Below are 141,560 nucleotides of genomic sequence, written 5' to 3' on the forward strand. Positions count from 1 at the left end.
TGTTCAGAGTCCCAGGCTTAGAGGGGGTCGGGGAGGATAAGGAGAAGGTGCCAGGCAGGGATGGGTGGGGGAGGCTCTGTCTGGGCCGGAAGGGGCCTGGTAGGTGGGGGCAGCATCTGGAAGCCTGCAGCCCCGACTTTTGGAGGCAGACAGAGTAGAAAGGGGGTGGGGTGGGGTGGTTTCCTGGCAAAACTGAAAAGGTTTGGATTTGACTTGGAAACAGTGTGTGAAGGGCCTGGCAGCTGCCTCCCCCCTCAAACAGTCTCTGAAGTCAAGCTGGCCAGGGAGGGCTGTTTTGTGTACAGGGGCACCAGGGACTTGGTGATGGAGAGTAGGCTGTGACCTCGCCCCTGCAATCACAGAGTGCAGGCTCTGGTACTTCCTGCAGGCCTCCCAGACCTGAAGGCTGAGTGTTCACTGGAGCCAGAGGACCAGGGCTCCTGCCTCCCTGAGGAGCAAACAATAGAAGCACCTTTACAGAGGAGCCCATGCCTTGGTCTCTTGGGCTACATTGTTCTGCTTTGCTTTATCCTTGTTTAGCCTGTGAGGTTCCTTATGTAACATTTCCCTTTAGACTGAGTTATTTAAAACACCTTGAATACACTTATGTCAAAAGGAAAGTTACATTGCTGCTGTCAATGGAAGACTCTAGGCTAGCAACAATATAGGTAGTTATAATAAAATCGGAACAGTGTTGTTAATTGTGACTTTTAGTGGCCGAGGTTCCTCCCATTTAAAACAGGGAGATCAACACTTGGGAGGACTGTTATAGAACAAGAATTCTTTCCATTCCAGCTGGCAGGTATAATGTAAGATAGGTAGTTAAACGTAGATAGTAGAACACGATTAATTTTTATTAACCATGCAAGGAGAAGTTCTTGGAGATGGTGAGCACCACTGCTGGAGACAAGACCCCATCCTTAACAGATATTAACTTTCATTGTTGGTGGCGCTGGAGATCAAACTTCACCCAGGCCTCTTACCTTACCTTAGGCAAGTCATTCTACCACTAAGCTATACTCCAAGCCCAATAACAAATAATTTTATTGTATAAGTACAGTTCAGATAATGTATAATCATACATACACTGATTTGTCTCAGTGCAGAGTTAGTGGGGCAGCTGCCTTTTTACTTGCTAAATCTGGCGACCCTATCCTCAGTAAACGCAATAAAGTTTTAAAAATTATTTTTTTTCAGATTTATTTGTTTTACGTGTATGAGTGTTCTGCCTGCATATGTGTATGTGCACCATATGTGTGCCTGGGGCCCGCAGAAGTCAGCAGAGGGTGTTGGATCTCCTGGAACTGGAGTTAGAGATGGTTGTGGATCACCATGGGGGAATCAAACCAGCGTGCTCTGGAAGAGCAGTGCACGCTCTAAAGCACTGAACCATCTCTCCAGCCCTGATTTAATATAGCGTTCAAAGGAGCAACTTTCCCACGGTTGAGAAGTTAGATGTTTCCTTGTGCTGTTTCTATGCTATCGAAAAGAATTTTGAGGAAGCTCATTCTGAGTCAAGGTTGTGTTGGGCCACTGTGTGCAGCTGATGAGGAAATGCAGGAAAGAGCGTTCTAGCTGGGGAATTTCTGAAAGGCATGTGGGAGACAAGGCGACACTGGGGCTGGCTCCGGAGGTCAGTTGGCCTGTGGATAGAGGACAGCCTCGGGGAAGATGGCTTGACCCAGCTTTTGGAGGACAGAGGGCTTATGTCTGAGTGTCCAGTTTGAAAGCATGCGTGTTAAACGTTTGTCCCCCACACAGCCTCCCAAGACAGAAAAGACCTTTGAGATTGTCTCCTTGAACATCTCCACCCTCCCCTGTGTATCTTTTTGGGGTTGGGGTCTATCTCTAGCAATGGAGCTCACCGTCTCCCGAGGCTTCTGTTCGCATGGGGCACTTTTACTGTTGGAAAGGTCTTCTTGGACTGGGTAAAGTCACTTACTACAGACTCTCAGTCTATAGTAGAGCACTGTATGCCTTCAACCCCAGTGCCAACCGTCCTTAGCTGCCATCTGGCCTGGAGGCCTGCTGGGGTCTGAAGAGACTCAGTTCTCTGAGCTGTCCTTATAGTTTGGTCTTGGGTTGGGGGTCGGGGCATTACCTGGAGCAGCACCACAGTGTGCAATGTGGGGAGCGGGAAGAGGTGGGTGTGCTCTTAGAGGAGGCCATTGCCAGGGAGGGAGCCACCTTTCTTGTGATGCTCAGGCTGTGGCATTTGTAGGCAGAGCCGTGGCATCCTGGGCTCTGTTGTTGTTCAGTCCCTGGCTTCTCTTTGCTGCATCTTTTTACTGTTCTCCGAGTGTCCTGGCTGATCTCACTGAATGGGTCAGTTCTAACTAGTTAGTGCTGTTTGGAATTCAGGGATCGGAAAACGTCCTAGGCAGTGTCTGAGTTCAGAGAGAAAGCAGGCAGGGTGACTAGGGAACGGTGACTTGGGGCTACATAGGTGGCCAGAGAGGAGGGCAGGGAGCTCCGGCGTTGGCAGGATGGGGAGTTGTTCTCCAGTCAGAGGCGAGGCGGAATCTGCCTCTGCTGCTTCTGGCCTGGCCTTCCACCATCCTGCACACCGTCACACATGTGCCACTCAGACATCTGGAAGACAGAGGCGCTCTGTAGAGTCCTGTGCACAGGCTGAGATTTGTGGCCTGCAGCAGACAGTTGGCTGGCAGGGCTAGGGGAACGAGGACAGAAAGGTGTTTATCATGGCTCAGGGCAGGGCCTAGCTGCCACATAAAGGGGGCTTTCTCCTCACTCCTGTGTCTTAGGGCTAGGAGCCTAGCCTGGGCAGGGAGAGCCGAGACTCTAAATATCTCAAGAGGGTCGTATTGAACCTCCAAATTGTGTGTGTGGAATTCCTAAATGTTAGCCAGCCCTTCCCCCGCCTGTGGATAGGCTTTTCTGACAGATGGCTCGTGCCCGCCCTGACTCTGCTTCTGCCGTTGACCTTGGCCAAGCACTCCGCCCTCACCTCCAGCCCTAGTTTTCCTAATTGTGTGAGGAAGAATTTGACAGTTGGCCAGTAGAGACCCTCCTTGGTCCCATGTTTACAGTCTCCAAGCTCTCCGTAAACACCACCATGGCGCTCTTAAGATTGTGGAGTACTTTGTTATTTTCCCCCTTTAATTGACACAATAATTACACGTATTTATAAGGTAAAGGACAACATTTCAGTGGGTGGATGGGATCAGACAGGGTAATTAGCTTATCCATGTCTCAAACGTTTATCATTGCGTTGTATTAGGCACCTTCCCAAGCCTCCCTTCCAGCTATGTGGAGTTTGAAGTTCATTGCTATCGCAGCCCTACCCTCGAAGGATGTCCCTGGAGATTTTCCTACTGATTCCTCAGCAACTTGGGGCAGGGGGAGCCTGGCAAGCTTAGCCCTCGGGTGACAGCATCATAGCTCAGAGAAAAAGGTACCATCCTGTTTGTAGATGCCTTCTGGCCTCGTCTCTGTCCACTGCGCCTGAAGACTTCAAGAGACATCGGTGGGTCCCTGGAGGCTATAGAGAAGAGACAGGGGCCCAGAAGACAGAATGTACTGAGGAGGGGCTAGGCAGAGCAGGCACTGTGTTTCAGTTGCTTGTAATCTGTATGGATTTTCATGGGAATCTTGAGAAAAACATACTTGTGCTTAAAAAGTGTTGCTGGCCTTTTGCTGCCGCAGGAATTCTCATAGAAGCTCAGAAGGAGCCTCTGGTGAGTCTCACCAGCTCAGGGCTTGACTGCAGCTTTAAAAAAGTGCTACAAGGGTCTCCTGGGAAAGATAGGACTTGAGAGTGTTAGATTGTAGACATTTAGTCCATCGGGATTAGGGTGGAGGCTGGAAAACTTCACAAACACACAGAATGACAAACTACAAAAATGTCAGAGCTGCAAAGTGTTAATGCTGGAAAGGTCTCTAGACACCAGCTGCTCCAGCCCTCCCTTCCTGACTTTTAATGAAGAAAAACTGAGACCCAGACAGAGGAAAGAATTTGGCCTGGGTCATATAGCGTCAAGGACAGTGGCAGGACGAGAAGGTGAGTCTCGGCTCTGCTGACAGTCTCTACACAGGCGGCTTGCTGGGGAGACATGATGTAGGGGCTGGGGGTGGGGCAGAGTGAGGGTGGGAGCCTTGGGACAGGCAGGCAGACAGAGGTATGTGGGGCCCAGCTGCCTGCTGATAAGAGACCCCCAGTGCCATTCCAACGGGATGTTTAATCAAGATGTATTTTTTTCCCCTGCTGCAGACACTATTTTCTTTCTTGTGCAGGCTGTGCAGGCCTTCACGATAAGGCGCCTAGACATGTTCACACTAAGGCAGCCAAAACATGAGGCAGGAGGCAAAAAATTCCCTTCTCGATTCCCCCTTACCCACTCCCCCTTGTTTCCTTTCATTCTCTCCAAGTTCTCATGCTCCCCCCAAGCTGACTGGCTTCTTCCTGTCTTCCAGTAAGTCAGCCCAAAGGAGTCAGGAAGGTATGTGGCCCAGCGGAAGTCCAAGGAGAGACACGTAGAGAGTCCTCCCCGCAGAAAGAGGCCTAGGCCACAGGCTCCCCTTAACTAGCCAAGGCGGGGGATAAAGAGAGAGGACATGACGCTTGCAGCCTTACTTACCCCTGCAGCCTGCTCCTTCGTGCTATCCTCATAACCCCTGCAAACGGAATGCGGAACATTCTCTGGTTTGGAGGTTCAAGCTGCAGGTCATTAGAGCTCCCCTAACCACAGAGTCTCCACTTCCTGCCCCCCCCACTCCTGCCCTCCTAATCCAAGGCTCCTCAGGGACTTTGCAGGGAGGAGGAGGCTCCTCAGCCAGCTTCCATCTAAAATTCTTCAGACATAAGAGCTCCTGCCAGAGAGATCTGGGGTCCTGACCCACCAAATCCACCAGTCACCTGGATCAGTGTCCCTGGCCTCTCTGGGCCCCAGTTTCCTCTGCCCACCAAGGTTAGACACAGAGAACCTGGCCTTGAAATTCCTCCTTTGGCTTTTGCAGAAAGCAGTGTGCTCCCTTGGGCTTCCTGGGTACTGGCGAGCTGGCTGTGTAGCCCCCACATATCAGCACACACCACCCCACTCTGCTCAGGAAGTCACCCCACCCTCCAAACATCTGGATGGAATTTACCCCCAATGCAACTCCATTGCTGTGATGCGATCAGGACAGCTCATGTGTCAGAGGGGCCCCGGAGCAGGCTGTTCTGCGGGGGTGAGGGTGCCTGGCTGCTCTCACAGCTCTAGTGCTTTCTGGAGGTCTCTGGGGAGACGAGATGTGCAGAGCCGTGTCCACTGGGCGAAGAACAAAGACCCGGTAAGGTCTACCCCATCCCCAAGCAGGGTAAGCGTGTAGAAGCTGGAGGGAAATGGAGGCTGGCTCGTGGATCCTGCCCACACACCAGTGCAAAGGGGATTCTCCTTGTCTCTATTCACACTCTGACCCCTGCTAGGGGACCTTGATGGTTAAGATGGTGTATGCAAAGCTTTAACAATTAGGATTTAAGGATGTTAGACTATGTCTTCTTTGAGAAATCAAGATAAGTCCTGCCGTCTTCTGGTGGCTTTTTTTTTTTTGCCAAGTTTAGTGGGGTCAGTGGTCTCTGGAGCTTCCTGTTGCTCAAACTCTCCGCTGGGGACCCTTGTTAGGAGCCTATGGCTCAAGGCTACTTTCCTGGCCATCCTGCCCCACCCCCACCCCCTTTCTCCATTTCTACCAAGACATCCAACAAGATCTGCACTTAGGAGTTCTGGGCACAGTGTGCCATGCAAATCAGGTGCTCTATTGAGTTTGTCATCATGCCTGCAAACCTCCTAGTGAGGGATCACCAGGTAGCCTAAGGAAAGATGAACAGGCTTGGATAAGAAACAGCAGGTGGGTCTGGAGAGATGGCTTAGTGGTTAAGGAGCACTGGCTACTCTTCCAGAGGTCCTGAGTTCCATTTCCAGCAACCACATAGTGGCTCAACAACCATCTAATGGTGAGATCAGATGCCCTCTTCTGACATAAAGTTGTACATGCAGATAGAGTACTCATAAACATAAAATAAATATTTTTTTTAAAGTTTTTGAAAAGACAGAAAGAATCAGCATGTAAGCTCACACATGCTCATCAGTAGCGGCATCATGCCTGTGAAGGTCACAGCCCTCTGGGTGAGCGAGGCCCCAAGCATATGCTCCGCACGGGCCACACTGACTGAACTCTGCGTTGCCTCTGAGGAGCTACTCAACACAAGTCGAGTGGAGAGCTAGGCATGTGCCCATGACGCCAGTTCAGATCAGAGTCCTGTGCTCACGTCTGCTGCCTAGAGAAAGACAAGTCTGAGGCCACACCCCCCTCCCCAGGGGTTTGCACGTCAGAGGAGCCAGAGGAAGCTGACCCTCAAGTCAGTGGTGTAACAGTGAAGAGAGCCGAAGCTGGTGGCCGTGCTTGTATACTTGCCCTGAAAGGGACAAGCTGGGACCATGAGGCTTGCTTCAAACAATTGCCAGGAAAGGGACAGTCTTACAAAACGCTTCCCACAGTGGCAGCAGTCGGTGCTCCGCTCTTGGCAGGATTATTATTATGGTGTGAAATGACTATAATCAAGACAACCGCTCCTCACCTAGAAAAGATCCTAATGCAGAATACAGCACAGGACACACAAGAAACCTCCTTCAAAACGGCCCTGAACTCCAACAGAGTTCTGTGCCTGTGTCCAGAGGCTGTGTACGCCTCTCCCCAGAACGCTGTCAACGGAAGTGGAAGGGATAGTGGGATGGTTAGCATCCTGGAGACCAAAGGCGCAGTCAGCATGGGAAAGAAGGAGAAAACCGCGTGGAGTCGCACATGCGCCTACCCTTGTGCATCCGTCCATCCGGGTGATGGGAGCTGCTGTCTGCTCACTGCTGGGATGCAGAGGTGGACCCGCTCCTTCAGTAGACTGCCTCTGTGATAGCTGAAGGTTACAGTAGGACCTCCCAGGTGCAGAGAGACCAGTTAGGGCCTGTTGGAATCCAGACAGAACTTAATGCCAGGATCCAGGCTCAGCATGAAATTCCAGAGAGGGAAACCATCATGTAGGTGAGAGTCCTTCTCACCCTCTATCATATCATCTTTGTCACTCAGTGAGGTGGCTCCATCTACTCTGTCCATGAGAAAAGGAACATGTCCTCAGAGGGACCCTTGCAGGGCACGGATGGCAGGATGAGGCTAAGAGGTCCTATCTTCTGCTCTGAGGCCAGTGCCATTTTTCCACAGACACCTTAGAGTGCTCCCTAACAACAGGTTAGGCAGGCAGGCCTGTAACAGACTTTATTAAATAAAGAGGTTCTCGTCAGTATGGTGATGGTTCTGCAGTCCCAGGACTAGAGTTGGGGATAAGTGATGAGCGAGTGACAGGGTCACAGAAGTCACGTCTGGAGTCTAGAGACTCTGGTTCAAGACCCGGGCTTGCACTGACCACCCATGTGGCCCAGGGAAGGAGCCCAATCCCTGAGCCTGAATACCAACAGAGATGGATAGTGGAGTCTACTGCAAATCTTGTCTTGGAGGGTCTTTGAGCAAATGGAGGCTGAGACCCCTCTCGTACTGAGTGTGTATGACTGCTGCAGAGGCGTGGCTGTGGTTGGAGCCCACTGAAGGATTTAGGCAACCTCATAGTTGTGTGTGTTCATTATGGGCTCTTAGTGTGGTGCCCTCTGCTAACTGAGTAGATGGCTGAAGAGAATGGGCTCCAACAGGGAGAGAGGCAACTGACACTGGGGGCTCCCTGTGGCACCGCGCAAGGGTTTGCCGGAAGGGGGCTGAAGGCCTATTCAATCACACGGTCGTGCAGCAAACACAGGCTCCAGAAGTCAAGCTTCTGTTTCCTGGCCACCATCTTGCTTTGCCTCCTTCAAGGCCTGCCCCTCTCTGGGCCCGTTTCTCTTTCTGGAGGACAGAAAGAAGGTCCGTGAAGAGTAAGAGCTGAGCTTCCACGGAGGGAAACTTTCTCGCACCTGAAGCCTCCAGGCCTGTTGGGATCTGCTGGCCTGAAGGGGATTTCCTGGGGCGGGCCCTGTTCCTAGTGTTGCTGACGGTGCCCTTGGATGGGTGCCCAGAATTGGGGGGCAGTGCTCAGAGCGGCGTTCCAGTGGGAAAAAGAGGCGGGCACACTCCCAGTACACACGCTGCTGGCCCTGCCTCCGGGTCCTGGGGTCTCCCCACCTTTATCCCTGAGGTGAGGAAATAGGGCATCTCGCCTGTTGAAGGAAGCAACATTGCCCCTTGGCCCAGGATCCTGATGTCTTTGCTGTGTGACCCCAGGCAAGTCCCTGCCCATTTCTGGGCCTTGGTCCCGGTTTGTACAGTGAGGAAGGCAGAGATTTCCAAGTTCTTTTGGAACTCTGACACTTGAGATCTGGTTGGGGGCTGGGGGTCCTGGGAAAGGGGGTAGGATGAGGCTGGATTCCAGAGACTCGCCTCCCCCTACAGAATAGGAGGTATGGAGGCACAGGGTAGATGGTGCAGGGGAAAAGGTGCCCCAAGGCTTCAGGTGGCTCCAAGAGGGGGCCAGGCAAGCCCCAAGGCTTGGAAACATGTTTATTCTGAAGTGTCTGGTGTCACTGGGGCTGTTTCTTTGGGGTTTGAAATGCCCCAGAAGTCAGCACTCTGCATGTGTGTTTGTTGAGTAGAACATGGGCTGTATTTATTCATCCTTTCGCCTGAGCCCTTAAAAATATAGACGGCTAATGTCTTCAGTATGTATGAAATATCCCATATGCTCGGAAACAAAAGGGGCTCTGTTATTAAAGTTTCATTTCCACACGCCCCCTCCCCTCCCTCCCGCCCGCCCCCTGACACCCTGCCCTCCTCCCATCCCTTTCAGCCTGCTAGAGACAGCAGAGAGAGGAGGCAGGCGGGCAGGCGGTGGGCAGCGAGCTGCCGTGGACAGAGGCCGGGCACAGCCGGCTTCCTCTCCAGTGTGTGCAAAGTCCAGCTCCAGGTGAGGGGGTGATAGTGGGCAAGGGACCATCGAGTTTTCCAGAGGAGGAAGGGCCCTGGGATGTGCAGTGGGGAGTGGGAATTGAGATGGCCCTTCTCGTGGGCTCTTATGGAGCTGGGGCCCTGGCAGGGTCCCACTGTCTGGGACGGAAATGCCCGCTCTGCAGCTAACTGAAACCACATGTACCTCCCATGCAGCGGGACAAGGACACTGCCTGGCCTGAGGCTTGGGACTGGGAGAGAAAAGATGTAGGCTGGTCTGCAGTGTGCTCCAGGGTAGGTGAAGGGCTAGGCAGGAAGGCGTGTGTGTGTGCACGTGCATGTGTGTGTGTGTGCGTGTGCATGTGTGTGTATGTGTGTGCGCGCGTGTGTGGGCATGGGTGTATATGTATGTGTGTTGGGGCTATCAGAGTGCTAGAGATGTAAGGTTGTGTGTGTGTGTGTGTGTGTGTGTGTGTGTGTGTGTGTGTGTGATGTGCATGCATGAATGGGTGTGTGCCCATCTCCAAGCTGAAGTGTGTCGACTCACAGGGCTCACACAGCCTCCCGCCTGGCCCAGTGGGCTCTGGACTTTACCAGGCTCCATCCTGCCCACTGCTGTCTTGTATGCATTTTCTGCAGCTACATTTCATCTTCTCTTACTTGTGGAACCTCTTCTCATTCGCCAGATGAAACAGCAGAAGACAGGGAGGGAAATAGCAGCCCCCTTTTCCATCTGTTTCCTGTTCTTCATAGTGTTCCCTCACCTTTGGGAACTTGACATTGTCACCATAGCCCTGGAAAGTAAGGACACTAAGCTTGAGTCAGGGGGCAGCTTGTCCCTGGCCACTGGGAGGATTGGGGTATGGGCTGCGCAGACTCAGAGCAGGCAGCATTGGTTGGCAGGGGTGAGGACTTAGGCTCCAGGAAAGACAGGTCCTTCCTTCTCCATTCTTTGGCCAGTGGGATCGTTTCTGAGGGCCAGGTAACCCGAGGCCAAGGCCATTTCTCCCTGAAGAATGAGCCTTGCAGGGAACTAGCTTTCTATTCAGGTGGTGGCCCTGCCAGGCCTTGCTGCACAGGGCCCCGCCCATCACCTGGCCTCGTCTTCTTGCCTACATTGACATGGTTGGGTCAGGGCGGTGCTTCCAAATCCCAGCATGCCTACCACTGGCAGCTCATGTCACAGTGCCCTGTGCACTGCCAGTTTTCATCTTAACAAGAAGTGTGTGTTTGTCTTACTTATACTGGGAAGAATAAACAAACAGCATCTCAAAACTGTGAGGAGATTTACTCTTCTACAATGAATGGAAACCAGGACTCGGTAGAAAATCCTTTAAGTCCTGTCCTTTTGGGCAGTGCCTCCTTTTACGCTCATAGCACTGAAATTGCTCTCAGGAGTGTTGTTTCTTGGGCTGGGTATGTAACTCGGTTAATAGAGTGCTTGCCTACGTGTATAAAACCCTGGGTTTGAGCCTCATTATCACAGAAACCAGGATTGGTGGTGTGTGCCTGTAATCCCAGTGGCCGGGAGGTGGAGGTCATCCTCCAATATATATCATTTGAGGCCAGTATGGGATACATGAGACCCTGTCTTACACATACAAAAAGAATCTAATTCTAGCTGTTGAGAGCCAGATGTGATCTGCTGTGGAGACCATCCTTTGGTTCTGCAAATTAACAGTACTAATTTCTGTGAGTTCAGAGGAGAAAGCCCAGTTGCTACCTTGTGTGCATGTGTGTGTGTGTGTGTGTGTGTGTGTGTGTGTGTGTGTGTGTGATGGGTGCTGTTTGAGAAAGCAAGGGCCAGCATGGGGGGGGAAAGATTAGCTTATTCTTAATGTGGATTTGGTGTCCAAGGTCAAAGGCAGGGTCTTGGGAAAAAGAATGTCCCCTGAGTGGCATTTCAAGTGCTTCCTCTGGTCACAGCCTCCTTTGAATTGCTGAGAGGGCCGGGTGGAGGCTGTCCTAAGGCCACTGTGGCTCACGCCTTTCCTGCCATTCACTACTAGCTCCCAGCTACTTGGCTGTGATTTAGATGCTGGGCCAGGACTTATCCCAGGTAGGGAGTGCTGGGGGGACTTGCAGGGGTTTGGGGGGGGGCTTAGCAGCATCTTAGTTACTTCCTCAGGCTGAGCTGGTCTAAGATGGCACCCGTGAGGACATGCCCCTCTTGCATGAGTTCACTGTGGTTGCTGTTGTAGCTTGGTCAGTGCTCATACACAGAGCTTCACTGGGCGCTTTCTTATCATCAGCTCTTGGGAAAGACTTATTCTGTTGTTGTGGTACAGCATCTTCTCTGACAATTCTTTCTCATCTCAGCCCATATCAAGCAGAGGGCACCGGTCTTTGGCACACAGTGGTGGAGAGCGTCCTTGGTTAGGGAGGAATTCATGACCTTTTCTTGCGAAAACAGCAGGTGGAGGAAGGAGCTGAAGGCTGGGGTCCTCATACATTTACCACTAATATGTTGCGTGGCCACAAACTTGCCCCTTACGTTCTCTTTCTCCTCTCTAACCCAAGGAATCCTTGTCTTTGGTTAGATTGAGCACTCCTGGAATGTTCTTGTTCCTCTAGAAGGATGCTTCCCCTGCAGAATGTGGATGGTTTCTCAGGCAGGTTGGCCGACTGGAGCCATCCATCTTCTGGTTGTCCAGGTTTCTTCGGTGCTGGTGGTAGCTTTGTCAAACTCTGAGGAAGCAACTGGCTAGGTGCAGGGGCATAGTTTCTGCCTGTAGAACTCAGCACATCTGACAGGCCTGCGGTGGCCTTGTGAGGCCTGCTGAGTCCTCACAGGCACTCCACAGCCAAGGCCATGCAGACCTGCCCTGGGCCGCGCCTGAGAGTCATGGGGATCAGCTTGACCGAGGCTCTGCTCAGCGGGCAGGATGTGAGCTGCAAGACCAGCTTTTCCCCAAAGAAATGTCCTCATTTAGAGAACAGACCTGCTTCTGTTAAGGCGATCGGTGACAGAGGCGTAGGATTAGCGCTCCACTGAGCTCCTCGTCACAGCCATGCCTGGGCTAGCCACCTCCTCCGGTTTCCTTGAATCCTTTTTCTGGGATTGTTAGAAGCAGAGTGGAAGTAGTCAAAGCAGTTTATCTGTCGTGTTGTACCCAAGCTGTTAGTGACAATGTCCACTACAGGCAAGGGGAAACTGAGGGCTACAACTGGGCTAAGAAACAAAGGATCAAGCCAGGCTCTGTAGCTCCCGCTGGGGTCGCTAGATCCTTGTGAGCGTCCGGGCTCTACTTTCCTGATCTGTAAGATGGGTCACCAGAAACTGACACAGTAACCAGGACAGACTGATACGTACACACTCCGTAGACATGAAGGCCATAATAGTTCCATAACTCTGCTGACCGAAGGGAGGGGTGTCACCATCCTGTGACAGAGAAGACAAGACAAGGGGCCCTGAGGTCTAGGACCAGCAGACCCCAGACTGGGCTCTAATCCTGACCTGTGTCTCTGTGACTTATAGCAGGCCATTGAACTCTGCTGGGTCTCATTCCCTCATATGAAGCAGATGCAGGAGCAGTGCCCCCTTCATGGTGTCTATTGGACTCCATCAGCTCAAGTTCCTGGCACACAGTAAGTACTCAGATGATGGAGGCCTGGCTTGTATCTCAGATGAAGCCCCTCCCACAGTCCTTTCCTGCTGCTTCAGGTTACGGTCCACATAGTCAGTTGGCTCACTAGCCAGCAGCTTCAGGTGCCTTGTCCCAGGGCACATCTTAGACTTTGCCGTGAACAATGCCAGACTAGGTCTTGGAAGGGCTCACTCCAGGATCATAGGATGGGTGCAGCCAGCGGTGGGGCAAAGACAGTGGGGTGGCTTCACACCTGAAGAATATTAAGTAGGACACACTTGGGGGAACAGAGACCTTGAGAGGGAAAGGACAGGAAAAAAGAACGGGGGGGGGACCTAGACCAAACTGCCCTTGAGCTCCCCTTAAAAACAGAAAAGGGTTAAGAGAACCAGAACACAGAGGAATACATATTCAGGAGGAAGCCTGGAGTGCTGAGATGGGGTTGTTTAGTCTGGCTGAGCAGCCTCCTGGATCACTCCCGGGGTCTGCAGGCTGCCCCCACCGTGTGCACGAGCAAATGAACATACTTGCACGAGCAAATGAACATACTGAGGTTCAAACATCAGTGGGCATGCACCTCACACACGGAAACAAGCCTACAGCCACATATCAGCATACAGACACACAGAGGCATGTGGACACACACACACACACACACACACACACACACACACACACACAGCAGTGAAGCTCCAAGCCGGAGGGAGGTGCTGGGCTCAACCTGTTGCCTCTGCCTCTCTTCAGCCTCACTCTGCAATGTTATTAACTCTTGCCATGTATGGAGCCAGGCTCTAAACCCTTGTATGACCTCACTCAGTCCTCACCAGCACCCTGTGAGACAGGCACCGTCCTTAGCCCTGATTTGCATATGGAGAAATCCAGTCCCAGAGAGGCGAGCAGATTGCTGGAGGTTGTAGTTGGTTTAGTAGCTTTTCCGAAGCAGACCACCAGAGTGCAGAACTTTAGCTGGTGTGTCTGAGTCACTAAGGTCCTACCATGACCCGGACATGGGGGCTCATCTCTGCACCTCCACCATGGTCAGGCCCAGGGCAGCAGTGATAGGAGTTGGCCCCTTTTCAGGCCTAGGCAAGGAGAGCCACGCTCATGTCAGACTGGAAGAAGCAGGCTGGGTCTCTGTGTGTGTCTAGCTCAGGCTTTGATGAAGAGCAAAAGCAGTGACAGGGTGGACCAGCACCTGCCTGATCCTTGAGCATCTTCCATCACCCCCTTTTCCTTGGCTCACCCCATTCCTCTCTCCCCCACCCACCCAGCTACTACCTCAGCAAGCACGTTCCAAGCTTTGGGCTGCTAGCTGTATTTCCCTTCTATTATTATGCGTCAGCCAGCATGTATGATGGCAGAGGAAGTCATTATTGTCTTTTAACAGGCTTAAGTCTTGGCTCTACCCTGCTTCCAAGAGTTCATACATGTGGGGTGTGTGTGTGTGTGTGTGTGTGCATGTGTGTATGTGTAAAACTAAAACATTTATAATCTGTCTATTGGGCTTAGAATGACAACTGCGCAGGTATGGAACGTAGAACTTGGGGTACAGACAGATGTACAGTGAGGTCTTTGTGGACAGTGATCAAGCGGCTGTTGAAAGGAAACATCACCACACTGATCTAATGTTTCTCTTTATTGATGTAGGTAGGATGTCTAGAATGGCGAGGCGTAGATTTTGCATGGGTCTGGGTCTGGTTTTCCACTTCTAAGAAATGATGGGACGGGCTCCCAGCAGGGAGGGTGGGCAGGATGAGAAAGGGGCCGTGTGTTCTTGTAGGTCTCGATGAGGGTTAGCTGCATAGGAGAGGTGAGCATGCCCAGAGAACAGAGATCAGTGGTGGCAGCGGCAATGGTTTGAGGTACCAGAAGAGAGGCCTCAGTCTGTAGGAAAAGGGTTCTGAAGCGTAAGAATATTCTGGCAGCTGGGCGGTGGTGGCACATGCCTTTAATCCCAGCACTAGGGAGGCAGAGGCAGGTGGATCTCTGTGAGTTTGAGGCCAGCCTGGTCTACAAGAACTAGGTCCAGGACAGGCTCCAAAGCTACAGATAAACCCTGTCTCTTAAAACAAAACAAAACAAACAAACAAACAACAAAAAAAACCCACTAGTTTTGGAGGAAACACATCCTGACACCTTGGAGGTACCAGCTGTTGCTGGGTGACTAGTGAAAGGGATTTGGAAAACATAGAGATGGGCTGGAAAGATGGCTCAGAGGTTAAGAGCACTCACTGGCTGCTCTTCCAGACGACCCGGGTTCAATTCCCAGCACTCATACGGCTCACAATCATCTGTAATTTCAGTCCCAGTGGTCGGATGTCCTCTTCTGATCTCTATGGGTACCATGCATGAATTGTGGTTCACAGAAATACATGCGGGCTAAACACCCATACACATAAAAAGAAGTCAGTACAATTTAAAAATATATAAGGACTCCAGAAATCACAGAGGTTAGCCCCCTCGGGGTCAACATTTGACCACTCAAATTAGTGTCCCCGTGACACTGCTGTTTTTGTGCTAGGCGCTAAAGATGTGGGGCCCTCAGGGGAGAACTGGACATGTCCTACCTGCTCTGAGTACTGCATGTTGGTGCAGCCTCATCTTCAACCCTCTTCACTCCTTCCAGGACATGGTTTCTTAATTGGAGAGACATGTACTTACCAGAGTTGAGGGAACTATTGGCGAGCACCTGGAGCAACCTACTCATTTGGTGGAGGGGTAAACTGAGGCAAACGAGGACAAGTTGTTTGAAGCCAATGGGTTGCCTACAATAATACCAGCCTGAATGCACCTCAGCTCTTCTGAAATCAGTGGACTCAGAGGAGGTGGTGGGTCATAGCTCTAGCTCAAACGTGTCTCCAGCCCTAGGCTCCTATTGTCCCCACCCTGCCAGGCCAGTGAGGGACTAAAAACATTCCTATCAGAGAAGGCTTTCTGGAGGAGCCTGCATGCCCTTCGCCACAACCCAAGGCACTTCTGGCTTGAGATATGTTCGTGTGCACTTACTTAGGCCCTATAGGTGGCATCCGTTTTTTGTTTTGTTTTGTTTTGATTTTTCGAGACAGGGTTTCTCCGTAGCTTTTTGGTTCCTGTCCTGGAACTAGCTCTTGTAGACCAGGCTGGCCTCGAACTCCCAGAGATCTGCCTGCCTCTGCCTCCCGAGTGCTGGGATTAAAGGCGTGCGCCACCACCGCCCGGCTGGCATCTGTTTTTGTAGGTCAAGGGATTTGATGGCCACTATAAAAGGAAGGAATGGCAGTCTCCTCCTGACTTGTCCCCAACAGAGCATTTTCTGTTTCCTGAAATTACTTGGCACTTTTTTTTTCATTGTTTCCCTTTTTGCCCTCCTGACCTTGCTCTCAAACCCAGGAGAGTCCTTGCTTGACTCCTAGTCCTTAGAGCAAGCTTGGTACACGGTGTGTGTTCAGGAGCTGCTTGTCAGAGCTGGGGATGGTGGCTGTCTTAGTTAGGGTTTCTATTACTGATAAGAGACTCCATGGCCACAGCAACTCTTATAAAGGAAAACATTTAATTGAAGGCTGGCTTACAGTTTCAGAGATTTAGTCCATTATTCTCATGGCGGGCAGCATGGCAGTGTGCAGACAGACATGGTGCTTGAGAGGTTGCTGAGAGCTCTGTACCCAGATCTGAAGGCAGCAGGAAGAGAGAGTGAAGAAAGTCACACTGGGCCTGGCTTGAGCATCTGAAACCTCAAAGTCCACCCCCAGTGACACACTTCCTCCAACAAGGCCACACCTCCTAATAGTGCCACATCCTGTGAACCTATGGGGGCCATTGTCACTCAAATCACCATAGTGACATGGCCCTGCAGTCCCAGTACACTGGACACAGAGGCAGGAAGATCATTATAAGGCAGCCTGGTCTACAAAGTCAGTTCTTGACCAGCCAGGGCTGTATAAAGACTTCCAAAACAAAATGAGGGAAGGGGCGGGAGGGGGGACTAGGTGGTGGCTCATGCTTGTAATCATAGCATTTAAGAGTCTGAGGCAGCTAGATTAATGTTAGGTTAGCCTGGGCTACATAGTGATTTGAAGGCTAGCCATGGCAATTGTCTATGCAATGAGCCCTTGTCAGAGAGACAGAGAGAGAGAGAGAGAGAGAGAGAGAGAGAGAGAGAGAGAGAGAGAGAGAGAGAGAGAAATAGAACAATTTCACTGAGAAAAGCTGACATGGCTCAGGGAGAGGACTCCTAACCAAAACCCTTCCTGCCCAGGCCCTCCCTGTATCTGCCTCTCTTGTGTCACCTCATTTCAGCCCCACCACAGTGCCCACAAGGCCCTATATTTGGCCCCATTTTACAGGTTGTCAAATTGAGGCTGAGAAGCTCAGCAGCTTTTCCTGTCCCGTGTCATCTCCCACCCTGTATGACGCTCAAGCTCCTGCCTCACACTCTTGACTTCTGCTGTCTTCCCTGTGTCCTCCCGCAGTGCCCAGGGCCCGTGTACGTCCAGCTGGGCTGACTGAAAATTGGGGAAGGGAAAGGATGCACGCACGCTGTCAGACCTTTTCCCAAGGACTCCCTCATCTGCCGTTCTTTATACCCCATCTGGAGAGGCATGCTAAGGAGCTTCCCAGACCCCTTGGCTCCCTACCACTGGGGGGAGTCGGCTTATTTACTGAGGCATATGATATCCAAAAAGCCACTTAGTCCAGAGCTCAACTTTCCCAGCTTGGCTACTCTTCGCTGGGAAATTTCTCTGTACAGGACTTGCTCCAACCCCCACCATGGCTTTGAGAAGCACACACTATTCCCTCACTCCCACCCCAGACAGAGTTTTTCTCTGTAGCTCAGACTATCCTGGAACTCACTCTGTAGCCCAGGCTGACCTTGAATTCACAGAGATCCACCTGCCTCTGCCTCCTAAGTACTGAAATTAAAGGTGTGCACCCCACCTGGCTAAGTGTGTGCTATTCTTATCCCAGGCTGTCGTGTTTCTCTTATAGACAGGGTCTCCGTAGCACAAGCTCGTGTGGAATCCACTAGGTTGTCCAAGCAGGCCTCCAACTCTCAGTCCTCCTGCCCCTGCCTTTTAAGCACTGAGATTCCAAGTACACACCATCAGGAAACTGGCTAATATTATCGTAGCTGGCAGATGAGGAAGTTGAGGGACAGATCCATAATTTGTCCAGTTTCTGAGCTGGCAAAATGGTGGCACGCAGACTCTAGTCTCAAGTTCGGAGTTGTGGCGGGGGAGGCCATGCCTTTCCAGACTCAGGCTAGGGTTGATCAGAGAAGCACATGGCTAATTTTAAAATGTCTGCCTGCAGTCATACCGAAAGGGGAGAAAACCAACACCAAACTTCACTGGTGGACGAAAGAGGCCAGTGCAATTAATTCTAATATCTTACTTACAGACCAGGTGGAGTTATTTTTTCTGAGACAAGTCTCAATTCTTTTTCCATTCCTTCCTTCCTTTCTTTGTTTTTTCTTTTGGTATCATCTTGGGAATGGTCTGTATTATTTGCCCAGGGTTGTGTCACTTGGAGGGCCACATTACAGCTACTCAGAAGCATATGTGGCTAGTGATAGCTAACTTGGTTAGCACAACCTCACAAGGACTTACTGTGGGTCACAGGAAGAAACCCATAAACGTTAGACTTCAGAATGATCAGTTTTATCATTAGCTGTTGTTTGTTCAGGAAAAGGCCAGGATGGGGCCTCAAGCCTGTGGCATAAGCTGCACCCTGATGTCTTTATTTCCAGTCTCCTGAGCCTGATGCGTGATGTCTCCCAGGGGGAGCCTCCTTTGTGAACCTTTGGCCCTTAGGTTAGGCAGTGGCAGCTTGGAGAGGAGGAGGGGCTGGCTGAGAACCCTCCATCTCCCTGACTGGCCAGCTGGGTACCACATGAGGCGAGGCCTCCCGAGGGTTGATGAGCCTGGGGCCCATCTGCTCAGGATGTTGTAAGTGGCTGGGCTGCAAACGAGAAGGCAAAGGAAATTCTGCCTCCCAGGTCCTGTGTCCTTTCAGCTGTGAGGGTTGTAGGCCAGCAAATAAAACCCATTATCCTTCACACACACTTTTCATGAAACCCCATGAATTATTAAGTGCAACAGGGATAGGGGTCTGCACTGCTCCCTGTCCGCTATTGTCTGGGAACAGCGAAATGAGCGCCCGCGAAGGGTAGTCTTCCCGAACTCTCCGCACACAGGAATGACTGGGGAAAATAAAAACTTTCAGATGCTCCATTTCTACTCATTGGTGCGTATGTCATCCGTCAGGGCTTCAGCCGGGGGTCTGGAATGTGTGAAGCGTTCTCAGGTGGTTCTAATGTATGGGCTAGCTTGGAAAGCAGGGACTTCCTCTTGGAGGCCTGTGCTCAAGGCATATGCCCAGGCAGCTCTCGGCGGCGGTCATGGCGCAGGTGCGGTTTCAGGAAAAGCAGAGACTCACCACGACTGAGGAACTGTGGTGTAGCAGGATTCGCTGGCTGTGGATTTAACCAGTCTGGGGAGGTCAGTGCTGAACACGGGGCTCTGTACGGGGAAAGACCTTGGTTTGTGGCATCTTCTCATTTCCATGGTATCACCGCTCCCACAGTCCGTTTCAAGCTATCGATTCTTCTCTGTAGGGGTGCAGAGGGGCAAGAGATGCGCACGTATCTGGCTGGGAAGATGGGCTGGTGGGTAAGAGCGCTTGCTACGTAAACATGAAGGTGTGCGGCTGTGCTAGTGACCCCAGTGCTGTGGGCACGGGGACAAGAGGATCGCTGGGGTTTGTTGGCCATCGGCCAAGTGCCAGGTTTAATGAGAGACCCTGTCTCAAAGGAAGAAAATGGAGAGTGGTCAGGAGGACACCTGATGTCTAGGGCACCCTCCCCATACTCCACATGCGCATGCTCACAGACACACTCAGATAAAACAAAAGAGAGGTGTGCATTTGGCTATCAAGTATATATGCCTGGATTCCCCCATGCTGACAAAAACTCTGGGTGAAGAGGGGAGCCCGCGAGTGGGAGGGAAATGGATAGAAACGCTCTGGATTTTCAGATTCTTTTACAACCTGAAATCATAACACACCGTTTTTGTTCAGGCTGGACTCGTCTTATTGAGTCCCTGTAGACAGAGGCTGCTCGTTCATTCTGGCCTCCCAGACCCGAAATAATCACCCAGAAACCAAGAGAATGTATTAATTAAAACACTACTTGGCCAATCACTTAGGCATATTGCTAGCTAGCTCTTTTTTTTTTCTGGTTTTTCGAAACAGGGTTTCTCTGTGGCTTTGGAGCCTGTCCTGGAACTAGCTCTTGTAGACCATGCTGGCCTCGAACTCACAGAGATCCATCTGCCTCTGCTCCCGAGTGCTGGGATTAAAGGTGGGTGCCACCACTGCCTGACTAGCTAGCTCTTAAATTAACCCATTTCTATTATTTTGAATTTTACCATGAGGATCGCGGCCTACCAGTAAGGTTCTGGTTGGTGGTTCACATCTTTCTCCTTTGCCAGCTACATGGCGTCTCCTTGAATCCATCTTCTTTCTCCCAGCATTCAGTTTAGTTTTCCCACCTAGCTCTATTCTGCCCTGTAATAGGCCCAAGCAGCTTTATTCATTAACCAATAAAAGTAACACACAGAGAAGGACTTCTCACATCAAGTCCCCAAAGCAGAGCGAGCATGGTCAGATAGAAAAGCTTTAGGTCCAAGTGCCTGGAGCTCTGGCCTACTCTGGGCCCTCCATGACCGCACAAACTTGAGGAAGTTCCTTCCCTTCTCAGTCCTCATCTTTTCTTGTGGCCAGGAGGGGACTTGTGGCTTCCCAGGCTGGTCTGATCTGGCCAGCACTAACCCTATATTTATAGCCCTGACTTCAGTCTCTCCAGTTTCGTCAGAACTGGTTCCTTGGCCCATGAACTTGTCAACCCAGCATGGCAGAAATAGGTGTGACGTGCAGGGGGCTTAACTGATTTGGTGCAGCCTGGATTTGCAAGTCCATTTAGAACAGACTTGACATCCAGGGCCTTGAGTGCCTGGTGCCACAGGCAATCCAGAGCTGGAAACAGGCTTTGAGGCTCAAGCGTAGGGGTCACCGAGGACCAGAATGGAGGGCTGTGGTTAAGCCAGGACCAGAATAAAGACCTATTGTGCTGTATGGTACATTCCTCCCCTCTGGGAGTCCTCAGAGGACCCTGGGGACTTCTTCATGTCCCAGGGACCTATCAGGTCCCAGTGTGGTCATCCCCCTTCTCTTGGACCATGGACTTGGGCTTTCTTCATTTAACTGGGAAGAAAGATTAGCAGGTACCGGGATGAGTACTCAGTGCTGGCTCTGGTTCTTATTACACACTCAGGCATCCTCTCACAAACCAATAATTACAGTGGCCAGAGCTGCACCTTCGAGAGCTCGTTCACGGGTTACCTGATTTAATCCATCCAAGGACTATCCAGAATTGCTGCCATTATTGCCAGGCTCATTGCACGGCGTCTGTTTTTCCAGGAAGAGGAGGAGGAGGCATCCTATCAATTTCATAACCTTGAGACACTGTGTTCTCAAATGAAATAATATATGAAACCAAAGGTTTAGGTACAGGTTGCAAAAATTACGGTAGTCATAGTCATTGGGGGGGATGATTAGGTTCTAAAACTGTGAGTAGCTGAGTCATTTGAACAATAGCACCTCCCAGGGCTTCTGCCGTTTAGTGTTGATTTTTATGCTTTTTTAAAATAATTGCATATGAAAATCTAACACCATTGTGAACTTGAAATACACATGCCACCCAAAACCCAGAATAGCATCTGTGGCGGTTTCTCTCTGGTTGCTCTATCTCGACTTCTACACAGCACGCCCTGGCTCTCTTTCCTGCTTAACTAAGTGTCCATCCTGTTTCGCACCATCTGATTGGCTCGTTTATTTATTTATTTATTATCTGTCCACCCCAACCAACAACATGTGAGCTCCACGTGGGTAGGGTTTCTCTCCCTCTTGTTCACCGTGTGCCACCAGAGCTTAAAATAGCAGGCGTTCGTGAATGCGTGTTGAGTGAAAGAACAGAGAAATGAATGACTGAGCCTCTGCTCTGCCAAGAGGGCGTGGGGGTGGGGGGGATTTAGGGGGGCAACGAGACACATCCGGGGTCATTTGCAATCTTGAGGCTTGGCTAGCACTCACCTCCCTGAGGACCCTCGGTTCTCAGTGCCCTCTCATGCCTGGAATTTCCTGATGCTTCTGGGCTCTCCTAGCCTTGGGTCATGCCCTCTCAACCCAGGCTCCTTCTCCCCGAGGGACAGGTAGGGTTGGAAGAAAGGAAAAGAATATCAAGGAAGAGGGAAAGGCCCTAGCAGGTTGGGTCTCTTGACACTGCTGATGGGCAGAGATGGAGGAGGCCAGAAGCCTTGTCTTTTCTTCAGGGCCTAGGAGGAGGGCTTGGAAATGGGCAGTCATCTTCCACTGCCACAAAGACAATGGGACAGGAGAAGTTCGAGGAAGGAGTCCATAAGGTGTCACCCCACTGCTTCTGCTCCACCAACCACACTACCTAACACCTTTTTTTCAGCAGGAGAAATTGAGGCCCAGGGAAAGGAAAGTAATTTCTCCAAGAATGCAGAGCAATGTCAAGTGCCCCAGTCTGGAGGTTGCCAATGCATGGGATTCTTGCTTTATGTCCCCTCCTTGGTACCCACCCTTGCCCCAGGAGAGAGAGAGAGAGAGAGAGAGAGAGGTAGACAGGGCATTTTCTTAGCTCAGGTGTTTGGGGATAGCATGGGCCCTCGGCTTAGTGGAAGGAAGACCACCGCTCTAAACAGGCCAGACAATGCCATTTCGTCTATTCTGAATCTGAGGGTACTGCCAGATAGAAGTGGGGTGGGCAGATTCTGAGTAACCCCTTTCCCAGGGATACCCCGTTTTTAACATCAGCTACACCTATAGTTAATTCTTGGTTACCCCACATTCGTATGTTAAGGGACAGCGAGTGTGCTAGGTGATGTAGCAGGCACTGGAGGAAATCTCCCATCCTGTTGTCCTTTTCCCTCACTCATGAGTTCATTCAGGAGCTGTTTACACTGCTAGGGAAGTGCAGCCTTGTGGATGAGCCGTGATGTCTCGAGTGAGACTCTGGGGATCAGAACCTGATTGAGTCACTTGCTGGCTGTGTGAACTTGGCACATCATGGAGGCTCAACTTCCTTATCTATGGAATGGGGTTAATAATAGGAACCCCTTCTCCTGAAGAGGGTCAGAGGAGGGAGGTGTTTGGAAGAGAACCTGACATAGACACTACACAGTTGTCATTGCTATCACCCGTATTGGTTTTATGTACCTGGCACTGGGCCACGAGCTGGGAAACTGCTCCAAAACATTTCCGTTCCAGGGACCCCTGTGTGCCAGCCCTGGTCCAGTTTCTGGCCTTCCGCTCCAACCTTGCCGCTCTTGACCCCGTTCCACAGAACTGGCCAGGAGTGGTCCTACAGGGTTGCATCTACAGAAAGGTCCTGGCAACTAAAGCCTATTGTAATCTGGCCCTCTCTCTTCCAGCCTCCCTGCCTATACCCTTCCCAACATGCTCAGCCTTGGCCTATCCAAACCCACATGGGTTTCCAGATCTCTCTCTCCAGTGGTCTTGCCTTGCCTTCATGGGGCCTTGATGGATCATCTCCCTTAGGAAGCCAAGAAAAATGGGCCATATCCTACTCAGTATAGAGGTGGGAATAGACTGTAGGGGAGGATGGGGTCAGGTAGCGAGAAGGACCTTTTGGAGGATTAGGGTCTTATTTTCCTAGGCTACTAATTCCTTCTCAGCCTAATTTTGTCCTCTGCCTATAGGATCAGACCCTGTGGTCCAGGTATGCCTAGAATCTCAGCACTTGGGTAGGGATAAGGGAGAGGTAGGAGGCTATGAGTTGGAGGCTAACCAGGGCTACATAGTGAGACTCTGCCAAAAAGGAAAATAAGGGGTTGGGTCTGGCTGGAGAGATGGCTCAGTGGTTGAGATCGTTTGTTACCTTTGCAGAGGATCGGGGTTCAGTTCTCGGTACCCACATGATGGGCCACAGCCATCCATAACTCCTGTTGTGAGGACCTGACACCTTCTTCTGTCTTCTGTGGGCACCAGGCATGCATGTGGTGCACATATATACATCAGTAAAACACTCATACAGATAAAATAAGAAAAAATTAAAAAGATTTGTAAAAAAAGAAAAAAGGGGCCAAAGATGTGGCTCAGTTGGTAGAGTGCTTGCCTACCATGTACAAGGCCTTTGGCGAAACCCTTAGCACCATATAACCTGGGCTTGGTCGCACACAGCTAGGAGGTAGAGACGGGAGAATCATGAGATCAAGGTTATCCTTGGCTGCATCACCAGCTTGAGGCCTGTGTGGGCTAGAGACTCTGTCAAAAGAAAGGGAGAAGAGAGAAGTGGGGATATAATTAGAAAAAGGCGGAAAGAGAAGCTCGGATCCCGTGATGACTCTGGGAGAACGACAAGGGCCCCATGTCTGGATGGACACTGTTGTTACCTCCTGCAGCCCTCGCTCCCTCAGCTCCTTCATAACCACACGGTAGCCTGTGAATGGCAGTCACTGGCCCTGAATGTCTGGGCTGCAAGCATGCACAGGGCCTGGAAAGCAAGAAGTTTGTGGCTGAAAGCAGTGAGCTTACACTCTGCCTACAGATCCCTACAACCACCCTGGGAGGCACGGGGGGCTAGTTCAGGCTGGGCAGCGTGTGAGTGCGTGCCTGCGTGCGTGCATATGTGTGTGTGTGTGTGTGCGTGCGCGCGTGCGTGCATGTGTGTGAGAGACAGAGAGAAAGAGAGAGACAGACACAGACACACACAGAGAGACAGAGAGAGACAGAGACAGAGAGACAGGATTTGAATCGAGACCTGACCCCCAGCCAGCACCCTTCCTTCCTCCACTATGCAGAGAACAGCACAAAGGACCACACACACACACACACACACACACACACACACACACACACACACACCCTGGGTCACAGATGCTGAACTCTACTTTCAGAAGCTGGCAGCAGGTGCTGGGACTACAGGGCATCTGATGCCCAACTGGACTGTGGTGCTGAGTCTGGAGCATCCAGGTGCCTGGGTTCAATTAGTACCTGCTCCTAACCTGGGCTCCAAGCTCCCTCTGGGAGGAAACGGGTGTACTCTGTAGGTCCCTGCCAGAGCTCAGAGCTGGTAGCAAGATAGGGGCAGTGCGTGCATAAAGATGCAATCAAGCTCGGGAGGGACCCTTTCCATCTCTGCTAAGCAGGACTGGCCTTCTCCTGCCCACACGGATGGGCTGTCACATGGGCTCAGCATCTCCAGGGACTGTGTAGTCCCTGGAGCCATAGTTCGTAGCTCAGAGAACTGACCCTGGCAATGCTGGTCCCCACTCTTTTACCCTTCTTGCCCAAAACTCTACATATGTATCAAGCTTCAGGGTCTTCATCCCCAGACCATACTCCCCCCACCCCTGCCACCTTCCTGAAAAATTATGGGAAAAGATCTCAGACCAGCACCTGGCAGACACGTAAGAGGCAATGCCCTCTATTGTGATTATGAGAAGTTCCTGTGACTCTGGCGCATCCGTGGGTACTTCAGAGCCGCCGGGCCTGCTAGGACCCCTGCTGAGTCCCCTGCCTGGGTTGGAAACCCTGCCTCCTTGGGAGGGAGCTCTGAATTGCAGTGCTCCTGCCAACCCCTCCCTCCTGGCTTGGCAGCCTGAAGACAAAGCTGGCCAAAAATATTTGTGTGGGTGGCGGAAAGTTAACTTTTCCGCCTCTCTCTTCTTTCCTGGAAACCGTGGCCACTGTTAAATACAGCAAAACAGAAGCAGGGAAGATGGAGCAGGCGAGGCCCCCACAGGGAGTCAGAGAGCTCTGCCCCCGCCCTTCACCCACTCCCGCTGCCTCCTGCCATCTGGTTCTGTGACAGGGTAGGGGTGGGTGGCTCTGAGTACTGAAACTCATGGATCTGTGATGCCAGAGTCCCGTGGTCCTTCTAGCGCTGGCTGCCTGAGTTGCACTGTGCCCTTGGGGAAAACTGCCTCCAGAGGGTCGGAGGCGTCTGGTCAGGCTCACACAGGTCCCCTTCCTGAGAGTCAAAGGCCTTTGACTTCAGTGGCAGGAGTCTGGCATCTGTTGGTAAGCAAGCAAGGTCTTGGGGAGGAGTGAAGATCTGAGGCCACCTTCACCAGGTTTGAGGTCCAGCCCCAGGATCAAGGTGTCAAAGCAAGGTGTGATTCCTAACTGGGTCACTTCATTTAGTGGATTCTCTCTTTCCCTCCCTGTAGGATGAGCTATGAAGCATCTGTCTGGTGCTTGCCTAAGTGAACACCCAGGAGGGAGTGGATGCCCAGTCCTGGGGGCTCCCTTCTTCCCAGGCCCCGCTGACAGGTGCTTGGTTCTCTCTATGATCAGGACTCATGTTTGCCTTCCCCTGCTTGGCTCTGACCTACCAGAGGGTCTGGTAATGCACTTATTCCCCAGACTGCCTACCAGTCTCTCCTGGCACAGCCCCAGTCAGAGGCCAGCAGCTCAACCCAGACTACTACAGACGAGATGACTGGCCTCCGCCCGGACTAGAGGCCTCCGGGCCATGGGTGGTAGGGCTCGGCCACATTGTCATCAAGCCAGTAGCCTTCCATAAATCCTCACCAGCCAGGCATAGTCAGTACATGAGTATATGCATGCACGAGTCCTCTAGCTATTTCCGAATAGAGAGTTCACATGGCTAAGCTGTGGTAGACGGTGTCTTTCTACAACATCCACTCACTACAAGGGTGCCCACAAGTGTAACTGGCAATGTGCCCTGCCTCAAGGGCTGTCCGCTCAACTGAAAATGGCTTCTTCATATCAGACTCTGTATCTCCTCAAATGATTTCCAAACTGTTATCCCCACCGTGGGACTCTCTCCTGCTTTCTGGGACCCCACCTGGACCTGCGCACTGCACATCTTCCCTGGGAATCTAAGCATCAAACACCTCCCTGTTCCACCAAACACCTGTACCTTCCAGTTTGTTTCTATCCTCCACGAACACAGTCATGTGTCCTCAGAGCCAGGGACCTGCGTGGCACCCCATATTCTTCCCCCTTCTCTACGCCCACCGTCCATCTGCCAAGCTCTTCTGCCCGAGTATCCTCCATTCATCCCCTCCTCCTCCGCCCTTAGAGAAAGCTTCCGCCCTCTGCTAATTATCATTTGTAACACTTATAAATAATTCTACTATTATCACTATTTTTCATTATCATTCACAGTGCTACCTAATATAGCGGTTCTCAATCTGTACCTCTTTGGTGGTCGAAGGACCATTTCACAGGGGTTGTCTAAGATCATCAGAAAGCACAGAAATTTATTTATATTATGATTCATAACAGTAGCAAAATTACAGTTATGAAGCAGCAATGAGGCAATTTTATGGTTGGGGGTCATCACAACATGAAGAAACTATATTAAAGAGCCCCAGCCTTAGGAGGATTGAGAATCACTGCTCTCACAAATATCAAAACTTCATGAGCTAGAACACCATACCTCCATCTATGCTATGTGTCTCTTAACGATACCTGAAGTAGAACAGGGGCCTGCCTGATAAATGTTTGTGGGTTGAAAGAGCAACCCACATAAGTTAAGTGATGGCTCAGAAAGTGGGCTCGGTGCTCTGCATCCGTTTTTTCATAGAACCCTTGGCACGATTAAATTAGAGTTGATCCCTCATCCAAAGTGCTTGGGACCAGAAGTGTTTCAAATTTTAGACTCTTTTAGGTTTTTGGAAAATTTGCATATGCATAATGAGATAGCTTTGGGGATGAGAAGCCAAGTCTAAAATTAAGTTTACTTTCTGTTTCATACATATCATATACCCAGCCTGAAGGCCATTTTACATGAGGCTTTTTTCTGTTAACTGTACCTTATGTTTTTTGTGACTTAGTCCCCAAGTCCAGGATGGGATTGGGACTGGTGGCTGCATGATGGTGCTCAGAAAGTTTTGGGTTTTGGGTTTTCAAATTCTGGGGTGTTCAAGCTAGATTACAATGTCCATCTTACAAATGGGGAGTGGGAGACTCCAAAACCAACACATATGTGGTAGAGTTGGATCCTCGCTCAAAGTCTGGGCACACATAAGCAAGCCATTGTGTTGGCTCTTTTTTTGTTTGTTTGTTTGTTTTCATTTGTTTGTTTTGAGACAGATTTTCTCTTTCTCTTTAGCTTTAGAGCCTGTCCCAGAACTAACTCTTGTAGACCAGACTAGCCTCAAACTCACAGAGATCTGCTTGCCTCTGCCTCCCAAGTGCTGGGATTAAAGGCATGTGCTACCACCTCCTGGCAAATTTTCTTTTGTGTGTGTTGACTCTTATAACCAGCTGTGTACCCTACTTGTGTCCCCCACCCCACTGTCCCTGTGATTCTTGTGGTGTGTGTACCTTTGGTGGGATGTGAAAGAATTCTTTTTACATGGTGCTCACAAGTGCTTTAAAATAACGAGATATTTATTTAACATGCACAGGGAAGAGAATGACTTGGCACTGTATGCTTGTGGTTTTCCTGCAATTATTGCTCAAGATAATTCTAAAGTAATAGAAATTATGTTATTTAAAGTGGATTGAAGGGAAACATTAAGTAAATAAATGTCAGGTAGCCTAAGGATAGGGCGTGAATGGCACACTACAAGGTCGGACATCCGGGAACACTTTCCTGTGGAGGAGTGGGAATTGTACCCCAGATCCCACCCAGCTCTCCAGGTACCCAGGAGTAGACAGGTCTCAGGGATTCCATTCAGTACACTCAGTAGCTCTCTGATGTGTGGTATCGTCTCTTCCTATACAGATAGATCGCTCTGAAGGGCCCTACATAGCAGAGCTCAGGAGGGTAGGAAGTGTTGGAGGACTCCATCTTCCCCCAGCCCAGACAGGACTTGTCTCGTCCCTCACCTGGACCTCACTCCAGCCCTGTGCAGCAGCAGCAGAAAGTGACTCTGCAGAGAACCCAAGGAGGCCTCGAGAGGAGTGAGGAGCAGTATTCACACGGCCACCTACCCTGCTCCGGGGAGCTGCTGCTTTGTGCTACCAAGGAGAGGGCCATAATGCTGGGCCCTCACTTCCCACCCCCAACCCTTGGACCCAGTGAGGGGAGGCCTGCCCCTTGCACCTTCCAGATCCCGGATGGGAGCTACAGGTGCCTGGCTCTGGAAGCTGAGGAGAGCAGCAGTGAAGATGGCCAGCAGGGAGAGGTGAGGCTTGCGGACCTGGAAGAAGATGTGGCCAGCAGACACAGAGCCAGCCATGGCACGCCACAGCTATCCAGAGCCTCAGACGTAATCCAGCCATCCAGCTGTTCCAGGGAGGCACGAGGTGGGTACCAGCACGGTGACAGGACCAGCCACGACTGGGACGTGGTACAGGCCCGGAAAGTGATGACAGTCGGTGACAGCATCAGCCCCGGGTCCAGGGTGGCCCAGAAACCAGGTAAGCTTATTTCCCTTCTCCCTAGGGTCATAGAGAACCCCACAGGCTCTTAATCAGGGACTTTTAAAGCATGCTTTCCTAGGCTGTTTGACAATGATCACAAGTCTTCCAGCTGTCCGGATCTCCAGCTGTGGGAGGGGGCACCTGGGCAGTTCCAGCTCTTTGTCAAGGAGAAGGCACCAATAGAAAGTCCATCTTTCACTTGGTTGACAAAAATCTCACTCGCCCCTCTCACCTGCCCTTTAACCATCGTAGCAAGTGGCTGTGAAGTCCCAAGTGACTGGCCCTGGGGAAAGACCCTTCATTAAACCTCCGAGCTCAGTGGCAGCTCTAGACAAACACCCTGACAGAGAGGCCATTGCCTCCCAGGTGCTGGCAGGGTAGAGACTGAAGCCTTCCATGTAAGATGACCTCAGTGGGGAAACTGAGACTCAAGAGTAGGAGAGTGTGCCTCCGGGTCCCTCAGCATATTGCTGGCTGAGCTAGGCAAAGGGTCCTTTCTCAGACCTCAGTTCTCCATCTGTCAGAGATGAATGACAAAGGCAGAAGCCTTGTCACCTGGATTGTAACAAGCGTCAGTGACAGCTTGTGGAGGGAGGAGGATCATTTTCTCCCGGGGGGGGGGGGAGAGCTGTGAGAGCTGGAGTGTGCAGGGCAGACAGGATAGGCAAGGGAATCCGCTTCGAATCGCCTCCACTGCTGGCCAGTGCCAATGGAAACGCCGTAGTGGGTTCACACTGCGGGTGGGGTTGGCAGTGAGCTGAGCCACCATCTGCCCAGGCAGGAGAGCTGCTGCCAGCAGGTCCCTAGGGTGCAGAGTGTGTGTGGGACAGTCCTGGGAGGGCTTGTGCGTCAAGAGAGTGAAGGAGCACTTCATTTCTCTGCAGGCGTTGCTGACGTCAGAGCTGGCACTTCACCAGCCTTCTCACCCACTCTGCTCTCGGCAATAATTCTCTCCAGGCTCTGATCATCTCATTTGGTCACAGTCTCTGCCCAGGCATGGGTTATACAGAGAGCTGGGCAGGAGCAGTGAGGGGCCAGCCGAGCCTCTAAACAGGGAGGAGGACCTCAGAGTCAGCCTGAGTATGAATGAACCTGAGGACCATTGTCACTTGTTCCCTCCCCTTTCCTGGGCCACAGCTGGGTCAGGAGGCAGGGGTGATGGTGACGGGTACCATCAGCCCAGTGCTCAGTAGTCAAGCCCTAGCAAGTCCCTTTGGTGAGCTCATTATTTTTTTTCCATCTGTGAAAATAGAATAAAAACAGGAGCTGTTGAAAGGGTGCCATGATTTTAGCTGTAGCTATGTTTTGGAAAATTTACAATGCTCTGGGTAGGTGTGTAAAGTGAAATGGAAGCGATCATTACTGGCTGAACAGCATAACTGCCGTTGGGCGAGCGCCGTGCAGAGGCTGCTGTGCTAACAGCTTCTGTGTATGGCTTCCTGCAGTCTCGCAGCAGAGCCCATTACGTGGATGAAAGATGGCGGCTCAGCTGTGTAAGTGACTTGTCCAGGATGTGACGAGCATGCTCATCCATGGTTGTATGGCTAAGGGCCTTGGGCTATCAGCTATGATTCTGTTCTGAAATCGTGCTTTCTGCAGATGCCCTGGAATGGTACAGGTGGGATGGAGAGGAGAGAAGATCACTTTTAATGACCTTGTTGGCATCTCGCAGGCTATGGGTCATTTGGTGGGATCTCACTCTCTGTCTTACTGTAGCTTTCCAAAGAAGGGCAGGTGAGACAGTGGAGACTCAGAGATTCAAGTCATCTGTCCAAGATGCACAGCCATTGTCAGCCCTGAGACTTGGTGCATCCTTTTCAGGAACAGCCCAATTCATTTGTCTCTTTATGGTCCATCCAGTTGTTCTGAGCATTCCAGGGACAAAGGGGTCAGGAGTGGCCTCAGGAGGAGAGAAAGGAGGGAGAGGTAAGACTTCTCAAAGGAAGCTGGGTCTTGCTAAGAAGTGGAAATCTGGGTGGTCTTGGATCAAGTCTCAGTGGTCTTCCTACTCCCTGGGGATGGGGAGTGGCAGGTCCCTTCCCTCTGCCTGGAGAGTCTGAGGGAAGAAGCCTGGGAAGCTGCCAGGTTATTAGCAGCTGAGGGCTTCCTCTCCAAGCTTCCTCTCATTACAGAGTGGATTATAAGCATCTTCAGACAATCACACCCATCCTTCCGCTATAAAACCTGACTTTCTGGAGTGCTGCCTGGCAGACTGAAGTCCAAGCCATTCATCTTCTGCCTGGGGCACCTTGCAGACCTTTATTTGGGATCAGTGGTACCAGCTGAGCTGGGCAGAGCAAGGCCTTTGGCAAGCAAGAAGGGGCTGTAGCCTCACATTCAGGTTCTGTGTCACCGGTGGCTGAGAGAAGTCTGATATAGGGAAGCGACCAGGCTTCTGCCAAGTACTAGATGGTCCACGAAAGAGCTCTCCTCTGTAGCCATCTCTCCACACGGTCTCAGTCGACTGTACCTGACAGGGGATCAAGTCTGCTGTGTCGATGGCTACAGTAGGAGAGAAACCGAAAACGACAAGTGTACAAAGTCACCCAGTAAATTGGTAGCAAAATCAAAGGCTGCAACCCCAGGCTTCTCTTTTCAGATGCTAGGCTCTGTGTTGAATGTTTTATATAGATTACTTCACTGCACCCCCTGAATAGCCTTACGGAATTCAGATTTGCCACTGCTGTCTCCTCTTCTTCTTCCTCCTCCTCTCCCTCTTCTCTCCTTTTATTTTGAAGCAGTTTTGCTAAGTAACCTCGCTGTCCTGAAATTTGCCAAGGAACTTGTGCTGACCTTGAACTGCTGCCTCTCCCCTGTCGGGGTGACAAAGTGTGTCTTCCACACCCAGTTCTGTTCTTTTCTTATCTTTGTTTTACAGGTGAGGAAACTAGGCTCACAGAATTTAAGAGAATTGCCACATTGCAGTCCGACGGCCTGTAGGTGGAGAAGTTGAGATTTGAACCCTGTGAGGTCTTGGACCCATGCTTCTAAATCCTCTTTCTGCTGCTTTGTTTCCATGGAGACAAGGAAGCAGGCTGTGTTCTTCCACCCACCTGGGGCTGGAAAATGGTTGTTCAGGCTCTGAGAGTGGGTGGGCGACCCAGCCAAGTCGCATTCCTCTTCTTCAGATGTAACAGGGAGACCTGGGAGCCACTGCCGACCCAGCTTCTCCTTTGCAAGTGGTCATTTGCTGGGGAGGGCGACCTAGAGGATTCTGGGTCTTTGCCACTCTAATAGATACTACCTGGAGCCTCAGATGGGGAGGAGAATGGGGGTATGGGTCTAGAAGGCAAAGTGAGTCTACCCTGGCCACACCCATCTTGATCAAGCAGAGAAACATCTATTTTATTAGGCAGAGAGCTGACAGAGTCAGGTCAAGGTCAAGGAGCCTTGGTCAAAGCCCATGTCCCTTAGGCTTCTGGGAAAGAGCAGACAACACAGGAGGCTGGGAAGGGAACCCCACACCCTGGTGACTTTAATAAGAAGAGGACATTGAAGAGTACTGCATATAGGTTCACTTATACCTTCCTGTGCTGTTCGATCAAACTTACATACCACATACATCCATAAACACATGTGTACACCACAGTGTATACATACCACATTCTCGACAAACATTCGCCTATGTATGACCTTTTAAGTTTATACATGCGTGAATGCCATCAAACCCTGCACATATATGTGCAATGGGCAGACACTGGCATGCCCTCCCCCCAACAACCCCTCATCCCTCATATCACACGGTACATGTGGACAAGTGTCTCAGGTTTGTTTGTATGACTCCCATCCCGCTGCAGGTCATGCAGACACGGGTCTGTGTTGTCACACAAGAACAGTTTCCTGTAGACAAGGGTTAAACCATATCCCTTTCTCAGTCACAGCCTGTCCTCCAGGCACGGCCACTCTTGCACATCCACCATCAAACACCCACATGCAGGCAGAATCACTTTCTCTTCTCCTTTCTTTTTCCCATCTCTTTCTCTTTCGCAGCCACCCACACAGTAATCCTAGCCTCTCTGTCTTCCTCTCACCCACACACTCTGTTTCCTGGATTTCCACAGGCTGGGGTGTAGTCACCTCCCCAGTGCATGCACTAGAAGAAAGCAATCTCTTGCCTGGTGCCCTCGCTAGGGTAGTATCTTGTCCCCCACCCAACACAACAGGCAAAAGTGACCACAGATCTGGGAATGCCCTGAAGCCCACAAAGCCAGACAGAGGGATGGAAGGGGCCAGAATGGATTTATCTCCTCAGTCACCCAACCTCCTGCATCCAGACCATATCCACTGGGGACACGGTCAATCTTAGACCTGAACATCTTTGAGTCTGTGTTTTAGAGGACCTTGGTTGGGATGGGTGTACATCAGTATATTTCTAAGTTCCTTTATCAGAAACCTAAACACTGTTCTTGGGGACAAGTGACACTGGAGCCACTCTGGCTGAAAGAGTGTTCAACCAGTGTGGTCTTCCTTCAGACTTGCTGGGGATACAGAGGTGCTTGTTAACCAAGCCCACCAGCGGCTCCCCACGGGATCTGCACTGGAATGTGAGTCTCTGGACTTTCAACAGCTGTGTGTGTGCTGTTCCCAATGAAGCAGAGCGACAATTGCCATGGCCTCTGCTGAGCTCAGCCTAAACCGTGTTAGGGAATCAAAGCCACACGGCATCTCTGCCCTTATTGCTGATAGCTCATTAAGTCGGGGGAGAGCAACGGGCTGGCGACAACCCGCCTCAGGAACAACCCTACTGAGGAAGAGAGTTACTCTAGTTTCTGGGTTGAGACAAGTCGGCTGGGGGTGTCATGGTTATCACTTGAGGGGACAGAATCTCAAAGACAGATTTTAAAGGAGGGTAGTAGGGGGAGGGAAAGAGAAAGTGGCAAAGAGATGGCGGCGCATGGAAAAACCGAGTGAGAAAAAAATGTAAGGGCAGAACGGCAGACCTAGAGATGCCAGTAAGATGAGGAAACAGAGGGGCAGGGGAAGCGGAAAGTGAGATGAATAGTGAGGTAGAGAGGAAAGAGCCGGAGCTCCTGGAGGTGAGGTCGGCCACAGGGGATGGGGGTGTTGCACCCCGGGGGCTGGGCGGGGCTCGGGAGGGGCGGCGCTAGGGCCCAGGGGAGCGCACAGCAGGATAGCGGCGCCCGCCCAGCGCCCGCGGCTCCCGCTCCGGTCCCCTTCAGCCTCCAGCGGCCAGGACCTCGCTTCTGGCGCTGAGCGGGCGCCACCGCTGGGCGGGGTGCAGGGATCTCAGGGCGGGGCTCACGCTTGGACGTAGCCAGGTGAGCCAAGGCGGCGGCGCCCGGGAGCTCAGGGACGGTGTACTGCTGCTGGAGGTGAGTGGGGGGGCTTGGGGTTGGCGAGGCGCCCAGTGAGCCTCGCCCTTGCCACCTGCGCAGCTACTCGTTCCTCCCCGGAGGAGGTGGCACATCTGGTCTCCAGTCCCTGCACTCAGGGGGAGCTTTGCCAAGTTGCTTCTACAGAGCCTCAGTTTCCCCGTCTGTGCAGTGCAGGCTGGAGAGATCTCAGGGCTCTCCAGCAGCTCAGAAACCAGAGGACGCCCTGTCCCGGGGCGCTATCTTCCCCAGCTGTGTGAGTTTCAGCTGTGTGTCCCTTTCCGCAAGCCTGTCGATGTGGGGGGCATGCAGCCCCCAGGCTCAGCCATAGGCACCAGCCCTAGCTCTGAGACCCCGGCCGCTCTGGGAAATTCGGTTGCAAGACCCAGGGGCCTGAGGGTGAACCGACGTGGGCGCCTGCGGGGGCAGCAGAACCAACTGTGCCGGCGGACACCTCCATTTCCCGCGGGCCGAGTGGCGGGGCAGAGGGAGCTGCAGTAGTGCGGGTGCGCAGGGTAGCCACACCGCTATACAGCTGGGACCTCCAGGGCCCAATCCCACCTGGGGAAATCAAGACCTTTATAAAGTGCCCCTAGGGACTCCTGAGCCATCCTCACCGCACTGATTTACTACTCCCCCTTTCGCTTAATTATCGGAAAGGGCCGGCTCTTTTCTGACACTGCGCTGTGGAAAGAGGGGAGGGGGAAGCTCCCGCCTAGGGCATTGGAAAGACCTCTGAGGAGGAATCTAGGGGAAAAGTCTCCACGTTCTCCCTCAACCCCAAGTTCTGGTCCTAAATCTAGGTGAAGATAAGGACCCCTGTGTTCCATCCCATCTGGGTGTTTTAGAAGCTGAGTAACAGCTGAGTGAGAAGCCGCAGGTGGCATGTCCCCACTCCCACCGGTCCTAAGTGGCAGGTGGCCCTGCAGTGAACAGCCTTGTTGTAGGACCTTGGTGTATCCCTCCCTTCTCCAGATCTCAGAGAGGTAGGTGGGTGGGCCCTGAGGGGGCAACTGTGTTACAAATCCAAGTACCACGGTGGCCCTAGGCACAGTCAGGATGTCCCACCCTTGCTGCTTTGGCAAGACGGGGATGAAATCTGATGCCCGTCATGAGGAAAGGCTACAGTGGGGTGCCTTGCCTGTAGCCACCCTGCCCTGTCACTGACCCAGACATGCCCCCCCCCCCCCCCCCCCCCCGCCATGGGGGTGGGGAGACTGATGACTCTGCCCCCCCCCACGGGAAGCCAAAATCCCTGTCTGGAGTTGACCTGCTTTTGGATAGTTGTAGCATCATTAAGTTTGATGCTGGAAGAACTAACAGCAAATATTTGCTACTGGGCCACCAAGGCTTGCGGGCTCCAATTTTTAGCCTGTCCTCTCTTTGCAAGCCACACCCTATCTCTTGCACCCTTTAAACTAAGTTAAGACTGAGTCAGTATTTGTACAGGGAAAAAAAAAATAAGGCCTTTAACTCTTTCCCTCCCTGGCCTGTTGTTGACCCTCTACACTCTCTGGCAGGTAAGGTAGACGGTTTTCTTTGGTTGTGCCTGGTTTCTGGCTAGCAAGCTTTGCCCCCCACCTCATCACAATGAAGTTAGCCTATGGGCTCTCTTTAATGGACGCCTTAGCTCATCTCCATCTTCTGAGTAGGGGAGACTGAGGCCGGGGAAGGGAAGAGTTTGTTCAGATACTTCTGCAGGAAGGCTGCAGAGCTGGGGGGGGGGCGGGTGACACTTTAATAATAAATGGGAGGGGCACAGTGCCTTCGGGCATCTGGTGGAAGGGAAGAAACACAGGATGTCTTTCTCTGCCCCCTTCTCTACAGTCTTCAGGGCTGATTCCCAGAGGCCTGCTGGGTGGGAAGTTCATACTCCCGCACGTGCCCTACTACTAAGGCTGCCTTCCCACATGGCTAAACACACCTCCAGCTCAGGGGCCTGGCCTGGGAGGCACCTTTTCCTTCAGGGCAGCTCCTAGGCTTCCAGACATGAGCTCATCGGAGTAGTTGATGCCAGGAAGGGAGGGACTGAGGGGAAGCAGTCAGGGCTGCCCAGATCAGGATGCCATGGGCTCGAAGAAGTAGAGTGGGCACTGTTGTCAAAGACTTTCTAGCTCTGCCCCATTGTGATGAGGAAGCAGGGTTAAAACAGGCCAGCAGAGGCCAGCAAGCCGGGAGAGGATAGGAGCCAGGCTGTGTGCCCCAGCTATAGTGTCAGGCTGACCTTTGCTACCTGCTGCCTTGCCAAGTAACCTTAGTTAAATCCCTTGCCTTCCTGAGACCTCAGTAGCCCTGGCTAGCAACGAGGCGGGGAAGGGCACATAGGAACTAGGCTGGAGTAGAAAACCGATTCTGCACTCAGGGAGCTTGCTATACATTTGTATCTGCACATACACATGTATTTGCACATACATATGTATATATACAGTGTACATATGTGCACGCACACATATGGTTGGGCCTTTTTTGTTTGTTTTTTGAGACAGAGTCTCACTATATAGCTCATGCTAGTTTGGAACTACTTGCTATATAGCTCAGACTGGCACTGTGCTGTCTTACCCGGCTAGAAGCTAGAAGCGTTGCCTAAATTTTAAAATTAAATTTATTTACTTGTATGAGTGTGGGGGGACACATCATGTATGTGTGTGTGCAAATACACATGGTATGTGTTGGTACCATGTGGGTCCCAGGGACTGTACTCAGATCATCAGGCTTGGTGACAAGCACCTTTATCCGATGTACCATCTCAACACAGATGCTTTTATTTTAATTGAGAGAATAAGACAATAAAAAGGGAATGGGCAAATCAACAAGGTAATTTCACAAGGTGACGGAAGGGGGATTATAGCGTGGAAAGAAGCCTTCGTTGAGATGGAGAGCAAGCAAGAGGCTCCTTTTGGGGGTTACTGTGGCATGGAGGTCTGAATGGTATTTGAAGGGTGGTCAGGGCTTCTTGGAGGAAGCATGTCCAGAACGGGCCCCAGAGTCTTTGAAGGCACTGGTCTGGGTCTGGGAGGGTACTGCAGGGGATGGTGAGTATTCCCCCTCAGAGCTGGGTGCTGGTGGTGGGTGCTGGCTGCAGGTTGTACCTGCCCCCACCCCACTCCTGGCCTCCTGGGCTTTAAAATGCAGGCCATAGGAGTTGGTCTTGAGATCTGGCCAGAGGGAGGAGGGCTGATCTGCTTCTGGGGAGGCTCTTTGAGTTAGGCCAGTGTGTGTATAGCGCCCTTTGTGAACTCTCCCCAGACACTGGGGCTCAGTTGTTACTCCGTGTGACTGGAGGAGGAGTCGACATGACACAGCTCCCAGGCCTTGTAATTCCAGAGGCTTACCCAAAGCCCTTTTTCTGGAATGAACTCTTCACCGACTGGCTGCTGCCGACATTCCATCCCCCTGGGTTCATCTTTTCCATTCAGTTAGGCAGCCCACTGTAGGTCTGTGCTGACCCTGCCCTGTCCTGCCTTGTCCTCCACCTCCCTGGGTGCCACCGTCTGTCTCTGTGTCACCTGCTTCCCGAATGGCTGGCACCTGAATCTTGTGGTCAGTCTTTGGGGTTTCATTCCTGCCTGCCTGAGAGTTTGTAAGCACATTATGTAAGCCCTCTGGACTCCTGTTTTCTCATCTATAAAACGGAGACAATACTAGGCCTTGTCGTGTTATGAAAATGGAATCAGTAGATGGTGAATGCTGAAAAAATGAGCTACTACTTATTAATAGTACCTCCATGTTTTGATCGCCATTAAAATAGCAAGCCCTTGAGCAGGTGGCCTGTCGCCCAAGGCTCCTGAATCTCCATGTAAATTTCTTCTTGGTGTTTGGCCAGGGTGTTTTGGAGGTAGCAGGATGAACCAGCACAATGCATAGGACTGAGCGTCAGGGGTAGCTCACAGTCTAGTGGTCTTGAGCAGCCCTTTGCTTCCTTTAGGCTTCAGCTGTAAGGAATAAGCTGGAAGGATGGGAGGGAACTTAATTTGTAGAACCCCAAAGCATTGACTTGTAGTAAGAAAGAAACAGTTAGATGAAACCGTGGTTGGGACATGGTGGGCTGACATGAGACCCTTGTGTCTAGTCTAGAATAAGATCTCTTGGAATGAGCATGCTTCATAAATAAAAAAGCAGTTTATGAAATTTTTTTTTGTTACTGTGTTTCAAGAGCTCTATGAGACCAGCCTCACTGTTTTGTGAATGGAGCCTGAGGCATAGAGTGGCCAGTTCAGTGAGCACCAAAGACCGACTTCAAAGACCTCCAGCTTTACTACTACATGACATAGTCCAGAGAGGCCAACCCACCTTCTCCAGATCACACAGTGTGTCTCCTGATTTTCATTATCTCAGACCCTCAGGTCCTGGCAAGAGGAGTCTCCTGGGCTTTGGGGCCCAAGCCTCTGACATTGGCCTATGAGCCAGTTCCTTCTCCTTCCTTTCCTGCCCTTCTTCCTCGTGGGTAGGTAAAGTATGATTAAACATGCACTGTGGGTACAATGGGGAGGGGTAGCCCTGTCAGAGTGAGTGCGGTTAATGCTGAAGAGCTTGCAAGGATGTCAATGCCTGAGCTGTAACAACCGGTGCAGTCCGGCCTGCCCCAGCTCTGTACAGATAGGGAAACTGAGGTCACCACCCAGACAGTTGGAAACGCTTCATCCTTGGCCTCCTGTATTGTCTTCTGGGCTACTTAGGGCTTTTGGGCACCATGAAGAGCTAGGACACAGGGCCCTTTGAGATGGTGGGGTGGGGAGGGTACTGATGAAAAAATAGACTGTCATGTGCATAAGGGCCAGACGTGCCACCACCCAGCCTCTGGATGGTTGGCTTCCAGGGATCCAGCTGCTGGGCTCTTCTCAGGCCTCCCGCTGAGAGCCCCATCCACCTCCCCTGGCTCTGGGCCTGAATCCATCTGTGCCCAGCTCCGGCTCTTCTCCTCTCTCTCTCCCTCCAGCAATCCTCTTAGCATCCAGTCAGATGGTGCTCTCATTGAGCCTGGGTGGGCCCGAGGCTCAGCTGTTGACTTCTAGCTGTGCCAAGGAAGTCTGGTGTCACCGTGTACTGGTTTTGTGGCCTCACATGAGACCCTGTCCCTCTCTGGGCATTATACAATGATAGAAGAATCGGATGAGCAAAAGTTCTTCCTTTGCAGCTTTGAAGTCTTACCCGGGTTCCTTCTCTCAGGAAAACCTGGAGGGGTGTCATGGCCTGTAAAAGCCACTACACCTCAGAATGCGCAGGGCTATAGGGCCGAGGTCTCACCCCCAGTCATCTTGACAATACTGTTTTTGTTTGTTTGTTTGTTTTAGCAGCTTCTCTAGTTGAATGAGATTGCACAGTGCCAGGGAGGTGAAGGCTTTGCTGTAAGGGTGTGAAGAATTCACTCCTCTCTTCTTTTCTCCTGGTCAACAGATATTTATCCGACCCCAGTGGTAGTGTAGGCATGGGAGGTCACACAGCCAAAGTCCCTGCCCTGTTAGGGTGGAGCAGACCGATATTAAAACAAACAGTAATGGAATCTGATGAGTTCGAAGAATAGTCTGAGGACGCTATGGTGAGAATGTCACTCCCAGGGGTAGAGCATCTCACCACCTGCAAGCACCCCCAAAGAAGGAAAAACATGGTCAGAAAGTCACAGCTGATAGATAGACAAGGGCAGGAAGAGCTGAAGGCTCTGAAAATAGCGGAGCCAAGGCTCTGAGGTGAGAAAAGGTGTGGCACATCCGAGGAGCCATTAAAGACAGGCCAGTGAGGCTGGAGGGCTAGGAGGATGAGGCATCCCAAACAAAGGTACATCATGGAGCAGTGGAGATAGTCATCCAGCAATGGAGCCCCAAAAGGATTTGAGGGGGATGCTGGGAAAAAGTCTCCTGAAGCTGTGCCAAAGACTACCTGCGTCCTCTTGTGATTAGGTGCTGTCAGTGGGCCCCACACTCAGCTACTTCATAGCCTGTTGCTCACAGAGCATCTGGAGCCACCCCACCCAACCCCCTCTCTGCCTGGATCGCTGTGCTTGTATCTGAATGGACTGCCCTGAACAGGGTGTGATGGTCCAGCAGCCCTAGATCAGAGCAGGTCCTTGGGCAGGCAGCTCAGAGTCTCCTGAAGCCAAAGCCCCGGGGTGGTGGTTCAGTTGTTGGTGCTCTGCTGAAGCCCTTTTCTTGGGACTCAGTTTACCAATCGGTGCCCTAGAGATTAGGTTTATTTTTCCTCTGCTCTCAGAGCGGGGCACGTGGCTGCAGTGTCAGCATCGCTGGAAATGCGGGTTCTTGTGCCTGCCCCTTGCAGCTCTCCCCCGTACCCTGGTTGCAGCATGCGGTCTAACAGGTGCCCTGCATCACTCCCCTGTGCTTCGGAGCATGGGGACTGCTCCAGACCCGCCATCCTCAAACTGGGAAAGAGTAGATGTTTCCCCCGTCTCCAAGATTCTACATATAATCTTCCCAGGTCTCTTTTTTACTCCTTAAGAACTTGCTCACTGGCCTTTAAGCACCCTTAATTCTCTGGGGTTCCCTGTCTTGAGAGTCTGGAAATGCTAGCAGGGAGGGCAGTTAGCAGGCCACAGCCCTGTGACATTTTTCCTGCCTGTTCCCATTTGGTGTCCTGCCATCTTCTCTTTGGGATCCCTGAAAGGGTAGCTGGTACTATTCTTAGCAGGTCAGGGTGGAGAGGAGAGAACATACTGGTACATTATTCATGCCTCTTCGTCTACAGGATTACACTCTGGGCTCCCAGGACATGGCCTTTCCAACATGGCCTTCATCACTGTTATGACAAGTACATCTACTATATAGCCCTGAGGTGAGAAGGTGCTTGGCTCCAGGTAGAGACAAAAGCAATTTTTCAGGGCCTCAAACTTGGAAAACAGTTTTAGGGAGCCCACACCAAGGAGGGACATGATTGGCGAAGGTCACAGAGGCCCCAGGAAGCATTTGAGTAGAGAATTGACCATGACTGTCTAGAAGATCCTATTCCCAGGTAATTACTCTAGTTGAGCGAGGTTGCATGCTGCTACAGAGGCAAAGGCTTGGTCAACTGGCCTGTCACCCTGCTTAGTCTGTGAACCTCATGCTGGCATGTGCAGCGTGGAATACAATGGTAACGAACCTGGCGTGTGGCTCAGTGGGTAGAGTGCTGGCCAAACACGCATGCCTGAAGCCCTGGGTTCAGTCCTCCCCACCACATAAGCCTGGGCGTGGTGGTGCACATCTATAACCCTAGCACTTGGGAAGTAGATGTAGGAGGATCAGGAGTTCAAAGTTATCCTCGGCTATACAGCAAGTTTAAGGCCGATCTGAAATACAAAAGACACGTATGCAGTTATACGTATGCAGTGTGTATGTACTCTGACAAGGGAAGGAAGACTCTCTGCTTCTAAAAGTTAGTGTGTTAGTCAGAGACCACGCACACCACCATGACCGGGGCAAGAGCCACAAGCCTGTTGATGAGTACTTTGCATGTGTGTGACCAATTCTTGCAACCACCCAGCAAGGTAGGAATTTGGAGACTGTTACAAGAGGCTCAGCAGATGGGAGGCTAATGGTCATCAGAGCTCATGATCGGGTTAGTTAGGACAAAAAGTTTGTTCTAGATCAAATGCTGCCACGTAGTGCAAGGGCTTTGGGCTGTGCATGGCCCAGCGAGAGAGACACTACCATGCTAGAATATTAACTGGTTGAGGTTGTCTCATTGATGGGAAACATTGAGTTGCTGGGGTAGTCACATGTGTCAGAACTTTCATGAACCTGGAATAAAGGCCAGTGACCCTATGGCTAAAACCAAATTATAAGGGATTAGTGGATCAGGCCTGAGGTGGCAGAGCCTCTGACTGGAAGCCACAGGCTGCATGCTGTGAAGTCCTAGGAGGTAGAATGGCCTTCTCTGGGTCCTCTCCCCACCTCTAACTTTTTAAAACTTTTTTTTTTTGAGACAGGGTCTTGCTATGTAGCCCTGGCTGGCTTCGTGTTTATGGCAGTCCTGACCTCTGCTTTCTAAATTCTGTGGGTACAAGCAGGTGCCACTACACCCCAGCCTCTGCTTCAGTTCCTAGTCTGTCAAATGACGTGACAGTCCCTGCTCTGCCTGTATTTCTGATCAGTGAAAAGAGCTATGGAAACCACCAAAGTGCTGTGAGTAACTAAAGGATGGTTTATGTTCGCTATCCTATTTATTAAGTTTTCTATTTTGCATACAAAATACGTAGGTTTTATCGTGGCATTTTCATGCCCAGCACTATGTACAGGTACGTGTCAATAAACAGTGCTCATACCCATCCCACATAATAATTCTTTTTACATGGTTAATGTTATTAAATGTGTTTCTGGTTAACATTAAGGAGGCGTGTTATAGGCCAGACCACAGTCTAGGCACTATCTGTGTTTGCTAGCTACAAACATAACTTATGGGTTGATGTACTCTTATGGTCCAGCGAGTCTCTCACCTGGCTGTGCACCAGAGTCCCTCAGGTGGACCCATAGGTCTAGACTGGAGCCCAGGAATTGGCATGTGGGCCACCTGCACATTCTGACCTGGGCCCAAGAGAGAATGGAGCTTGCTGAGGCCTCGGGCTGGGGCTGGTCTTCTTTCCCTGCTCCTCAGCTGCTCTGCTCACTGCACAGGAAAGATGCGGGGGCATCTGGGGTGACAAATGAGGATACTGACAGTGGCTGCCGACACGCTCAGTGCCACGCAGGTACTTCACAGGGCTTAGTTGTTGTAGGGGCGGAAAGAGGGACATTCTCTGGAACAGTGTGGTCTCCTGGGACACTCCAGCACCATGTGGTAGATTTTAATGCGTCCCTGAAGAGAGAGGCTGTGACTGAGGCGCAGAGTCATGGATTTCAAAGCATCCCATTGCATGAGCACGGTGTACTTCCGTGTGTATGCCTGCAGGTGCTCGTGTGTTGTCCTGCCCACTCTGTTTAGTGCGTGCATGTCTCTATTGTGTGTCATGCAGATCTGAAGCGGGCAGAGCCTCTGCGTGGGAGCCCGTGTGCAAAGGCAGAGGTGTTGCCACCCGCTGGAGTCTGTCCAGCACTAAGGAAAGAGAAAGAGATCCCAGAGAGAAGAAAGTAGACACGTTTCCCTGATCGCGTGGGGGGTAGCACAGGCTGTCCCTCTGCCAAGCCACTCGTTCTTCCCACACACCCATGTCTCACCCCCACCTCACGGCCTCACTCAGAAGCGCTTTCTCTAGGAAGATGACCTTGGTTGCCATAGTTAACTTTGTAAGTCGCTCTCCCCGGGCTCAGACTCACATGGATATTTATTATCTTGCCCCCTTATTAAAATTCACATATTTTTTGTGCTATTTCTCTTTATGGCCATGAACAGTGTCCGACCCTCAGTTTGTGCAATAAATATTGGTTGAATTCAGGAGTGTGTACTACCTATTTTCTTTACATTGTCCAGTTATCCTCTCCCTAAGATACACCGGAGGCCACTGGCTTGGAGTTTGTTTTCTGGGACACATTTGAAATTTACATAGCTATTAAGGACCGAGTGCTGGGATTGGAGGCGTGCGCCACCCATTCTCAGCTGCTTATCCTTGGTTTATCGAGGAGGAAGTCTAGTGGAGACTCAAACTCAGCAATTTACTCTGGGTGGGTGATGGGCGACCTGTTGCACAGTCGTACGTGGAGGGGCGGGCTAGCTGGGGGAGGCGCCAGCTGACAGGATGGGAGTGTAGGCAGGTGCTGGAGATCCACGGTTGACTCTAGCCTAATGCTGTAGGGAATCCTCAAACCCTTCAGAGCCTCAGTGTCTTTGTCTTTAGAATGGAGGTGAGAATACTTACAGCTCACGAGGATAAAGCAAAATAGTGAAAGAATGATTCTACATAAAGGAGGAAGAAGACCCAGTACGGGATGTGGTGGGTGGGCGGCTACTTGAGGAACAAGGGCACTTAGCCCCTGACAGGTTTGCTGAGGTGACTACTGGTGGCTGCCACACCACAGGGACTCCACTATGTCCAGTAGCTATGAGCAATTCTGAGTTCAAGTTTGCCCTCGTACCCATTGCAAGAGGCAGCAGCAGGCCGCATCCCAGGAAAGGCACGAGGCAGCGCTGGGTTCCCATGCTGTCTACCCCGGCGAGCAGCCGAGTGCCAGTGTGCCTGTGCCGTCATTATCATTCCTCCTGTGTTTTTTTTCTCCAGGGTTATTTATTTTTCTGAGGGGAAGGAATGTGGGGGAATTTACCACAGGGCTGGCCTTCATTTTTTTTTTTTCGGCTGCACAGCAGCCTCTTCTATATGAAGGAAGCGGCAGAGAGACAGATGGCAGAGTGGAGGAGGCAGAGGGTCCTGGCTGACTGTGGGACTGTGCTGTGTGCGTTATATAACCACCCAGAGGCTCAAGGCCGAGCCCACAGTGCATGTAGCCCAGGGCAGAACCTCCAAGTTCCTGGGCTCCCGTGAAATGATACCTGGCTCACTGCATGCACACTGGACTCCAGGCAAGCCTGCTGTCATTTTGCTTCGTCAAAGTCTTCTTCTCTCCATTTTGCTTTGGGGCGTGGGGGTGGATGGGGCCAGACTGCCTTTAGTCTTCTAGTCTCTGAAAACTGTCCTTGTTGCTTGGAGCATCCCCTCATCGCTTCTTACAAAAACCAAAGGCAAATGCTGTCCTCTCCCAGGGAGCCTTTGGCTTGCTCTATCCCGATTGCTCGCTCTCCCAGGCTCTGTGTTCTCCTGGCACTCCATGGAATCTTCTTCTTGGGTTTGACACAGAGCCTTGGGGTTTCATCTCCCATTCCACCCACAGGCTTGCTGTTCTTTTTTCAGGCTCCCCTCACCCACTAAGAATCACTCTCCAGTCTAGAATCCAGATGAATCTGGAATTTGACTCCAGGGCTGAGTGACGGAGCAGGCGTGAAGACACAGAAACCTTGGCTTGTGGGGATGCTGATTCTTGGGTCCACACTGGCCGAGTCCCGCTACCCATAGTTCTGCCTGGGCTGAGGCGTTTAGAGATGCTAAAGGGGAAATGCCTCAGCTTTGTGTAGTGCCCAGAGTGCAGCAGGCCCTGACGAGCGCATGAGGGAAGTTCTCTTTCCCATGCTGGCTCTCTGCCTTTGTGTCTCTGGACCTTTGTGTCTCCAGGGTTAAGCATCTGGTCTGTCTCATGCTCCTGACTCTTTCAAGAGACCTCATAGCCTGCAGGCCAGCCTTGCTTCTCTTGTAGGTTCTTGTCACCCTAGGCCTGAACTTGCTTGTCTCTGCTTACCATTTTGGGTTTTGTATTTCTTTTTTCCCTGTCAGATAGGGTCTCAGCTGTGTCACCCTGGCTAGCCTGGGAGATGTGACTTTCTTAGCATCCATAGGGGTAGGATTAAAGGTGCATGCCACCATGCCTGCCCTGTTTTGTTTCTGTTTTAAAATGTATAAATTTGGATTTTATATGTGTAGGTGCTTTGCCTGCATGTATGCTTGTGCACCATATCTGTACAGTGCCCAGGGAGGTTTGGACAGAGTTTTGGAGCTTCTGAAATTAGAGCTATTGATGATTGTGAGCCATGATCAGTATAAGCTGTGGACCTCTGAGACACCTCTCCAGCCCCTGATTTCTGTTTGTTATTGATGTTGTTGCTTCCTAATAACTGGTCGATTTTTTAACACAAGGGCTTACTTTGTAGCCTTGACCGACCTGAAACTCATAGAGATCTGGCCGCCTCTGCCTCCTCAGTGCTGGGATCATAGGCTGTGCCACCAGGCTGGCTGGGGTTTTGTTGTTGTTTGTTTTGTTTTAGACAGAGTCTTATGTAGCCCAGCAGGCCTCAGACTTGCTGTATGGCCAAACACTGAACATCTTATCCTCCTGCCTCCACCTCTGATGCTGAGATTAAGGCTTGTGACTCTTTCACATAGGGCTAGGGAATGACTACATGGCCTTTGTGCAAGCCGGACAAGTGTTCCATACTGATCTGTGTCCCCAGCCCTCTGGCTACCATTTCTAAGATTCTGAAACCCACCCGTTATACATTAGTGATTTAGCCGATAGAACAGGCAAGAGGGATGCTATGGCAGCCAGGTCCTGCCGGGACCTCCCAGCAAGCCCGGGTCAGCCAGCAGTGTTTTTTACCTGCAGGGATAGCTGCCAGCTGAGCTGAGCCTGTCTTCCCTCTTCTATCTGTGCCTGTCTGATGCCCTTTTGACAGAGAGGGTGGGGGATGACCAGGAGTTCTGGAAGAGCCCACATCCGATGCCTGCTGCATCCTGTGAGTCCTGCGCCCCCAGCTGTGAGACCACTGGGCCTGGTGGAGCAGAGAACGCTACTGAGCTTGGAAGTTAGGGAGGACTGAGCAGTGCTTCCTGGCTGAAGCAGCAGCCGATTCCGGGGTGTATGTGAGTACTCTTTGCAGGTGGAGCTTGGCTGGGGGAAGCGGTGCAGGCTTGGGAATCAGCTTTGCTGCTCAGCATGTAGCCTGCTCTGTCCCTTGCCAACCCTGAGACCTGGGATGGGTTAGCTAGTCTTCAATACCCCTTCCTCCTCATTTCGAAACTGGCCACCAGAAGCCACCCTTTGTGAACTGCTGCGAGGACTGGAAGGAAGACTTGAGCCATTGTTTGCGGCATCTGGAGCTCAGGAGGCAAAAAGTGGCAGTTGTCACCCTCAGTGAGAATGTGGGCAGGGCGGGATGCAGGAGTGGAGCATGTGTGCCCTGCCCTCCGGCTCCTTCAGTCTGTGGGGGACAGAAGACCCAGACCCTGGGTGCCGTGAAACAAGCACTGGGAGGGACACCCTGAGTGATCCGCTGCTCCTGCTAGCCATGTAACTTGTTCCAAGCACCTCTGCAAGGCCTGTCTTCTCTGAGGTAGAGATGAGGCCACTGCTAGCCTCGGGGCTGCTGTGTTGAGAGTGAAGCAAGGCCCTGTCATAGTTCTGGGCAGACAGCTTTTGCTCTCCCTGAAGTGAGACTTCTCCACTAGTGATGACTAGTTTAAAACACGGACAGGCAGGGGAGGCTTTTGGAAGGGGCCAATCGCATTCAAATTGGGTGAGAGGCTGGGGATGCGGGGCACGTAGCAAAGGCAGAAAGTAGAAGGCTTCAAGTGGAGAGGTTTGTGACCCTGTTTCCAGGCAGGAACTCGAGGGCAGGGGTGGGAACTGGGAGCCACTGTGCCCTCAGCCATTGCCAAGGACACAGAAAAAAGAGAGTACTTGTTCTCTCAAGCAAGCTTTGCTGTCAAGGACCCCTGAATGCCGGGATGAGAGGACCCTTCTGGCTCTGCCGTGGCTTGGGGTTCTGAGCAGGAGAGAAGCATGGGGCTGGGAGGGAGGACAAGCGAATCTGGTGAAGCTGGCTGCGTGGGGTAGGTTGATTGGCGGGGGAGAGACTGGGGGTGGAGAGGCCATTTAAAAGGCGGTTGCAGAATCGTTTTCCTGATAAAGAGCTGGGCTGAGTCATCTTCTGTGGAGGAGAGAAGTCATATCTAGCTCCTCCGGGTACTGTCAAGGTGGGATTTTTCTTCTCTGTATCAGCCAGAAGCTTGGCTGCCTGTCCTAGAGGCTTTGGGAGCAGAGGCCAGCGGCAGAGCATCCTGGGGAAGCTGGGCTGCAGGGAGGACCCAGTCAGAGTGAGTAAGCTGAGCACTCAGAGGGGCCTTTGGGGTTGGGACGTGACTCAGGGCATGTGGCATCCCCTGCCTGGCCTGTTTTTCCTCCCAGTGCCAGGAGGCAGATGGGGACTTCTGCCAGCCTGTTAGTAGCAAGGCTAGAGCTGGCCCTAGGGATCCCCACTCCTGTCCCCTTAGCTGGCAGCCCTCCTCTCCCAAGTGTGGGTCGTTCCAGAGGGAGATGTGTCGGTCTGGTCTGTATCCACTGTCAGAAGGCATTCCCCATGCTTCTGCCATGGATGCATCCTTCGGGGTCTGTGTCACTTCCCTCTGTGTGGGGAGGATGTGAGGCTGGGCTGGCAAAGGGGCTAGGTTATTACTCAGACCTCCTCATCTTCCTGCCCCAGTCAAGCCAGAGGTTGTATTGTGGCTGGGACATTGGGTCCTTCCTGATCCCACCAGGGGGGCAGTTTATCCAGCCTGTTTACCCGTCCTGTTGCCAAGGCTCCCAGGCTGCTACAATGGGCTGCCTCACGCCAACCTCTCTTCCCACCTCTGGCTCCCATCCTACCCACTGGCCTTGCCTGGACACTCCCATTGACGGCAGTCGTGTGGAGAAACATTTCCTTGAATTCTCAGTGCTCTGACCTTCTGCTCTGGCCTTTCTTCCCTGCCCCAAATCCCTTCCTTTGGTTCAGACAGGCAAAGTGATAGGCAGATTTGGGGGGCTGCCTACAGGAGGTGAAAAAGACCAGGGGCTGGGGAGAGGCTTGTTCCTGCTAGAGCAGAAACAGAGCTAGGAGTTTACTGACTCTTAGCCTTACGACTTTCCTACTCCAGCACGTTTCATAGCCTATCATTCGTTTCTATCTTAGTGAGAATAAGTTCATCGGCTTCCCCTGAAAGGGAGCAGTGATCGGAAGCAACTGAGGGGCACTGATAGGCTGGGGAGACGGGGGTCTGCAGACTCCTCCAGGAACCTTGAAGCTTCCTTAATGCCCTTCCCACTGAAGCTCTGAGCTAGAGAGCCAGTCAGACTTCCTGATTCTGAATCGCAGCCCTTCCACTTAAAGTTGTTTGACACTGCTGGGTGGGCACCTCTGAGCCTGGCTGTCACCTACACAATGGGAGTGGCAACAGTGTTATCTTTTGGGGTCGCTGCCTTATAGATGAACACAGCAATGAGTGTGGAGCACTGACGTAGGTCATGCGAGGCCTGTGTCATGGCATCCCCACCTCCCTAAGGCAATGCTCTGTCTTTGAGCCTTTCTCTGGCTCTACCCTGTCTCACCTGACTCCAGGTAGCTCCTCTCTTCCTTTACCCTCCAGCCTTCTTCTACTGAAGGCCTGGCTGTATTCAGGGCTGCTGTCCAGAGATCTATATAGGCCTTCAGAGACCTAGGCTAGAAGAAAGGGTATCATGGCCTGTGCCACAGCTACAGTAGGGGCTGCTTGTCTCTGTGACTGGGGTTTACCTCTGATCTCTCTAAAAGCAAGAAGCAAAATCTTACACAAGTTTGCCATTGCCAGAGATGACATTGCTCTGGGTGACTTTAGTTGGTATGTAGCTTATAACAAGGGACTCCAGGGTTCCTTTGGTTGGTCAAATCCTGCCCTACCCCATCCCATGTTTGTGCAGGGTGACAAAAACTTTCCAGGCTTGTTGGCTGGGTTGGCCCCAAACCTCCCATCAAATTCCTTTTTTGTGTCACTGTGGCTGGCCTTGGGGGCAGAGCTCCGCTAGGAGGGGGACTCATTCCCCTCTGGCCCCTTCTGTCATTCCTCTCAGAGCTTAGGGGCAGCTCCAAACTCACAGGAGGGAGGGCCATTCAGGGCAGACCAAGCTCTGATGGGCCTGGCTGGAAGTCAGCAGCCTCCTGAGTCACCCACTCTTTGTGATCCTTTCTTTTCCTCAGCCCCCCAAGCTAGCTTCTCTCCAAAGACCTTTCACACTGATGTTGGAAGACGGGGCTGGGGAGGGTTGTGGGGGACACAGGCCTGGTCCTGAAGCAGCAAAGGAAGAAGGGAGTGGCAATGTTCAGGGACACGGAGCGGCCTTGATGTTCAAACACTGGATCACTGTCTATCTGCCTTCCACCATGGGATTCTGCAGCTAGGATGTGGTGCTCCACAGTGACAAGGGCCCATAAAGGTAGCTCTGTAATGTTGGACAGCTCACCTCACTGGTCTGGTCTTTGGGTTTTCTCATCAACACAAAGCACACAATAGCAGTTTGTGTCTTATAGGGTTGCTGTGGGAATCCAGCCGTACATGTAGTGTGTAGTGTATGCCTAATCAGTGTTCGCTGCAACTGCTGTAAGTGTGTCGTAAGCAACATTGGTGGGTTCTTTATCCTGAGTCCTATGGGATGTGTTTGCATCTGTGAATCTCTGCAGGGTATATCAGGCCGCGAAGTAAAGCTGTACACTGGTGTGGTGGTGGTGGTGGTGATGGTGGTGGTGATGATGATGGTATGGTGTGGTGATGGTGGTGGTAGTTGTGGTGGTGTGGTGTGGTGGTGGTGCTGGTGGTAGTAGTGCTGGTGGCGGTGGTAGTGGTGGTGCTGGTGGTAGTGGTGGTGCACAGAAACACGCCCAAACGTGGAAGCCATTGAAGGCATTTATGGTTGAGAGGCCTGTACCAGTGGGAGGCACACCACGGAGTCATGAGCCCATGTCAACTGAGTATATAAACACGTTTTGCACACACAAGGGTATAGCTTTAGGGATACAAGGGTTGTGTGGAGAACTGTGCTGTGACAGCCACCTCTGAGTTGCTGAGACTCTGTGGTGCTTCTCCGTAACTCCAGAGTCTCCTGACATGTGTCCTTCAGGACCCTGATCTATGCAACAAATGTGCTTTGCTGGAAAAAGATCAGATACTGTCTGTCCCCACAAGCCAAGTGGGGTCACAGTGGCCAGTTCTTCCTGGGGTAATATGAGCCGTCTTTGCCCTGGACTTGATGATGACAGACCCCTTGTTCATATGATCTCAGGGTGGTCCCCAAATGTTTCTCAGCTAAGGAGCCCCTGACTCTGGGAGGAGGTAAGAGCTTGCCAAGATCATAGGGATAGCCCAGCCAAAGGACTTGGCTTTGGGCCAGGGGACCTGTTTCCAAACAGAGCAGAGGAAGCAGACACTGGATGGTCCACACATCCCTTAAGATGTCCCCGTGTATGGAAACCTCATCTTCGGCTGTCCCAGGGGAATGGTCTGGCTAAACCCTTCATGTTTTACAGAGTGGGTAACTGGGGAGGAAGAGGAATACCACAGCGGGGACAGGCTCTGTGCTGTCATTGTGGCGTGATGGCAGAGCTACAGGTGTGGTGAATGGACAGGAGGATGGAACCAGAAAGCCATGAAGCATGAATTGGACCTGGCCTCCTTGGACTTCTCTGCTAACTCCAGCATAGCAGGGAGGGGGTCTTTGCCCTGGGATACTCTCTGGATCTCAGTTTCCCCATCTATAAAATGGGATAGTGGTGAATTACCTGTCTCCTCTATCTAGGCCCTTCCACCTCTCAAGAGTCCATGAACTCCAAGCCAGGATGGCAAGATGCCTAGAAAGACTGTCCCTGGAGACCCATCAGCCTGTCAGGGCCAGGGCTAATTAGGATGAGTTAGGAGGGAGGGCAGGGTCAGATTCCTCAAGAACTAATTAGCTTCCACAGTCAGGAAGGAGTTTTCTCAGCCACCGGGTAAGCTATGACCCTGGTCCTAGGCTGATCCCTCCAGCTGCCTGTGACTCAGCTGTCCAGGCAGCTTGGTTTATTCATTGTTCAACAGTGTTGAGTACCGAGTGCATGCCAGCTGGGCACTGTGGACAGAAAGAGAAACAGTGACCTCGCTTAATAGGGGTTCGACCTGTGACCTCTGTCTTTGCCATTTCCCACTGCCTCTTCCCCCAGAAGGACCTTGAACACCGTCTTTGCCACCTGTAGCTGTGTGGCCGCGCATCTGTCAGGAATCTCTGAACTTTCTCAGAGAAGTTCTCCTCTGCAGTCCAGGCACACAGTGACTGTCACCCGGTACACTTGGGAGAGCAAGATAAATGAACACAGTGGGTCAGTGTGACCGCCACTGACATTTCACTTATGTTAGAATATATGGGCTTTTAAATAATTTTCTTTATAAAAATGAGGGAAGCTTGCGGAAGGATATAGAAGAAACTGGCAGAATGGATTCTTGATTTGATGTGGTATAATCAGGGGTGGGGACACTGCCATGGTTACTTTTTTATTTGAATGTGTTAACCTTTCTCTGTCTAGAAACCTACACAGAGACAGGTTTCTCTGTGTAGCCCTGGCTGTCCTGGAACTCACTACGTAGACCGGGCTACCCTAGGTCAGAAATCTACCTGCTTCAGCCTCCCAAGTGCTGGGATTAAAGGCGTGCGTCACCATGCCTAGCGTGTTAACCTATTTTTTAAAAAGAAGTCTTAGGGGCAGGTGAGATGCTTCAACAGGTAGAGGCATTTTGCTGTGCAAGCCTGGAGTTTGGGCCTCAGAACCCACGTAAAAGTCGAAGAGACCCGACTCCACTTACTATCTTCTGCCTCCACACGTGCAAAGTGGTACAGGATTCCCCACAATGATAAAATGCCTTAAAAAATAAATCTTTGTAGCATCTTCCTATAAAACATCAAGCAAATGGCCCTACTCTGAATTTGAGAGTGTAAAAGACCCCCAGAAAGGCATATGGAAAGTATTTTGGGGTTGCTTTGCACATTTGGGACTCTTTAGACCAAACACTGTTCTCGGGATTGGAGTCAGAGAGGAAAACGTATCAAGCGAGGCCCTCAGAGCTGTGTTTGAGGGGAGAAGATGAATTAGGAGATGTGCAAACACTTGAATTTCAAAGAGCAGTTGAGTGCCAGGGAGGAAAAGCAGAGATAAGACCCGAGACAGCAAGGCCCCTCCAGGGAGGGCGCACTGTCAGGGAAAAGGATGTTCCCTGCACTTGAGGCGTGTAAGGCGCCTTACTTGGCCCTGTCTTTCTTCCACTTCCCCTTCTCTAGTGTAGAAGAGAGGCAGAGATGATGAGAAACATTCTCAAGGGGTGAGAGTGGCTGGTGGTCAGGGGGACCATGGGAGATGTAGTTAGTGGGGTGACTCAGTTTGGAGAAGCACTGTCTTGGCAACCTTCCCGGGCTGTCCAGTGGAATGGGCAGGCCGTCCTGAACATCTGAGCAGCTTCATCCTTGACTCCTCATGACAGCTGATTCTGGGAAACCGGGCAAAGGTCATATTTCAAAGAAATGGTCGGCTGTAGGAGGGCTTGGTGTTGACTGTCTGTACGCCCATTTGCTAACTAGGCCTGTGTACTCTCTGCAGCCTTAGGCCGGAGCACTAGCTTCACTGAAAAGGATCTGAAGGAGGCCAAGGCGTGGAGCCAGCAGATCGCAGCCCAGCTGACCACCCCTCCCAGCTCCAACTCCCGAGGGGTCCAGCTCTTCAACAGGCGCCGGCAGAGGGTGAACGAGTTCACCTTGGAGAGCCGTGGCCAGAAGCCACCAAAGCATAGTCAAGAGGCTCTTCCAGCAGGGCATCCTTCGAACCCTACAGGCCATGCCCCAGGGCTCAGTCTGAGACCTCCATCTCCACCCAAGCCAGGCTCTCCAAAGCATCCCAGCCCCCGAAGTCCCAGCAGAGGGGTCCCTGGCCACATCATGGAAGGCTACTCAGAGGAAGCCAGCCTCCTGCGACATCTGGAGAAGGTTGCCAGCGAGGAAGAAGAAGTACCACTGGTGGTTTATTTAAAGGAGAATGCAGCCCTGCTAACCGCTAATGGGCTCCACCTGTCCCAGAGCCGGGAGGCCGAACAGTCCTCACCAAACCCTCCAACAACAGAGGCACACAGTCCAGCTGCAGACATCAACCAGAACCTCTCCTCGCCCAATGCTACACTCACCACACCAGCGTCCAACAGCCACCACAACCAGCCCACCACCGATGTGAATCAGAATCCCCCAGCTGCTGTCACCCCTGTCCAACAGAATTCATCTGAGGCCCAGTATCCCACAAATGGCACGCCCGATTCCAAGCCCAGCACTCCATGTGCCGATGGGCAGCCCCAGGGGCCAGCAGGGGAGGTGAGATCCAGCATTCTGCTGATTGATAAGGTGTCAGCTCCATCCCCTGCCACCAGCACCTTCTCTAGAGAGGTCACTCCCCTCTCCAGCTCTGGGCCACCAGCAGCAGATCTCATGTCCAGCTCCCTGCTCGTTGACGTGCAGCCTAGCAACCTAGTGGTGTCAGCAGAGCAAGAGACGTCCGGACGTGCAGCTGTCACCATGCCCACCACGCCCACCAAGGTGTACAGTGAAGTGCATCTCACGCTAGCCAAGCCCGCATCGGTGGTCAACAGGACGGCCCGGCCTTTTGGGATCCAGTCACCAGGGAGTACCAGCCAGGTGGAACACAGCCCCATGATGGGAAGACGACATTTTGGAGAGAAGACCTGGGCTCCCCCGACTACCTCCATGGTGGACAGGAGTCCCCAGCCTCAAAGGCACATGATGTCCCGCAGCCCAATGGTAGAAAGGAGGCTAGTTGGGCAGCGAAGCCCAGTCCTGGAGAGACGCCCCTTAGGAAGCTTCACCCCACCCCCCACCTATGCCGAGACTTTGTCAACAGCCCCAGTGGCTTCCCGGGTTAGGTCTCCTCCTTCTTATTCTACTCTGTACCCCAGCTCTGACCCCAAGCCACCTCATCTGAAGAGCCAGGTGGCCCCTGCCAACAAGACAGGCATTTTGGAAGAGTCTATGGCCCGCCGAGGCAGCCGGAAATCAATGTTCACTTTCGTGGAGAAGCCCAAGGTGACCCCGAATCCAGACTTGCTGGACCTAGTGCAGACAGCTGATGAGAAGCGGAGGCAGAGAGACCATGGGGAGGTGGGCATGGAAGATGAGCCTTTTGCCCTGGGAGCTGAGGCCTCCAATTTCCAGCAGGAACCAATAGCTCGGGACAGGGCCAGCCCTGCAGCCGCTGAGGAGACTGTCCCTGAGTGGGCCTCCTGCCTCAAGTCACCCCGTATTAAGGCTAAGCCGAAGCCCACACCCAACCAGAACCTCTCAGAGGCCTCAGGGAAGGGAGCTGAGCTCTATGCCCGCCGCCAGTCGCGGATGGAGAAATATGTCATAGAGTCTGCAGGCCACACTGAATTGGCCCGCTGCCCTTCACCTACTATGTCCCTGCCGTCATCCTGGAAGTATTCTACTAATGCCCCTGGGGGCTTCCGAGTGGCATCCCTAAGCCCAGCGCGGACTCCGCCTGCCTCTCTCTACCACGGCTATCTGCCGGAGAATGGGGTCCTGCGCCCAGAACCTACCAAGCAGCAGCCATACCAGATGAGGCCTTCACTCTATGCTCTGTCTCCCGTCAAGGAACCTCCCAAGACCTCATCCCGCTCCACCTCACCACGCACTCCGTCCCGCACTGTCTCACCACGTGCCGCCTCTCCAGCCAAGCCTAGCTCCCTGGACCTGGTGCCCAACCTGCCTAGGGCAGGCCTACCACCATCTCCTGCTCTGCCTCGGGCTTCCCGCTCCTCCCCAGGCCTCTACACTGTCCCTGTCCAGGACAGCCTCCAGCCCACTGCTGTGAGCCCCACCTACAGCAGTGACATCTCGCCCGTGTCTCCCTCCAGGGCCTGGTCTCCCCGAGCCAAGCAGGCCCCCAGGCCTTCCTTCTCCACCCGGAATGCTGGAATCGAGGCCCAGGTGTGGAAGCCTTCTTTCTGCTTCAAGTAACGCATCCCAGTGCCTGTCTTGCCTCCTTCTCAGAGGGTCAGAGAGAAGATGTGGCAGGATGTGGTTAGGGGCTTAGCGAGAAGATAGGCACCCATGGATCAAGGTCTGGCTGTTGCCAACAGCTAGCTATGCAACCGTGGGTGGACCATCTCCTCTCTCTGAGCTGTAGACAAAGGGGTGTAGACTCCTTGTCTGGGTGGTGCGGAGGGTCATAGAGTAAGACTACCCTGAGAGGGTCCTGTTAAACAGTCTTTCCCTGGCCTTGCAAGCTTCAGGGATGGACCCTGATGGCAGTGTCTTGCTGGCCGAAGGCCCAGAGGGCTCCTCGTGGGGACTTCTGTAACAGACAGTGGCTTCTGGCTGTGCCTTACTCATAGGGCTCAGGCTCCTGGCATCTGGCTTCCTGCTTCTGGATTCTCACCTCCACAGGGTGTTTCTTCTCCTCTGCCTTCTGGACATTTCCTCTCCACTGCCTCAGAGAGTTTTGCCTGGCTCTGCCTCCTCTCCTGAGTCCTCTGCTGCCTGTGGACTTCAGCGTATCACTGTTTTCTGATGCTTGTCTTCCTGCCCTCTGAGACTCTGCAGCCTCCATGCCCTCTCCAGGACCTGACTACACAGGGAGGGAAACTCCTGGGCTCAGACCTCAGACCTGTTTCCAACTGCCTTGCCCTCACTGTTCTAGGGTGAGGGGACATCCCATGGTATCCCTGAGAAGAATGTCCTTTAGAGGGGGCTATGCAGACGTTAGGAGAGTGACCCTTGAGTCATATAGTGACCTCAGCCAAGGTCTCCCTGACCAAAACAAGCCACCTCAGTGCAACAGCACAGGCCCAGGGAGATGCAATGGAAGAATGTTCTAGACTCATGTATCTTCCATTTGCTGGGTGACTTTGGCCAATTCACTTTTCCTTTCTGGACCTTAGTTTTCTCATGGACACAGGGTCTTCTAGTTGTGGTAATGGCTGAAGATTGAGAGACTAGGCTGGTGTAGTGGAATAAAGGTCTCAGAGGCAAGGGGACTGTCATGCAGAAAAAAAGTAGAAAGGATGGGCTGTTGCTGAGGGACACAGGAGTTAGCTTTCGATGAGTGTGACCTGGTGAGGTACAGTGGAATGAGCTACTGCAGCAAGCCACAGTCAGAAGCCTGGACAAGGCGAGCTTAAGCTTGGAATCAGCTGGTGACAGCTGGACCAGGGCATGGTAGCTCAGAAGAGAGGGACAGGGTAGACCCTAGAGCTTTGAGGAAAAGATTGGGCTCAGATGAGAGTTCTGACTGGATGTTCACTTTGGGCCTCAGTTTCCCCATTCATACAGAGGGTGTCGAGTCAGGTAGCCTGAGATCACCATTCCCTGCCCCTCTTTGGATATGGTACAGCCCCTCCCTCCACCGAACTAGTCTTCGTTGGGGGTGGAGAATACAGGCACAAGAAGACATATTTAGATGGAATCTTCCCAAGACTTGGGGCTAGGACCACCCACTTCCTCTTTCCCAGCCCTATTTCTGGGATCCCAGAGAGGCAGGGGTGGTGGAAGCGGTGACCGTGCTGGGCTGAGTGCGCTGGCTGAGTGCGCAGTTTTCCTGAGCTTTGGGCTTGTCTCCATGGGAACAGGGGTGCCTTGTCAGGGAGCTCATCCAAGCGGGAGAGGGGGATGCATGTGGGAACTGCGAGTGAGCTTGGCTTCTTCAGGTCTCCCCAGAACAGAGTGAGCCCCTAGGAGACCCTGCTCTTTTGTACCTGGGGTGAGGGTGGGGGTGGCAGTGGAGAAGCCCGTCCTCCGTCCTGTAGCTCTTGCCGCTGGGCTGAGCTCTTTGCCACTTGGTTCTGTCTTCTGTTCTCAATACACTCTGTCTCAAATCTATCTGCCTTGCTTCTTTCTTCTGCGCTGTTGCTGCCACGGGCTGGGGCTCTCTGCCCTGATTGGGTCCTGGAAGTGAAGTGGAACCGCTCAGCCGTGTGTGTGTGTGTGTGTGTGTGTGTGTGTGTGTGTACGCGCGTGCGTGCGTAGGAGTGAGGTTGTGTCCTTGGGTGCTGTGTGCTACTGTGCCTGCTGTGTGTCTGCATCTGTTGGTGTCAGCCATGGGCTGTCTAGGAAAGGAGGGCGTTTTCCTCCCTTCACTTCTTTCCCGAGGCTAGCCCAAACTGTGTTGAGGATAGAGGAAACACACTGCTCTACGGCCCAAATTGGTTCCCCCCCCTTTTTTTTGATAGGGTCTGTAGCACTCATTAGATAATGGGACATGCCTGCGCCCCTTGATTGGCTTTTGGCTCTGAGATTGGTCTCAGCCGCTAGTCCTTCCTGTCTCACCAGGGGCAGGAACCTCCCTTGAAGTTCTCCATAAACTTGTGGTATGTCTCCCATGGGTGACCTGGTTGCAAGCTGCGACGTGTCACACACAGAAAATAGCTCTCAGGGACTCTGACCCTTGGAATAAAGAGGAGAGGAGGCCTGGTGCTGAGCCTTGAGTTGCTCCCTCGATGAGATTGGCTATCCTGGAAAAGCCTCCACAGGTCACTGTAGCGTTATATCCCTCCAATCGGTCCTCTCTGGCTCTTCGTAAAGGTGCTTTTTAGTGAAAGGACACAGAGGTTGGACTCTTCTAGCAACTGCTGCCGTGTGATTGGACAGTTTATACCGTCTGCCTCTCGTTTCCTTTTGATTGGGAGGGACTACATTCTCTACATTGGTTGAAAGGGTGACTGGCAGATGGCTGACTGGGTGAACGCATGGATCTTGTGGGTGATTGATTATAGGCTTTGATTGGGATGAAGTCACTGACTGGACCTGATAGCTTGGGACTGGGACGAACGGATGATTGCTAGTGAACGTGGACTCAACCAAAAGCCCAGGCGAGCGACTTATTTCTGGAATAGGGGTCAACAGCTGGATAGTTTAAGGTGTGTGTGTTTAGCCTGGATTCCCAAGCCCTCCGCTTTCAATCCCCTTAACACTGTTTAAGCATGGTGTAGCCTTTGAAACACACACACAGAACACTGGGCTTCATTTTCATCACTAGCGAAATGAATGCAATAATGCCAACGTCCTAACCGGTCTGACCTAACTGGAAGACGTGAGAGATGACAGACGAGGAAAAAACACGTAGACGGATAAGTACTCAGATAGGTGGGAAATGCATTTGCCACCATAGCAGCACAGTGCTTTTCACCGCAGATGCCTTCACCACCTGCTTTGTGCAGAACCAGTCTCACTGCCCACGTTGGCAAGAAGCGCAGACAGGGAAGAACGCTGTCCAGAGATGAGAGGCTTGGCTTCCTTTTGTGTCTCTGCCCGCCAATAGGAATTTACTCCTGCTGGGCCCCCAAGAAAATAAAGTGAGGAGGTAACTTTGAAACATAAGGGCTGAAAGGATTCATGAGGTCCAATCTTAATAGCGGTAGTTATATTTTTTGAGTAGCTAAAACAACCGTATGGTTCAAAACTAAACATAGACTATAGTCATTTAAAAGGACCTGTCCTCACCCACTGTGGCTGTGTGCATTGTGCCTACCAGCCCCATACCTTAGCCTGCTGTGTCTTTTCCATCTCTACTTACGGTAGTTTCTGTTTAGTAATTCCCTCCGAGGAACGTGCTAATGCACGCAATGTCCCTTCATATGAGCTGGTCTTTCCTCGCGACTTCCTGGACACCCCATTATAGAGAGGAGGAAGATGAAGGCTAAAGGGCTGGACGATTGCTTGCCCATTCCCTTCCACCAAGTGAGGGAACCTGTATCCAAAGCAAGGAGGGGCTGACCCCAGATAGCAAAGGCTTTTAAAACTTCTGCATTGAGTTGAACCATCCGTATTTTTACTTCAGGCACTACTACCTGACTTTGTTGGGTACCTTTCCGATCTCCGAATGATGGACAACCGTACTCAATCTTTTCCAAAACCCTGACTCGGAGGACCTGGCACTAAACCTTCCCCTCGCCCTCTCTGCTCTCTCCCCAGGACCGCCCCGAGAGCCTGCCCACGTCCCCGCCCTGGACGCCCGGCGCTTCCCGGCCCCCCAGCAGCCTGGACGGCTGGGTGAGCCCGGGACCGTGGGAGCCGGGTCACCGGAGCAGCATGAGCAGCCCCCCGCCGCTGCCGCCGCCGCCACCAATGTCCCCCTCGTGGAGCGAGCGCTCGGTCTCCCCGCTGCGACCGGAGGCCGAAGCGCGGCCCCCGAGCCGCCAGCTGCAGGCGCTTCTGGCGCGCAACATCATCAACGCGGCCCGGCGCAAGAGCGCCTCCCCGCGGCCAGTGGCCGCCGAGCCCCTGCGGCCCTTTTCCCCGCCGCGGGGGCCGCCGCCGCGCATGCGCTCTCCGCAGCCGGCTCGCCCCGCAGGCGCCTTCCGCGGAGCCGCCTTCGCCCCCATCCCGCGGAGCCCGCTACAGGTCGGGCCTCCGTCCTGCGCTAGTCCCCAGAGTCCTCAGGCCACGCCGTCCAGGCCTTTTCCCTACCGCCGCTCGCCCACAGACTCCGACGTGTCCCTCGACTCTGAGGACTCCGGGCTAAAGTCGCCTGGCATCCTCGGCTACAATATCTGTCCTCGAGGCTGGAATGGCAGCCTGAGGTTCAAGCGTGGTAGTCTCCCCACCGAGGCCTCCTGCACCACCTAAAGTTTTCCACCCTGGAAGGGCTGAGCCCAAAGAGGCACCAAGCTTGGGGAACCCCAGCACCGGGACCCCAAAGGGTCTGACCTCATTGGACAGCTCCAGAGAAGGATCAGAGAAGGAGAGCTCTGGGCCTGGGGGCCAGGTAGCTAGACACTCAAACTTGGGTTCTAGCCCTTGGTTCTGCCATTCCTTTGTGTGACCCTGAGTGAGAGCCTCCTGTCTCTGACCCTCAGCTCTGGCCGCTGCAGTCTCCAGACATTTTCCCCTTCTATTCACACACTCGTGCCTTGGAGAAGGCAGCCATGCCCCCCACCCTTGGGCCTGCAGCGTGCGCCTTCTTCACTCCGTTCTCCAGCAGCCTGCCAAAGTATGGTGTTGAAAAGAACCTAGGCCGTGACCCATGCCCAGGCCCTGGCTTGACCACCGGCTCCTGGCACCAAGTTCCAGGCAGGAGCAACTGTTTTCCATCTCTTCTCAGACTAGCCCTATTTTTATCTGGTGACCTTTAGTGAGATCTCCCAGGCAAGCTCAAGGTGCCCTGCTGGGCCCCTCTGGGGAGAAGGAGCTGGAAGAGTTTCCCCAGGCTCTGCCCTGCTGCCTTTGTTGCCCCAGCGCAGGGTGTCCGGGGTCTCCCTATGGCCAGGGCAGAACAGTGTGTGAAGTGCTGGGTTCTCTGGGGCTATGGGTCTCAGGAGCCCCAGACCTCTGCCCTTCTGGGCCTGGTCATGGGAAATCTGGTGTTTTTCAAAGCTGAGGAGAGAAGAGAGCCTTACATGGCTGCCCCCCACCTGGCCTTACCTAATTGGAAAGAGGTCCTCGTTGCAGAATATGTAAGCCATGGCCAGGATGCATAGAGGGGACTCCGGTATTGGGGAGGGTTCTCATCCTGAAATGCATCCCATAGTATTAGAAAGGGAGGTTGAGGGTGGAGGACCACAGAGTTTGAATTCAGAGACAATAAACCTGGGTGGGAAGTCAAGGGGCCATACCAGTATGGGCCTGTGTTTCTGGCCACCAAGTAAACGCCTCCTCCCTTCACTTTCAGGCCTCGGCCCAGAAGAGTGGGCACTGCTATATTCATTTTTTTCACATCTCACTCTGGCCTAACTTGTGCCTATACCCAGTGGCCTTGAGGAGTTGGTCCCCTAAACTTCAGTGGCTCTGATTCCAGTCCCCAAGAATGACACTGGGAAGGATGTGGCTGAGTTTTGTGGTTTTCATCGTTGGCTGATGGTACCCATTGAGGTTCAAAATATCAGCTTCAGAATTCAGAACCTTGGGGTTCAGGTGCTGTAGTTCAATGAGGTGCAAATATACGTAGGTGAAACAAAACAGGAGGATGTTGTTAAAGGCAAGGGATGATGTGATTTGGAGTATTTAGTAGATTTACCCACACATCAGGATGATCTAGAACTCCCTAGAGGAAGCTAGGGATTAGGGTGGAATAAAGTCAAAGTTGGGATGAAGTATATTGGAATAAAGGAGAGGTTCGTAATGGCCATGGTTGGGAACCTGTCTCCACTGGGAAGATGAGAGTGTACTCAGCGTAGTCAATAAATGAATACATTTACCAAAGCTCCTACCTGCTGCAGCATCCTTTGTAGCTAAAAAGTCCCAGGCTAGGGATGCCTCCCAGAGAAGACACTATTAAACATCCAGCTGATGCTGTGGCATAGATCAGCTTCTACCTGCATTTCCTCAGACAACCAGCAGGAGGCAGCTTTGAGAAACTACAGTTCTGTTTCTGCTGTTCTGTCATGGTGACTGCCTTCTCCCTTATGGTCTCTAACACACTAGAGCTTGCCTGTATCCTGCCTCATGCCTCTTGTAGAATTCAGAGCAATAAATGCTTTCTTCATTCTTCTGCCTCCTGTGTCATTTTTGCCTTTCAGGAAGCCTTTTTCTTCTTCCCAAGCATACATCAGTCCACAGAATATCTGAGCCACATGGTCTTGGATTTTGGAAACCATAAGAACAGCTGGAAAAACCTGGGATCATAGGCATCCTTGAATTGAAGCCTAGATTCTGTCATTGATTAGCTGGGTGGATCTGAGTACACCACCCCTTCCCCATGTCTCGGTTTCCCCATTTGAGTGAAGGGAGAGTTGATCTAAGTAGTGGCTCGGAGTGGTGCTGCTACAGAATGCTGTGGCTGGAGTGGGCAGAGCCAACCTCAGGCAGGGTCCAGCGCTCTGCTACTACTTCTTCATTGAACTCAGGATTCCAGGGTGGGGACAAGAGTCTCCAGGGGAGGTTCCATGTGAGTTTAGGCAACTATAGTGAGACCAGGGTCATCAAGGACCCAGTTTTCATGGGTCAACCTTGGTTCAGAAAGAGTGATTGTGTTCCTACTTTTAGATGAGGTCATCCCTTAGCCCTACCCTCTAGATTCAGGCCCAGCAGAGACTGGACCCAGAAACCCAAGGGGCAGAAAGCTGCATTCAGAGCAGAGCCCAGGATGCTGCCCCACATGGGTGTCAGAGAGGCCGCTGGGGCCATCTGCACTGATGGACTCAGGTGCTCGCCACCCTGTTGTGTGCCCACCCTTCCCTGGGATTGACTTGTGTGCCTTTCACAAGTCATAACTTCTGCTGGAACCTATCCTGAGAGCAGTCAGTATGTAACCGCCTGCTGTCCAGCACTCAGTACCTTAAGCTAATTCATCCTTGATGGAATGAGCTCACCATCCGACCTCACCCCCACCTGCTCCTTCCTTCCCACACCTCGCATTTCCAGACCATCTCCAAGATGCGGGCGTTATTCAAGTGCCCTTCATTAACCTCTCCTCCTCCCCACTGCTTCTGTCTCCACCCTAAGTTAGTTACCCTCCATCTTTCTTTGGCTACCACACAATCTCCCTGCCTGGCCCCTTTCAGCCCTGTATGTGTACAGCAGCTATCTCTGGAAAATGTCAATTTGACCACCACCTTCTGCCAGCTTAATCTCCTCATCAGCCTTTTGCAACACAAGTTCCCTTTGGAAATCTGGCCTCTTCCCACCTGTCTGGCCTCAACTCCCAGCACCACCCTCAGCTCCTATTTGCCAAACCCTCCACAGTCTTTGCAAGAGATCTGTCCTCCACCTGCAGGTCACCTCTGCCTGGTGGGCTCCCACAAATCCTGCATCCTCCAAGATCCAGTGCCAATGCGTCTTCCTCTGGGAGGACTTCCTAGGCTTCACACCGAGCTGGCACCATGTTCCCTGCTCCTTGAGCTCTTTCAGAGCAATGCTAGAGAGATGATAGCACAAAGGCTGCTTTACTGGTCAAGTCTGGGCTAGCTGAGCTCCTTGGAGATAGAGTCCGGGCATATTTATTTTTAGTCCATGGATAGAGACTCAGAGAATATGAGAAGATAGTAGGGAGGATGAGAAAGAGAAAGGGAGGGAAGGCAGGCAAGAGGGAGGAAAGGAGAGAAGGAAAGAGGGAGGGAGAGGAGGAAGGAAGGGAGAGAGAAAGGAAAAGCCAAGAAAAAATAGTGGGGAATTTGTTCACTTACTCCTCTGCCCATCCCTACTTCATTTATGCAGCGAACATTTGTTGAATTTTTATTAGGCATTACTCTAGATACTAGGGATACAGCTGTTACCAAGATCCAGTGAAGGCAGCCAATCACCAGAGTTCGAATGTGACCACGCCAGGGGGTGCAAGCCCTTCTGTTTGCAAGGGCCTGCTGCCGGGACACCTGTCTTCCCCAGAGCCCAGTGCTTTTCGCATCTGGCCCCGGCTCCTGTTGCAGCCCGAAATAAGGCTGACCCTCGGAGAAGGCGAGAGTGATTCTTGTCAGCTGAAGCCAGCACTGGCTGTAGGACACACCCTGCTCACTGACCGCTGACCAGGGAGACTGCATTAGACACTGACCACACAACTCCAGCTCCCCGACGGAGGTGTTAATCTTAAGGGTCTGACATTCCTTCCCACCTACTGTGGCCCCACCAGGTACAGGCATCATCCTCTCATCTTCCAGGGAGCTCTTGGGACCTAGGGGGAGTGGGCAGAGGAGATGAGGTAATTTTCAGGGCCTTGTAGGTGATCTGGGGGGTGGGGGGTTGGGCCTCACAGAAGTCCAGGGTCTGCATTAGGAGGAAGGGAATTATAAGCTCCAGGATCCTAGACATCCAATGGGAAGGCTGGGGTTAAAAATGAGGGGAGGTAGTGATTTTGCTTGGTCTTCAGGATCATAGGCACTGCCTGCAGAGAGACAACTCCCTGACTGTAAATGGGGGACCCTGCTCAGATCCTGTGAATGTTTTTCTGGGGACAGATCTGAGAACTATGGTGTTCTAACTCAGATAAGTCATAGTTGGCGCTTGTCAATTATCTCGTGACCCTCAACTGTGTGCAGACATACTCAGGTTTGCATCCAGTTTTAGAAGTCCATGGATAACCCTGAAACCCATTCTTGTGGTTTAGTCTAATCCGTGCTGTTAAATTACAAAAGAGAAACTGAGGCACAGAGCTAGTGGATTACTTGTTTATTACTTGGTCATACATGCAGAGAAAGTCAAGGGAGCCTACTGGACTTAGCTCAGTCAGTGTCCAGGGTCCTGTTGTGTATGGGGACACAGATGGAGCACAGAAAGATCTGGGAGCCAAGGAGAGGGGTACACAGGGTCAGGCGGGGATGAGGGACTCAAGGTTGGGTTTCTTTTCCTGACCCATGTTAGGGAAAGTGGGTTGGGAACTCACACAGGTTCTCTGGGGCTTGTATTTGTGAATCAGTTCCAAGATTCCTGGAAAGCAAGAGAGGGATGAAGGAAGAGTAAGAGACAAGATGCCAGGTAGGGACAGCTGAGGGCTGGGGCCTTGAGGTGGTGCTTGGAACTGAGTTAGGACAGGTGGGCAGGGGCCAGATTTCCGAAAGGGGAATGTGTAAGGGGGCTATAGAGGGGGAGCTGGTAATGAGGTGGTTATACTGGCATTTACCAAAGATAACTCTGTTGCCATAGAAGTAGCTCAAAGGTGTAGAGACAGGGGAGGATATGATGGTTTTTCCTATATTGTTGGGCTAGCCTCAGGACCAAGTACCAGTGTGTAGACCCCAGGGTAGCCCTGACTTGATTCATGATGCCCCAACCTCTTCCAGCCTCCAGTTAGAGCTCTTAGGTCATGATGACAACCGTGCCTGATGCCCTAATTTCCCCACCCCTGAAGCCCCAGGCCTGGGGACAGGGCCCTAGGGAGAAGCCCTTAAAGAGAGTGATTTCCTAGAACACTGGCCTCTGATTTGTGTGACCTTCTAAGCCCACAGTCTTCTCCTTCGTATACAGACCTCAAATGCCCTTCAACCCCTCTAGCCTTTGCTTGTGACTATGGTCAGCTCGGGGCTGGGGCTGGGCGAAAAGGACTAAGAGAAGGTTTGGGGGGGCGGGCGGAAAGGAGGCTTCCTGAGCCATTTGTGGGAGTTTCTCCTCCACAGGATGATCCCCAAGGAACAGAAGGAGCCAGCGATGGCTGTCACAGGAGATCTTGCTGAGCCAGGTAAGGTAGACTCAGCCCTCTATGTTCCGCAGACTCCCCTTGACCTCAGGTTATGGCCATTCAGGCCTGCTGGTCTCAGGGCTGGCAAGCAAGTGACGGTTCCACAGTAATCTCTAGATGCCTCTCTGGAGTATGCCCTTGGGCTAGGATGCTTTCTGAGGCTTTTGTGTGAACTTATCCTTCTCCACAACAGCTGAGTAACCCCAACCACATCCTTGGTTCCAAGATCACCCTGTTCCCAGCCCTCTCTGAGACCAAACTGAGCTCCAAGGACTCCCTTTGGTTCCAGATTCAGCCCAACTGTGGGTCTCACTGAAGCCTGGAGACAGGACAGGTAGCCCAGTTCCATTTCATGTGTGTTGGGGCATGGGGAGACTGAAGGGAAGGTGGCTCAGCTGGCCTCAAACCATTTTACTAAGACGTGGATCAACTTTATGAATAAGTCACATAAGATCCATGCTTGGCGATTTTACAAGGCCACTTTGAGAAGTCCCATTATAAGCATGGAATTTATTGGAGCACTTCAAATAGTCTAAAAATTAGTTCAACTTAGTGGGGGGTTTCAAGCTTTTGTGTGACCTTAATGGCTCTGTGTTGCTGATTAAAATCCAGACCCACAGCATCACCTCCTGGGACTATGGTTTGGTGCAGCTGGCGCGGGGCCCACACTGTTGTCTTTTGGACTAATGCCCAGATGACTGGCACGGACTTGGCAACAAAGACACTCTGATAAATGCTCCCGAGCTCCTTTGCTGCTCAGTCTTGGTCAGAGACTGACAGATTCAACACTTGTGTCGTGTGACTTACAATTTATTTTTAGAAATATATATTTTTTTGAGACAGGGTCCCATATATCTCAGGATGGTCTCAAACTTGCTATATTGCTGACAATGACCTTTGAGAGTGCAATGTGGTAGGGGTGGGCAGGAGCAGGTAGATGAGTGGGTATGTGTATGCGTGTGTGTATGTGTATGCGTGTGTGTATGTGTATGTGTGTGTGTGTGTGTACGTGTGCACACACATATGCACAAAAAAAGCCAGGAGAAGACGTTGGTTGTCCTGGTCTATCGTTTTCAACCTTATTCTTTGACCCAGGGTCTCCCACTGAGCCTGGAGCTAGACTGACTAGCTAGCAGGCCCACAGGACCCTTGGTCTCTGTCCTCTAGCGGTGCTGGGGTTTAAAGAGTGCAGCTTCTCATACGGGTACTGGGATTTGAACTCAGAGCCTCATATTTATACATGCTCTTACTCAATGAGCCATCTTTCCAGCCTCCAGTCTGGCTTTATGTGGCACTGGGAATCAAACTCAGAGCCTAGTACATTTAAGCAAACACTAACAACTGAACTGTAACCTCTGCCTTGTACGGCTTTATATGTGAGTTAGTCTTTTAACCTACGTTGTGTGTTCTTGTCTCTTTTTGTTGTCATGGGATTCCCCCCCTTTTGGGTGCTGAAGATCAAACTTAGGGCTTCATGTATGCTAGACAAGCATGCAGTGTAACATTGACTCACACTGCCAGACACATCCTCCATGACTTTGCGCGCTTGTATATGCAAACTGTGAAGTATTGATGCTTAAACTGGAGGAGCCATGCAGCTGAATTCTATGTCTCTTGTCCCTGACATTAATTACAGACCCCCCAACTATCAACAAACGTAATTTATACCAGACATGATTATTGCTATGACATGTATTAGCTATCTTTTGTTGCTATAATGAGAACCAGTGACAAAGGCAGCTTGCAGAAGGAAGAGTTTGTTGGGACTGACAGCTCCAGAGGGAGAATCCATAATGGATGGAAGGTACAGCAGCAGGCAGCAGGAGCAGGAAGCCCAGAGATCACATCTTCGACCACAAGCAGAAAGCAGAGAGAAAGCACTGGAAGTGGGGTGATGCTACGCTCTCTCACAGTCAGCCCTCAGGTGACACAGTCCTTCAGCAGACCCTGTTTCCTCAAGTTTTCATAGCCACCCTACACAGTGCCACCAACTAGGGATCAGGGATTTAAATAGTGAACATGAAACCGTCACAGACACTAATGCCATTTTCAAGTTAAAGCAGCCATTGAAAAGCAATAGCAATCACTGGGCAGTGGTGGCATACCTCGTTAATTCCAGCACTTGGGAGGCAGTGCAGGCAGAATTCTGAGTTCGAGGCCAGCCTGGTCTACAGAACAAGTTCCAAGGCAGCCAGGGCTACACAAGGAAACCCTGTCTCAACCCTACCCCTCAAAAAAAGCAATAGCAATCAAAGCACTTATCATTATTTCTGGATGCTATGGGATAGACACTGTGCTAGAAGCTTTTATGTATTAAGCTACCTGAGCATCACAACAGCCTGAAGTTGCATATTATCATTCCGGCTCTACAAAACAGAAGCAGGGCTCAGAGGGGCCAGGTGGTCCTGGTTGGTAGGTAGCAAAGCTGAGACTTGACTGTTGGTCTCTCTGTCCCCAGATCTGCTGCTTCTATTGTGCTTTTGTAAATAACACATCCAGTTAAAATATCCAGACAAGTGGCCAGAGAAATGCTCAGTTGGTTAAAAGCTCTGTCAGCTCTTCCAGAGGACTGGGGTTCAGTTCCCAGAATCCATTTGGGGGTTCACAACTGTTTATAACGCCAGGTCTAGGGCATCTGACACTCTCTTCCTACCTCTGTGGGTATTGTATGCATGTGGTGCAGACATACATTCAGGCAAAACACCCAAAAAATAATTGTTTTTTTTTTTAACAATTTGAACAAAATAGCACATGAATGCGTTTGAAAGTTCTTCATAATGAAACGACTTGAATAGGCTAACCACTGTCAGCATCCTGGTGTGGATTCTTCTGTTCACCATTTTTATATGCACATGTACATGAACCGTGTTCTCCAGGGTCTTTCTTTTTTTCTTAGCAGCAGACCACAGGTTTCTTTCCATCCTCGCATGATTTATCTTGTTGCGTCCCCTCCGCCAGCTTCCAAAGCACATCATTGTTTGCAATGTGTCATATTTATCCAACCAGTTCATCGTGGTGGCCCCAAAGTTTGCCTTAGGTGAGATCCTTGAAAGAAGAGTCGGGGTGCTCTTGTGCACCGGAAGGACTGACTGAGGATACAGCTTGGTATAGTCACTGTTGACAGTGACAATAGGGACAAGGGGGATGGTTCAGTGGGTGAAAAGTACTTCCATGCAAGAAGGGAGATCAGAGTCCCAATCCCTAGTATTCATGTAAAATTCATTGAGCATGGCTGCAGGTTCCTGTAACCCTAGCATCAGGAGGCAGAGACAGGAGGGGCCATGCAGCATCAGGAGCAGAGACAGGAGGAGGGGACACGCAGCATTAGGAGGCAAAAGTATATGACACTTCCCTGAAGAGCATGACACCTCCTCTATCTCCAGTTCCTACAACCAGAGGAAGAAAAGTGACATTCCCTGTTTGTCACAAAAAATAATTAGCACATTGAATAGAATCAGCAGTAATGATTTAGTGCCATCTAAGAACTAGTCTGTATTTAGATTTCTTAAATTTAATACTTTTTAAAGTTTTAAAGCTGGACGGTGGTGGCACACGCCTTTAATCCCAGCACTCGGGAGGCAGAGGCAGGCAGAACTCGGAGTTCTAGGCAAAGTGTGGTCTACAGATTGAGTTTCAGAACAGTCAAGGCTACACAGAAAAATGCTGTCTCAAAAAAAGGTTTTTAAAAAAGATTTATTTATTTGTATTTTATGTGCACTAGTGTTTTTTGCCTGCATGTATGAGTAGCACATTCATGCAGTTCTTGTATGGCGAGAAGAAGGTGTTAGATGCCCCCAACCACCACCCAGGAACTGGAATTACAGATAATTGAGAGCTACCTTTAGGGTGTCGGGAGTTGAACCTGGGTCCTCTGCAAGAGAAGTTAGTGTTCTTAAATGCTGGGCCATCTCTCCAGCCCCCATTTGTAGTTTAATCAGGACCCAAGAGAAGGCGCGTGCTTCTTATTTGGTTGCCATGTCTCTTTAAAATGTAATCTAAAACAGCCCCTCTCCTTTTCTTTCTTTTTCCATCTCCTTCTCTTGTTTGAAGAAACCAGACAGCTGCACAGCTGCCCTCCCCGAACATCCTACGTCCTTTTTCTGGCTCATTGCCCCCTTGTTCCACTGTCAGTTTTCTCTTGGGTCCTCTCCAGTCACACTTTCACAGCCAAATGCTCTATGGTCACTGCTCCAGGGGAGATCATCAATGACCCCAACTTGTTAACTCTGATGGTCACTCTTCACCTCTCATCTGGTTTGATATCTTTCAGGATGTGGTTGCCAGGTGCGCCCTCTCTGCAGTTCCTCCTTGCTGCCCCGCCCCCCAAGTTTCAAGGGCATTTTTCTACTCCACCAAAATTGGACGAAGTCGTTGGCTTTCTGGATCTGTTTTGCTTTCTCCCTGATCTCATCCAGTTTCCCCAGCTCAAAATGTCATTTATATTCACCTGACACAGGAGGCTCTATGTCTGATTTTATTCTGTGTGTAGGTGTGTAGTACGTGTGTGTGTGTGTGTGTGTGTGTGTGTGTGTGTGTGTTTCCTGTGCTGGAGGAGATTGACCTCAGGGTTCTACATGCTGGGCAAGTGCTCTACCACTGAACAACACCCCCACCCTGCATCAGATGTTGAAGACTGGCTATGTTAGCTAAGCTGCCTGCATAGAATCCTTTCCCACTATCATCCTTAGCATGCCATCACCATGTCTTCCAAGAGGCTTCCTTTGTTGGTTAAATATATACTTATGTCTTTTGCTCTCAGGGAGGCACAGGCAATGGGGGACCCAAACACTTAAGGATAGTCAGCGGCCCCGAAAATCCTCTAAGTGGGTTAGTGATTTATTCTAACCAACTCAGGGAGAGAAAAGTCTATTTGTTTATATGTCTTGATCCGAGTCTGTCATGGAGGAAAATCAGGGCGGGAATGTGGAGGCAGGAACAGGAAACTCATGGAGGAATGCCATTTACTGGCTTGCTCTTCATGGCTTGCGCAGACTGCTTTCTTATACCACCGCGTCCACCTGCTCAGGGTTGGGATCACCCACAGGGGGCTGGGTCCTCCAACCTCAACCAAGAAAATGTCCCACAGATTTTCCTGCAGGCTAATCTAATGTAGTAATTTTCTCCATTGAGGTTCCCTTTTCCCTGATGACCCCCTTTGTGTCAGGTGGACAAAACGACCCAATAGCACAAATGTATTCACTTGGAAAAAGGAAACTTTGGTAAATCACATCACAAAGCACTTTTGCTATAGTGATTGAAAGGGTTTTACAGTGGGGCATACATTTCTGGGTGGGAGAGAGTGGCATTTTTCTTTCCTTATATCTATACTTTATAACTTTCTTGAAAACCTATGCTGTTTTAATAATGTTGAAAGACAATTTTTAAAACTAAAACAACCAAGGTGGATTTGTTGGTATATATGTCTATAATGTCAGCACTCAAGAGATGGAGGTCAGTGAAGATCAGCATTCAAGGTCATCCTCACCTAAATAGCAAGTTTGAAGCCAGCCTGAGCTATGTGAGACCCTGTCTCCAAAACCCAAAATAAATATAATTAAATCAGCAAAATTTAAAGAATGTGTCTCAAGCCAAATTCTCATCTTCCCCACAACCATCTCCTCCTTCATCCCCCCATCTTGGTGAATGGCTGCTCCATCCTCCCAATGGCTTTGGTCAAGTCTTCCCTTTCTTTTACTGTCTCTTATTGTGGTTTCCCTTAAACAACAACAAAACATATCAAAACAAAAAAACCTTAGAGTCTCATCCTTTCTCACTACCAATATAGACAAAGAGGTGCAAAGGAAATCAGTGGAGTAAGTATAAATGGCCAAGAACAGCTAAAACAGCATCGAGCATCATTGAGCCTGTGCCCACCAATCGCTGAGGTGCCTTCTAACCCGCAGATGCCAAACACCCAAAGAACAATGATGCCCAGTGCTGGCAAGTGTGAGGCTCGGTGCTGCCCAGGAGTAATGGCAGGGCTGCCTTGAGGTCAGACAGTAAGAGCTCCCTCTGACCTCTCCCACAGTCCCTTCACTGGACCTGGGGAAGAAGCTGAGTGTGCCTCAGGATCTGATGATAGAGGAGCTGTCTCTCCGCAACAACCCGGGATCCCTCCTCTTTCAGAAGAGGCAGCGCCGGGTGCAGAAGTTTACCTTTGAGCTTTCAGAAAGTTTGCAGAGTGTGAGTAAAGCCATCGTGTGCTCTTGGGGAAATCAAGGCCAAGAAGGAAGCCAGTGGTTAGTCTAAAGACAGTGAACCAGACTGAGAATCCCTGTGGATGGTGGATGGTGGGGGATGGGTGGAGTGGAGTATCCTGCAAGCCCTCATTAGATTATGCACTGGGCTGTTTACATAGTGTCAGAAGCAGTTCAGACCAGTTTGATCTTAGGTACGAAACACAGAAGGAAAAGGCCGTAGAATTGGCTGACAGAGAGACAAAGTTAAGAATAAGGGGGCATGGTGTAACTCAGTTGGTTAAGTGCCTGCCTAGCATGCAAGAAGCCCTGGGTTCCATCCATCCCCAGAAACATACAAAACCAGTGTGCTACACACCTGTAATCCTGGCATCTGGGAGGTGGGAGCAGGAGATCAGGGTTTCAAGGCTGTCCTTGGCTACAGAGCAAGTTCAAACCCAACCTGGGCTACATAAGTAATATTACCTCAAAATACAACAAAAGAATGGTTTTCTGGTGGCGGGTAATTTTGGAAAATACTAAACAAGTCTGGGGCATTTCTCCCTTTATCACTCAATTTCTGGACCTTACTGGAGTGGGGAAGAGGGAGGAGGAGAGAGATGGCAAGATGGCCATCTTTGTCAGGTGCCTGCGATAGTGCTTGCTAAGGAAGGGCTCTACAGGTATGAGGAAATATGTCACCATTATCATACCATGAGTATACTATTACCACCCACCACCACCCCACCACCACCACCGGCACCATCACCACTACAACTGTGATCATCACCCTCCACCACGAACATCACCACCATCACTGCCCCCCCCCCATGCTACCACAGTCACCCCCACCACTACAGCCACCACCCTCAGAAGGGAACTGAGGCTCAAGAGTGTTTTATTCTGACTAGATTTACAGTAGCAATGAGTGCTACCGATATTTCAGCATCACAGGCATTGGGTCATCCCTGTAAACCATCTACATTCCCAAGCTCCCCTCCCCACCCCACACCCTACGTTCTCCCTCCACATTCCTCAGGTGGTGGTAGTAAAATCCTGGTCTCTTGCTTAGCAGAGCGTCCCTACCTGTTTATTTTCCCCCAACAGATCCTGGCGGGAAGTGCCCGAGGGAAAGTGGCTGGCAGAGCAGCGCAGGTGAGGAGTGACCCCTTTCCCAAGGGACAGCTACGGGAAGGGACGGGCTGGCCATGGCTTCTGAGTGCTCGCCCCTGTGCTCAGGTTCTCAATGGCCCAGAGGAGCAGAACCACCGCTCGGAGCAGAACCATGGCTTGGAGCAGAACCACGGCTCGGAGCTCCACGTTTCCCAGGGGTCACCGGGGGACCCCAGGACGGCCCACCCGGGAGTGACTGGTGTTGAGTCGGTCCGTAGTCCAAGTGCCCTGGCACCAGGTGAGCTGCTGCCCTGTGTCCTGGGGCACCGATGGCTCAAAGAATCGCAACAAATTCCCCAGGTTAGTTACACAGCGAATCCCTTTCTCAGGGCAGGCTGAATCCCACTGTTGCAGCCCTCCCGGCGTCGTGGGATGGGGAGGCTCACGTACCCCACCCCTACCTCCGCTCTCTTGACTCCTCTTCCCTGCCCTGGCTTTTCTCACCCGCGGGGTAGGAGTGGGGGTGATGGTGGAGCCCTGGCAGTGCCTGTCACCAGCGCCACTCCACCCACAGGCTATGCAGAACCGCTGAAGGGCATCCCGCCCGAGAAGTTCAACCACACCGCCATCCCCAAAGGCTACAGTTGTCCATGGCAGGAGTTCGTCAGCTACCGAGACTACCCGAGTGGCAGCATCACCCCCATTGTTCGCGACTATCGCAACTTCAACAAGTAAAGCCAGGCTGCGTGGGACGTAAAGGGTGGGGAGGCCGAGTACTTTTTGCTGTAACCCCAGCACGTTACAGATATTTACTGAGATCTTGCTAGAACACTGCCTCACCCATATTAGGTGTTCAATAAGTGTACGTGTGTGTGTGTGTGTGTGTGTGTGTGTGTGTGTGTAAGGTGAACATGTCGCACCTCCGTTACATGTTGCTGCAAGTACCAGATTCCCCTCATTCTGTAAAGATCACACTCAGGCATATGAACAGCCTGCTCAGCACAGAAGACCCCAGAGGAAGGGGCAGCGCTGGGTGTGGGCATCAAGTCCTAGAAGTCTGGGTTGTCTTGCTCTCCACTCAGCTCTGGAATGGACATCCAAACTCAAACTCTGTCCTTCTCTGGGGACACCTCCAGATCTCACCGGTTCTGGGCTTATCCTGCTTTTCTTTTCCCCAGTAGTATGGAAAAGGCCTACAAGGTGGCTTTGAGGCCGTGGAAAGTGGAAAATAGCATGAGTTGGGGGCCGCTGAGGAAGTGGCCTATACGGTTTAGTGCGTGATCTTAATGCATACTTAGATGCAGACTCCAGACCTGGCTGTGCGGCCTTGGACAAGTAACTTAACCTCTCTGCACCTCTGTTGTTCCACCTGTAAAATGCAGCATTCCCCAGTACATAGGCTGCTGTGGGGATAACGTGAGAGGTCCCAGTACATAGGCTGCTGTGGGGATAACGCGAGAGGTCCTAGTACATAGGCTGCTGTGGGGATAACGCGAGAGGTCCTAGTACATAGGCTGCTGTGGGGATAACGTGAGAGGTCCTAGCCGAAGGTTCTGTGGGACGAGGAGCCAGCTGCTTCTAGGGCTGCGACTGCGATTGTTGCTACTGCGATTGCTGCTTACAGGCAGAAATGATGGGGAAAGCGGATGGGAGAATGAGGCAGAAACGGGAGGAACTCCGCCCTGGGAGCCTGCAAGAAGAGCGGCAGATCGGCAGTCCCAGATGGCGGCGGATCTGCAGAGGGGCACCAGCTGGTTGTCTTTTCTGTCTCGATGCTGCTTCTGAATGTGGTCCTCTGATCTGGGCAGCTCTAAATGAGAACAAGAAGGCTTCAGAGAGCCAGGCAGCCAGTCAGCAGTCTTGGTACCTGCTGAGACCACACACGAAGGTTGTCTGAGAGACAGGCACTGTGTGGGAGGGCCTAGGGAGAGAAAGGATGGAAGGATGGGGTCCTTGAGAATACACAGCAGAGAGGGACTTGACCGCTCTAAACAGCTGAGTAGGTAAGGAGGGCACTGGTTGGAGGACCGGGCAGATGGGTGTGAGAGCCTTAGCTCTCTACCAAGCAGAATTGCTGTCCCTCCGAGGCCCTCACTGCTACTCGACCACAGCAGGCTCAGTCTTGGCAGCTAGCTTCCCGACTGGCTGACTTGGATGTATGCCTCACTCCCGTGTCTCAGAATGGCAGCTAAGGTACATTCCTAGCAGCGCGAGCAACTGAGGTGGCAGGGGAGGAATAGCTCTCTAGTGGACGGGCAGGGCCCAGGCCAGGACTCTGGACTCCTAGTCATGGCCGTGAAGCCTGCTGGGCTCAGACATTGCCCAGCCTGCCCCAGAAAGGGTTTAGTTGTTGCTGGCGAAGCTTGGGTAGCCTAGCAGTAGGACTGCCCTGGCAGGATCCCCGACCCTAGCCAAGGTTTGCAATTCCACCCAGAGGCGAACCTAGTCCCCCTTGCCGGGGAACTACAAGAATACTGCTTTCTGTATTCTTTTGTTGTTGTTTGAGATAGGGTTTCTCTGTGTAGTCCTGGCTGTGCTGGACTTCAAACTCAGAGATCCACCTGTCTTTGCCTCCTGAATGCTGGGATTAAAGGCGTGTGTCACCCCTGCCTGGTGCAATTGAGGAATTGAGCACTTGCCTAGCATGCATGAGGCCCTATGATCAATACCTAGGACTGCTCTCTCCAGCAAAAAGCTTAAAATACATACAGCATTAGGCAGCTGTGAATGAGAAAAGAGGAGACGGAAACATGGTTTCCCCAGGTTTCTGCACCAGATAAAAAAAATAGAATAAAAAAGGACAGGAAAGGAGCATAGCTGCTCCTAGGTGCGGTGGGGAAAGTTTATTGCAGACATGAGGGAGAGCATAGGGACAGAAGCACGGACATCTGGGAGAGTTCCGGGTGAGCATGACTCTCAAGTAAAGACAGGATCTCTTTGTTGGCCACTCTCCCTCCCGATTCCTTTGCAGTGATAACGCCGGTGGTTGTCAGGATGTCCTATGATCCCAGATCATTTGTGCTGACCACCACTTACCAAAGGGTGTGCCCTGCTGTGTATATGAATACTTTCATTTTGTAGCATGCCTTTTTTTCACTCACCACTGTGCTTTTGGAACCCATCTCTCCCATACAGACGATTCCCTTGAGTTTCTGCGTGTCGCTGGCTCGTGCCCCTACATCAGAGGGTGCGGGGCTACTTCCCGCTTGTTCATGCCTTGCTGCCTGCTTCTTCACGCGAGCATGCAGGAGCCTCCCCCAGCCATATGCTTAGAAACAGAGTTGCTGGGTGACAGTTTACATATTTTCAGGTTAAAAACGATTATGCTAATTTGTCCTCGGAGGCAAAAGCACCGATTTCCCCACAAGCCAAAGCAGCAGATGATGTGAGCTCGTCCCTGCCTCTTCCTTAGCTTGAGCGTTCTCACCCTTGGCAGCTTGTGTGGGGGAGAAGGGCTGAGCTCTGCTTGTCACTGGCATTTTGCTCCTTCTTGAAGTCAGCTGTCCTCTGGGTTGCGGGTATTTTGTCGTAATGGAAAGTGAGAAAGAGAAATCCACCTTCCAGTGTTGTTCCCTTCTGGCACCGACTGGAGGGGAGCCTAGAACTTTGCGTAGGCCACTTCTAGAAACTTCCCGCTTACTTCAACAAGGACCAGTTAATGATAGTGTAGATCTTTGCTGCCTAGAAGGGGAAACCGAGGCCTCAAGAGAGGCTGGGTGTGAGCACATGTGTTACCCCTTTCACACAGCCCATCTTTCCTGTTTCTCTTTTCCAGGACCCCAGTGCCATTTGGAGGACCCCATGTTGGGGAGACTGTTTTCCAAGCAGGCCTCCCCTTTGCCCCGGAGCCATTCAGTGGCTTGGAACTCCTCCGCCTCAGACCGAGTTTCAACAGGGTTGCTCAGGGCTGGGTCCGGAAGCTCCCTGAGTCTGAGGAGCTGTAGCCTCATCCTGAAGCTCCAAATCCCTGGGCTCCATCATGTTCATCTTGACTCCTGCTTGCTTTCTTATCTTTCTCCTTTCTTTCTTTCCCTTTTTCTTTTTTTCTTAGTTTTCTCCCCCTCCTCTCTCTGAGACAGGATCTCGCCCTGTAGCCTAGATTGGCCTGGAACTTAACGTGTAGCCCAGGCTGGTCTTGCCTCAGCTTCTAAGCACTAGGATTACAAAGTGAGCATGCCAGACTGACTTCATTCACACAGTGAACATCATTAAATATAGCACTTCAAAGGTCACTGGGTTCCCTAGTCCTCAAAGCAGATATGCATCAAACCATTGGATCTAATGTGGATTCAGGACCTGCTCTAGACTCACAGCCTCAGATCTGCCTGTGATAGGTGTTAGTTAGTATCAAGCACTCCAGGTGGCCTGTGTAAGTTGCCTATGGAGTGTCTTTAGGAAGCTATACCCAAGCCTGTTCTGCCTGGTCCCAGCAGCTGTCACTCACCTGATGACAGAAGGCTCAGGAGTAGGCCATCTATATGTGGGCTGTTCCATTAGGAAGGAGCAACTTGGGAATGCAGCTGTTTGTAGGATGTTTGTCTAACACGCACAGAGTCCTGGGTTTGATCCCTAGCACCACATAAACCAGGCATAGTGGGTATGCCTGAAATCACTTGGGAGATAGAGGTAGGACTGAAAGTCTGGGTCATCCTTGACTAGAGAGTGAATTTTTAAGGCCAGTCTGGGCTACACAAGACTCTAGCTTTACAACAAACAAAAACAAAACAAAAACAAAAATGTTGTAACTAAGGCTGGCTATGAACTGTAGCTGAGGACAACCTTGAACTCCTGATACTTCTGCCTCCCTCTCCCAAGTGTTGATTAGCCGATGTGCACCCCATGACTTTCCACTGACACAGCTGGCTCTCGTCTGCACATGTTCTCAGTGTATCTGAAACATCTGTTCCTTGCTAGACAGTGGCAGGCCAAGGTCTTGAGAGGATATGATAGGGACGAGATCTGTAAGGCAGTTGATTTGTTTTTGTTTTTTTTTTTTTGTTTTTTGTTGGTTTTTCGAGACAGGGTTTCTCTGTGGCTTTGGAGCCTGTCCTGGAACTAGCTCTGTAGACCAGGCTGGTCTCGAACTCCCAGAGATCTGCCTGCCTCTGCCTCCCGAGTGCTGGGATTAAAGGCGTGCGCCACCATCGCCCGGCCTGTAAGCAAAGAGCAAAGGGTCATGGAACAGAAGAACCCTGGGTGGGTAGGTGGGATTCCAGAAACTTCCCAGAGGACTTGAACCAGATCTCAGAGAAGGAATGGGAGCCCACCAAGGAAAGGAGTGAAGAGAGGGTGCTTTTTGGCATGTGTTGAGGTGGGAATTGAAGAGGTAAGGTGTTCTGGAGACGGGAGAGGCTGTGATGGAGTGAGACAGCGGCTCTATTGTGTAAAGGAAGAAAAGGCTAGTAATGGCCTCACTGGTTGCTGTGTGGGGCCCTGGAGCGAGGCTGGAGAGCAGAAGTCCACAAGGGGCAAGGCTTAGAAGAGGAGGGAAGAAAAAAAGGGGCTCAGCCAGTGACACCCTTTACAGAACAGACACAAAGTGGAACTTACACCTTCCCATCCTCCCTGCTGAACAGATCCTAGTTCAAACGATGAGGATGCCACTCCTGATAGCGATGTGTGAAAGGGTCTTGGTGGTTCTCTCCATACTGTCCTACAGATGCGGATATCCAGTTTCTAAAGGGAAATGAGTTGTCTGGAGCAGAGTAGGGTGGAGGAATCAGGGCCCATCAAGGATTCCACCCATTTCTCTAGCTGAGTTGATGCCTACTCATTCTGGAACATTGTGGAACAGTGTTGCGTCTTGTGATTTAGAGTTTAAGTGATTGTGGGGATTGGGGGCACCCCATTAGATGGGCCTTGATTTACTCTGAGTGGCATGAACTTGGGGAAGCCATTTCCCACTGAGCCTCTGCTTCTTTATCTCTAAGGCAAAGACAAGTGTAGGTCTTCTGCAGGGCTTGGGAGCACAATACAGGACAGTCCCAGGGCCCGCTCCTATTGGATGCCATTTATAAAGCAGGCTGTGCGGATGCAGGGTTCCAGGTCAGTGTGAAGCTGAGTGTGTAAGGTCCCTTCCAGCAGGAACCCCTAGCCAGGCTGTACTTTTCTTTGCTCTGTGGAGTTTTCCTCCCCTTCCTGGTTCCAGGGAACCAGTAGCCTGAATCTTGAAGTTCCTTGTAGTTGGTGTTTTTCTTAGATTTGGGACTGTCACTCAAAGCCAAGTTTCCATAATCTATAGACCACCTGGAAAGGAGGAGGACTTTGCTTGTTTGTGAGGCTCCCTGGAAGGAAACCTGACAGTGCAGAAGAGACCCTAGGAGGGCAGGAGCTTGTACTCTAAAGCAGGTTCTTATCCCTTCTTCTGTCAATCTTGCTACTTAATATGACCACTGTCTGTTCAGTATGGCCCCTCCCATGCACACCCATGTACTTTGCTACTCCTGTATTCTGCTCCATCCCTGCAGACCACAGGTAAACCACTGGTCTTTAATGGAACCATACTACGTGTGCTGGTATTCAATAAGGACATTTTGGATCCTGAAAAAACAAATAAAGTAATTTGGGAACCTAGCAAGTCCTTCATACAAACCTCTAATTTTGTCTCCTTTTCTTTACATAAAGTACCAAGACTAGCCAACACAACACTGAGAAGCCTGACGGAGTTGGCAGCAATGATCATGAACTAGTAGTTAGATGTAGCCACACAGGTACCTCTCAGAAGCAGAGTGGTGAGCAAGGCAAGCCAAACAAACACCCTTATGGTTACTATGCAAAGAAACAACATAAATAGTGGTGACTCTGGAGGGAAGGGTTTGTAGATTTGAGTGATTGGAGGTCTCTATTTCTAGACCTGGCTGGCTGCTACACAGATGTCTACTTTAAAACAATTTAAGTTGGTTGTACATCTGCATTTTATGCACTTTTCTGTATATATTCCATTAAAATGATCGCTTCTTTTAAAAAAAAAGTTACTTTTGGTCCCTAGACCCACCAAAAATTTGAAAAAGCTAAATAAATTCATATTACAGACAAATTCATTACGCTAAGCCACAAGTTTCCACATGTATTCCAGTGGTATAAAAGACGAAAAGTATCTGGAGGCATCACAATCCCTGACTTCAAACTCTACTACAGAGCTACAGTACTGAAAACATCCTGGTATTGGCATAAGAACAGACAGGAGGACCAATGGAACCGAATAGAAGACCCGGATATCAATCCATACATCTTCGAACACCTGATCTTTGATAAAGAAGCAAAAAATATCAAATGGAAAAAAGAAAGCATATTTAACAAGTGGTGCTGGCATAACTGGATATCAACATGTAGAAAAATGAAAATAGACCCATATCTATCACCATGCACAAAACTCAAGTCCAAATGGATCAAAGACTCAACATAAAGCCAGCCACACTGAACCTTATAAAAGAAAGTGGGAAGTACACTTGAACACATTGGTACAGGAGACCACTTCCTAAATATAACCCCAGCAGGACAGACACTAAGAAAAACAATTAATAAATGGGACCTCCTGAAACTGAAAAGCTTCTGTAAAGCAAAAGACATGGTCAACAAGACAAAATGACAGCCTACAGAATGGGAAAATATCTTCACTAACCCCACATCAGACAGAAGTCTGATCTCCAAAATATACAAAGAACTCAAGAAATTGGACATCAAAAGATCACATAATCCAATAAAAAAAATGGAGTACAGACCTAAACAGAGAACTCTCAACAGAGGAATCTAAAATGGCTGAAAGACACTTAAGGAAATATTCAACATCTTTAGTCATCAGAGAAATGCAAACCAAAACAACTCTGAGATTCCATCTTATACCTGTAAGAATGGTCAAGATCAAAAACAGTGATGACAACTTATGCTAGAGAGGTTGTGGGGAAAAGGGAACACTTCTGCATTGCTGGTGGGAATGCAAGCTGGTACAACCCCTTTGGTGTCAATGTGGCAATTTTTCAGAAAATTAGGAAACAACCTTCCTCAAGACCCAGTAATACCACTTTTGGGTATATATACAAAGGATATTCAATCGTGCCACAAGGACATGTGTTTAACTATGTTCACGGCAGCATTGTTTGTCATAGCCAGAACCTGGAAACAACCTAAATGCCCTTCAATCGAAGAATGGATAAGGAAAATGTGGTCCATTTACACAATGGAGTACTACACAGCAGAAAAAAAATAACGACATCTTGAATTTTGCAGGAAAATAGATGGAACTAGAAAACATTATTTTGAGTGAGGTAACCCAGACACAGAAAGACAATTTTCACATGAACTCACTCATAGGTGGTTTTGAAACATAAAGCAAAGAAAGCCAGCCTACAAATCACAATCCCCGAGAACTTAGACAATAAGAAGGACACTAATCAAGACTTACAGAGATCTAATCTACATGGGAAGTAGAAAGTAGAAAAGACAAGATCTCCTGAGTAAATTGGGAGCATGGGGACCTTGGGGGAGGATTGAAGGGGGAGGGAGAGGCAGGGAAGGGAGCAGAGAAAAATGTAGAGCTCAATAAATATCAATAAAAAAATGTATAAAAAAAGACGGAAAGTATGGGAAAAGACACAAAGAATGAAAAGCAGCTTGTAACTTACTAGCAACACTTTCTAGCAGAATGGCAAACAAGTCATGCGCTGGCTCATCTTAGTCAGCGTGGCTACAGAGGGAAGCTCACAGAACCTGGAAAGATGCCTCTGGGTGTGCCTGTGAGGGGCTTCCAGAGAAGCCTCGGGTGCAGGTCAGTGAATCAGGTGAAGACCTGTCTGTAATGTGGGTGACACTGTCCAGTTAGCTGGGCACCTGGGCGACTGGAAAAGGGGGAAATTGCCTAATTCTTGTTTTACAAGTCACACATGTAAGCTCTGAAAGTATAGACTTTAGCTAATAAAATGGCATCAAACATATTTTAGATTGTGTTGTTTCCCTTATTGTGGCTTGTGTAAGAAGTTACTTGAAATTACCATATATCAAAAGCCTTAGACAAGACTCTATAAATATTTTTTTTTGACAGGGTCTATGTCTTGTTGTCTTAGAAATCACTATGTAGCCCTGGCTGGCCTCAAACTCAGAGATCTGCCTGCTTCTGCCCCCCGAGTGCTAAGATTAAAGGAGTGCACCACCACACTCTCAGCTTTCTGTCTGTTCTTATTTCAACCCCACTACCAACTTCTTAGTACTAAAAAGTCTGAGTATTTTTACCATCATGGAATGGGCAAAAAAAACCTTGATGTGACACAGGCCTGTAATCCCAGTACTCAAGGGGTTGATAAGAAAGACTAGCCTGAGCTCTATGGAGATTATCTCAAACTGCATGCCGCCCACCTCCTGCCACCAAAGAAAAATCATGTCTAAAGATTTAAAAATTCACATGCATATAATTTGTTTCTTTTACCAATTTCAAGTTCAATACCAAAGGTAAAAGAAACAGAAATCCAGGAACATTTGGAAAATTGACCCGTTTTAATTATTTAAAAACAAAAAATACAATACAACATCAAATTTCCCTTACCATCTACAATTCAGTTAAATCCAAACATCCTAAGACTGAACAGTCTCCTGCCCAGAGGCAGCGAATGACGAGCTGCTGAAGACACACAGGTGAATGCTGAAGATGCATGTTCCAGCTGCAGGGGCCAGTCTCCGGGCAAATGCACTCCAAGTCTCTTCCTTTCAGTTTGTTGAAGTGTTTTACACCAAGTTCATTAAAACCATTTCATCTCAGGTACCAGGTTTCATCAATGATATGCAGCGCCATAAAATTTGGGTTTCTACCCAATAGGAATAAAATGCAAGTTTTTATTTTTGTCTTTTTCTGACAGTGTGGAGAAGTAAAATTATCAGTTGACTCCTTTAGTAACGTATGAAGTTTTAAAAGCAAAGAAAATATCGGCTGTGCTGAGTTCTGGTCTCTGCTTGTCTCTCTGAGGGTATGACTTCAAATTAGTTAAATCACATTTACGCCACTACAATGATTAGTACTAAATTTTTTTAGATGATAAAAAAGAAAATACCAAATAGACATAAAAATGGTCAAAAGGCTTTTTTTTCCAAACCTCAGGTCAATTTTTGCCTCCCACCCAAAAAGATACAAAATGAACATATTGGGATAGTAACTCCATTAGTTACTCCGATTCGCCCATGTGCATGTCCCTCACAAGGTGGAGGGGAACAGACACAGGCTATCTTAGTACTGCTATAGTGGTAAGCAGCTGTGTTCATGGCAGCTTGTTTTGGGCCCGCTGATCCTCTGATACATGTGGGAAGCATAGCTGTGTTCTCTGACTGCCCACATCTGAACACATTCAGCTACCATGGAAACTACAAAGCAAAGAAAATTATACTGATCCCAGGAGTCATTTACTGGGATTTTAAAGCGCCCTTTCTTCCTCAGAGCCCGAGTGGTGATGCTGTGCTAGGGGCTGCTGTGTTTTCCAGCATGAGCTCCCATCCTTTGAGGGTCCTGAGATGGGTAGTGGATTGGTCCGGGAGCCCTCATGAAAGGAGGCGGCGGTCCCATTGGGTGGAACATATGTGGTCCAAAACCTGATGTGGAAGAGAAAAAATTAAAACTTGCAGTTCCCTTGACAACCTTCCAAACCCCCGAATCTTTCTAAGATCAAAACCACCTACATATACATCAAGGCTGACATAATGTTAATGGCAGAGCACAGTCCCTGCTTAGGAATATCTACCTATAGTCTTTGATTTTTCCTCTCAGCTCAAAAAACTTCAGACCCAACTGTCTGTTACTAATCAAACATAGCAAATCCTACCAGACAGGAGTCAATCAGCATGTGGGCGACCAGAAAGAAACCAGGTTGATGCCAAGATCCCTTCTGTCATCATTAGCCTCAATGCTTGACTCCAGAATGGAAAGACTTTCTTCAAACATACAGGCTCATCGTCAAAAAAACACCAGCCACCCACTATTCCTACATTGTTCACACTGTCATGGACAGTCACACAGCACTACTGCTCTCTTGAACTGACATGATAAATGAGCCCAAATGTAACTCAAGTCCATAACAATTCACATGACAGTCTCTTTGTAGCAAGTTTTTTTAAGCAGTGTTTACTGATTCCCATTGTGATACAAGGCCCACATCTTGCTGTGGACAGGTAACAGGGCTCTAGGATGTCAGTACAAAATTTACAATGCAAAACAGACTGGTGGTAGATGGCTGTTACGCATTAACTCTACCCTACGATACCTATGCCCAGGTTTACAGAGTGGTGCCTTTCTTCTCCAAGTCCCAGAGCAAGCACAAAGAACCCAGCTGTCTCAGACTCAACTCAGGTGCAGAACTTTTACAAGGACTTCTCTGGGCCAGGAAGGAAGAAGGCAATTACCTGGGGGTGGGGGTGGGGCAATTCCAGGGGGTGGGGGCAGGGCAATGTTCACCACTGCTGGAGGGCCACTTGGGGGCAGGTTGAAGTAGTTGGCAGATGCCTCCTCTTCTGCTGCAGGAGGAGGGGGTAGAGCTGGAGAGGAAATAGCAGACACTTAGGAAGACAATCAATACCACAAATCCACCGTTTATATCCTGGGTTTGCTGCACCCCAGCTGACTGAGTTTCTATCAGCAAGAAGTCTGCACTTACCTCCAGGAAGCCCTGGGACAGGCTCTAGCTTGATCCCGGAGTCTGTGGTTCCGTCCTTCTCTTTTTCTTTTCCTCTGGCTGCTTGGGATCTGGAGACACACATGACAGGACATCAAGAACCTGTCCAGTCTTCTTTCACACCACTGCTTAACTCACTCTGCAGTAAAAGGAGCCCCACCACTCCTTCCCCTTTCAGCAAACATTCTTTTCCCACAGATGACAAAGTGTAGAGTGATTAAAAGCAAGATTTTTGAAGGTCGTAAGTCTGGTTCAAAACTGTCATTGGCCAGACATGATGGCCCTTGCCTTTAATCCTAGCATCTGGGAGATAAAGGCAGGCAGATCTCTATGAGTTCCAGGACAGGGTCTACACAGTCCCAGAACAGCCAGGCCTACATAGAGAGTCCCTGTGTCAAAAAACCCAAACCCCTGTCACAGTTAGAGCAGACAATATTCCCGTGCAGAGCAAGCGCTCAGCACGGAGAAAGTGCTGCACTCCACAAAGGGGAGACAGAGTTCCATTTGAAACTTAGGGCATTTTATTTCTCTCTCTTATGCAGTCAATTTCAAACTTAAAGAAGACATTCTTCTGTTTGTCCCTTTCCTCACTACTCTAGCACGCAGCCTTTGAGGGGAGAATCTAAGTCTAAGTCAGTGGAACCCCTCAACATCTATCTTTGGTAACCTAGCATTATGCTTGACTCATAGAGGCTGGTAAAACATGAAGAATTTCAAAGGAGCAGGGCATAAGAGCAAGACCTTAAAACACATTTCTAAAGCAAGACACGTCCAGCAGCCATAAAAATCAAATAAGGGAGCTGGAGGGATGGCTCAGCAGTTAAGATCATGAGTGCCCTTTCAGAGGACACTGGTTTCATTCCCAGCACCCACATAGTGACTCATAATTAATTATCTGTACCTCCAGTCCCAGGGGATCCAATACTATCTTCTGGCACCAGGCACACAAGTGGTACACAGACATACATGTATGCAAAATATCCATTCACATAAAGTCACTAAAATAAAAACACTAGAGAAGTAGTTTCTAAAGATGTTTAAAGGCCCTGTTAAACCTGTTTCCCCAAGGCTTTCAGTGTCCAGATGAGAACTGTCCAGAACAATCTCATTCATACCTTCCCCACTTCACATTGAGCCTGCGGCCATTCACGATGAGCTTATTGAAGGACTTCTCAGCAGCCACCTCAGCAGCCTGCCTGGTGGCAAATTGGATGAAGGCACACTGCTGCCTCTGCACAACTGTAATTGTGCGGATCTCTCCGAACTGGTAGAAGTGATTTCTGAAGGAATACAGCCAAGGAAAACAGGTTAGCAACCCAGACACTGCCTGGGGAAATGGAAACGGGCTATAAACTTAGAATGTTCTGAGTCACCACTAGGCAGGTGGCCCCATGGACACATGCCTGTCTTTAGGCTTTCCTTGAACCCGGCCCTAATGTAAGGGCTGCTTATTGGAGATAAAAGGAAAATTAAGTAAGAGTTCTCCTGTGTCTCTGGATTTTTCTTGTGGAGGAGGGGTTTTCCTTGGTTACTTAAGAGCCACACTTCCTACCCCAAGTATAAGGCACTGGCAAACTACAGCTCTTATGGTCCATGAGTCAAGACTTTTTTCACTTGAAATGGAGCCCTGTTATGTTATACAGGTTAATTTTGAACTCATGGGGTCAAATATCTTTCTGCTCAGCTGGGACTGCAAGCAAATGCTACAATGCCAAGCCATGAACAAAGAATGCTTCAAAACGTGTTTACGGGTTGAGGACTGTATGGCTCAGTGGCAGAGAACGCTGGTCTATTATGTGAGAGACCCTCAGTTCAATTCTTAGAACTGGAAAAATAAATTATTTTTTATCACTTTATTATTAATTCAATGAGATAAAAAATACTTAAAACTGAAAGAAGGAAAAAGGTGGAAAACGAAGGAGAAAGCCAATCATGGTGGCCCATGCACAGACCCTAGTGTCAGAGAAAGGGGAAAATCTTGAGTTTCAGGCCAATCCATGCTATATGAAAAGACCCTGCCTCAAAAAATAAAAATAAATAAATAAATAAAACTAATCGAACAAAAAAGTCAGGCCTGGTACTTAATACCTATCAATGCAATATCTAGGAGATGAAAGAAAGCAGGAGGATCAGGAGTTTAAGGTCATATAAGTTTTCCAAGATAGCCTGAGCTGTAGGAAACTCTGTATCAAAACCTAAAACAACAAAAAAGGGAGCAATATCCAGAAGATATCACATGTGCTCCACTGAGCCTTAAGTATTTTCTTGAGCCCTTTCAGAAAAAGTTAGCTGGCCCTTGGAGATTACTGACTCAATGAGATAGAGTTTGATGGAGATAGGCCACCAAGAGCAGGAGTTTCTTCTCTACTCAATCTCACTGGAAAAGCTATATAGTTAAGCACAGAATAAGCCAGAAATACAAATTAAATCAGGACCTCTGCTTAAAAACAAACAAACAAAACGCAATTTAAATCTAAATAAATAAATAAACAAACACATACATAACATACATACATAGGCTTAGAGCCACAGGGCTTGCTACCATCCATGATAATTGGATGTGTATGAGTATGTGTGTCATCCTTTAAGAATTCATACTAGGGGCTGGTGAAATGGCTCAGAGGTTAAGAGCACATGTTGCTCTTGCAAAGGACTAAGTTTGATTCCCAGCACCCATGTCGAGGGGCTCACTACTTGTAACTCCAGCTCTAGGAGGCTCTAACACCTGTGGCCTCTTTGGGTACTTGCAGTCACTTGCACAAGCCTATACATGTATCACAAACATACACAGTAATTATAAAAAAAAATCCAGTTGACCACTAGGCCCATATTTATTTTCTAATGCAAACATGAAAAAGCACTCTTGAGAAATGGAACTACACTGGCATCATAAAAAAGACTTTTAAAAAACTTTCAGTCATCATTCATACCAATGATAGGCTGGCTAAAAAAAATTAAACTTGATTTAGAATTATCATGTAGGGTGATGTTTTTTGCAAACTATTATTCCAACGCAGTTAAAAGCAAAGAAGAGTTCTGCAATGAAGCCCACCAACCTGAGATCTGTTTCAGTAATGGTATCTCCCAAACCACCCACATATAGTGTGGTAATGGTCTTATCCTCTGGTGGGTCTAGACGAGGCATGGTTGAAGCCCGCTTTAGAAGCTTATCGGCTACAGGGTCATTAATTCCATAGTACCGGTCTTTTATATTCTGATCAGCAAGAGGGTCATCTGGATCAGTAGGCTTCTCATGTCTGAGATTCACAAATGAAAAAAGCACAAAGGTGAAACAAAGGGAAAAATGATCACTCTACAGTAGCTACATGATAAAGTCCCTCAATGCCTTTCATTCTAGAAATCATGTCCATACAAAAATACTGTTACTAAACAGAGCAAATACTAAGGGATTGCTATACCACATAAAGACTTCCTAGCTGGAAGAGAATCTGATTAAAGCTATGGACTTCACTTTATTTTTTTATATTTATTTATTTATTATGGATACAATATTCTGTTTGCATATATGCCTGCTAGAAGAGGACACCAGGTCTCATTACAGATGGTTGTGAGCCACCATGTGGTTGCTGGGAATTGAACTCAGGTCCTTTGGAAGAGCACGCAATGCTCTTAACCGCTGAGCCATCTCTCCAGCACCCTGGACTTCACTTTAGAAAAAGGGCATATGGTCTGATTTTTTTGGGGGGTGGGGAGCAGGTATTACAGTTGACAAATCATTAGTTGGAACCCCTAGTTCTGATGTTTGGCAGTCTTGGTTGAAAAAAAAGTAGCCCGCAGAAGTCTGGTCTATTTTGATTTCGACTATATTTTGCTATTCAAACCATTTAAATGATGACACTAAGTAATCTTAGAAACTTCAAGTCAGCATGTATTTTATGTGACATAGCAATTTAGTTTCTCTCAGTTAGTCATTAAGTAGAAAATATAATTTACCTAGGTTCTTATAAATGTAACAGTTCTAGGACACGAGATACTCTGCGGACCATAAGACCTTTAGACACTAAAGTACGAATTTAAGCTGGAGCCTCTCACTAATCAGCTGCCTGAAAGTAAATACAGAAAGTGAGGCCCAGGTCTTACCTATATGGACACTCTTCTCCTCTCTTACACTCTCCTTTCACCCAGAAGGAACAAATGTGGGGCCGATTCCTTTTGTAGTACGGTGTGGTCCGGGCCAACTTGAGCAGCATGTCACTGGTGGATGTAGCTTTCCCCAGCATGCCAACTGGTCGTGTGCCATCAGAGTTAGAAATCTGCATGAAGCGGACAACTTTATAGGCTGTCAGTTCTTTACGACTTTTATCAAATGCAAACTCCATCAACCACGAGGCCCTGGGTTCAATTCCCAGAACTACATGTATACAATCTATCCCTGCCAGACATACAATAACATCAACAAAGTGGTCAGAAGACCAGAAAGTCTGGTGTGAGACTGTGTTTCCTAGAAATGGCAGGGAAGCCATACCCATGATATCCTAAACAAAGATCTGAGCCGATATACTCATGTGGGTATGTGGTGCATGCCTTTAACCCCAGAACTTAGGAAGAGGCAGGTTGATCTCTGAGTTCAAGGTCACCCTGGTCTATAGAGTGAGTTCCAGGACAGTCAGGGATATAGAAACCCTCAAAAAAATTCTAGATATACTAATTCAGAAAGGGGAAATCTCATGGGTCCTATTCCTAGAGAAAGAACTACAGGCAACTAATGACTGTTGAAAGAGAATTTGGTCTCTTCTGGGGATGAACTCCTTAATTAGTTATCTAATACAAAGTGATCAGCCTTGAAATCACATACATATAAGCCACATTAAATGGACTCAGCAGGTTGCATTTGTATGTCTGCACTGTGCACACACACAAAACCAATAATACTCAAAGAAAAAGATGCCATCAATGGGGGGTTGGAGGAGAAGACATATATAGGAGGGGTAGGAGAGAGGAAGTGATGTAATAAGATTTTAATTAAAATAAAAACATACTTCTCTTTCCATATTCTGTGTGTAATATTCTTTGTTGACATCTGATTTCGGCATGTCATCTTTAAATGACAGTCCTGCATCACGGACTTGGATGGGTAGGCCTTGGATGGTATAAAGAAATGGAGGAAAAAAAGTCATACAGATTTGAAAAAACATTCATACTGAATATGGACATAAATGACAACATCATCTTTCCCTTCTCTTTCCTACTTGGTGGGGACTAGCGAGATATTCCAGTGATTGAGAGTACATACGGCTCTTGCAGAGGACCAGAGTGTGGTTCCTTATAACCGCGCAGGGTGGCTCACTGTAGCCCCAGCTGCAGAAGATGACCCTCTCTCTGGACTTATAACCGCGCAGGGTGGCTCACTGTAGCCCCAGCTGCAGAAGATGACCCTCTCGTCTGGACTCTGTTCTGCACTCACATGTGCACCCCACTCCCATATATATACATAATTAAAAACAAAAATAAAATTTTAATAAAAAGATCATCGACATACTTGGTGACAGCTTACAGATTTTAAACCAAACTGTTCGTCAGGCTGAGGAACTGCTGCAGAGCATCTTAAGATCTGTCCCAATTCCTGTGCTGTCACCGAATTGGGTGAGGTGAACGTTTTAGAAAATCGTTTCAAACAATAGACTTTAGCCATGGCCAAATTAAGGCCCAGGGACTTCTGGTTGGGACTATGAGAAAAGTTCCAGGCAAAGGAATAGCCTATCATAGGAGCAATGCCTTTCACTCCAAATGGCTACACAGATGAGGTGCAGGCCAGTTCTGGCTTCTTCCCAACTGCTCCTCAAGTTCCTACTGTTGCTCAGGGGGACTCCACAGAAGCCTAATTATAAGTGTATGCCTGGGAAAAGCAAGAACAGTAGGCATTCTACAATGGGATCAGAACCAGAGAAGTGGGAGGCATCAAGTCTAGTGGATGTGGCAAACATACCATACTCGAGGTCTAACAGGCAGGTCTGACAAACGTTCTTCAATTTACTGCAGGTTTGGCAAACTTCAGTCTTCTTGAAGCGCATGCGGACCCCAGGGCACCAACGAAACACTGTGAATGGTCTGGCACAGATCTGGACACATCAAGAACCATAGCATGTTAATGGTCCTGACCTGGACTCAATCCAGACTTACTAAGTATGAAGAGCTGACCTTAGCAAGTACCTAATTTATATGCCAGCTAACCCTCAATTCCATTTATTTTCTCTTTTCTGGTAGTTAAAAAGCTCACAAAATACAGAAATAAATATTCAGAAAGTCAAAGTCCTCCCACCTAGAGGCAAACATTAAAAATCTGACTATCTTTTTGGTGGGGAATTGGGAAAGCAAAGCAGGAAATATTATCTTTGAGAATACCATGACAGCCTCAACCTTTCTCCTCAGCTGAAATGCTTCTGGGTAGTAGCCAGACAACACCTGGCACAGAAACCCATGGCAGTCAGAGCAGATTCAGACACCTGTTTATGAATCTACAGGAGGAAGGTCCTTTTATTTTCCATACTAGTTGTCAGTCACTGACTATACCAACGACACATGAAAGTCATGAGCATGAATTCTGATCCAAGGATCTCAAAACTAAGTACAAAGCTAATTGGTAGACTAAAGGGCAGAACAAAGATAAAGAAAAAGAAATAGCTACTTCTTAACAGATACACTTACTTTGCATTCTTTTCCATATTTTTCTTTGGTCTGAAATAGAAAAGAATTGGAATTACAGCAGAGAAAACAAACAGGTAAGTAAAAAACAAAAGAAACTTATTTTTAACCCCAAGTACAAAACATGCTATGTGTCTGGAGATCCCTGGTACTGTAAACAAAGATAACCAAACCAAACCTAAATCATCTTTAAGTTGTTACAATAAGGGGTACTGTGAAGGTTAGATCTAACAGTCAACCTGCCATAACCTAGATTAAACTGGGAACAGAGTCTTGATGATGGATTGTGTAGACCACATCAGCCTGTGGGCATGTCTATGGGAGTTTATCTTGGTTTCTTTAGCTGATGTGGGAAGAACCAGCCTGATCATGAGTGACACCATTCCCTGGGTTGGATGCTGGACCCTGTAAGTGAAGAAGGGGCTCAGCACTAGCAAGCACACATGTATTCATTCTCTGCTCTTGACCTGAATGTGGTATGACCAGCTGCTTCAAGTTCCTGTTGCCCTGACTGCCCCCAAATGATGGACCGTTAACCATACACTGCAAGGCAAATAAACCTCTTCTTCTAAACTGTTTGTGTCAGGGTCTTTTATCACAGCAAGAGAAATAAAATTAAGACATATACCAGCAAAGTCATATTCTCTAAAGAGAATGGACCATTACTAAGTGTCTTCCCAGAGCCACAACTCTTAGATTTACTTCTGATTCCCAAGAACTAAAATTCCTAATGGAAACACTGTGGTTTTTTTTACATGTGAAACCTAGATTTCAGATTGTGCTTGTGTGTGTGTAGATCATGAACCTAGAGAAGGGATCCTGAGTGGGAAGTGTGTGTGGAGATTGGGTAATAAGTCAGGTATTAGAAAGAAGGGCAGCTGGGCATGGGGCGCCCGCCTTTAATCCCAGCACTTGGAAGGCAGGGGCAGGTGATCTCTGCATGGAAGGCCAGCCTGGTCTATAGAATGAGTTCCAGGACAGCCAAGGCTGCACTTGAGAGAAACCCTGTCTCCACTCCCCTCTCCCCAAAGAAGGGCATATTGGGGGAAATAAGAAAACTAACCAGAAATGGGCAGGGAGAAAGGGAGAGGACAGTGGAGGAGGGGATAACTGAAAATAAAGTATGACAGATGTATGAAAATAACAAAATGAAACCCATTACTTTGTACACTAACCTAAAAAAAAATTTTTTTAAAAATCATTTCTGGGAGATGGCTATTTCAAGGGCCACTTTGTTTTCCAGGTGAAAACTTCCAATTTCTAGCACATGTTTCTCTTTGAGGGAATCTTTGAGAAAACTGGTTTAAACATCAATCCAACCACCTGACTGGTTGACTTTATGTGTCTGGTGGAGCTGGCCACCAAGCTTACGATTGGTCTAGGAGAACCAAGCCTGGCGATGGTGGCACCTGAAGCAAGAGCGGCTTTGCAAAGCATCTACTCATGAAATCTGGTTGGCAGTCTTTTCTCAGCATAGTTCTCTAGGTCACTGGTTGGGAGGAGGCAGACAGTGTGTGTGTGTGTGAGATATCTATGTGTTTTAGGAAAAGGACAAGATCTCACTGCATAGTCCTGTATGGCCTGGAACTTGATTTGTAGTCCTGAATGCCCTTGAACTCACAGAAATCCACTTGCCTAAAAGGCCGGGATTAAAGGCACGAATCACCATTCACGACTGGTTTAGGAATCTGTTTTACGACTAATTATGTCTAGCAATAAAAAAAGTAGTCAATATATAAGAACTATTTTATATTAGAGCATGAACATGCAACTTAATCTCATAATATATATGTGAACTGATAGGATAAATATCAAATTCTTCTAGCGTGAAAACCGAAATCCCTAAAGGTTTTCCCAGTCCCCAGATCAAGCAGGATGAAGCCATGGTCGACTTTCTACAGTTTGCTCAGAAAGTAACTGTACTGATGCAACAATCTGTCCCCATGAACCATTCAGTCAACATCTCTGAGGCTGATCCCAATATATAATCCTAAAATAATCACGCTGACTGTTGCCTTTTTACCCTTTTTGAAAAGGATAGGTGAGCTGGGCGACGGTGGCGCACGCCTTTAATCCCAGCACTCGGGAGGCAGAGGCAGGCGGATCTCTGGGAGTTCCAAGACAGCCTGGTCTACAAGAGCTAGTTCCAGGATAGGCACCAAAGCTACAGAGAAACCCTGTCTCGAAACAAACAAACAAACGAAAAGGACAGGTGTATCTTAAACTAGAAAGACTACAAGCTGCAGTGGCTGAGAGGCACACTGACTGGGAGTCAGGGAGTAGAGCCACAGAGACTCTCCCGTCAACAGACCTACTTTCTGGGAAGAGGCTCAACAAGTATTAGCTGTTATGTTACAGCTCCTACATTACAGGGTTATTGTTCATTGTCTAGGAGAGGAAGTACGCATGGCATTACTTTGCAAGTTGTCCTGCTAGTAAAAGAGTATCAATCCTTCTAACGGCCAAGAGAAATACTTTACCATGAGCGTGCAAGGACAATATAACGTACAGTGAACTCCCGCTGCACAGGCAAGCACTCACCATTCGTATGTAAGGGTTTTCTCCAAGACACGTCTGACACAGTATGGGGAAGTCCTAAAGAAAATGGGAAATCTGATTGAAGATCAAGTCCCCAAGACCCTGTTCCCTCAGTCACTTTCTAGGGCGGGGAAGGGTGCAAGGTTGGCAGGAGCCCCAGCTCCTGCACTGACCGCGGAGCGGGAAGGGGCGCTGTCTGCACTTCCGGCAAGCGGAAAAAATGAAAGCCTCTGGGAAGTGTGGAGTCTCCGGGTGGACAGCGCTAGTCCCAGGACCCTGGTCCGCCGCACGAGGGCTCTGCTCCGGCTGCCCCGCCGAGCTAGGCCGCAGCGCGGCTCCGGCCGATCCCGCCGCAGCCCGGGACATGGCTTCCCATCCCGCCGGGCTTCGCCGCCCCCGCGTCCTTCTCCGGCGCGCACTCACCGCGTCCTCCCAGTTTTGCCTGTTGTAGGTGTTGGAACCCAGAGAGGTCGCCATATCGGGAGTCCCGAGGCAGCGCCGGCTTCCGATTCGGGAGACCTACCGCCACAATCCCGACAGGCTCCGGGCGGGCGCCGCGCTACGTCTAATCTACGCGCCTAGGGCGGCCGCGGGGCGGGGCTGCGCGTCAGAACTTCCGCCCAGCTGCTGTGCGCGCCTCCTTAATGCGAAGTATGGAGAAACGGATCGAGAATCACCAGTCCAGGCTGGGCTCGGAAGGCGGTTAGTCGCAGCCAGGCACTGATGCCTGCGTCTCTCATGTTCCCAGTAGCTCTTCCGTTGTTATATTTAGCACACAAAAGTACAAAACGTCTAGTAAATTTACCGTAGAAGACAACGAATCCCTTCGGCGGAGGTGTTGGCAGAGTTATTCTTTTTTTTTTTTTTTAATTTTTTTAATTTATTTATTATGTATACAATATTCTGTGTGTATGCCTAAAGGCCAGAAGAGGGCACAGGACCTCATTACAGATGGTTGTGAGCCACCATGTGGTTGCTGGGAATTGAACTCAGGACCTTTGGAAGAGCAGGCAATGCTCTTAACCTCTGAGCCATCTCTCCAGCCCCCCAGAGTTATTCTTTATGACAGAAGCGGGGTCACTATTAGGAAATCACATTTAACTAGCTATCCTTTATCATAGGCTGCCACCCTACCATTATGGCTAGGATGTGGATTCCTTTTTTATAGAAAAAGAAATTGAGGTTAAGATGAATTAACTTTTTTTTTTCGGGGGTGGTGGTGGTGTCTTGGAGCTTAAAAACCCATGAAGCCACTGATCCAAGAAGTTATTTTTTCTAACTTCTGACGTGAAAAGGGTCGTGCAAATCAGAGCTTTCCACTTTATAAACTCCTAACCATTCATCGAATATTTTGAGACAGAGTTACACTATGTAGTTTTGAACTCACAGTGTAGACTAGGCTGGCCTGGAACTACAGATCCACTTTCCTTTGCCGCCCGAGTGCTGAGATTAAAGGCGTACACTATAATATCCCTTCTATATTTTTATTTATCTCTGGGTTGAACTTGAACTATCTCTGTAGCCCAGGAAGGCCCTGTCTGAATTTGTAATATTCTTTCCTCAGTCTCCCACGTAGCTGGGATTATAGGTCTGTGCCATCTGGCCTGATCATTTTAATATTTGACCTAATCAACCACCAAAATGTTCAAAGATTTTCTTGTATAGTTATTATTTTTCTTACATACATTCACCATATAGTTTTATCATCCCAAAGTTTTGATGTGCTTGTAGGTGATCAGCTCAGCCCCACATACAGCCTACAGTAATAACTGATTTATGTTCTGTCCCTATACAGATGCTCCTGGATTTAGGGCGGATTATGTCCTGTTGAGGCCCATTGTGTGGAGTTTGAATGATGTAGTCAACTGGATCTGGATTGTGTTTTGATGGTTCCCTTCAGTGTGTCATGGCTTTCCTATCCTCTATCATTGTTCTTTAGGTTTCTCAAACGCCCACTCTTCATCCTTAAGCTTATAGCTGTCCTGCATGTCTGCACAGTAGAGATGTCCTTTTGTACCTTTGCCAAGCTTCCAGAAACTGAAGCATGTTCCTGTTTGCTAGATTGGGAGTACAGAGATAAAGGAGTTCTGTCTCAGTTGTTACAATTCAGTTTGTGTTTAGTAGGCTTTGTGCCTGAGTCTTAGAAGCCCTTTTTAAGCATTCTCCTCCTCTTCTTATTCCTTCTTTCCTTCCTTCCTTTATATTTTATTTCACCTCAGCAAACTGTTTCTGAATATTTACTACTCTTATTCCCTAGAAGGTAAAAAGATAATTAAAACTTTTTAATAACTGTCAACCAAGATAGACATTTCTCCAATGTGGAAAACTACCAAAGATCTCAAAGTAGCTAGTCTGAGTCTAGTGGAGATGGCAATTATCCGGGACACAGTTCTTTCGTTTGGTGCTGACATCGTCTGTGTTTAGCTTCCGGGTGGGTACTACTTGGCTTTAGGCATCATATCTCACTTTGACTTACTTATATTGAACCTACATCATCTCCTTTCCTAAAGCAGGAGGATGTCTCTGCCCTTCCACCAGCGGTGAGCAGAGGGTGTTGGTGTAGAGTTGTCTCAGAACTGAGTCTTGTCTTTCCAGGGACTTTATGTATTTATTTATTCCTTGCTTCAGCAGCAGTGTGCCTTTACCTGGGGAGACACTTTTCTAAGTGGCTCAGGCTTTCTGTTCCTTTATGAGAGCCTGGGGAAGGAGGCAAAGTCTTATGTCTCTCCTATATTAAGCCTGCTATATTCCCCTAAACCAAGCAATGCCCTCTCAAACTTCCCACCTCTGGAGGTTTTAGAACATGTGAGTGCAAAAAAAGTTAATTCTCTTCAAGTCTTAGGATTGCAGGGTTACATGCTATCATATTAGCTCTTTTTTGATCTTTAATACTTAAGGCAATTCTTTAATATTTTGGTTGATTTCCTCACTCCTATCCATATCTGCTAGGCCTTTGCTCCACTATCATGGACTCTAACCCACTGGAACTGTAGGCCCAATTAAACACTTATTTTTATTATTATGTATATAGTGTTCTGCCTGCATGTGTGCCTGCACCCCAGAAGAGGGCACCAGATCTCATCACAGATGGTTGTGAGCCACCTTGTGGTTTCTGGGAATTGAACTCAGGACCTCTGGAATAACAATGCTCTTAACAACTGAACCGTCTCTCCAGACCTCCAATTAAACACTTTTTTAAAAAAAAATTAAACTTTTTTTTAATAAGTTGTCTTGGTCATAGTGTTTTATCATAGTGATAGAAAAGGAACTATCACTGCATGTCTTCTGTCTGAGAGAATTATGTCCCTTCTTGGAATCCAGACGTTTGGACTGCTGTGCCACTTTAGCTCTGATAGAAGAACATCCCCCCCCCCCCCACCGAGACAGCGTTTCTCTGTAGCTTTGGAGTCTGTTCTGGAACTAGCTCTTATAGACCAGTCTAGTCTCAAACTCACAAAGATCTGCCTGCCTCTGCCTCCCCAGTGCTGGGATTAAAGGTGTATGCCACCACCGCCCAGCTGAACATTTATGATTTTTAAGATTAGTTTAGAAATTTAAAATTATGTGTCTCTGTGTGAATTGTGCACACGAGTGTAGGTACCCAGAAGCTAGAGGCATCGGATCCCCCAGTAGATGGAATTACTAGTAGCTATGAGCAACCCAGTGGGTTCTGGGAATCTAACTTGGGTCCTTTGTAAGAGCAGCACATACAGGCAGGACATAGCCAGGACTAAGGTAGCCAAGAAGATAGCAGAAATGGTGGGAGAGTCTTGCTGATTATAAGGGGTTATGTTGCAGTAGGGAGGACTTGGGAGGTGCAAGGGGCCAGGAGGCTCGTGTGGGGGCTCTGAGATGCATAATAAGTGTGAGTAAGGCCTGAGGGAGGCTGGAGGTCCTTATAGGCATTTGATATACAGTCACAGGTATATGTCAATGGAGAGCCAAATAGCCCTTCTTTCAGCGGCAAGGGAGAGGATTCCTTTTGTGGAAAGGAACTCATTTCTTGAGGAAGCCCGGTTTTTATCTAATTGACAGAAATCCTAGCCTTTAATCCCAGCACTCGGGAGGCAGACGCAGGTAGATCTCTGTGAGTTTGAGGCCAACCTGGTCTGCAGGAGGTAGTTCCAGGACAGCTCCAAAGCCATAGAAAAACCCTGTCTCGAAAAACCAAAAAAAAAAAAAACCAAAAAAAAAAAACAACAAAAAAACTTTTATAGTCCAGTTTGAGCTAAGCCAAGACTATCATTTCTGTATATACACACATTCTGAGACCTAACATAATGGACCTGGATTTGATCTCAGAGAGTTTGCAATCCATTAAAGGGGCTATATGTGTTCAAAGTCCCACAATGCAAGGCAGAAAGATGTACCTGCCTTGGAGAGGCACAGTATTGTGGATTAAAATTACTATTTATTTATTTACTTATTTATTTTCCGAGATGTTTCTCCTTATGTATCCCTGGCTATCATCAAAGAGGAGGGAGCTCAGCTGAGAAAATGCCTCCATAAGACTTGGCTGTAGGGTATATTCTTAATTAGAGATTCATGTGGGAGGGCCCAGCCCATTGTGGGTGGGAACACTGCTGGGTTGGTGGTCCTGGGCTCCGTAAAAGCACAGGTTGAGCAAGCCATGGGGAACAAGCACTCCTTAGCCTCTGCATCAGTCCTGCCTTAAGGTTCCTGCTGTTTGGAGTTCCTACCCTAGTTTCCTTCAGTGATGAACAGTGACTTGGAAACACCAAGGTACACCTGGATCTCATTTAACTTTCCCTGTGTTCAAAAGATGTAACCTAGATCTCCTTTAACCATACTTCAGCTTCCAGGTCCTTGGTTTTCCAAGCTGCTGTTGGGGCAGGAGCCTAGGGAAGAGTCAGAACCCAGGCCCAGTCAGGAGTGGGTGGGAGGATGCTGAGGCTAGAAAGAGCTCTCCATGTTAGCTCATCTCTCAAGCACGAAGGATTCGTTTACATCATATGCTCTGGGTCAATAGAGAAACTCACTGAAAACGGTGCATCTGGAAACCTGTACAGGAGCTCAGGCATTATCCACCTGCATGTTCCAGAGTCCAGAGAATTACTCCTTTTTTTTTTTTGAGACAGGGTCTTTGTATACAGAGTGCTAGACTACATTAATTTAGACTAGGCTGGCCTTGAACTCACAAGAGATCCTCCTGCCTCTGCCTCCCTAGCACCACTGGCAATAAAAACATGAGCCACCACTAACCAGGGCTTGGTGAATTACTCTATCAAGTTAATTTACATAAAGAAATGAAGGGAGTGGCAGGAGAGAGCACTTGCAGAGGAGAGTTCAGTTCCCAGCAGGCGGCTCAGACCACCTGGAACTCCAGCTCCAGATGACCTGCTGTCCTCTTCTGGCCTATGTCCTACCAAATAAAAATAAAAACGAGAGACGTGGAAGGGCGCCTACCACTGAGTCTTCTACCAACTGACCTTGAGGCCCTGAGTTGTGCAGGTTCTAACCAGCATTTGTGAAATCAAACAGAAGACACACTCAAGCTTTGTCTGATTTATTTCACTACATTAAGCAATAAGGCAAAACAGTAACCTGCTATTCATAAGTCAAGGAGTGCCTCTCATCCCCAAAAGGGGCCAACAAAGATGCTTATTACAAAGACGCAATGGCATTTAGTGCAGTATGTCTTTACATATACTTGGAACAAAGGAAAATGTTGGTGTGTAAATCAATTCACATACTCAAAAGTATCTTAGCCTTAAGTTTCCAAATTGTAGTTTCAAGTGCTAAGGACGCCTGACTCTTGTGTCCTGGTGCACACTGAGTAGTAATAAGAACCCTGCACCTGATCTAATACCAGAAGGGTGATTCTCTGAATTCACCAGTTGCAGGTGTTGAACCTTTTCTAAGAACACAAGGCCAGCTTGCAATAAACTCATCTTGAAACAGCCAACAGCTGTTATCTGTAAGTTAACTTGACTTCTTAAACAGAAATTGTATATTCAAAAGTGTTTTTGTGTTTCTCTATCACCCAGGAGTAGACCCCATTATGTCAACATTTTTTCTAGGGACTAAGTATCAGTTTCGCTGCATAAAGGCATGCAGACAACTGTGCCTGCCTCCACAATGTGTGAACTTATGAAGCCATCCCCCTGACCCCAAGCAGACATTGAGTAGTAGTTTCACAGAAGGCTCTAACTTGAGTCTTCATGAAGGTGAAATCACTTTCTGTAGTTTGAAACTTGTAATTACCCAACTCCCTGCTCCAGCTTCTAGGAGATTAAACATCAGTTACTGTTCCCATAATATTAGATCAGTATTTTCTTCTTATGCTGTGGTAGATATATTACTATGTGGGAATATTGTTTCATAAAATTGGCTTGATTGTAAAGAACATAGTCTCTCTTTCAACAGCTTCCTAAATAGTTTTCTCTTTTAAGGGGAACTGACAAATACTATTTCCTATCTGTCGTTCAGATTCTCTATACCTTAAAACAAAATAAAACCAAACAAAAACTCCTAAAGACATAAAATGAAAACCAAAGCAGGGTTTGTAAACAGGAACTTTTTCTTCCAAGATCTGTTGGCCATGCGCTAGGAATACTTTAAGGAAAAGTGGTGCGGCTGATCCTCTCTGTCAATTCCTTTTAGAAAACGCCACAGAAGTTAAGGGTTGCAACTAAAAATTAGTATCTGAGAAAGTGGCGTGTCTAGGGTTAGGCCAGCCTTCTGGCTACTTGCTTACAATTAAATATTCTCACTTGATACAGCAGGAGAAGTCTTATACCCACAAAAGGAAAGGTTCCTTTTAACATCCAGTTTTGGATATAAGAGATAGTTGGTTTCTCCTTTATCTCAGTGGAAAAAAAAATTAGTTTGTATCATGCTAAAAATCCAAAATTTAAAATGTTCTCTGAATCCCAGAAATGAGTATGTCCACTTAAAACTGCCTCAGCTCTCTTTTTAATGTCCCCAACATGAAAACAATTCCTTGAATTATAGAACAGAGCGGAGAGCTGGACGTGATAGTCAAGTGTTTTTAATCACAGCAGGTGAGTTCAAGGCTAGTTTGGTATACAGATGGAGTTACAGGCCAGGGTTACTGGGAGGGAGCCTATGTGAAAAAATAAAAGAAAAAGAAAAAATAAAAAAGAAACAAATCTGAAAAACAAAACCAGAGTAGAGAAGGGCAGAGGGTGAGACTATAAAGGCTGTCCCCCTGTGGCATCATTAGCCCCTGGATATTGGGTAATGGTAAAACATATGGGACTTCATGACAGGTATTGCTTCCATGTCCTACTGTGGAAAATGAAGAGCAACTGTAGGTATACTGTAGTCCTTTATCAGAGACAAACGGAGCGCCTTAAGGAAGTCACGTCCTGTCATCACAAAGTTAGACACCGTGACAATCCTACTTCTCTGTCAAATGGAAATCAATGGCAAAGTGAGAGCCATGGCAAGTGAATGGTTATAATTACTAGTGATCCTTACTGGAAAGCAGAAAGCAGCTGGAACACCGAGACCAGTGCTGGGGTATGAACAGCAGGTCTGCTCTGGATTACCAGTCTAAGTTTTTTTGGGTCAAACTGTGACAGGTTCATGGCCCATTTCTCAGGGAGTAAAATCTAATGACCCTCCGAGGAAGACCCATTTTACTGGGATGGAGTTAGGCTGTTACTCAACGTGCAGGGCTCATGTGGGAGACACAGACTTACAGGAGTCAACAGAGAGAGCAAGTGGAACAGCAGTTACCCTGTGCTCCGTATCCTGGTCTGGCCTCCACTCCTAGGAACAGGATTCAGTAGTGATGGGTACATCTTTATAAACACGTCTAATGAAGCAGCAGCTTCCACACTGTTACAGAGTTGCCGTGACAGCTGTGGGCAGCATCACCCACCAGGTGATTTTGCTTTAAGGAAGAAGAGGGCCAAAGCTCAGTTCCACATGCTGAGTGAGCCAGATGACCTCTGTGCCCTGGTCACTTTCTTCCATCGGGCGGATGGGGGCAGCCAGGTTTTTAAAATCATGTTTCATCTTGAAGCACACGGTCACTTCACCTTCCTCACGCTGTGGGGTGACTTTGATGAAGATGCCCACTTTGTTGGCTTTTCTGAAAGCTACAATGCTATGGGAAGAAAAGCACACAGTATTAGGATGAGAAGTCAACTGAATCAACATCAAGTCTCCTAGTCATTTCATGGAACAATGGGAATCTCTGCTGTGACCACCATCCTACTGCCCAGCAAAGAAGGGTTTTAGAAAAAGCTGAGCTATTTATATTTTCCTTTAAAAATTTTTATTTATTTAACGTGTATAGGTGTTTTGCCTGCTTATAAGTCTGTGTATCAGGTATATGCCTGGTGCCTGCAGAGGCCAGAAAAGGGCATTTGATCCCTTGGAACTGGAGTTACAGAGGTTGTGAGCTACCTATGGGTGCTAGGAATTAAACCTGGGTCCTCTGGAAGTACAAAGGAAATTCATAACTGCTGAGTCATTACTCCAGCCCCTTTTAGTAATTATTTCATAATATATAATAGGGAAAAATTAGTTTTAAAACCCAGGCAAAGAAACAGACACCTAAGTGTGCATCCTTAGGGTCTGACTCTGAAATAGCTCACAGAAGCTCATATCTTCAATGTTCAGTTACTCGTACGTGGTGCTATTTTGGAGGCCATGGGACTGGAAGGTGGTGGGGCCTACCTGGAGGAATAAAGGCACACATTGAAGGATATTCTCCCATTTCCAGTCCAGTTGTTTTGAGTGTTCTCTGCAACATGTGACTAGCTTGTGGCCTCACCTCATGCATCCACTGTAGAAGCCTCTCCTGCCACAATGGACTAAAATTCTCTCTGAAATTGGAGCTAATTAACCTTTTCTTCCTAAGTTGCTCCTATCACACATCTGGTCACAGCGACACAAAAAGGACGAATCCAGGCTTCTGGATCAGCTGACTGTGGTCTGAGGACCACAGAAAGATCACTTACTCGGGGTCATCCTGAAAGTCTTGGGGCTCTGCCAGTTCATCATACTCAGCTGCGGCATCCTTGCCAGCTAAAACAAGCTCTTTGGGAGGTACCACCACCTGAGAACAAAAGAGACACTGCAGCAGCACCATCCAGACAGAGGTGAGCATCACATTTCTGGACAGTTATACTCCCGACTCTTATAACACTGCTGAGGAAGCTGAGCATGAGGATGAAGACTGGAAACAAGTCAAGTGAGCATTGGTTTCACAGGGCTGAGCTAGCTAATGCTTACCTGGCAGACAACCTATTGGCATGGCTGTGAATGAATTTCTACATTGGGCTCAGTAGGGTGAAGACTTCCCCTAACTGTGGGTAGCATCATTCTGTGGACTGAGGGTGGTTTTATTTCATCTCCCGCTCCTTTACTACAGATGCCAAAAAACGTTGTGACCAACTGACTTGAGGCCAGGCATCATGACTGTGTCCTCCGACTGCCAGGCAAAGATTAGATTGTTCTGTGAAGACTTTGTTGTTCCAGTTATTCTGTTGCAGCAAGAAGAAGGAACTAATGACGGGAATTCAGCCAGGCTCTGACATAGGGCTGCACTGCACCTTTTCTCTTTTTCTTATTTTATTTTATTTTTTTTTAATTATTTATTTATTATTGTACAATATTCTGTCTGTGTGTATGCCTGAAGGCCAGAAGAGGGCACCAGACCTCTTTACAGATGGTTGTGAGCCACCATGTGGTTGCTGGGAATTGAACTCAGGACCTTTGGAAGAGCAGGCAATGCTCTTAACCACTGAGCCATCTCTCCAGCCCCCTCTTATTTTATTTTTTTAAAGAATTATTATATATACATGTATGCCTGCAGGCCAGAAGAGGGCACCAGATCCTAGTATAGATGGTTATGAGCCACCATGTGGTTGCTGGGAATTGAACTCAGGACATTTGGAAGAGCAGCCAGTGCTCTTAACCACTGAGCCACCTCACCAGCCCTCTTTCTTATTTTAATGTGTAACTTCAAAAGGGGAGTGCATATATCCTTTATTCTATTATTTTTAAGATAATTCCTGGCATATTTGAGATAATTTACTCTTTTTCCCTCCTGAAAACACAAGGACTTTCTGACACTGAACCATGGGTGTATTTATATTTATGTTTGTGGAGCACAGGTTAGATTCTTATATCATAACTGGTCCATACTTTGTTATCTCAGAGACCAGCAGCACATTAGAGCCTTGGTCAATGCTGCATCCACACTCCAGACTTCTACGTTTTTAGCTCAACTAGACTTACTTATTTTTTTTTTTTTGTTTGTTTGTTTTTTGTTTTTCAAGACAGGGTTTCTCTGTAGCTTGGGAGGCTGTCCTGGAACTAGCTTTTGTAGACCAGGCTATTCTCAAACTCACAGAGATCCGCCTGCCTCTGCCTCCCAGTGCTGGGATTAAAGGCATGCACCACCACCGCCCAGCCCTTCTTGTTATTGTTAATCTTAAAAACAAATGTGAGGACATATGTCATTGCTTTCTGGAGGTGATGCTGGTGAATGAAATCATTAAAAGGCAGAAGAAAAACCCACCAGGAAATTCTCTACTGATATTCTTTGAATAACAACTGGAGGTACAGGCATTCCTTCTATAAATACTTGCTGAGTATCACACTTAATTATGAGTTGGTACTACATCAAATTCTCTTAAAATTTCCATCAATTTAACTGGTGGGATGGCTCAGTAGGTCAAAGTGCTTGCACCAAGCCCAGCAACCCATGTTAGTTCCTCTGGACCTATATGGTAGAGCAGAAAACGAACTCTAACCTCTAGCCTCACAGCGTGCAGACATACAAATACATACATATATGCAAAACTAAAAGAATCCCATCAACCTCTGAGCAGCAAAATATAAAAAAAGCTGCATTTCATTCATTCGGTTAAAATTATCCTAATATTTAGTCACTGCTATTGTGCTCTATATAAATGTGGGAACGTAGTAGAGATGCCAGTTTCCAAAAGGAGACATCTCATGAGTCCTCAAGAATGAGTACTAAACTGAATGGGGAGGGTGCGTACACTGGGAGACAGAGCAGGAAGGAGACGGAGCATTTACACCCATCAGTGCAACCATCCCTGTAGCAGCACCTGCAAATGCTAAATTTAAGGATCTGGAGGAAGGTCACACGGAAGAACAGAAAGCAGCCATCACCAAGAAGCTGTGCCAAAGAAGTTGGACTTCATCCTCAAGTCAGAGAGCTGCACATGATCAGCAGGCTGAGCAGCTGATGCAGGACAAAGGGTCTGGTGGCACACAGGTGATGGGCTGAGATGAAGTCGAAGGACTGAAGTACTAAAGTACTAAAAAGAGTGAGGTCAGGCAGTAAGATCCTGTCTGAGACCAAGTGAGAATAATGAGACTCGACAGAGAGTGACTGTGTGTTTGAGGACAAGATAAAATCAGGACACTGTGGATCACATGTAGAAACGAGAGTGTGGATTATTTTAAGCCATGGACAATGGAGCCACTGAGGCAATGTCAGGGTCTGTCCGAGGAGACAAAAGCCCTTACCTTAGCAGTGCTGTTGATATTATCAGGGTCTCCTTCTTCACACTCCAACAGAGTCACATGGGTGAGGTTCTCTACTGGATTTGTAAGAGTGAGGAGGACCTGGCTCTCCTGGAGAATAAGAAAAGCATCTTTCAGACGGGAGCCATACTCCCGCTACGGTCCACTTTTGTAGGTGTTACAATAAATGATTCACACCATCACTCCCTTTTCTCCGGAGCAACCAGACCTCTAGTTCCCCTACATCAGAGCATCCAAAGAAGGGTTACTGATCTTTCTATTTCTGTGTTAGCGACATACCTTCTGGATTAGCTATCCAATAAAGAATCTCAGCATATTCTAGTTACTAGGCCTAGAAACTCTGAGAAAGGTTTATTAGCTAAATGATTATTTTAAAGTTTGCAGTTAAGTTGCCACTCTAGTTGCTGCTTAGGGATTGAAAAGGAAAAAACCAAAAAACCCTAAATAAAACATTGTAGCCATAGGCAAGTTAGTAGTATCAAGGGCAGAAGGAAAATGATATATTAAAACTATAAAATCTTTTTTAAGCTTCCTAAAACCTGATAATATGGCTATTTGAGATTGGTAAAATAAAGGGCTGCTGTAACTTTCCATGAGCAGCCTGAAGGCAAAGAGTCAAAGTGGCCACTGCAGAACAGTCAACCATTCATCAGTGCACAGAAGACAACCCCAGGGAAGAACAGGGCTATTGTACAGAAGAACCTAGCCAACTCTTGGCACTGTGCACACATATATGCATCAACAGAGAAGAGAAGCTCCTACTATGGTAACCAGTATCACTGTCTTTCTTTTTCTCACTCTTCTACCTTTACAGAACGTATAATCCGCTTCTTACACACCCAACATGCTGTTGGCAAGAATCACAGTTTAAAGAGACAAAGTCTCTAAATCTTTATCATTTCAAACTGCCCTTTCCCTGAACCTTCCCTACAGCATCCCATTCTACACACACAGCAGCCCATATTCAGACATGCATAGGCCACTGACTTTAATCAAGTCTGTGTGTCGATAAATCCGGTACTAACCTTCATGTAGCGAAGGTTGGGGATTGACATGATTCTCACTTCTGGAATATAATTGCTACCAACAAATAAAAACATGTATTAATATTCACTGATGTCTCTTGAAATTATTATTTAACTTTAAAAAAACCCACACATGAACTAGCACAACTATAATGTTAACTAGAACATATTAAGAAAACATGAAAACCCGTAGCACCACAGTAAGAGACACAAAACCAGACTAACAATGATTCTGTCTGAAATTTTAGGATTTCAAGCCTGTATATATACAGAGTTGGGTCAGGGTTTATAGTTGTGTATATCACATCATATGTTTTCCTTATAAATTTATTTTGAGGGAATCTCATTTATTTCACTTTTAAGGTAGCTTGTTATAAGATCCAATTTCATTAACTAATAGTCTGTATTGCTGTAAACACTAATTCATTCTTCATTCCTACCACACACAGTACTTCCTGTGTGCCAGGCAATATTCTAAGTATTGTACAAGTGTTTACCATAGTGTGTACTCCAACTCTGTCATGTACTGGTATATTATTTGTTTTAATAAATAAATCTTGCCTGAAGACCAGAGGCAAAGCTAAAGTCACTAAAGGTCAGGTAATGGGACACACCTTTAATTCTAGGATTTTGGAGATAGAGGCAGATTAATATCTGTGAGTTCAAGGCCACCCTGGGCTATGTAAGATCAATGCAGAAACAAATCCAGGTGGTGGTGCCTCACCTTTAATCCCAGTACTAGGGAGTCACGCCTTTAATCCCAGCACTAGAGGGAGTATAAAATGCGAGGAAAGAGAGACTTAGTGGTTAGTTTGCAGTTGCCAAGCCTTAGTAGAGGTAAGTGGCTTGGTTGCTTTGCTTTTCTGATTTTCGTGTTGAACCCCAATATCTGTCTCTGGGTTTTTATTATTCGTGCTACATTTTGGTGCTCAACGTGGGGCCTAAACCCATGACCCTGAGATTAAGAGGGTCATGCTCTACTGACAAGTAGAATGACTATATACAATATATACAGGTAACAAATCCATCAGCAATATCTAATCCATGCTGGGCAGTGGTGGTACATGCCTTTAATCCCAGCACTTGGGAGGCAGAGGCAGGTGGATCTCTGTGAGTTTGAGGCCATCCTGGTCTGGGATTCCCCTATGTATGCTGTGAATAACATTGGTTAATAAAGAACCTGTCTTGGGCCTGGCAGGACAGAATAGAGGTAGGAGGGGAAAACTAAACTGAATGCTGGGAGAAAGAAGGTGGAGTCAGAGAGATGCCATGTAGCCCTGCCAGAGACAGAGGCCAGACAGAACCTTGCCAGTAAGCCACAGCCACATGGTGATACACAAATTAATAGAAATGGGTTAAATTAAGATGTAAGAGTTAGCCAATAAAAAGCTAGAGCTAATAGGCCAAGCAGTGATTTAATTAATACAGTTTCTGAGTGGTTATTTTGGGAGTCTGGGCAGTCAGGAACAAACAAGTGGCCTCCTTCTACAAGTTCCAGGACAGGCTCCAAAGCTACAGAGAAACTCTTGTCTCAAAAAAGTCAAAACAAAAAACTTATCAGATAGTTCTGGCTGACACTCTATAGACCAATCTGTCCACAAACTCAGAAATCCACCTGCCTCTGCTTCCTGAGTGTTGAGATTAAAGGCGTGTGCCATAAAGCCCAGTTAAATTAAAAAAAACAAACTACTATTGTGTGTATGTGTGTGGAGATCAGAGAAGAGCTTAGGGAGTGGTTTTCTTTCCACTTTTGCATAGCTCTCAGGGATTGGGCTCAGGCTGTCAGCTTGTTCCAGCAGTGCTTCACCCACGGAACCATTCTGCTGTCTCCCTCAACATGTCTGCCTAATCATCTTTTTTTTTCAATACACAACGACTGACAACCTAGAGTGAGTTAACTCTAACTTAATCACCTTTATTCCATTCAGTGAAATGGTAGCAGAACCAGGAAGTAAAATGAACATTATTTCGAGTACTCTTCAGTTTGCTATACTTTATATTCAATTAAAAAAAGGTCTGAGATGTTTTATAATTCCATATTGCCAGAGACCATATGGCAACACTCTGTCACTGATACAAACACAGTCCTGCTTCTGTCTTCTCAGAGGCTGGGATTCCAGGACGTGCCACAGTTTCAGGCTGCACAGCCTTGATTCTACATTTATAGATGTACTTGAGACTTCATGCTGTTCAACTAAATTCAAAACCAGAAGAGGAACAGAAAGACTCTCCTGATGTAATTTTTCTTTTGCTTTTTAGATTTTTTTTTAAAAAAGATAAACCAACATTGAAAAAGATTTATAAAACTGCAATCAACAACCCAAAATACTTACACAGCAACCAGTTGGATTTTAAATTTGATAGATGTTGGATTAAATTCTGGCTTGCTTAAGTTGTGTTCACATTTCTGAAATAAAAAGTACATGTCAGAGGGAAAGATATTCTGAAGATCCACAGAACCATTAAATGCAGAAAGAAAGTAGTTACTAGAATTTTATGTTTTGTCCTGCCCAAAGTCTATAACTTTTATAACAGAATTTATGGTACTAATAACCAAAATTTATAGAATACATTTGGGTCATCATGTATTATCAGAGTGTGCAGTGCTGAGAAACTGTGTAAACAACTTAAGACAGACACTACACTGACTTCATCAGATGAAGTACACAGTTGTTCATTTTCTCTCCTAACATGATTAAAATGAAACCCAAGAAGGAGAAATAACCTATGTCACTTCAGAGATCTGTATGAATGCAAGGACATAAATCCAATGACCTATATAACCTGGTTAAAAAATATGTTTAAGCTGGGCAGGGGTGGCGCACGCCTTTAATCCCAGCACTTGGGAGGCAGAGGCGGGGGGGGGGTCTACTACAAGAGCTAGTTCAAGAACTGGCTGCAAAGCTACAGAGAAACCCTGTCTCAAAAAACAAAACAAAACAAAACAAACAAACAAACAAACAGAAAGTTTAAGTAGTAGAAAGCTTTTTCTGTTATACAGAGTACATTACTAGTGTGTTCCTTGTATCTCTTTGCAGGGCCAATCTGCACAGGGCAGGCTAGACACATTAGTGCACAGGTATCACCTTTTTTTTTTCACAATACAAAAGCGAAGTCTATACCTTCTCTTGCCCTTTCCATTTTACATTAATCTTGGAATTCTATCCTAGCACCCATAGGAGTCTCATATTTAATGTTCCACTCTAATTTCTGTAACTTTAACCAGACAACTGAGATATTTAGAATATTTCAATCACTCTGTGACTATAAGTAAAGCAGCAATGAGTACTGGACATGAGTCAATTTCCAATGCATAAATGTGTAAGGAAATTTCCTAAGTGTAGATCAATGGGAAAGCCATTTACTACTTCGATAGATACTCCCAAGCTGCTAATTTCTGCTATCTGCTGACTATAAATGGCATCTTGAAGCAGTTTTAATACACATTGCTGTCATCACCATGTAAGTTCAAGTGTCTTTCATGCTCACTACCTACAGGAGTTTTCTCTGCCACAGTCACTTGCTATTTTTATATTGGGTTACCCCGTGTTTGGTTTTGGACAGAGGGTCTTAGAATATGCACTCCCTGCTTTTGTATCCAGAATGGTGGAATTGTAGGCATGTGCCCTGTGCTTGCTTTATATTATACCTCCCCTTGCTGCGTTCTAGAGTCGGGTATACATTCTAGAGAGAGATCCTTCATTATCCGTACACCTTAGGAATGAATGGCTCTTCTCAGTCTCTGTACATCTTGTTTACAGATTTTCTGTGGGATATGAACAAGTGTTACTGTTACTGTGGTAGAAGATCCAACTGTACAATGTTTGTTGTTTGCTTGCCTTGTTTGTGAAATCATCCCTTACTCGGACATCATATATGAACAATTCTAATTTTCTCTCCTCCTAATTGCCTTTTATGCTTCCAATTTTCCTAATCAAAAAAAAAATGTTTTTTTTTGAGATAATGTCTCATGTATGTACCTGAGCTGGCCTTGAATTTGCTATGTAACTGAGGATGACCCTGAACTTATGAATCTTCTCTTTCTATTTCCTGAATACTGGAATTATAGGCACGTAGCCCACATCCAGTTTTCTGTGGTACTGGGAACTGAACCCATGCACATTAGACAAGTGCACCATCAACTGAACTATATGCTTACCTGCCACCCAGCAAAGTTTCATAGTCTAGTCTTTCCCCAGTGATTTGTAAGCCAGAATTATCAAACATTAATGTTTTCTTAAATTGTATTATTTTTTTGAGACAGGATTTCCCGTGCAGCTCTGGCTATCCTGGAACTCACTCTGTAGATGAGGCTGGCCCTTGAATTTACAAAGATCCACCTGCCTTTATTGTGGATTAAATGGATTAAAGGCATGCATCACTACTGCTCAACTTACTCTGCCTTTTGTATTTAAAAATATATACCATGATACATGTGTGCGTGCGCGCGCGCACACACACACATAAAGGATGCTCAATCGTGCCACAAGGACATGTGCTCAACTATGTTCATGGCAGCATTGTTTGTCATAGCCAGAACCTGGAAACAACCTAAATGCCCTTCGATCGAAGAATGGATAAGAAAAATGTGGTACATTTACACAATGGAGTACTACACAGCAGAAAAAAATAATGACATCTTGAATTTTGCAGGAAAATGGATGGAGCTAGAAAACATTTTGAGTGAGGTAACCCAGACACAGAAAGACAATTATCACGTGAATTCACTCATAGGTGGGTTTTTTTTTTTTAACATAAAGCAAAGGAAGCCTGCCTACAAACCACAATTCCAGAGAACTTAAGACAACAATGCGGACACTAAGAGAGACTTACATAGATCTAGTCTACATGGGAAGTAGAAAGTAGAAAAAGACAAGATCTCCTGAGTAAATTGGGAGCATGGGGACTTTGGGGGAGGATTGAAGAGGAGAGGGGAGAGGCAGGGAGGGAAGCAGAGAAAAATATAGAGCTCAATAAATATCAATAAAAAATAAAACAATATATACCATACTAGCATATTACTTTGAATAATCAATATTATGCAATGTGCAAAATTGATAGGAAAAAAATAACTGCTTATTTTGAGTAGCTATTACTGTATTAGTGGTGTATTATATATCCAACATCTGTGTAAATCTGTATTAATTTACATACTAACATTTACTTTTATTAATGTCTGTTAAAGAATTAACTTTTGATTTTCTCTTGTATTTTGCATTATTTAATTCCTTAATATAGTTAATATCTGCCTTTACTTCTATTTCTGAATTTACTTTGCTGCTATTTTTATAACTTTTGGAAATAGATGCTAAGATATTAATACTTTAACTTCTCTTATGTGTCAATACTATTTCTGTAACTCTGTATAGCTACACAGACATCTATATATCTAAGGATGTCTTTACTTACAGCGTGTAAGCTTCGCTATATAAGCATTACCAGTTTAAACTTAATTACATTATGATCAAATGATACAGTTTAACAATTTATTAAATATAAAGATATTAAAATTTATTTTTATGTAATTTTTAATTATGTGTATGGAAGTGTCTGGATATGTGCAGGTAAGTGCAAGTACCCCTGGAGGCCAGAAGAAGATGTTGAATCCTCTGCAGCTGGAATTACAGGTGGTTTTGAGCTGCCTAATATGGGCTCTGAACTGCTGAGCCTTCTTCCAGCCCCTGAGATTTTCTTTATTATCCAGTATACAGTCAATTTTTAGAGTGCTGTCTTACACTATATAGATGTTAGGTGTAATGTCTTGTATACACATCTATTTGGTCAAGTTTGCTAAAGGTTCCAAATCTTTCCTTACTGACTTTTATGTTTGTTCTGTTTCTAAGGTAAATATATGTCAAAATATCCCCAAATTATATGTCTATTTTCTCAAATATTGCTTTGTGTACTCTGAGTCTATCATCTGGTACTTATAAATTTTGACTGTTATATCATCTGTGAGCTGAGCCTTTGTAAAAGTGAAATACGACGCTGGGCATAGTGGTGTATACCCTTATATCCCAGCACTAGGGAGGCAGACACAGGCGGACCTCTGTGAATTTAATCTACATGGCGAGTTCCAGGACAATTAAGACTCCATAGAGACCTTATCTTAAAAAACCAAGACAAAAGAAAGGAAAAAAAGTAAGATACTTTTTAAAAAAGAAATTAGTGTTTGACCAGTCAGGCACACTGGTATACGCCTTTAATCCCAGCACCTGGAAGGCAGACCTCTGTGAGTTTAAGGCCAACCTGGTCTACATGAGTTCCAGGACAGCCAGAGATACATGGTGAGACTCTCTTTTGAAAACAAAAAATAGAAAAATAAACTTAGTGTTTGTACAACTTCCACTGTTCCTTCTTTTCTGATGCGAATCAAACCCAGGACCTTGTGTGTGCTATAAGCACTGTTAAATTAACACTGGGCTCTACCCTGAGCCCTTGGCATTTTGAGACAGGGTATTATTGCTGTACAGTTCAGGCTGGCCTTGAAGTGAAGATCCTCAGATGCCCAGGAGCTGGTTATAGGCATTGTACCACCATGTCCAGCTCTAGCTGCACTTTAACTCTCTCTGAATTCTTGTATTTTTGTTGTTTCTAATCAGCACAGAAACGAGTTGTGGTGTTTGTTCAACGTATTTAGTTGGACATGCTTTTTCTTATTTAATGAATTAATCAGTGTGAGTTTGGGCACTTGTCTCCTACCATGTGGGTTCCAGGGATCAAAGGTTATCATGCTTAAAGGCATGTGCCTTCACACACTGAACCATCTGAGCTTGCTAATAAGCTTGTGCTATATGCTCATTCTACATTCTTAGTTTTTATGATCACTATTGGACATTATGCCATTCATCCATAGATGTTTTAGCATGCATCTCAAAAAAGATGAGAATATTAAAAAAATTGTTCCTAAAAAAGACCAATACTTTAATAACATAAAGAAATCCTGCTAATGTTTAAATTCCTAGGATTTTATAAATTTTTGTTTTTTTCCCTCTTTCTCCTTCCCTGCCTCCCTAGGCTCTTTTTGTATACAAGTTTATTTTATTTTTGTATACAATTTTATTTTATTTTGGTGTTTTGAGACAGGGTTTCTCTGTAGTTTTTCTGTAGCTACAAGAACTAGTTCTTGTAGATCAGGCTGGCCTCGAACTCACAGTGATCTGCCTGCCTCTGCCTCCCGAGTGCTGGGACTAAAGGCATGTGCCACCACCACTCGGCTTTTTTTTTTTAAATATTTATTATGTATACAATATTCTGTCTACGTATATGCTTGCAGGCCAGAAGAAGATACCAGACCTCATTGCAGAGGCTGTGGGTCACCATTTGTTTGCTGTGACTTGAACTCAGGACCTTTGGAAGAACAGGCAATGTGCTTAACCACTGAGCCATCTCTCCGGTCTCCGTATACAAGTTTTATATCTATGTTTTGTCTGGATCAGGATCTTCATTAAGTATACAAATTATGCTTGGCTGGTATACCTTTAAATCACTTCAATCTTGAGATGCATTATTTGATAACATTAGCTATATATGGTTATTTAAACGAATTAGGAGTCAGTTTCTCAGCAAACTTCACATTTCAAGCACTTGGCAGTGACGTGTAACCAGTGGGTACCACACTGCATCATTCAGGCAATGTAGAATTGATCATCATAGAGAGTCTACAGCATCAAAGGATGGAATCTAAAAGATTTCCTCCTTCCATTTTGTTATTTTGTTTTTACAATTTATCCAAGAAACTACTGTTTGTTCTGTACATTCCTAGAGGTGAAATTTGTGGTTTTTCTTCTTTCTTGATTTTTCTTAAATTGCTTAATTTGTATTAGTGGTTTACTTATATACCCTAAAGCCATACGTTCTTCTGCTATTCTGTTATGGGCTTACGTTACACATTTAATCTTCAGGTACTTCGGTCTCCATATTTGTAGAGCAGGAACAACATCAGTAGCTACTTTCAGAGTCATTAGGATTGAATTTATATTGAAACCATTTAAAATAATGTCCAAACATCTGGTGTGCTCTCTGAGCTTCTGTATTTACTACAATGGCCAGATATCACTCATGTCTACTCTTATCTGCTTTTCTCTTGGACAAATGGCAACTCTACAGGAAAGAGTATTTACCCGACAGCGCAGGGACCGTTTGATCAGAAGGTGCTTGTGTCGAGGATAGAGCTGTGAAGCTGAGACTGGCTGGAAGTCAGGCTGTAAGAGGCGCTGCTGAAGGGTGGTCACTAGCAAGAAAGGCAGAAATCGGGCTCAGTTCACAGTCAGTTTTAAAAATCAGACTTGTATGCAGGCAACGAAATATGCTACCTGAAGCAATACGCCAAAATGAACAGTATTGGAAGATATTTTAAAGTTCTTTAAATGAGTATATCTAATTTATTTTCAATACATTATTTTCCTAGAGATTCCATTAAGAATCTCAAGTCCTGAGGCATGCTGGAGTCAAAGCATACACAGCCAGAGAACAGAGCAGGAACAGAAGAACGTATGAAATTACCCTCCGTTAAGTTCACTGGTCGTGTGTAATAGTCTTCAGGCAGAGGTTCCACTTCAGCAACAGCCTGAGCAGGCTCAATCTTTACCTCTTTCTGGTCTTCTCCTTCTCTAAGGCTAAAAAATGAGAAGTCGTAAGTTCCTGAGGGTCCATTCAAAATCCTTATCAAAGACTGAAGTAATCTTCTAACATAGAGTATCTTACAGTTTGGGTCTTTTTTAAGTCTAAGACTTTTTTTCCTATTGGTAGCTTTAAAAAAAATTCGATACCCCTTTAAAAATGCATTCTGTTATCTGCTGTTCTCAGTTACTTAATGTCCAAACTTACGAAAGTCCAGCAAGTGTACTAATGGATGCACCAGCTCGGGGTCGCTGAAGCCTGGTTCCAAGACTGTACTTGTCCTAAACAGAGTTCAGAAATTGCTATTAGAAAGGCCAGTTTATACATCCTATTCATTGAAGGCAAGAAACGGGAGGATAGCATGAGAAGCTTAGGGAAATAAGCAAAAACTAAAACAAAACCAAAAGTAATAAAACCAAAAAGCTACTCAAAATCTACTTTATTTGTAACCCACATTACTATTCTATTCCTAGAATAAGCAGCACAGAGACTAAAACTACAGTAGGACAGAAAAATGGACAACACACACGCTTTTACCACTAGTCTAAGAACGTCCAAGCTATGGTTCAGGCAAGAACTATGTGAAGATTCTAAGACACACAATGACCATCTGCTAACTTCTTCAGGGTTAGCAAGAATCATAAAAGAACTTACCACTACATGAATAGTGTGTTGCTGTAGAGCCCCCAAATAGCAGCAGGTTATAACAAAGAAAAAAAATGAAGCATAAGATAAAAGCAAATGCATACAGCCAGCAGGTATATGGGAAGGTTGGAAGGATAGAGCATTTTGTTCCAAGTCCTGTCCTAATATGTAGGCGTGGATATGCTGATCAGGCACTGGACTATTTGGGAACATTCACTTTGGTTAAGTGTACATGCTTTAGCTAATGTTTAACTAAACTTACATCTATATATTTCTATATGAATCCTACCAATCATTATGTCTTTAGTGGCTTAACAAATTGTCCAGTAGATACAGTATAACAAGTTATTTAACCTTCCAGATCTCATTTCCTCAAGTGTACAATGGGGGAATACTATCAACCTTACAGGACTGTTGTGGTGATTAAATAAAATGATATACATTATGTATGTAGCACAGTGCTTGACATGTCACGCCATGTTATGTCAACATGTTAGGGCTCAAGCAGGTACAAGGAAAAAAAAAGGAACTGTTCTGTGAGAACAAATGAAACTTGGGGGAGAACAACCCCCCCCCCCTGAATCCCAATCCTTGTTTCTGTTTAGTAATTATAAAGTAGCAGAAAATGACATCCATAAACCACTTCTACCAACAACCCCACTTGTGCGTATCTCTGCTTATTTAACCACACAAACATACTGTGTAAGGCTCAGGATGTAGTCAGCAAGGGAGTACTTGCCTACAGAGGCCAGGTCCTAGGTTCAACCCCCAGCAACAGTGCCACCAGCACCACTGCCACAAATACTGTGCATGTGCAGTGATTTCCATCTTGGAAAAAAAATGAGGATGGGGCCAGGCGGAGGTGGTGCACACCTTTAACCCCAACACCTGGGAGGCAGAGACTCATCTCTGTGAGTTTGAGGCCAATCTGGTCTAAAGAGCGAGTTCCAGGACAGGCTCCAAAAAGCTATAGAGAAACCCTGTCATGAAAAACAAAAACAAAACAAAACACAAAAAAGAGGATGGTGTGGTAAGTGGTAAGGTGTCAAAATAAAAACAAAGACTGGAACTGGGAAATCAGGGTGCCAGAGGAATATTGCAATGGTAGGCAAATAAAATCTACCACCCCACCACTGTCTTTTCTATCTTTCTGTAATATGCAAAAGCACTCAACAGTTTGCATAGCCCAAAAAATTAAGCAGTAACTTTTAGTAGGAATAAACATAAAATGGAACGATGAAGGAAGATAGAAGTCCCTATTAAAACACAAGGAATTTAAATAAAATTAATGACACACAAAAGCACAGCTGTGGGCTTACATATCTGTATGTGAGAAACTGTTTTTGATACCAACTACAGAAATCTAGGACACTGGCCATTTTCTGAAATGGCCACTATTCTGATGCCTTACAGGCCTTGCAAAATATCTTTATGCCAAATTCTCACCGAAAAAGCCATAGGCATGTAGTTCCTACGCCGTGCCAGTTTCTTGCGATCTCGTTCAACCTTTTCCTTCTGAGCAAGTTGCTGGTAATATTCAATCAACTTATTCATCTGTAAGAAATCAAAGACTCTATTTGTCTCATGAAAAGACTAACAAAATCAATCAATTGCACTGACTAGAAGTAAAATAAGCCAGGTGGTGGTGGCACATGCTTTTAACCCCAGCACTAGGCAGGTGGATCTCTGAGAGTTTGAGGCCAGCCTGATCTACAAATCGAGTTCCAGGACAGCCAGAACTGTTTCACAAAGCAACTCTGTCTCAACAAACAAACAAACAAACAAGAAAAGAAACAAGGAAAGTTATTTTTTATTTTACTAAATAAAGTGGGCAAGTTTTATTTTTTCCCTCCTTTTTCTGTAAAGGGAATTTTCCCTCATAACAGTGTTTTCAGAACTGAAATGAAATCCTTACATCCGCAAGATGACATGCTCCATACGTCACTGCCTACCACACCCAGCCTTGTCACTTTTTAATTCATTTTTCATCATAAAGCAGTATAAAAATTCAAACATACAAACATAAAGAATAAAACACTACTCCGTCTCATCCTTTGATTAAAGGTAGTCTTTCCTTTTTTTAAAAATTTGTTATTATGTATACAGAGTTCTGCCTGCATGTGTGCCTGCAGGCCAGAAGAGGGCACCAGATCTCATAGATGGTTATGAGCCACCATGTGATTGCTCTTAACCTCTGAGCCACCTCTCCAGCCCCCTAGCCTTTTCTTTCAATTAGGTACCTGCTATTACCAATTATGTCTTTCTGACACACTTTAGAAACATATGATACAGCCGGGCGATGGTGGCGCACGCCTTTAATCCCAGCACTCGGGAGGCAGAGGCAGGGGGATCTCTGTGACTTCGAGACCAGCCTGGTCTACAGAGCTAGTTCCAGAACAGGCTCCAAAGCCACAGAGAAACCCTGTCTCGAAAAACCAAAGAAAAAAAAAAAAGAAAAAAAAAAAAGAAGAAGAAACATATGATACACTTTAAAACACTCATGTATAGATATAGAACTTGTTCCAAACCACAAAGTGCTTTATTTTTCATCTAAAAGGGAATAAAATATCTATTCTTTTTTATTCCAAGTATAATGGACTTCCCATACATCTGATCTACTCTCTGTCCATTACTAACACACCAACCTTGTTCTTTTCAAAGGCTGGACCTCATTGCATAGAACAAATGTTCTAAAAGGTATTTAAACATTTCTTACAACAGGACATAAATGGTCTTCTGGTGTCGTTCTTGTCCTCTTTAATCAGCAGCAAAAATATATTTTTTTAAATGAGATTTCCTTTATGTCCATGGTTGTTTTAACTACATGTATGTCTATGAATCATGTATGTGTAGTGCCTGTGGTGGCCAGAAGAGGGTGGTAGATACCTTATGTCCTAGTTGGGATAGATTTTTGTCTACTGGATACAAGTTAGAGTTATCTTGGAAGAGAGATGTCAACGGAGGAACTGCCTCCACCAGATTGCCTGTAGGCAAGACTGTAGTGCATTTTCTTGATGAATGACTGATGTGGGAGAACCCACATCGTTTTCAGAACTGGGATGAAATCTTCACATCCACCAGAAAATGCATGGGCATTCGACTCCGTAGAGGAGTCGAGAGGATGTGCTCCATACTTCTCTGCCCACCACACCCAGCTTTCTAGTACTGTAGTACCACCCTTGAGCGGGTGGTCTTGGGGTGTATAAAAAAGCAAAATGAGCAAGCCAAAGGGTAAGTCTGCCTTGACTTCCCTCAGAGAGTATGGCCTGAAAGTTTGAAGATGGAATAAACCCTTTCCTCCCCAAGTTGCTTTTGGTTACGGCCTTTACCACAGCAATAGACACCAAACTAAGACACCCTGGAAATGGAGTTACAGAGCGTAATTAGCTACCCTGGAGGTACTGGGAACTGAGCTCAAGTCCTCTGGAAGATCACCTAGTACTCTCAACCACTAAGCCAACTCTCCAGCCCATGCAATTGATTATTTTTTTAACATTAATGTGATCCTGTCATCTCCTTATTTTTAAACATTTAAAGGCTTCTCAAACTTCTTGGTCTAAAAGGTCAACCCTCAATACCCTTCCCCATTTGCCGATACCACACTCCACTTCAACCACTCTCTCAGCTACTACACGCTTTGTTTCCTCCACCTATAGGCTGCTCGCCTGTTTCAACTCTTTCCCCTGTGTCTAGCATCTCCAGACAGCAGCACAATGCTCATGCTGACCTCATTAGTTGAAATTTCCAAGAAATGTCGACAAGGCACAAATTCTCCCTCACATTACTTACTTCAGTTTCTACTTTACCTGGAGACAATTTTTCCCTTCCCTATCAGACACGCTGAAGATTTCACACACACACACACACACACACACACACACACACACACACACACACACACCTGGAGACAATTTTTCCCTTCCCTATCAGACACGCTGAAGATTTCACACACACACACACACACACACACACGGACACATATGGCTATGTGCAAGCACTTGTTCATATATACATGCATTTCTGTAGGTGAGCATCTATGAAGTACACACAACAAAGAATTCCAGAAACCTGTATCAACCCATACTACACACAATACAAGTGAGAAAACCATTTCCCTACACTCTCACTCTGGACACTTTCAGCATTTTTAATTTTTGCTGATGTCATAGGTGAAAACTGTAAATTCCTGTTTAGTTTTCACCTGGACATTATAGTGTGCATGCTGATAACAGATCATCAGTTCCTCACACTGTTCTAATGCAGGGGTTAAAAAGCCAACTGCAACACATACTGCAAAAACGCTCTATCATGCTTCTGCAGGAAGTCATTACTGGTCCAAAGGCACCTTCAAAATTATTAGTGTCTCTAGGACTGAAAGGTCTATGTGCACATATTTCTAAGAGTATCTGATAGCAAACGAAACTTTTATTAGCTACTGTTGGGCATGTGAAGAAAACAACAAAGTTATTTCAATCCTCTTCTGAAACACAACTGGAACTCAGAACCAAAACTACAAGTGTTTTCCACGACTTCAGTGGACAGAGAAGAAGTGGCACCGACTTAAAGCCTCTTTGTGAGTAACAGACCCACAGCAAAGATAAAGGCACTTCTAGGAATGGGCCACATCCACTGCCTTTCTGGTTTCTTCCTCTGTGGCCTATGTTCTTGTACTTACCCGTTGTGTGTGAGGATTTTCTGGTTCTTGCCAACCGCCACTCGCTAGAAAACAAACATCAAACAGTAATTTTATCTTTTTATTTTCAAAATTGTCACCTGTAGGACAAAAATTAAAAACATAGAGTTTCCAAGAAAGAACACTTATGGACCAGCATAACTGAAGAGCAACACACACACCCTTTCTCTTTCCCTACTCCCTTTGCCTTCCCTTTCTTTCCAGTACTAGGGACTGAACCTAGGGCTCTGCCCATATTTTACACTGAGCTATATTCCAAGCCCTTAAAAACAACTCAGGTAGTCAAGTTTGTAGAGCAAGAGCGTCTACCCACTGAGTCATTTCACCAATCTTGTTTCTAAAATGTTTGAGACATAATCTTGTTTAGTTGCCAAAGCTGGCCTTGTTCTGTATCCCAGACAAACTTTGAGTTTGTAATCCTCCTGTCTCAGCTTCCCAAGTAGCTAGGATCACAGGCCTAGGCTATCAAGCCCAATACAACATTATTTCTTTAAATATAATGAGGGTGATGCTGACCCTCAGCAGCACCAAGAACACACGCACAGTGTCTGCATCAGGCACCTGAAATGGAGCACAGAGCATATTTTTTTTTTTCTGTTCTCATAATATGTTCTGAGGTAAGGCATTCTGATTGATCCCATTTTATAGATGAGAAATTCAAAGCTCAGAATGGCTAACAGACCTAAAGTTACACAGATAGTAAGTGAAGGAGATAGGAATCAACTCAGGAAGTAGGCAGGATCTGGAAACCCTGCTCTCATGTGTAGCACAATCCAAATTCCGAACAAGTAGTGCTGTAGGAACTGGATCTGCACATGCAAAACAAAATCCCCCAAACTCAAACCCATACAAACTTCAAAACCCTTGACCATTAAAAAATGTACAGAACTTACCTGAGACATAGACTATAGGCTGAAACATAAGGGTTAAAACTTGCATGTCTATAAGTATACAGAGTAGATTTTAGCAAAGCTGGATTAGGTTAAAGTCTCTTCAACAGGAAAACAAAGTATAAACACATCTGTACACACAAGGAACAATAGTGGGCAAAAGGAACCATATATTGTAGTATGTGTCTATAATACCAGCACTTAAGAGGTGGAGGTGAGATGAACAGGAGTTCAAGACCAGCCTGGGCATGAGACCCTGTCTCTTAAAAAGGGATAAAAGACTTGTAGATATTTTACTGAAGATGCTTTCTGTGTGACAGATAATAAAGAAAACACACACTAGCCAGGTGTGGTGGCTCAGATCTGTAATCCTAAAACACTGGAGGTTTAGGTACAAGATTTACCATTTCTTTAATTTTTTTTTAATAATAAAAAGAAAGTATAATAAGGTAAAACAAAATCTAACACATCAGAATTAGACAAAACAAATAAGCAGAAGGAAAAGAGCCCAAGAAAAGGCACAATAATCAGAGATCCACATGTCCGTACACACGGGAATCCTGTAAAAGCACTAAACTGGAATCCCTAATGCATACTCAGGGGGCCTGGTGCAGACCCAAGAATCAACATTTCAAGATCAGCCTGGGCTACAAAAACAAAATAAAATACAAACTAAAAGATAGTTCAGCCGTTGAGACCATTTGTTGCTCTTGCAGAGGAGCTGGACTCAGTTCTTAGCACCCATGTGGAGGCTTGCAACTGTCTGTAACTCCATTTCTAGAAGATCAAACACCTCTTTTGGCCTTCATGGGCACTGCATGAATGTGATACATGCAGGCAAAATACCCAAATGCACAACATATAGATAAAGAGGGGCTGGAGATATGGCTCAGCATGTAGGAGCACTGGCTACTTACTCTTCCAGAGCATCCATGTTTGATTTCCAGCACCCACATGGTGGCTCACAACCATCTGTAACTCCAGTTCAGGGGATCTAATCCTTTTCTGCCAGAGTGAGACATGCCTCAAAAAGTAAATAAATAAGTCTGGCAGGATGGCTCAGCAATTAAAGGCACTTGACACTAAGCCCAAGGACCTGAGTTCGATCACCAGAACCCACATTGGGGAGCATATCAACTTCCCAGAGTTGTCCTCAGGCCTCCAAACAGGCATGCACACACAAACAAAAAATAAAAGTAAATAGGGGTCATCAAACTGTTCTCCAAGATGACAGTATTTGAGAATTAGCCTGTATCTAACATGATATAATCAGATTCAAAAAAAATTTGAAAAATAGCATTTCCCTAATTTGTAGCTAAATGAACACCTTTGAAGATGATCACTTTTATCTTCAGCTATGAAACCCGTTCAAATTCTTTGCTGTGTTCCTTCTGACTCTCCTAAAATTGATCTATCGGTTCTTCAATTTGGTTAGTCTGTTATTACTGAGTTCTGCTTTTCTAAATTTATCATTTTTAATTTTGTCCATGATATTTAAATTTCAGATAAAAAATTGTTTTTGAGGTAGGGTATCACATAGCCCAGGATGACTCTGAGCTCCATAGGCAGGTGAGAATGACCCTGCAATGCTGGGATTACATATGCAAGCTAGAATACCTGGTGTATGCAGTGCTGGGAATTGAACCCAGGGCTTCATAAACAATATCCCTAGCTCAAGAAATATTTTTAAAATAAATGGTATTAAGTTTGGCTGTAGTATTAGATTCATAAAAGTTACTTTACCAACTCTAAGAAAATGGAATGGTATTAGTCTGAGATGAGAAACTATGATCCATAAATGTGAGAAAATGGGTGCACAGAAGACTTATTGACAACTGTTCTCAATTTAGGTTCTACAGCCCAGCACATAGAGAGCTGATAGTTTATGGAGATTACAGCACTGATGGCAGAACAAACCCCACGTTCAAGTATACTCACCTACAGATTTGTCTGCCATGCCCACGTCTCTAGAAGTCCATCGACAAAATCCACAGGCCAAGTAGTAGGCTTTCTTCATGGTGGTTTTGGCTGGGTCATCTGGAAGCTGTGTGGAGATGCTGGTGGCCCGGGTGGAAAGAGTGTGCATGCACCCAGGACAGTCAAAGCAGTTGGCACATCTGTGACATGGCAAACACAACCATTCATTCAACTAATACTTACAAGTACCTACTACGTGCTAGACATTGGTTTAGTTCAAGGTTTCTTATTTTTTTTTTTTACTTTTGAGAAGTTTTTCACATAATCTCTAGGATATTTTTTTTGTAAAACAAGTATACAAATAAAACATTTACTGTTAATAAGTCAAGAAAAACTTAAGAACAATTTATTGTTATACATGTAATTTGCCATTTATTAAAGGTAGAAGCAGCTGGGTGGTGGTGGTGCATGCCTTTAATCCCAATCCCAGCACTAGGGAGGCAGAGGCAGGTGGATCTCTATGAGCTCAAGGCCAGCCTGCTCTACAGAGTGATTTCCAGGTCAGGCTCCAAAGCTACAGAGAACCCCTGTATCAAAAAAACCAATGTTTAAAAAAGCAAATTTGTATGCTAACAAAGATGCACATTTATTTTTATATAATGAATTAAATCTTTGCTAAATAGTTGATAATGCAGGAGAGAGAATCTTCAATGCTTTTCAGAGCTGATATTTTATAATTGCCAATACTTTACAATAAATTACAATAAATATGTAATCTAAAATGACATAAGTGTCTTTAGGGTAATTTCAGATATTTCTGGAAATTCTGTCCCAATCCCAAGCCATCACTCTTTTAAAAGCAAACACTCTTATACAATAGAAACCAAAGAAGTATAATCTGATACATGCTGAGGAATGATGGTAGAAAAATCATAGACTTCGCTGTCTATGATCAAGCTAATATTTGTATTATAGCAAAGAACTTTGCATGTGTCGAAAAAAAATCCAATTCATCAGCTATAATAGTCTCAACTGTTTTAGGCAGCACCCACTGCGGCACCAGGAGTGCCAAGTCCACACACAGGCTGTGTTCAGAGCCAAGGTTATAATGAGGTAGTACAACGGGACACAGGCACACGCCACCAAAAACACCTCATTTACTACATGTCTGACTCTGAATTAGATTTTGTTTCAGAAACCTTTTACCTCTGTCATCTTTTTAAAGTGCTCACATCTAGGCACATGGTCACAGTGCACAGTTTAGGAAACCATGGTCCAAATGGTAGGAATTCAAAGACTCTCAAGGGGAAAAATATAACTTTTTTCTGGGGACTTTTATCAAGTTTAGCACTTCAGAAGTACTATATGTTCATTTAAAAACAAAACAATTATCAGCAAAGCTTGTAACAAATCAGAACCCAATTCTACCTCCTCTACAGAGAAAAATCACTGTTTCTAGGTAGGGTTTACGATTCCACATTTTCATTCCTATATAGGACACAGATTTTTAAGGAAATGGCATAGTTTATGCTGCTAGAGAGGACAGAGTACTGTGTGACAAAAAATTCAGTCTCAACAACATAAACAACTGTGAAACTGGATTCAGAAAATTACTGTTTGACCGCTGTGCCAGGGATCTGAAACACACCACAATGGAGGAGCGTGGTCAGAATGGGGCACCAGCAGGGAGCAGACACCAGGGAAGGGGCACTAGCTTTCTGTTCTCTCCTGAGATGCATTGTGTAGCATTTCCCTTTGGGAGCGCTAGACCCTGGTGTCTTTTGCTGTTTGTTTGAAACAAAGCCTATTTAGCTCAGACTGGTCTTAGATTTGTGATTCTTCGGCTCCTGGCTCTAAGTGCTAGGATTACAGTTGTGAGCAACCACACCAGGTGCATTCAGCACTCCCACAGCCCGAGGATATCCAGATTTCACCTGTAGTCTTCCACAATATTGATCATCTGTTATAATAATAAACTGCTGTCTTCAATAAGAGAAACAATACCACCTTACAGATTCACTTGAAAAGCCAAGTGACACATGAATGTACAGAAAGCATACAACGCAGCATCTAATTCTCAGGAGCTACTTCCTGGAGCAGGAAAGACAAAACTAGGGGCTCACAACCACAAATGAAACAAGAATTTTCACAACTAAAAACCCAGCAGTAGCTAGGGCTTTGTGTGTGTGTGTGTGTAGCCCTAGCTGTCCTGGAACTCACTTTGTAGACCAGGCTGGCCTCAAACTCAGAGAGATCCACCTGCCTCTGCCTCCCATGTGCTGGCATTAAAGCCATGAGCCGGGAAAAAATAGAATGTGTCACCATGTCGTGCTGGGTTTTAGTTCTTAATATCCTCCAGTAAAAAGAACCAAGTTTCTTCAAGAAATAACAAATTCTTAGAGGCAGAAAATATACACACTAAAATACCTTATAGTACTATACTGGTAAGAAACTGCTCAAATAATGGAACAAGACAACATACTCTCTTTTCCAATGATAGAGGCTACAGGGGCTCAGGGGAAAAGTAAGAGTTCCCAGGGCCAAAGATAGAACACACAAGGGAGAAAACCAACAAGATAAAGCAATATCACAGCCTAACCAACAAAATAAATATTCATGAGTAATGATTAAATAGAGAAAAGAGGCAGAATAAGAAAAAAGTCCTAAACCATTTATGTAACTAGACTTTGAGAGGGTAGTCTAACTCCCTACTCTTACCCAGTCTCCTGTCTGAAAGAGGGAACATCACAGACACTGAAGGGCAGTCTATATGATACTGCACCAGGAAGCCTTGGTACTTTTAACCTCATGACCAGAGAAAGTCTAAGAGACAGTCCCCACCACAAGAAGCCTATGGTGACATAACTAAATCAATACTGTCTCTTAACAAAGGGGGAGAAGACTGCACTATTTTCAGAACAATTTTTAGAAGTTCTCTAATAAAGGTACTTTATTAAAAAATAAAATCAGTGCTGGGCAGTGGCAGCATACACCTTTAATCCCAGAGCTTGGAAGGCAGAGGCAGGTGTACCTCAGTGAGTTCAAGGCCAGCTTAGTTTATAAAGAGAGTTCTAGGACAGTCAGGATGGTTACAAAGAGAAACTCTGTCTCGAAACCCAACTCCCCCAACAATTAAAGTCAGGTAGTGGGGTTTTACACCTTTAATCCCAGCACTCGGGAGGCAGAGGCAGGTGGATCTCTGAGTTCAAAGTCAGCCTAGTCTACCGAGTGAGCTGTAGGCTAGCCAGGGTCAAACAGGGAAATCCTGTATCAAAAAAACAAAACTTGAGGTCTGGTCTATGAAATAAGACCCTGTTTTGGCCTTAGTGCTCACAAAACCAATAACAAATGGGAACAGAAAGATTTGCCCAGTTCTTACCTATTCTTTTTTAATTTGGCTTCAGCTGATGGCATGTTTTCTAAGCAGCTGGGACAATAATGCGAGTCCACCTATGAAGAAATAAAAATATCAGAGAGAAAGAAATTTATTATTAAAATATGCTCCACCTCACCAGAAGATAAGAAATTACTGACCCGGGGAAAACAGACAAAAACACCTGGACTGTTTCCAATTAAGCAATTCCCTGTCTGTAGACGTCTTTCATTTTTTTCCTCTTTTAATCCTTTTCCTTTCTCGTATTTTCTGTTCCCTATCAACAAGGTTTATGTGTCAGCTGTCCAAGACTTGTCTATCTGATAGGTCAAAGCTCCCAAATGAATAACTCTATGGTCTACTGAATCAATTAATAATGCAAATGTAAAGCCGTGGTCAACAGCCTCCCATCGAGTTTGGCTTGATGTCACTACAATAACCCAGCAGTCCCTGTGTTAAGAGACATTAAGTTGGGTCTGAAGAGGTGGCTTGTGAGAAGGGCATCTGCTGCTGTTGCAGAGGACTGGGGTTAGATTCTCAGCACCCATGTGGTGGCTCACCCTTAGCCTTCTTCCGACCTCCACAGGCAGCAGGAATGTACATGGTGCACAGACTTACATGCAGGCAAAACATTCAACATTACATCTAAAAAAGTAAGATAACACTTAGCTGGGTGGTGGTGGCACACGCTTTTAATCCCAGTACTGGGGAGGCAGAGGCAGGTGGATCTCTGTGAGTTTGAGGCCAGCCTGGCTTACAAGAGCTAGTTCCAGGACAGGCACCAAAGCCACAGAGAAACCCTGTCTCAAAGAACCAAAACCAAAACAAACAAAAACAAAACAAAACAAACAAAAAGATAACCCTTAAAGACATTAAGTTTTCTCATTAGTGATATATTTACTAAATATATATGAAAATTTACGTAGTTATAGCCAGCCAATTAGAGACCTGTTTCTTAATTTTTTTTTTTGGTATGTTGTATGTACATGTGTGTGGAGATCAGAGGAAACTCTCAGGTGCTACAACTTTAAGCACCGTCCCCTGGCCACTTCCCCGCTTTTTTCTTTTATAAGAAAGGGTTTCTTATTGGCCTGGGGTTTACCAAGTAGATAAAGTTGGCTTGCCTGGATTATGTGTCACAGTGCTTAGCTTTATGTATGTGTGTTCTGTGATTCTGGGACTGAACTCATGATCCCAGTCCCCAAAAGAGAGATTTTCATTTATTTATCTTACATTTGTTTTGTGTCCATATGATGAGGTAGGTGACCTGCAGGTAGGCACCACAGCTTATCTCACGGTGTGTGTGTGTGTGTGTGTGTGTGTGTGTGTGTGTATCTCCCAGGAAAGGGTTCTGTCTTTCCACCACGTAGGTTCTGAACCCAACTCAGCCTTTACTTGCTGAGCCACCTCTTCAGTTCCCCAGTACAGTCTTTTTCAATAAAAAACTGAACAACACAATAACCTTACTGTATTTTACTCAAAACACATTCTAAATAGTAGATCTGTTTCGTTTAAAAAAGATCTCATAAAAAAGCACTTTATGCTGGGTGGTGGTGCATGCCTTTAATCCCAGCACTTGGGAGTCAGAGATAAGTGGATCTCTGTGAGTTCGAGGCCAACCTGGTCTACAGAGCAAGTTCCAGGATAGGCTTCAAAGCTACACAGACAAACCCTTTCTTGAAAAACCAAATAAATAAATAAATAAAAAGTATTTTATATATTAAGTAGCTTCTATTTGATAATTACACAATTCTAGCTATCACACAAAACGCTAATGCAAACTCCAAGAAAAATCACATATATGACATAAATATGTAAGTATGTATAACTAGGACTGGATTTCTTATATTCTTGGTCTTAATCACTCTTAATATTTTGGGAAGTAGCCCCAGGAAGATAAGAATCACGGACATGTTTTCACAAGCATTTCTTCCCAGGATTTAGTCTCTGATACAGATCTTCCTTCCCACCTCTAAGCGACTCTGTGTCCTACAGGAAACATTCTGTGTTTGCTTCTTAACCTGTCCATTTGGGGGAGGGGTGTGAGCCTTGAGAAAGCTCGTGAGAAGTCACACTGTAGCCGACTGTCCTAAAAATTACCATGCAGCCCATGCCTGCTTTGAATTTACAGTGTTCCTCTTGCTTCAGCCTTCTGAGTGTTAGGATTATAAGCCTGGGTCACCGCAATACGGCTTCTTCTTCTTCTTTTTTTCTTTTTGCAATAACAAGCACCTTCAATAGCTGGACATAGTGGATTACACTTATAATCCTGGCACTTGGGAGGTGAAGGCAGGGGAATCAGGAGTTAAAAGGCCAGCACTGGCTACACAGTAAGCTTGAGGTGAGCTTGGGCTTAAAGAGACCCTGACTCAACAACCCCCCACCCCATCCAAAACCTCCCAAACCCAAGCCTCCGCCTTCAGCTAAATACAGAATAAAGCTGCCATCATTTCTATGGGCTTTTCCACCAGACTGTGAGATTCCCAACAGCAGTGCAGTAAACAACTTTTGTCAAAAGCTGCAAAAGGTTTGGGACTTGGTTATTAGGTGCCTTTTAATTTTCAAACTGAACAATTCTATTTCAATGACCATTTGGGCCCGTGAAGAGAATTCTGAGCTGCTTTGACACAGACTACCCTATGCGTTTTCTACTCAAGTCAACCTATCCCAGCTTTCTCGCTTCAGTCCTTGGCCTGGCTCAGGAAACCGGGTCAGCTGTTTGGACAGGGCCCGGTTCTGCTTAACGGAGGGTCAGGCCTTCCCAGAAGGGAGGGCCACGAGCGAGAACGGCTGCCTTCCTTCCACTAACGATGAGAAAAGTTTTCTCTGCTTTTCAGTGGCTTGTGCTAGACAGCCCCAGACCAATCTCTCGGGTCTCATTCTCAAGTCTCACAGCGGACCCCAGAGTCCAGGGCAAACCGGTCCAGCTACAGGCAGCTCTAGAACAAGAGGATCTGTTCAGCCCCACCCGGGGCCGCCCCTTTCCTAAGTGACAATTTACAAGCAAATGAAATCGCAAACTCAGATGAATGATGGGGCACTTGGCCAATCGGAAGGCTAGATACAAGATTTCCCCGCCTCTCCCGGCGGAACTTCCCGCCAGCCGCAGTGACAGGGAAGAGCACCCCCGCCCCGGCGCGCAGTCCCCGCGGAATGGCCTAGTTACCTCGTGCGACACACATTCCAGCGATCGCAGCTCGCTGCAGTAGCGGCAGAAGTAGAGCTGCGAGAGCGGGGCCCGAACCTTCTTTTCTCCTTGGACGAGATAGAGAACCCGCTCCGACTGCAGCAGGGACGCCATCTTCGGGAGGGAGGAGCCAACGCCCGGAGCACATGTCACGTGACCCGGCCCGGCGTCTCCCACCCCGCGTCCCTTACGTCTTCCACGTAGACGTTGACGTAAAGTAGCCGACTCAGAGGGGCTTTGCGACTTCAGTGCGCGTGCGCTTCTCCGGGTTTGGGCCCATTTCCGGGCGCTTTGGCCGCTGGGACTCTCCTCGAGACGCTCTGACCTGGTGCAAGGCCAGGCGGGCTCAGTGCTCTTTGCATCTTCCGGAAAGTAAGGCTACTGTTTCGTCTTCTCACACCGGCCCCCTCCTACTCCACCGTCCAGGCTAACATTCCATCCTAACTGGAAAACAGAGTTACAACGGCACATTTATTCTTCTGCCTCTCTTGCCAAGGACCTCAGGGAACATCCACATTATCTCTTTTCAAACTTCTTTGTTAAGATCCGCGCTTTGGCCGTACCATTCACTTCTAAGTTTTAGGAGTTAGCGATAGGTCTACGTGCTGGGAACGGTGAATCAATAGTTGACAGGAGGTCCTTGAATCAACTATTCTCCTGTATACATCAAGGCGTGGATGCGTAAAGTGACATGTGTCCCAGAGCGTTTTGACAGGCCCATGCTGCCTGCCACCATGTGCTTGAACTAGTGTATTCAGTGTCTGACATTAGGGCTTGAAGAAATGGCCCAGAGGTTAAGAGCACTGGCTATTCTTCCAGAGGTCCTGAGTTCAAGTTCCAGCAACCACATGATGGCTCACAACTCATCCATAATGAGATCTGGTGCCCTCTTCTGGCCTGCAGGCACACATGCAGGTGGAACACTGTATACATAATAAATACATAAATGAAAAAAAAAAAGGTCTGGCTTTAGAACCCATGATGGGAGCAGAAAAGGAACCAATCTATTAATATTGAGAATGGGAATAGAGGAAATGGAAAACATACACTGCCTCAATTCTCACGAAACTTCAAAGGTAGATATTAGCATTATTTATGTTTTAGAGAGCAGAAAACCTGGGCTTGGGGAAGCACAGTGATTTGCTTCCCATTTTCTCTTGTATTTGACTACGGAGCTTGTACACATTTACCCCCATATGAAGCATCTTGAGCCAATTCTCCAAGATGATAGTAACTGGCTTTATATATGGTTTTCAGTTATACAGTATTTGATCCATATTATCCCATAAATTATGTCACGTTAATAGTTTAAGTCTAAAATTTATTAAATTACATTTGCTGTTTTTACTTTAAGGCAGGGAGGAATTTTATCCAGAGAACAACCTACAGCGCAGGTATGATTCTTACGGGCTGCCAGAGCTAGAGTGCTCAAGGGCCCTTTACTCCTCTTGGCAGGCAAACAGCCTGGACTAGGTCCCATAGATGGGTTTCTTTGGCTTCATGGATTATCATGTAGCTTTTAGTGAGCTTGAATCCCCTTTCCTAGACTACTGCCATAGAGTCCCATAGCCTAATGCTGCAGAGAGGCTACAGATTTGAGCTGACCCCATTTGAAACACGATTTTTAGAGGTTGGTTCTGAACAAATCTCGGGTGCCTAGATGTACCCAGTATTGAATAGGGAACCAGGGAGAGACACGTTTTCCCCTCTTGGGGTTCGGGGCCAGTGCCTTTCAAGTGTGCTTCTGGATCACCTACAGAAAACTTGCTTGAGGGATTTAAAATTGGAAATCTAGGTTTATTTAGGTAGATTATTATATAGACACAAATTGGAATTTCTAGGTGGGGCCCAGGAATTTCACTTTACGGTGGATTCTCAGATGAATCCTATAACTAGAATAGTTGAGAAGAACTGGATTTTTTTTCAAGATTTATTTATTATGTATCAGTAGTCTCAGTATTCTGCCTGCATGCATGCCTGCAGGCCAGAAGAAGACACCAGATCTCATTACAGATGGTTGTGAGCCACCATGTGGTTGCTGGGAATTGAACTCAGGACCTTTGGAAGAACAGGCAGTGCTCTTAATCACTGAGCCATCTCTCCAGCCCGAAGAACTGGATTTTTGATAATCATTTGTTTTTTGCTCTCTCCGGGCTTGACGCTGGGCACAGAGAGCCTTCTCTGTTGTCCTCTGTTGCCCTGCCCAACAGAATATCTGGCATTATGAGGTCATTGTGCTATGAAACAGGTAAAGTCTCCTATGGCAGAGAATCAAAACACCTCGTTAATTTATTGATAAGTTAATAGGTTAATTGATAATTTTTAAATAATTGGTAGGTTAATTTATTTATAGGTTTCCTTCAAACCTCCAAGGGGTCTGGATCCTGTTCTTGTTAATTCCATAGAGCTATAGCTTCTAGATTCTGAAAACTGGACTTTTCAGAGATCTGTGTTCTAATGACAACACCAGCATCGGTCCCAGGTTACCTCTAGCCTTATTTTTAACTACATAGCCAATGTGTGAATACATTTTGGGATACTTCTGGGAACACATTTGGTAAGCCATGAAGAATGAGTTAACCATCTGTGGAGAAAGTAATGTAGGTGAGAACCTATGAATACATTCCCTCCTCTGTCTTCCAGAATTCTCTGTGTTCCTTAGAGGGTTCTAGTAGGACCAGATCCTCTTTGCACACAATGGGGGCAGTTTGGTGTCCTTTTCACTCTTCCCTAAGGCCACTGGGGTCACATTTTAATGTTGGATTCACTTTGAGCTTTGCTTTTTAGGATGAGCATAGGGCTAGCACAGGGACCCAGAATAAGAACTGAAAGATGAAAAGCCAACCACATTTAACATACTGACAATGTGTTATGAAAAGCTAGCTCAATTTGTATTCTCATCCAGAGTAAGACATCCACTTCCCTATTGTTTCGCCAACATAAAATATCTAATTTAGGTCAGTGGTTTTGGCACTTCCTAGTTATGCACTTATGAAAAAAAATTCACTTATAGCTCCCAAGTATTGTTTGAAAATGCATAGATTGGGAAGAATGCTACATGTCTTGGTGAAAAAAAAGTTACCATAAGTGTAAGCATTTTGTAAACTGTGAAGTGCTAGGCAAATGAAAGGAAGGTCCCAAACCCCAAATGTGGAAATCCTATTATGAGTTCCTCTCAGAAGTTCTTCAGAACAAATGCACAACAGAAAGAGCTTGGAGTTAGGCTTTGGCCCAGTGAGCTCCCAAGCAACTTCTGAGACCCCAGGAACTGTGCCAACCATGGTTGGCCGTCTGCCAAGGCTGCTTTCCCCACTTTGGGCTTCCTGCTTGAACTCTACACTGATCACAGGCTTTCCTGTTCATAGCCTGCTGGTTTGTCCAAACATCGTAGCAGGTACACAGAGGGTAAGAAAAAAAAATTCATGTCTCAACAGCTCTCCATTCCTGGCCCTCCTGGGAGCCCCTCCCAGGAAATGTGCTGCTGCCGCCTAAACGCTGCTATTTCCCAAATGTAAACATGGCAAAGGGCAGCAGGATGCTGCCATCCTAGCAAACCTCCACAGCCTGAACTGTGTGTTTCTCTCAGAGCTTATGTTCCTCACATGCTTGCCCCTCTGATTGTACTAGAGGCTTCATTAGCACCTACCGGCCTTAGCCACAAACCTGAACACTTCAATTCAGAGTTGGATTGTTTTCTTCCTGGGCTCACTGCTTTCTCCCAACAGCCACCTGATCTGTCCTCTGCATTGAGCTAGATTGAACTGGCATGGAGGCGGAGTCAGGTGGATCTCTGTGAGTGTGGTCAATATTTTGAGTTCCAGGCCAGCCAGAACCAGATAGGAGGACCTTGTTTTGGGCCTGCAGCTCACAAATTACAACATGGAGACTTCTTATTAATTATGAAAATTTGGCCTTAGCTTAGGCTTGCCCTGCTAGCTCTTAAAATTTAAACTAACACATTTATATTAGTCTACATTTTGCCTTGTGACTTTTTACCTTTCTTTCATTCTGTATGTTGACTCCTTCCATGTCTTATTGGTGTCTCACTGTGCCTTTATTGTCTTCTCCTACTTCCTCTCTCTGTGTTCAGAAGTTCTGCCTGTACCTCTTGCCTAACTCTTGGTAGTTCAAGTTCTTATTACACCAATCACGGCAATATATTTTCACACTGTACAGCTATCCCATAACAGCCTTGTCTCAAAACAACAAAAAAAAAACCAAAATATTGAGTTAGACTAGTCTTTATAAAAACCAAACTTCAGTCCTATTTATTTATGTTCTATTGTTTATCTTCCTTCATTGGCTCTCTGTTACCTACAAGACAAACCCTCAAACTCTTAGAATAATGGATAAGCCTTTCAGAATCTGGAACCTGCCTGCCTCTTTGGTTTCATATCCCCAGCCTCACTTGCTTTCATGTCCTATGTAACTCCAACTCTGACCCAGGAATGAGGTTATTCTGGGTTCTTTTATCCCTTTGGGACTCTGTAAATTCAGTTTCCTCAGCCTGGAACTTTTTCTTCTTGTTAGTTCCAGGGTATTTTCCTCTATGAAAACTTGCCAAACATTAAAATAGAGGAATTGACCATGCTCTCCCTATTTCCTACAACTGTGACCTGTTAGGGCAACTTGCATGTGGCATTGCCTTCGTTTTTAAAACAAAGATGTCTTCTTTCTAAAGCATGGGCTCTGTGGATGCAGACCTGACAAAGACTTAACCCAGAGTAGGTAAACAGTCCTGAGAGAAGGCTTGCTCCAGAGTAGGTAAACAGTCCTGACAGAAGGCTTGCTCCAGAGTAGGTAGACAGTCCTGACAGAGGGCTTGCTCCAGAGTAGATAGACAGTCCTGACAGAGGGCTTGCTCCAGAGTAGATAGACAGTCCTGACAGAGGGCTTGCTCCAGAGTAGGTAAACAGTCCTGACAGAAGGCTTGCTCCAGAGTAGGTAGACAGTCCTGACAGAGGGCTTGCTCCAGAGTAGGTAAACAGTCCTGACAGAAGGCTTGCTCCAGAGTAGGTAGACAGTCCTGAGAGAAGGCTTGCTCCAGAGTAGGTAGACAGTCCTGACAGAGGCTTGCTCCAGAGTAGGTAAACAGTCCTGACAGAAGGCTTGCTCCAGAGTAGGTAGACAGTCCTGACAGAGGGCTTGCTCCAGAGTAGGTAGACAGTCATTTGTATTCAATAACTTTTGCATCTGAACATATTACACACATGCTACTATATTTGCTAACATTGTCTGACAGGTATGTATACACAAGACCCCACAAGGCAGAGTCAGCTCAGCTTTTTTCTCAATGCTCTTCTGTTTGCCTATAGTGCGTGGCTGTTTCCATTTTGATAGACTGAGTTTCTATTGCAGTTGCCTGCCAGACTCCAGCTCCGGATGGCAGGGTCTGAAGTGGGTGGATGTGAGAGTGGCGTCAGACACGGGACACTTCTTAGCTTCGTTTTACAGGAGATGGACAGAGAGGAAGCTCATCTCGGTATCACATGACCTACTCTGACAATCTGCATCTCTTACAAGCTTTATTTATACACAAAATCATTTCCTCATAGACTTTAATCATTGATTACAGTCTTTTCATGGTATATACTTCTTCTAAAGTCTTCTTTGATTACATAAACATATCAAAGTAAAAAACAAAATGAGCAAACAGCAAATTTTATGAGAACTAAAATCTAACATTATGATAAAATCAATTATTTTAACTCAGTATCTTTTTCCTTAAAATTGGTGTCATAAAGCCTTGCAGTTACAGAAATAGTAGACAGGATGTCTCTATTTAAGTTTGGCTAAGTTAATAAATCAAGAGTCATTTCCTCCTCCTGTAATACTAAGCTTCTCCTGTATTAGTCTATTAATCTACTATAATGAATATTTGATCTTTGTATGGAAATCTAATTCCTCAGTCCCTTGTTTAAATTCTTTCTTTTGTATCTGACTTAAGTCCACCATCCTTTCCCTTGACCTCTGAAATGCTGACCTCTTCTCTTTGTTCCTCCTACAGTCAGAGATCTGCAAGTCTGCTCAGGAAGCCAGGGAGTTCACTGGGCCGACATGTTTTTCTTTTGTGTCTCTGTCATAAGCTCTTGTCCCAATATGGTCTCTATCTTTATTACAATCCTGCAAAGAGTAGAAGAGCATCAAGACTGCTTGCTTTACTAAGGCCTGTCATTAATTTTATAATCAAAATCTTTTTCTTGTCTATGCTAGTTCTGTGTTTCTGTGGCAGAACATGAAAATCTAATGATTCAGTTATAGTTTGTCAGCTTCTAAAATTTCCCTAAGTTTTTCTTCTTTAATGATTTCCCCCCCCCAAATCATTTTCTCATGCTTACTAATTCCACTTTATAGAAGACTCAATTTCTTGCATAGCCAATTCTCCCAGGGAATCACCATAAGTTGTTTTCTTATTATCATCAGCTTTCATAAGAATTGTTACATTATTCTAGTTTTGCCTTCAGTGAGAGACCCTTAACAGCAAGGAATTCAAACACTAGACATGTCAAAGACATAGAGTTGTGCAGCAGTTTTCACCAGGGGCAGTGACAGTCAGTCCAAGTTGTCCTAGCACTGTGAGCTGTGAAGCAGCACCGTTAAGACATTTGGCATCACCAGCCGCCAACAGTGGAATTCCCTGAATGTAGATGGCAACTAGCATGAGCCTTGTCCGCAGTGAAGCTTCGGCCCAGCAAAGAAGCAGAGGGAGAAACAGACCTTGAAGACACCCGGCTTGGTGTCTCAGGCTCTGCAGGGCCAGCTTCTTGAGTGGTATTTTCAGGCTGCACAGACCAAGTCAGTTGTTGCATTCTCTCTGAATTTGGAGTTGGTAGATGCCCACTCTAGTCTTCTGGTATAGTAGGATGGATGTGATTAAGAATCAATATGAACTCCCAAGAATCTTGTTCACATCCCTGTATTTTTCAGATGGAACACAAAACAACAAGCAAAGGACATTTCCATGGGTTGGTTTGTTTTTGAGAGAGTCTCTCTAGTCTAGGCTAGCCTCAAACTTAACCATCATTTTGTCTCTGGAGTGCTGATGTTAGAGTTGTGTGGCCCACTTGCTTCCCTTAGGTTTCTTGTTTTGGTTTCTGTTTTCTAATCCTATAAACTCCCCAGTTCATAGCAACTGGCTAATCAATGTCTGCAACAGAGTGAAAAATCTATTTTCTCTTTTAACATTTAAAAAGAAAAAGTCAGAGGTTAAGAGCACTGACTGCTCTTCCGGAGGTCCCGAGTTCAATTCCCAGCAACCCACATGGTGACTCACAACCATCTGTAATGAGATCTGGCGCCCTCTTCTGGCGTGCAGGTATACATGGAGGCTGAACACTGTGTACATAATAAATAAATGAATCTTTAGAAAAAAAAGAAAGAAAACAAGCCAATGTAAGAGAAAGCCAGTGATAGCAGAGAGCCTATTTATTTTGCCATGGAAATGTGTTGGGTGACCTTCCCGCTCTGGACACAGGAGTTTCACATTTCTAGATTGCTCCCAATTTGTCCTCAACAGGAGTCTCTCAAGCACACTTGCAGCCTCTCCAAGTGTTTCCCCTCATGTCCTCCTGCTAGACTTAAAATGAACCCAGTACCAATTCTGTGGTGCTTTGGAGAATGCTTCCTTTGTTTCTGTCAAGGCAGCAGGGATGTGTCTCAGCATCCTCTTTCAGTAGAAGGATGCATAGCATCCTCAGGCTAACCATGGCAGTTGCCATCTAACAGTTGCTTACATTTAGGGTAAGATCCTGTCTTCTCAAATGATGTATCTTGGATGATATCCCATGGGCACACATCCTCTGTTCTTTTAGCCTGTGATTTCACACTGACTCTGACCCAGCAAATGATACTTCCTTTTCATCTTTGGAGTTCTTATTTTCTGTAGAAGGTAGAGCAAGAAATGAAGGAAGGAACCTCAAGATTTACATAGAGTGACAAGATAGACCTTCGGAAAAGGTTAGATTTGAGCAAAGGTAGAAGAAAATAGGGAGTTGAGACAAGTAGATAACAGGGAAAGGGTGTTCTATGCAGAGGCTGATCCAAAGGAACAATAGCAAAGAGGTGAGAGAACTATTACAGGGTAAATGGGGGAGAGCCGTTGGGAATGAGGCACCAGAAGTAATGAGGACAGCTTTTGTGGGATCTTGAAAAGCATTTAAGATATTGGATTTTGTTGTATGGGACATGGGGGCCATTGCATGTGTCTTCATTTTCTTTTTCTTGCTGTGATAAACACCATGATTAAAAGCAACTTGGGGTAGGAAAGGGTTGATTTGACTTACTGGTCACAGTTCTGTCATCAGAGGAAGCCAAGACAGGAACTCAAGCAGGACAGGAACCTGGAGGCAGGAACTGAAAGAGACACCATGGGCTAATGCTGCTTTAAGGGTCTGCTCTCTATGGCTTGCTCAGACTGCTCTCTTGTATAACATAGGACCACCTTGTCCAGGGATGGCACCATTCACACTGTGCTAGGTACTCCCACATCAATCAAGAAAATGTCCTACAGGACTGCCTACAGTCCAGGCGTTTTCTCAATTGAGGCTCCTTTCCCTGATGATTCGACCGTGTGTCAAGTTGACATAAAACCTACTAGGACAGTGTTTTGGGTTTTTTTTTTTAATTTTATTTATTATGTATACAGTATTCTGTTTGCATGTGTGTCTGCAGGCCAGAAGAGGGCGCCAGATCCCATTATGGATGGTTGTGAGCCACCACGTGGTTGCTGGGAATTGAACTCATGATCTCTGGAAGAGCAGTGCTCTTAACCTCTGAGCCATCTCTCCAGCCCCCAGGACAGTGTGTTTTGAAAAGGAGCAGTGATCTATGTTTTAAAGTGTCACTCTGTGAAGTTTTTAGGAAGAAGACACAGAAAAGGAGAGAAGCAGAGGTTGGTTAATAGATTGCTACAGTGATCTTGAGAGAGGGGGCAGTACCAGGAATAGTGATCCTGACATACTTTGAAAGTTGAGCCTGTGGGTTTTCTTTAGGCAGTATGCATATCACACGGAGGGTGTAGCTTGGAAAACATGCAGTGAGGCTCTGGATAGGCCATGGGACGATTTGTTTAATGCCTTGACTGAATTCACTCACTGCAAGTTTATTTCCTCATAAACAGCTAGTAATACTAGACAGGGAGAAAATGAGAGTTTTTAATGTATAAGAGAATGGGTTGGAGCTGTCTTGTTCAGCTTCAGGTTTACTTCGTTCCAACTCACAAAGCATGATGGTTACCAGACAGGAAAGCAAATTTCACAAGAGGCCCCTGGAAAGAGCCAGTCACTTGTTAAACACATTAATCAGATCTTCCGAGCTCCAACTTGGGCTGAGAGTTTGCTGCTGCTGCTATGTGAGAACCCAGTCTATTTGTAATGGTGCCAAAGGCTCTTCCAAATAAGCTTTACTCTCTGCCATGTCAGTAAGATGAGTTCAGGGAAGAACGCTGGAAAAACCAGCACTCTGTCAGTGCTCTCAGTGTGCTTCAGGCTCCTCGTCTGCCAGCAGAGAAGGAGTTCAGAGGGAGAGTGTCCTGTGTGAATGAAGTTAGACTCATCCCCAGCTTACTTTGGGATGTCATGTTTGCTTCTTTGGTTACTTCAGGTGACAGAGATTTCCTAAGTGTTTATATTCCCATCTGTTCATTTTGGTGTCTCTTACTGTTCATTTCTAGAAAGTTCTTTTGAACTTTGAACTATGTTGTCTTGAAAGGAAATGTATCGGCTCAGGACCCCCAAGACCAAGTTCTCAGCACCAAGGAGATTTATTTGCCCCATAGGGCAGAGGGCAGGGGAATAGGAGACAAAGACAGGAGATAGAGGACAAGGGAGAAGGGGAGAGGAAAAAAGGAAAAGGAACAGGGATAACTGCCTCTGGATAGAGACGGACATGGCACATAAGAAGATGGTCGTTTATAAAAGTACGAGGGGAAACCCATGGTAGGATAAAGTGTTTATTTGTAACTGAGCTTGTTAATTAGCTGAGCCAAAGGGGGCTTTTTTTTTTTTTGATTGCTGGTTTTCAGTACTTTGATAGTTGGACCATGGTAGTCAGCTTTGGGAGGAGGAAGTGGCCAAATAAGGGAATAGACTTTGGTGGCTAACTTTAACAGTTTTTAGCAAGGTAGAGGGAATTGGGAAGAAGAGCAAGGCTTGCTAGAGCCAAGCTCTCATGCTCAGGCTGGCCAGAGTCCCTTCATGTCTGAGCAACTTTTTGCCCTCACAGGGAAGTTCAGCCTGATGTTTGGTTACTACTGAGCTGGTCTGTGAAACCAGTCTCCATGTTTTCTCTGGAGGTCAATACTCATTAGTATTCACAGCCTGGTAACTAGGAGCATTTGATAGATGTTGTGGGATAATGCCCTTGTACCCTGTAAAAAATGTGTAACTTGTATTGGTTTAATAAAACACTGATTGGCCTACTAGCTCAGGTGTATTATTAACTAGTTCTTACATTATTTAAGCATCTTATCAAACCAATACAAGTGACAAATTTTTACAGGGTGCAAGGGCATTATCCCACAGCAGACAGAAGTGATAAGATGACACTTCCAAAAGTGATTATGAAAATGTTAATTTGCAAGAAATTGGATGGACTTGGGATGCTTAATATTAAGTGAGATCACATGTTTTCTCTCAAGTGTAGCATCTAGCCAATAATATAATACATGTATAGATGTAAACAAATGTACATGGGGTATAGTATACTATGAAGAAACAAAAATAGCTAAATATTAGGGGATAATGATTGGATTCAATAATGAACATGAATTATGAAATAGTATATTTTTTTTTAGTTCTAACTCATAGATTTTTTTAAATTTTTGGTGATGGGTAAATGAATAAAAATGTATTTGATGGTGAAAGTACAAAATCTAATGTGAAGGTCTACAGCTTCTGTTCCAAAAGGTTACTCTAACTATATAGATGTTCACTAAGTTCTATAGTTTTTGGATCAGGTTATTTTTGGCTTGTGACCTTTTTTTAAATAGTAAAGTTTGAAATGAAAAAAAGAAATTACTTTTATGACCCCTGTTCGTAATGCTAGAATTTGTGAGGCTGAGGCACGAGAATTGCCTTGAGTTTCAGACCAGCTTGGGCTATAGACAATAAAACCAAAACTAAAACAAACCAAAACAAAATATAAGCATACCCCTCCCCCAGCTGGATCTTAGGAGTGCTAGCTATATGATGAGGCCTATTGTGGAAAGAAGCTCTTGTCTTTGGCTGGTAACTAGAAAGTAAGCTAAAAACAGAGGCTCCAACTCTATTCCGGCACTGAGTTAATCTAAATTGGCCTGTCAATCACCTGATCAGGGAAATGCCCCCTCAAAGGAGCTGTCTATTCTAGAACCTTGAGAAACTGTAAAGCCTACCTGAAATGTTTGTAGGCAGAGTGGTTTCATTTGATTTCCTGGGAGATACTGGCCAGACCCATCCAGGCAAGAACTTCCTTTAGAATGTCTTATGACCCACCTGTAGCCAGCACAACACCTTCCCTCCCGTGACTGGTGCCGTGACTGGTGACTCTGTCACTCTGTCTGCTTCACCTTGTGCTCCTCCTTTTCTTGGTTTCCTGTCCTCTTCAACTATCCTCTCTGAGTCCAGTGTTCCATTGAAAGAATTCAGACAAGACTTGTGGCGCATGGTGCAGAAGATAGGCCATGTTTATTACAGCGTGAAGTGAAACACTTTCAAGAGTGAGAATGGCCGATAGCCAAAGTTGCCATTCTGTGTAGAGTATACTCTCTAGTTGTAAGAGTGGACATTGGCAAAGGACCACTGTGCTCTCGTACATTTTAGGTAGGCTTTTTGCTGTTTCTTAAATCTCTAGACTAGACAGCTTCCCCAGTGGGGCATTTCCCTATTCAGGTCATTGGCAGGCCTGTTTGGATTAACTTTTTAGAAAAGGGTACTGTGTGTCTTCAT

At 47.2% G+C, this 141,560-nt stretch overlaps 4 protein-coding genes and 1 long non-coding RNA gene across 17 annotated transcripts; 2 read left to right on the top strand and 3 right to left on the bottom strand.

The window, feature by feature from the left end:
- The first annotated feature begins 8,120 nt into the window (after positions 1-8,120).
- On the top strand, positions 8,121-62,017 carry Synpo (synaptopodin). 11 transcript variants are annotated; one of them, XM_075968578.1, is made up of 5 exons: positions 8,857-8,938; positions 12,398-12,507; positions 28,288-28,925; positions 53,132-55,518; positions 59,500-62,017. In XM_075968578.1, the coding sequence occupies exons 3-5, from the start codon at positions 28,544-28,546 to the stop codon at positions 60,151-60,153; spliced, it is 3,423 nt and encodes a 1,140-aa protein (XP_075824693.1). In that variant the 5' UTR covers positions 8,857-8,938; positions 12,398-12,507; positions 28,288-28,543; the 3' UTR covers positions 60,154-62,017. The 11 variants fall into 11 exon arrangements, with proteins under 11 accessions (XP_075824692.1, XP_075824694.1, XP_075824693.1 ...); XM_075968585.1 differs by lacking the exons at positions 8,857-8,938; positions 12,398-12,507; positions 28,288-28,925; positions 59,500-62,017 and adding exons at positions 33,797-34,261; positions 38,415-38,705; positions 40,958-41,221; positions 42,177-42,372 and having other exon boundaries at positions 53,132-57,408; XM_075968577.1 differs by lacking the exons at positions 8,857-8,938; positions 12,398-12,507 and adding an exon at positions 8,121-8,263 and having other exon boundaries at positions 28,292-28,925.
- LOC142848628 (uncharacterized) lies at positions 15,957-20,277 on the bottom strand. Its single transcript, XR_012910437.1, has 3 exons — positions 19,929-20,277; positions 18,921-19,283; positions 15,957-16,153 (listed from the first exon to the last, which is right to left on the bottom strand). It is a non-coding gene; the product is annotated as an uncharacterized LOC142848628 (long non-coding RNA).
- Positions 62,018-63,804: 1,787 nt separating the features above from the next.
- Positions 63,805-79,509, top strand: Myoz3 (myozenin 3). 2 transcript variants are annotated; one of them, XM_075968590.1, is made up of 7 exons: positions 63,805-64,087; positions 65,568-65,629; positions 71,658-71,812; positions 72,913-72,960; positions 73,045-73,216; positions 73,493-73,649; positions 76,694-79,509. In XM_075968590.1, exons 2-7 carry the CDS (start codon positions 65,569-65,571, stop codon positions 76,860-76,862), a joined length of 762 nt encoding a protein of 253 aa, XP_075824705.1. In that variant the 5' UTR covers positions 63,805-64,087; position 65,568; the 3' UTR covers positions 76,863-79,509. The 2 variants fall into 2 exon arrangements, with proteins under 2 accessions (XP_075824705.1, XP_075824704.1); XM_075968589.1 differs by having other exon boundaries at positions 64,067-64,156; positions 76,694-76,952.
- A 2,872-nt stretch (positions 79,510-82,381) lies between these two features.
- On the bottom strand, positions 82,382-94,313 carry Rbm22 (RNA binding motif protein 22). The gene is made up of 11 exons (XM_075968591.1): positions 94,188-94,313; positions 93,768-93,821; positions 91,230-91,259; positions 90,511-90,643; positions 89,564-89,664; positions 88,665-88,837; positions 87,620-87,820; positions 85,679-85,843; positions 84,546-84,634; positions 84,295-84,426; positions 82,382-83,487 (listed from the first exon to the last, which is right to left on the bottom strand). The coding sequence occupies exons 1-11, from the start codon at positions 94,239-94,241 to the stop codon at positions 83,357-83,359; spliced, it is 1,263 nt and encodes a 420-aa protein (XP_075824706.1). The 5' UTR covers positions 94,242-94,313; the 3' UTR covers positions 82,382-83,356.
- A 4,962-nt stretch (positions 94,314-99,275) lies between these two features.
- Positions 99,276-129,798, bottom strand: Dctn4 (dynactin subunit 4). Of its 2 annotated transcripts, XM_075968592.1 has the most exons (14): positions 129,616-129,798; positions 126,456-126,526; positions 123,098-123,276; positions 120,252-120,295; positions 117,023-117,130; positions 115,586-115,606; positions 115,139-115,212; positions 114,815-114,927; positions 114,433-114,542; positions 108,643-108,716; positions 106,310-106,364; positions 105,267-105,374; positions 102,722-102,819; positions 99,276-101,862 (listed from the first exon to the last, which is right to left on the bottom strand). In XM_075968592.1, the coding sequence occupies exons 1-14, from the start codon at positions 129,748-129,750 to the stop codon at positions 101,649-101,651; spliced, it is 1,404 nt and encodes a 467-aa protein (XP_075824707.1). In that variant the 5' UTR covers positions 129,751-129,798; the 3' UTR covers positions 99,276-101,648. The 2 variants fall into 2 exon arrangements, with proteins under 2 accessions (XP_075824707.1, XP_075824708.1); XM_075968593.1 differs by lacking the exon at positions 115,586-115,606 and having other exon boundaries at positions 129,616-129,797.
- Positions 129,799-141,560: the final 11,762 nt, after the last annotated feature.

This window comes from Microtus pennsylvanicus, chromosome 4 (genome assembly GCF_037038515.1).
Source record: "Microtus pennsylvanicus isolate mMicPen1 chromosome 4, mMicPen1.hap1, whole genome shotgun sequence".
In the NCBI taxonomy this organism is placed as follows: Eukaryota; Metazoa; Chordata; class Mammalia; order Rodentia; family Cricetidae; genus Microtus; species Microtus pennsylvanicus.

Coding starts and splice junctions, on each gene's coding strand:
- Dctn4 (XM_075968592.1), bottom strand. CDS start 129,750: ATGGCGTCCCTGCTGCAGTCGGAGCGGGTTCTCTATCTCGTCCAAGGA. Junction 117,131..120,251: donor AAAATCCTCACACACAACGG/GTAAGTACAAGA, acceptor GATTTCTTACAG/ATGAATAAGTTGATTGAATA. Junction 115,607..117,022: donor ACATGCCTATGGCTTTTTCG/GTGAGAATTTGG, acceptor GGGGCTCTACAG/CAACACACTATTCATGTAGT.
- Rbm22 (XM_075968591.1), bottom strand. CDS start 94,241: ATGGCGACCTCTCTGGGTTCCAACACCTACAACAGGCAAAACTGGGAG. Junction 87,821..88,664: donor GGAGAAGAGTGTCCATATAG/GTAAGACCTGGG, acceptor TGTGAATCTCAG/ACATGAGAAGCCTACTGATC. Junction 84,635..85,678: donor CTCAATGTGAAGTGGGGAAG/GTATGAATGAGA, acceptor GTGTGTCTCCAG/ATCCCAAGCAGCCAGAGGAA.
- Myoz3 (XM_075968589.1), top strand. Junction 72,961..73,044: donor TGGCTGGCAGAGCAGCGCAG/GTGAGGAGTGAC, acceptor CCCTGTGCTCAG/GTTCTCAATGGCCCAGAGGA. Junction 73,650..76,693: donor GACTATCGCAACTTCAACAA/GTAAAGCCAGGC, acceptor TCTCTTTTCCAG/GACCCCAGTGCCATTTGGAG.
- Synpo (XM_075968577.1), top strand. CDS start 28,544: ATGCTGGGCCCTCACTTCCCACCCCCAACCCTTGGACCCAGTGAGGGG. Junction 28,926..53,131: donor CAGGGTGGCCCAGAAACCAG/GTAAGCTTATTT, acceptor TACTCTCTGCAG/CCTTAGGCCGGAGCACTAGC. Junction 55,519..59,499: donor ATGCTGGAATCGAGGCCCAG/GTGTGGAAGCCT, acceptor CTCTCTCCCCAG/GACCGCCCCGAGAGCCTGCC.